Source organism: Taudactylus pleione, unplaced genomic scaffold, assembly GCF_031769625.1.
Source record: "Taudactylus pleione unplaced genomic scaffold, aTauple2 ptg000682l, whole genome shotgun sequence".
Taxonomy (NCBI): domain Eukaryota; kingdom Metazoa; phylum Chordata; class Amphibia; order Anura; family Myobatrachidae; genus Taudactylus; species Taudactylus pleione.
In genome coordinates this window covers 798939-943117 of record NW_028285084.1, presented here as the reverse complement: position 1 = coordinate 943117, position 144179 = coordinate 798939, and the positions used below count along the sequence as shown (strand labels likewise).

General features: G+C 45.7%; 2 protein-coding genes and 1 pseudogene across 4 annotated transcripts; 2 read left to right on the top strand and 1 right to left on the bottom strand.

The window, feature by feature from the left end:
* The first annotated feature begins 7678 nt into the window (after positions 1-7678).
* LOC148477933 (uncharacterized) lies at positions 7679-8764 on the top strand. The gene has a single exon (XM_088455957.1). The coding sequence runs from the start codon at positions 7679-7681 to the stop codon at positions 8762-8764; it is 1086 nt and encodes a 361-aa protein (XP_088312083.1).
* A 17532-nt stretch (positions 8765-26296) lies between these two features.
* BAK1 (BCL2 antagonist/killer 1) lies at positions 26297-141708 on the bottom strand. Of its 3 annotated transcripts, none has more exons than XM_088455964.1 (6): positions 141628-141708; positions 66695-66803; positions 60667-60799; positions 59013-59156; positions 37413-37593; positions 26297-26782 (listed from the first exon to the last, which is right to left on the bottom strand). In XM_088455964.1, exons 2-6 carry the CDS (start codon positions 66750-66752, stop codon positions 26684-26686), a joined length of 615 nt encoding a protein of 204 aa, XP_088312090.1. In that variant the 5' UTR covers positions 66753-66803; positions 141628-141708; the 3' UTR covers positions 26297-26683. The 3 variants fall into 3 exon arrangements, with proteins under 3 accessions (XP_088312090.1, XP_088312091.1, XP_088312089.1); XM_088455965.1 differs by having other exon boundaries at positions 141597-141677; XM_088455963.1 differs by lacking the exon at positions 141628-141708 and adding an exon at positions 100679-100757.
* LOC148477932 (uncharacterized) lies at positions 43428-55863 on the top strand (annotated as a pseudogene).
* Positions 141709-144179: the final 2471 nt, after the last annotated feature.

Below are 144179 nucleotides of genomic sequence, written 5' to 3'. Positions count from 1 at the left end.
ACAAATGCTTGTGCTGTTCAGTGATAAAGATTAGTGGGACTCATTCTCACATGTTCTAAGGGGATTGGTATGAAATTGGTTTGGTACCGGTTCAAATCCCGATGCCGGAAGACCGTCAGCAGTGAAGATCCTGACAGGTAAGTAAACTAACTATACCTAACCCTCATCCCCCCTAACCCTAACCCTCCCTTAGGGGTGCCTGACCCTAACCTCCCCCCTAGTGCCTAATCCCCCCGTAAGTGCCTAAACCTAACACCCCCAGTCCCCACAGCCTAAATCTAACCCTCCTGGGGGGGTGCCTAACCCTAACCTCCTCCTGGGGGGCCCCTAACCTAACCCTCCTCCCTGTGGATGTCCACGCCCGCCACACGGCTTACCTTTGTTCGGTATGCCGGGCATCAGGCTCCCGGTGTAGGGATAATGATAGGTGTCTGGATTTTGACACCTATCATTAGTCCCCTGTCGGGGTTGCACAGTCTGGAAGCCGGTGGTCGGCATTTTGATCGTCGGCTTTCTGACTGCATACCATTCTAAGTACTGCAGCGATTTAAAGGGGGGTAAAACTCACTGAAAATACCACCCATAACTAGTAATTACTGCTGAAGCTGGCTCATCTTGATGATACATATAGCCAGAGACACAGTTATGTCATTGTGCCACACCTCTCACATTAAATACATAAAGTAATATTTAAATAATGAATTCCCTCAAATGATGTGGCCACTGAGAAGTTACTTTTGGTGATCATGAAATCCTGAAAGGAGGGAGGACCTTAGCAGTACCTGCATTTTGAAAAAGGGAAGTATTGTCAAATCATGTGATCCTTTAGTATTTATTGTCTGGTGTTTACATATGATCATCAGAAAATATCACCTTGCACTACAATATCATTAGTAGCGCCAGGAGATGGGAGAATGTGCTAAAAAAAGCCCTACCTGGCTTTCACATGCTCAAGGGTACCAACTTTCAAATGACACATTCCCTTAGTAGTTATTTGTTGGTTATCTAGACAATACAAGAAAAAAACTTTGCTCCCCTCGTGTTAAATTTAGAAATACTGTGGGTTTGCGCGTTCCCGATACCCACGGTATTCAATTTAAAAAATAGTGGTCACTGGGTTTTCAGCTCTGAAAACCCCGCACCGCGTAAATGAAAAAAAAAATTCTTCATCTACCTGGCCGGGGGTCTCCACGGCTCCCGGTGGCTTCCCCTCTCTCTTCTTACTGGAGAGGGGGCTGCTGGGAGTCCTAGGGGCTCCTGGGAGGCTCCAGGGGCTGGTGGGAGAGGCAAGGGCTGCTGGGAGATGTAGTTCTCCCAGTGCCCATTCCGGGGGCCACATGGACACTGGGGGGCACACTGGCAGTTGGAGTCACACACTCATACTCACAAACATCACACACACTGACATACTCACCCTGCTGCAGAAGAGCCGGCTCCCGACGCTGTGTGCAGAAGACAGCGCTGCAGTAAGTAAGTAATTAAGGACTATTTAAGCTAATTGGAAACTTCCAATTGCTTAATTAGTCCTAAAAAAAACGCACCTAATTGAATAGCTAAAAACCTGCACCTGCAGGAAAAACCTTGCAGGTGCAGGTTTTTTGCTATTCTCGCACCCAATTGAATATGCCCCTATGAGTTTCATTGAGAATTAAAACTAGCCAGAACAAAATCCTGTTTTTCCTGTTTTGGAAAGTTGATTGATATTAAAGTAAAAACAACAACGTTTTTCTTGGTGTTGGTTAGGAAAAAGAATGTCATTTACTATACTTTCTTGCAGTTTCAATAAAAAAACACTATTTTAAGCATTTTGGTGAGATTTTATTAGCTGTGCCAGGAATAAGCAGACCAATGGTATAAAAAAAGGTATAATTTGTGCGAGTACTATATAAAAAGGAGACAAATTAGACTCGGGGTGAGAAAAGCTGGCGAAGGAGCTAATAACTAAGCTATGTTAATTATTTCCCCATTTTATTAAAGTCATATTTGAACGGATCTTAACAATATTTGAAGTGGGGAAATCAGTCTGTACCCCAAAAAAAGATGCACTACCGTAGGGAATTAATGTAGAGGTGTACTAAAAGCCCTAATAAAAGTGTTTGGGGTACTTAAGTTGTTTAAATAGCTTCTTATTAGCGTCTTTGCACAAGTGATGAAGAATGGCATAAAGCAGTATTTTGTGGTAAAAACAAGCAGTCCAGTCAAATTTGGGGTACTTGAAAATGGGTGCTAGCATATTTGTATGTCTCTAAATTGAACTTTTAAAAAACGTAACAAAATTGCACCTGTTGCATGCACCTGCAATCCTAAAAACACCTGATCCATCCTTGCAGACCCCCAAGAAGTCTATTTCGCTAGTTTTTATGCTTGTCCCTCCACTTTTTACTTTTTCGCACCAAAAATGAAAGTACTTTTTTGCGGTGTTTTTAGGTTTTGGGTTTTTTTTGCAAGATTTGGCCTTTGGGGGACTGTGCCAAGTTTCTGGGGCGTTTCCCCATGTTTGCACCCCAAAGTAAAGATTTTGCACTTCTTTTCATCTGCTATTCTTAGGAGAAACTTTTTTTGCCTATTACACTGCATTGAGTTTCCGCTTAGGCGAATTCCGGCTGGAATTGAATTTGGAGATAAGTTCCGAACAGGCGAAAAGTGGCAATAGGGGAAATTTTTTTGCCGATTACGGCTCTTCGCCTCTAATTGAATACACCCCTTAGTTTGGTCATAGGCTCTGGGCATAGCTGAGTGTAGAGTACATAAAAAATAAATATATATATATTAGGGGTGTGCACCGGCCACTTTTCGTGTTTTGTGTTTTGGATCTGGATCTTTCTTCGTGTTTTGGATCTGGATTGGTTTTGCCAAAACCACCCTTCCGTGTTTTGGGTTCTGGGTTTTGTGTTTTGGATCTGTATTTTTTTGAAAAAAAGCATAAAAACAAAAAATCACAGAATTTGTAGGTTTTTCTGCTCCTATGCTATTATTAAACTCAATAATCTTAATTTCCACTCATTTCCAGTCTATTCTGAACACCTCACACTTCACAATAGTGTTTTTATGTCCAAAAGGTTGCACCGAGGTAGCTGGATGACTATGCTAAGCGACACGAGTGGGCGGCACAAACACGTGACCCATCTAGGCGTGATACTGCAGTAGCAGACAGGATGGCAGTTTGAAAAACTAGGCCCCAAACTGTACATAATGTAAAGAAAAAAAAGAGGTGCAAGATGGAATTGTCCTTGGGCCCTCCCACCCACCCTTATGTTGTATAAACAGGACATGCACACTTTAACAAACCAATCATTTCAGCACCAGGGTCTGCCACACAACTGTGGCTGAAATGATTGGTTCGTTTGGGCCCCCACAAAACAAACTGGCAATTAATGTGTCCCTGCACAAACTGGCTCTACGGAGGCAAGATGTCATCCTCATCCTCCTCATCCACCGATTCCTCACCCTCTTCAGTGTGTACATCCTCATCCTCACAAAGTATTAACTCGTCCCCACTTGAATCCACCACCACAGGTCCCTCTGTACGTTCTGGAGGCTGGTCTCCCTGGAAGAGCTGATAATTCATTTTAATGAACATCATCTTCTCCACATTCTGTGGAAGCAACCTCCTACGCCTTTCGCTGACAAGGTTCCCGGCTGCACTAAGCACTCTTTCGGAGTACACACTGGAGGGGGGGCAACTCAGGTAAAATAGAGGCAGTTTGAAAAGGGGCCTCCAAATTGCCTCTTTTTCCTGCCAGTACAGGTATGGACTGTCTGACATGCCTACTTGGATGCTGTCACCGATGTAATCCTCCACCATTCTGTGAATGGTGACAGTATCATATGCAGTGACAGTAGACATGTCAGAAATTGTTGCCAGGTCCTTCAGTCCGGACCAGATGTCCAAACTTGGTCCTGCCTGCCCTGCATCACCGCCAGCGGATTGCTTAGGATACCTAAGTTTTTTCCTGGCAGCCCCAGTTGCGGGAGAAAATGAAGAAGGAGCTGTTGACGTGTCACGTTCCGCTTCAGCTGACAGTGTGTTCACCAGCAGGTCTTTGCACCTCTGCAGGCTTGTGTCGGCCGGAAAGAGAGACACCACATAGGCTTTAAACCTAGGATCGAGCACGGTGGCCAAAATGTAGTGGTCTGATTTCAACAGATTGACCACCCTGGAATCCTGGCAAAGCGAATGAAGGGCTTCATCCACAAGTCCCACATGCCGAGCGGAAACGCTCCTTCTTAGCTCCTCCTTCACTTTCTCCAGCTGCTTCTGCAAAAGCCTGATGAAGGGAATGACCTGACTCAAGCTGGCAGTGTCTGAACTGACTTCACGTGTGGCAAGTTCGAAGGGCTGGAGAACCTTGCACAACACGGAAATCATTCTCCACTGCGCTTGAGTCAAGGTTCAAGAGTGTTTGCTGGCGCTCCAGTCTTCGGCACGCAGTCGCTGAATGGCGAAAGTGGCCTGAAATTTTTCGGGCCACCCAAAGCGTCTCCTGCACGCCCCTGACGCTTTTTAGAAAATTCTGCACCACCAAGTTTATTGTGTGAGCAAAACATGGGACATGCTGGAATTTGCCCAGATGTAATGCCCACACAATATTGGTGGCGTTGTCAGATATCACAAATCCCCAGGAGAGTCTAAGTGGGGTAAGCCACTGGGCGATGATTTCCCTCAGTTTCTCTAAGAGGTTGTCGGCGGTGTGCCTCTTACTGAAACCGGTGATACACAGCGTAGCCTGCCTTGGAACGAGCTGGCATTTCTGAGATGCTGCTACTGGTGACGCTGCTGCTGTTGCTGCGTAAGGTGATACATCTAGTGTATATGACTGTGACAGCCCACCTCCAGTGGGCTGTCACAGTCATATAGTCCTTAGTCTGCCCTGTTCCACTTGTCCACATGTCCGTGGTTAAGTGGACATTGGGTACAACGGTATTTTTCAGGACACTGAGGACACTTTTTCTGACGTTTCTGTATAGTCTCGGTATCGCCTGCCTAGTGAAGTGGAATCTAGACGGGATTTGGAACCTGGGACACACTACCTCCAGCAATTGTCTAAATCCCACTGCACTAATGGCGGATACCGGACGCACGTCTAACACCAACATAGCAGTCAAAGCCTCAGTTATACGTTTTGCTTCAGGATGACTGCTGTCGTACTTCATCCTCCTCGCTAAGGACTGTTGGAGGGTCAATTGTTTAGTAAAAGTAGTGGTGTTCCTACTTCCTCTCTGGGATGATGAACGACTCCCAGCAGCAGCGGCAGCAGTAGGCGTAGCAATGCAGGATCCTCCGGAGGAATCCCGGATAGGAGAGTCAGTCATGCCAGTGACATGGCCTGCAGGACTACTTCCGATCCTGACTAAGGAGGAAATTGACGAGGAGGGAGTTGACGGTGTGGTTTGCAGGTGCTTGGATACAACAGGACAACGGGATTTAGGTGACCCTGGACTGCTTACGGTCTTAGCCAAAGTTTCTGAACTTGACAGTAACTTATTATGAACGCGCTGCAGGTGCCGTATAAGGGAGGATGTTCCTAGGTGGTTAACGTCCCTACCCCTACTTATTCCACCTTTACATAAGGTACATATGGCAAGACAGTTGTTGTCCAGATTTGGATAGAAATATTGCCAGACCAAAGAGGTGGAATGTTTGGTCTTCTGCCCAGGCATAACCGTGATGGGCTTTTTCATCCCACGGACAACAACTGTCTCCCCCGGAGCCTGATTTAAACAAACCACATCACCATCAGAATCCTCCTCGCCAACTTCCTCCTCAGTGCCAGCTACACCAGTATCCACATCCTGTTGTACTTCAACAGTGACATCTTCAATTTGCATATCAGCAAGTGGACTGTGGGTGCTTGTGACACCCATGAAACGGACACCCCTAGGACTGTGAGGGGTTAATACCACCTTGGGCAAGGAAGGAGTTAATACATATCTCCCCAGCATGTGTGAAGCAAGGGGACAGCTGGTGCTGATTGGATGAGCCTGTCCTGTCTCTCAAGCGGTGGGTGTGGTCAGGTGCCCGTGAAGAAGAGGGTGAATTATAGAGGGCGTGCCAGGAGCTGAGGAGAAGTGTGGCATGCAGCACGAGGACAGCGGGCAGAGACCGTCAAGCTGCAAAGCTCTAGTGGAGTGTGGAGCAGCCGAGCCGGGAGCGTGGACGCCGGGTACCCGCGGAAGATAGACCGGGTCAGGTGAGCCACAGCAGTGGGAAGTTGGGACCAAGAGCAGCACACCATTAAGGCATCCAGCGCAGCAGCAAGAGCCGCTCGTGGAGGTACACAGCCACAGTGGCAACACGCAGTACAGGGTAATCATCCTCCCTGCGCCATACCACAGCAGCAGCCATCATAGGGTAACTTCAAAGCACCCTCATTTGTTATACTACTTATAAGAGAAGGCGCTGTCCTATTGTGATTTATAACTTTTTCTGCCAACCACAAGATGGCCACAGGCCAACAGCAACACTTGCTTTGAGTTGCCATGCTGCCAACCACAAGATGGCCACCGATTAACTGCAGTGTAGACATACAGCTCCAACAGTGGAGAAGTTACATAGCCTTGCACCAGAGGTAACTACAGGAGTGGTGAGTGGAAGATTGATTGCACCACAGGCAGAGCTGCACTGACACTCAGTAGTACTGGACTTTCTCATACCTTGTTGCAAATAGCAGAACCTCAGTGTTACTTTCACTTTCAGTATATAGGAGTTATCTGCTTCACTGACCAAGCTCACCAATATTTACCCTGCATGTTTTCCGGATCACACCAAGACTGTCCTATTTCACAGCACAGTGATTCTTTGATACTTGAAAGCTGGAATACACTACTGAAAGGAGATAATATAGCCCTTCAACCTGGGATAGAACTGCGGGACACTTTACAGTAACAGTTGTTTAGGAATATTGAATAACCTGATTGCCTGAGAATTGAATGTGCTTATAGAGAGAAAAGTGGAATTAACATTCAGTGACTGAATTGCTGTACTGTGTACAGGACTTCCATATACACATTGGCGATTCTTCCCTCCCAGATTTAATACTAACAAACGTTACACTAAGTGGGACTAGTACCATGGTCAACTTAAACTGATCTATAAGAGCTCCACCAGCTGCAGCAGCGAAGACGGGTAGGAATACAGTGTTTTGTGTTTAAGGTCATCTGGACATTGAAACTGTTAGTTTAGTACTGACATCATTGCTGAATTGTTTTCTTGTAGTGTGCAACCGTTTGAGATAAGAATGTATGCTCAATACTGAATTCAACTGTGAATAGTAACGTAAAAGTTGCCTTACATTGTATGGTCATACTGCCGAAGTATTATTACACCAATCCGTATGGTGCCGTGCAAATGCCATTGTTTTTATGTGTAATCTCATTATTGATGTTTTTCCCACTGATGCAATACAAAGGCTGCCTCATTGAATGCGGAGTGTTATTTATGCAAGTGCCCTGCCGACTCTCTAATAAACCTGTGTTCACAAAATAAAAACCACAAGCTGCCTCGTCACCCCTTCATGTGCTTCCATTACTCTCACCTCTCCGTAAGTCGAGTGAAGATTGAACCACAACACACAAGGTAAACTCTTTACTTACCACATAAAGTCAAGGTTACCACAACTGGCGTCACGAACAGGATTAACGGAGTCCAAAGTGAGAAGGTTGGAAGTATAGAAGAGCCATGTCGACCGATCCACCAGCCCAGGCAGTACCGCCTGCTGGCGCAGGAGCACAGATCAACCCCCCTGTGGCACAGATCAATCCTATCATGCTCCCCTATTACTTCGGAGCCCCGTGGCTCCCCACGTATTCTGGTGAGGACCATGGCACAGAAGGAAGCACTCTCACCGAGTTTAAAAGGAAGATGACCTCTATGTTCCGTTTGTACCCGCTAAGTGATCAGCAGCAGGTCGAGATCCTCATTGGGCAATTGAAGAATTTGGCACTCAGGGAAGTGATGTCCTGGCCCGCCAGAGAAAAACAGAACGTAGAACAAGTCCTTAAACGACTGGCGACCACTTTTGATGCCCGTACCTTATCCACCTTGAAAATGAGGTTATATGCATGTAAACAAAAACCTGGGGAGAGTCTGCGTGACTACGCCCTCACCCTGCAGGAGGCCTTGAGGGCAATCCAGGCTGTCGATCAGGAAGAAGTCAGGAACCCGGATGAGACCTTGGTCACCCAATTGATAGAGGGAGCTAACAGAGAAGGAACACGAGTTCAACTGCGACTACTGCGACTACAACTTCCGACGCATACTTTCTTAGACTTTAAAGAAGCGGCTATCAAAATGTTGGGCACGGTCGAAGAGCATAATACGGAATTCCCAGAATTACCAAGTCAGTCCTACTCGGCAGAAGCTGGCTTACGGAATGCATGTCAGGCACCCAAAGAAACCAACCCCGCCTCCCATGGGCTGCAGCTGCCATCCCCTGACCAAATACAATTGTTGAGGAAACAGATGGAAGAAATGACATTGGGAATGGCAGAGATACATAGGGAGGTGCATAGCCTAGCTCAATCCCAACCGGCAGATTATGAAGAGCCGCGGTGGCGGCCAAGAAGACAAAGGGCTGATGACTGGTGGGAACCACCCCGGGGACAAGGGAGAAGATCAACAGATCGGTTTGATGCTCAAGGCCGTCCCATCTGCAGGCGGTGCCAGAAGGCAGGTCATGTGGAGAGACACTGCAGGCAAGAGGAGACGTTAAACTGCAATACCCCGAGGGTGGGGGTCAAGCCTCGGGGAGAACAGGAGGAGTAGACCCGAATCCTGAAGAGTGGTGGCCCCGGTATGTCGGGACATGTCCGAGAATCCCAATTGTCATAAACGGCGTGGAAGTTTTGGCCATGTTAGACACAGGATCCCAAATCACCACCATACAGCTACCTGCTTTTCAACGCTATTGGAAGGAGTGGCAGTTGCTGATGCCACCTCCCTCATGGCTGCAACTAATTGCTAGTAACGGACTGGGGATCTCCTGCGTGGGGTACTGGGAGGCTAATATGCAGATCGGAGAAACCCTCCTTCCACTACAGGGATGTCTGATCACTGAGAGCAGTGAAGCTAAAGTAGCACTGGTGATTCTAGGAATTAACGTCTTACAGCAATGTCCGGAGGAGCTATTGGCCACACTAAGGAGTGAATTGTCTCAGTTGGTCACCGGGGAGCTAAGAATCATACAGAAGACTATCAGGGTGCTTCAAGGTCATCACCCATAGTGAGGGAGAGATTGGAAAGGTTAGACTGATGGATAGTAAGACCATCAAATTGCAACCCAATTCAGAGACTATCCTCTGGGGCAAGGCACGATGCGGACCAGCTGGCAGAAGCTATGAGGCCTTAATTGAACCCTGTTTAACGTCCGCTCACCAGGAGGCGGTAGTAGCCAGTACCCTAGTCACTGTGGAGAACGGACGAGTCGGAGTGCGGATCTTAAATCCCCATAATTACGCAATCAAGTTGTATCGACGCCAGCCACTGGCCCGATTGTTGTGGACCTCATTTCAAGATGTCGTATATCCATCCTTACAAGCTAATCAGTGTCAAGTAACCACGGAGAGTAGTACACAGCCACAGTGGCAACACGCAGTACAGGGTAATCATCCTCCCTGCGCCATACCACAGCAGCAGCCATCATAGGGTAACTTCAAAGCACCCTCATTTGTTATACTACTTATAAGAGAAGGCGCTGTCCTATTGTGATTTATAACTTTTTCTGCCAACCACAAGATGGCCACAGGCCAACAGCAACACTTGCTTTGAGTTGCCATGCTGCCAACCACAAGATGGCCACCAATTAACTGCAGTGTAGACATACAGCTCCAGCAGTGGAGAAGTTACATAGCCTTGCACCAGAGGTAACTACAGGAGTGGTGAGTGGAAGATTGATTGCACCACAGGCAGAGCTGCACTGACACTCAGTAGTACTGGACTTTCTCATACCTTGTTGCAAATAGCAGAACCTCAGTGTTACTTTCACTTTCAGTATATAGGAGCTATCTGCTTCACTGACCAAGCTCACCAATATTTACCCTGCATGTTTTCCGGATCACACCAAGACTGTCCTATTTCACAGCACAGTGATTCTTTGATACTTGAAAGCTGGAATACACTACTGAAAGGAGATAATATAGCCCTTCAACCTGGGATAGAACTGCGGGACACTTTACAGTAACAGTTGTTTAGGAATATTGAATAACCTGATTGCCTGAGAATTGAATGTGCTTATAGAGAGAAAAGTGGAATTAACATTCAGTGACTGAATTGCTGTACTGTGTACAGGACTTCCATATACACATTGGCGATTCTTCCCTCCCAGATTTAATACTAACAAACGTTACACTAAGTGGGACTAGTACCATGGTCAACTTAAACTGATCTATAAGAGCTCCACCAGCTGCAGCAGCGAAGACGGGTAGGAATACAGTGTTTTGTGTTTAAGGTCATCTGGACATTGAAACTGTTAGTTTAGTACTGACATCATTGCTGAATTGTTTTCTTGTAGTGTGCAACCGTTTGAGATAAGAATGTATGCTCAATACTGAATTCAACTGTGAATAGTAACGTAAAAGTTGCCTTACATTGTATGGTCATACTGCCGAAGTATTATTACACCAATCCGTATGGTGCCGTGCAAATGCCATTGTTTTTATGTGTAATCTCATTATTGATGTTTTTCCCACTGATGCAATACAAAGGCTGCCTCATTGAATGCGGAGTGTTATTTATGCAAGTGCCCTGCCGACTCTCTAATAAACCTGTGTTCACAAAATAAAAACCACAAGCTGCCTCGTCACCCCTTCATGTGCTTCCATTACTCTCACCTCTCCGTAAGTTGAGTGAAGATTGAACCACAACACACAAGGTAAACTCTTTACTTACCACATAAAGTCAAGGTTACCACATGCTCCTTTCAGCACTTGCAGGGGGCGTGCAAATGGTGGAAAGAGCCACCTCTTCCCGTCCAGTGCTGGGAAGGTCAGGCATCGCAACCACCACCACACTTGGACTCTCCTTGGGGATTTGTGATATCTTCTTAGAAAGCACAGTTCTTCGCTGTGCTTTTGCCAGCTTAACTCTTTTGATTTTTTTAGTGGGAGGAGGGCTTCCATCGTGATGTGAAGCTGAACCACTAGTCATGAACATACTAGGGATCGACCTTAGCCGTTCCTTGCCACTCCGTGTCGTAAATGGCATATTGGCAAGTTTATGTTTCTCTTCAGCTGATTTAAATGTTTTTTTCAAGGTCATTTTCCTGAACTTTGTCATTTGGGATTGCATGTGCCCTCTATTATGACATTGGGCATCGGCCTTGGCAAACGACGTTGATGGCATGTTATCGTCTATGTCATGACTAGTGGCAGCAGCTTCAGCACTAGGAGGAAGTGGTTCTTAATCTTTCTCTATTTTATTTTTATCGGAGAAAGTTTGGTCCTCCATTTATGTTATATCGATTTGATATATACGTGCGGCTAAACACAGAAAATATTTTTTTATTTTTTGCTGGAGAGTAGTGCACTTTGTGGGTTACACCAGCCTTTAAGAAATGAGCCAGCCGGCTCTTTACTTATGGGACACAGGCGCACGCTTGGCGCTGCTCCTTTGTTGATGCACGTGCGGCTACTGCGCACACAATTCACAAACACAGAAAATAAAATTTTTTTTGGTTTGGACTGGAGTGTACTTTGGGGGTTACAGCACCCTTTAACGGTCAAGCCAGCCGGCCCTTTACTTATGACACAGGCGCACGCTTGGCAATACTTTGTTGATGCACGTGCGGCTACTGCGCACACAAATCACAAACACAGAAAATATTTTTTTTTTTGGTTTGGACTGGAGTGTACTTTGGGGGTTACAGCACCCTTTAACGGTCAAGCCAGCCGGCCCTTTACTTATGACACAGGCGCACGCTTGGCACTACTTTGTTGATGCACGTGCGGCTACTGCGCACACAATTCACAAACACAGAAAATATATATTTTTTGGTTTGGAGTGTACTTTGGGGGTTACAGCACCCTTTAACGGTCAAGCCAGCCGGCCCTTTACTTATGACACAGGCGCACGCTTGGCACTACTTTGTTGATGCACGTGCGGCTACTGCGCACACAATTCACAAACACAGAAAATAATTTTTTTTTTGGTTTGGACTGGAGTGTACTTTGGGGGTTACAGCACCCTTTAACGGTCAAGCCAGCCGGCCCTTTACTTATGACACAGGCGCACGCTTGGCACTACTTTGTTGATGCACGTGCGGCTACTGCGCACACAATTCACAAACACAGAAAATATATATTTTTTGGTTTGGAGTGTACTTTGGGGGTTACAGCACCCTTTAACAGTCAAGCCAGCCGGCCCTTTACTTATGACACAGGCGCACGCTTGGCACTACTTTGTTGATGCACGTGCGGCTACTGCGCACACAATTCACAAACACAGAAAATATATTATTTTTTTAGCACTTGGGGGGAGCACCCCTGATGGACAGAGCACCCCCTGGACAACACTACAGCACCCCTTTAGGACTGGGACACTGCACAGGACTTTGGAGTGGACACAGCCCCTATGGAGAACTGACTGCACAACACAGTCCAACCAGCCCCTATGGACTTTGAAGTAGTGGACACAGCCCCTATTAACAACAGCAGCACAGCACAACACAGCCAGCCCCTATGGACTTTGAAGTAGTGGACAACAGCAGCACTACACTACACTACACAGCCCAGCCAGCCCTAACTCCCACCCTCCCTCTTCACTGTCCACAGCCGAGTGAGAAAATGGCGCCGATGCGGGTACCTTATATAGGATCCAAAACCCGCGAGTCTCGGAAGGCGGGATGATGACGTTTTGCCTCGATTTCAGATCCGAGTCAGGCGGGAAAAGTCGAGCCTGATTCAGATCGGACTCGGATCGGGGGGGTTCGGATTTCAGAAATCCGAACCCGCTCACCCCTAATATATATATATATATATATATATATATATATATATATATACACACAGTCAGGTACATAAATATTGGGACATTGACAGAATTTTCATATTTTGGCCTCTATTCACCACCACAATGGCTTTGAAATGAAACAAACAAGATGTGCTTTAACTGCAGACTTTCAGATTTAATTTGAGGGGCCAAAAGTAATGGGACTATCAACTCAAAAGCTATTTCATGGACAGGTGTGGGCTATTCCCTCGTTATTTCATTATCAATTAAGCAGGTAAAAGGTCTGGAGTTGATTCTAGGTGTGACATTTGCATTTGGAATCAGTTGCTGTCGATTCTCAATATGAGATCCAAAGAGCTGTCACTTTCAGTGAAGCAAGCCATCATTAGGCTGAAAAATCAAATCAAACCCATCAGAGAGATAGCAAAAACATTAGGTGTGGCCAAATCAACTGTTTGGAACATTCTTAAAAAGAAAGAACGCACTGGAGAGCTCAGCAACAAAAAAAAAAAACCTGGAAGACCACGGAAAACAACTGTGGTGGATGACAGAAGAATTATTTCCCTGGTGAAGAAAAACCCCTTCACAACAGTTGGCCAAATCAAGAACACTCTCCAGGAGGTAGGTGTATATGTGTCAAAGTCAACAATCTAGTGAAGATTTTACAAGAGTGAATATAGAGGGTTCACCACAAGATGTAAACCATTGGTGAGCCACAAAAACAGGAAGACCAGATTAGAGTTTGCCAAACAACATCTAAAAAAGCCATTACAGTTCTGGAACAACATCCTATGGACAGATGAGACAAAGAGCAACTTGTACCAGAGTGATGGGAAGAGAAGAGTATGGAGAAGGAAAGGAACTGCTCATGATCCAAAACATACCACCTCATCAGTAAAGCATGGTGGTGGTAGTGTCATGGCGTGGGCATGTATGGCTGCCAGTGGAACTGGTTCCCTTGTATTTATTGATGATGTGACTGCTGACAAAAGCAGCAGAATGAATTCTGAAGTGTTTCGGACAATATTATATGCTCATATTCATTCAAATGCTTCAGAACTCATTGGACGGCACTTCACAGTGCAGATGGACAATGACCCGAAGCATACTGCAAAAGCAAATAAAGAGTTTTTTAAGGCTAAAAAGTGGAATGTTATGCAATGGCCAAGTCAATCCCCACACCTGAATCCGATTGAGCATGCATTTCACTTGATGAAGACAAAACTTTTGCTACTATATTTAGAGTGTCAAGAATTTTTAGGGTAAAATCAACCTAGTTTTGCCTTTTTAATATTGACGATTTCATTCTCGTGGGTGCCTGCAAACATTTACCCCTGGGTCTTCCAAGTGCTTTAAATTATAATCCAAAAATTCTTATAATGTACTCTAGCATTCAGATATTCACAAAAGCTGTATGAATCATAAATGGAAATATCTATGTGAAGAACTATGTGAAAGTAACCTTCTTAAAATTAACATGGTATCATGGTTGGAGATTACACTACCTGAGTGTTGTACCCTGGGAAACATCTAGTTTAAAATGAGATATTGTGGAAAATGTTTAATGAACATGAAGCCTCTATGGGTCTGACAAATCATGGTAGCTTCTCAAGACTTCGATATCCACCTTGTGAGATCCAGAGATAGCTTATCCTAGGATTATCCAATGTGTTGAAATGGTATACAATTGGGAAGCCGGCTGCCTTAATACCAGCAGCAGGCTTCCAGACTGTCATATCCCAGTGAGGGATGAATGCCAGGCATCCTGATGTAGATGCCTGACATTTTCCCGACGCCTGGAGACAGGCTCCCGGCATCCCAATCGAAAGGATGCCGTGCGCCACCAGTGGACAGCCGCGCACGGGGGGGGGTAGGGTTAGGTTTAGGGCACCAGGGGGGGACTTAGGGTTAGACACCCCCCGGGAGGGTTAGGCTAGGGGGAGGGAGGGTTAGGGTTAGGCACCCTCTGGGGGGGACTTAGGGTTAGGCACCCGACTGGGGGACTTAGGTTTAGGCAGCAAGGAAGGGGGGGTTAGGCACTTAGAGGGGGGATTAGGGTTAGGCACTTGGGGGGAGGTTAGGGTTAGGCACCCCTAAGGAGGGTTAGGGTTAGGGAGTTATGTGATACCCTTAAAGTGTATAATGTCCAATACATAAATTAATATATGTACTGTGTACCCTTTGGACTGAGAAAACTGCCCATTCACATGAGTGCCCTCCCCCTTTACAGAGGGGGATTTGGTCCAAACTGCCCTCTCTGAACTACAATGAATGAGGGGCACGTGGACAAGACATTGCAGCCACTGTATAGGGGAAAACTGTCCCCATAGAACAAGCTCAGAATTTCAGTGGACTACAGCGGCGCGTGCGGTGAGCGGGAAGATGCCCGCACGCTACCACGAGGATAAAAGGAGACTCCCGCGGGGGTGGCTGGGAGATTGAGCCTGAAGTGACAGGAGAGAGAAAGGAAAGCGGGTCCACGCCGGAGCGCTTATCTGGGAGCTGTTTCCGGAGTGACAATTGCCGGCTGATCGAGGAGCCGGTGATCAAGGCTTGACTTCCTGGATGGACACGGAGAGGCCGGCCTGCCGGGCAAGGAGGCGGGCTGAGGGCGGCCCCAAGGTGCAGATGCCGCCGGGGGTGGAGCGGTCTCTGAGGTAAAGAGAGAGAGGGACCTACCGGGCGGCACTGTAAATAGCCGCCGCAGCAGTCCTGCAGTAGTGGTCATGGAAACCGACCAGAACTGCACTGATCGGAGCAAAGTACAGAGGACAGACAGCGCTGTTCAGTGGAGCTGCAGGGTGGTCCCAGCAGTGTTTAGAGGCTGAGAGCGGGGCGGAGCCGTGGCACACCCCCGCTGGTAAGAGGCTGTGATCCAGAAGAGGGCCGTGTCACAGGAGGTGGAGCTCATCGGTGTGGATGCCGGCTGAAAGGTGCACCTGAGCCCAGGGTCAGCACAAATTGGAGCGGAACAGTGAGTACCATCACCACCCCTGTTTCTACATACATACCCCTCTATTACCAAGTTCAGGCACGGACTGCAGTCAGTATTTGGGATACACCACAGCGCCCCTCTAGAGAAGTAGCTGAGACTGTATAATCCTGAACTTAAGAAACACCCCTTTCAACACATTACAGGATGTAGATATTAAAGACGGAGCTTTACGGACACATATGGCTTTAGCTGAAATAGCTGCAGTATAAGGGAGGAGTCAGGTGGAGCAACATTATCACTATACCGCAGTAAATCCCCTCACTAAGTGCCTATGCCCCTGCATCAACCCAGTTGATTCAGAAAATAAGCCAAAGTATAGAACAAGCAGTGCAGGAGAGCCAGGATTAGTGATCAGGAAGAATTGTATTTACATACTTGCCTGTCTAGATACTTATAATCTGCTAGAGATATCATCTGTCAGTTGCCAGCAATACCCTTGCTCTTCATATTAAATAGACTCTAATACAGACTGCAGTACTGCTAGGATTCAAACTACTGTGACTCCAGAAAATATCCCGGGCACCGTTTGCAAACACTTTGATGATCAGACACTCTCTTGCATTCAGAGGTAGTGAGAAACTGTTCTTGCTTTTATGCACAAAATAATACAGTTATAGTTTATCTATTATATTGAAATTGCATATGTATATTTGCCTGTTTGCATATTTATACTGTCCTGTTTGCATGTCTATTGCTTAACCATTTTTTTCGGTAGTTGGACCCGTGGTTCCAGAATTCCAGTCTAATAAATTGACCTAAGGATCCAAGTGTATGTCTTACTCATATTGTATGTGCATAGCATCATATTGAGAATTGTTGAATTGTAGTTGTTCTATTGTGAAAACTATGGAACTTGGTAAGGTTGTTCTTAGTGAAGCATCAAAGAAGATCCTGAAGAATATTGCCTGGTAAGAGAATATAATATTGCACCCTAACATACCACAACACTCCGAGAACAGTAGACCCTTAGTGGGGTGTCACATTTGGCGTCACACAAACAGGACGAACAAAGAAAAAATGTCATCAGACGACGAGCAAGCCACCGGAGATTCTGCCAATACCCATCCAACCATGACTGGCATTAATCCAATCACGATGCCGTACTACTTCGGGGGCCCTTGGCTCCCAACCTATAGCGGAGATGGTCAGGGTGAAGAGGGAAACACATTAACGGAATTTAAGAAGAAGATAAAATCGATGTTCCGCCTGTATCCTCTGAGTGAGCAGCAACAGGTCGAGATACTTATAGGTCAACTTAAGGGAGCTGCCCTTAGAGAAGTCTCATCATGGCCGCGAGAGGAAAGACAAAAGGTAGACCAGATTCTACAACGATTGTCTACGACATTCGAAACCCGCACCATTTCGGAGTTAAAAATGAAATTTCATGGCCGACAACAACGGGCTGGAGAAACACTAAGAGACTATGCCTTAAGCCTGCAAGAGGCACTAAAAGCCATACAATAGTGGACAATCAGGAAATTCGAAGAATTGACAAAACTCTCATCTCCCAGTTCATCGAGGGAGCAAACAAAGAAGGTGTCCGAAGTCAGTTGAGAATGCTGAGATTGCAACTAGAAGGTCACACATTCCTCAACTTCAAGGAGGCAGCCATTAAAGTGATTGGCCATAATGCAAGCCAAGAAGTCATATTCCCAGAAATGCCGGGGTATCGGGAAACATCCCACCCATTAGGAAATGGAAGCAAAAAAGGGAACGAGACAGTGGGACAGAGTGTCCATGTACCAATGAGAGACCCGATTCAAACATTAAAGGAACAATTAGCTGACTTAACAGCAGAGATGATGGAAATGTGCAAAGAAATGCACCAACTAACACGGACCAAGCCTGCCCCTTCATCACAAATGCAGTGGGGTCCGGATCAGAGAAGAGCCACTGATAGCTATGATGCCCAAGGACGACCCATCTGTCAAAGATGCAACCAGAGTGGCCATATCGAATGATATTGCGATCAGAGGGTGTCGTTAAACACGGAAGTCCTGAGGTCGAGGGCCAGCTCTCAGGAGGGACAGATGGAATAGGCCCAATGTTGGAAGATAGGCTACCCGGAGATGTGAATCAAGGCCCAATATCACAGAACCAAATAAAATTTGTGAGCACTCCACCTGCAGGGAGCATATCCGGAAAAGTCATCTGTTCTATGTGAAAAGCGGGTATGGATTCATCAACCGGGATGACACCAAGGAAGACATGTTTGTCCACTAAAATGCAATCAAAAAGAACAATCCCAGGAAGTACCTCCGCAGTTTGGGAGATGGAGAAAAAGTAGAGTTTGATGTGGTCCAAGGAGTGAAAGGTCTGCAAGTAGCAAATGTAACCAGCCCTGGTGGTGTCCCAGTTCAAGGCAGCAGATATGCCGCAGATCGGAAGTGGTATTGGCGCTATACATGTTGCAGAGGTACTCCACGTCATTACCAGCAAAATTTCCAATACCACGAATACAGAGAGGAACCTCAAGAACTGGAAAGTGAGACAGTGCTGCAGAGTCGGCAGAACGTAATTGGGCCAAAACCTTCTTCAGAACCAGAGCCAGAACCTGAAAGCAAAGCTAGAGCGGAATACACCCCTTCTCAAGTAAATTGCTTCAATCAGGAAAATTCTAGGGCCACTGAACAAGAGATACAGGCAATAGAGTGTCCAGAAACAATTGTAACTGCTTGAAAGTATCAAATTAAATTGTTACTTGTAAAGTTATTGTTGGTAACATCTGTGACTAGTGTTGTTGCTCCAAGTGTATCTAAAGGTGATGATTGTAAATACAGTTTGCTTAAACTTGTTAGGAACAGCAGATGCATGGGGACATGCATCATTCTAGTGGGGAGGAATGTGATACCCCTAAAGTGTATAATGTCCAATACATAAATTAATATATGTACTGTGTACCCTTTGGACTGAAAAAACTGCCCATTCACATGAGTGCCCTCCCCCTTTACAGAGGGGGATTTGGTCCAGACTGCCCTCTCTGAACTATAATGAATGAGGGGCACGTGGCCAGAGACAAGACATTGCAGCCACTGTATAGGGGAAAACTGTCCCCATAGAACAAGCTCAGCATTTCAGTGGACTACAGCGGCGCGTGCGGTGAGCGGGAAGATGCCCGCACGCGACCGCGAGGATAAAAGGAGACTCCCGTGGGGGCGGCTGGGAGATTGAGCCTGAAGTGACAGGAGAGAGAAAGGAAAGCGGGTCCACGCCGGAGCGCTTACCTGGGAGCTGTTTCCGGAGTGACAATTGCCGGCTGATCGAGGAGCCGGTGATCAAGGCTTGACTTCCTGGATGGACACGGAGAGGCCGGCCTGCCGGGCAAGGAGGCGGGCTGAGGGCGGCCCCAAGGTGCAGATGCCGCCGGGGGTGGAGCGGTCTCTGAGGTAAAGAGAGAGAGGGACCTACCGGGCGGCACTGTAAATAGCCGCCGCAGCAGTCCTGCAGTAGTGGTCATGGAAACCGACCAGAACTGCACTGATCGGAGCAAAGTACAGAGGACAGACAGCGCTGTTCAGTGGAGCTGCAGGGTGGTCCCAGCAGCGTTTAGAGGCTGAGAGCGGGGCGGAGCCGTGGCACACCCCCGCTGGTAAGAGGCTGTGATCCAGAAGAGGGCCGTGTCACAGGAGGTGGAGCTCATCGGTGTGGATGCCGGCTGAAAGGTGCACCTGAGCCCAGGGTCAGCACTAATTGGAGAGCGGAACAGTGAGTACCATCACCACCCCTGTTTCTACATACATACCCCTCTATTACCAAGTTCAGGCACGGACTGCAGTCAGTATTTGGGATACACCACAGCGCCCCTCTAGAGAAGTAGCTGAGACTGTATAATCCTGAACTTAAGAAACACCCCTTTCAACACATTACAGGATGTAGATATTAAAGACGGAGCTTTACGGACACATATGGCTTTAGCTGAAATAGCTGCAGTATAAGGGAGGAGTCAGGTGGAGCAACATTATCACTATACCGCAGTAAATCCCCTCACTAAGTGCCTATGCCCCTGCATCAACCCAGTTGATTCAGAAAATAAGCCAAAGTATAGAACAAGCAGTGCAGGAGAGCCAGGATTAGTGATCAGGAAGAATTGTATTTACATACTTGCCTGTCTAGATACTTATAATCTGCTAGAGATATCATCTGTCAGTTGCCAGCATAAGGAGACAGGATACAATACCCTTGCTCTTCATATTAAATAGACTCTAATACAGACTGCAGTTCTGCTAGGATTCAAACTACTGTGACTCCAGAAAATATCCCGGGCACCGTTTGCAAACACTTTGATGATCAGACACTCTCTTGCATTCAGAGGTAGTGAGAAACTGTTCTTGCTTTTATGCACAAAATAATACAGTTATAGTTTATCTATTATATTGAAATTGCATATGTATATTTGCCTGTTTGCATATTTATACTGTCCTGTTTGCATGTCTATTGCTTAACCATTTTTTTCGGTAGTCGGACCCGTGGTTCCATAATTCCAGTCTAATAAATTGACCTAAGGATCCAAGTGTATAAGTGGTAAGAGAATATAATATTGCACCCTAACATACCACAACACTCCGAGAACAGTAGACCCTTAGTGGGGTGTCACAGTTAGGTTAGTAGATACTTACCTTAGGACGATCGGGATTTCCAGCACTGTCGGGCTTCCGCTGCCGGTAACTCTGCATCTGTCAGCCAGGCGCTGCCGGGAATCGAACAGCCGGCCGTGCGGCCGGCGGTATTTCTTACCGATTCCGTTGAAATTCCCTACACTCAGATCAAGTAGCCTTTTTCCCATCATTGTCATTGTTTATTTATAAGGTGCCACAAAATCTGCAGCGCCACACAACATAACATATCATACATACAAATACATAGTAAACATAGAACATAACACAGGGGTGGCCAGACTTTTGGACTCAGGACCTCATTCAGAGCCGCTCACAAAAAGCGAGCACTTGCTCTGAATGAGGAAGGCCGCTTTTCTTTTGAAAGGTGGCCTCCTGGCCGCTCGCTAAGCTGTGGGTTACCACCCACAACTTTAGCGAGTGACTAGGTGATGGTCGCTATGGTCAAGACCATCGCGACCATCGGGGCTTGCGAAGAGACCCTTGCGGTAGGTACTCGTCTACCGCAAGCCCCAGGTAGCTTCCTGCTCTAACAGAGCAGGAAGCTCCCTACTGACATCACTGGTGATGTCAGTAGGGCCACCTACAAACACCAGGCGTTCCTTCAGGAATGCCTCCGTTTGTCCAGCCACCCCCCCACCCCGCCTACAAAATGGGGCGAGCTGTCGATCAACATCGACAGCCATCCCTTTTGTAGCGAGCCCCAGAGTGAGTGCATTTGTCACTCGCTCCGCTGCTTGCGCACGTGCAGTGCGAGCGCTGCGTGTGCGCAGGCCCTCACCATCGACCCGCTTGCGAGCGCATAGTGCTTGTGAGCGGGTCTGAATGAGGTCCTCAGTGATCTACTTATAAAGCTAAAAACATTTTGTGATCTACCAAGCCCGAAAAAGGGGACATGGCATGCAAAAAGGAGACGTGACCTTGCAGCAAGGGGTCTGTCCTGCCGAAATCACCCAATCCCGATAGCAGTGCACGCTATACACATAATGCACTACGATCAACTGGTCGCATGTCCGCAGTTGACCGGTAGATCACAATTGATGTACCCCTGATATAACAAGTACATATGAATAGATGATGGAGGTTTGCATAAGGCAGACATTAAAGTGATATATAGGGGAGGGGCCCTAGACTGCACACCCTAACTACAAGTAATGAGAGGTGCTACCATAGTGAGACTTTTAGTACATACACGGTAAAATAGAATGTAGGTGCACTAATCAAACATTACTATACAAAATTATAATACATTTTGCATCAAATAAAAGAGTTTTTTTTGCTTACCCACCATATCCAGATAACCTCATCATCGAGTATGTCCCTAACAATCAAGGGGTTCAGGTGTAGGGCGTGAGACGCCCCCAACCCAGCCCAACCAAACCACCTCAAGGCACCATACTAGTGAAAGAAGGCAAGTGAAGTATTAAAGAGTATTAGATAAGCGAAAGCAACTACTTTGTGTAAGGAGTGTTACAGGGGAGAGAAATAAATGTGTGAAATATATTACATGCAGTGGCAACTCCAGAGGGCGGCTGCAGTGCAGTCCAAAATTCATATAGGGGAGTCACACCAATTGTTCTTCCAAACATCACTGGCTGGGACTCACTGGCAGTTGGTGTGACTCCCCTATTTGAATTTTGGACTGCGCTGCAGCCTCACCTCTGGAGCCGCAACTGGTTACATGTATAAAAAAACAAACAGAAAAAGTGATTAAGGGGTCTATTTACTAAGCTGTGTTAGGAGATAAAGTGAACAGTGATAAGGTACCAGCCAATTAGCTCCTAACTGCCAATTTCCAAACACAGCCTGTGATATGGCAGTTAGGAGCTGATTGGCTGGTACCCTATCACCGTTCATTTTATCTCCTAACACAGCTTAGTAAATAGACCCCATAGAGCACTAAAGTACTTGTTTTCACCCTTTAGACTATTTTTTTTTTCCTATTCTATTTTCACTCACCGAGGTTGGGGTTGCTGGCAGCCCAAACTCTATTCATGGATATCTACTCGATGGATAGCTCACTGCTGGGTCACAAAGCGACACTAGCCCACCTTCAGATATAAAGAGAAATTGAGGTGTTTGTGCAACTTGTGATGGACAAGCTAAACTAAGCTTCTACCATGTTATCTTTCATTGCAGAGCATAATGGTGGGTACACACTATACAGATATATATGCAGATTGAGTGATCTGCAGATGATGGTCTTTCATACACACTGAACGGCCATCATCTGTGTCTGCCCGCAGGTCCCAGCGGCCAGGGGGCGTGTCCCGGTGGGCGGGGGTGAGTGACGCCCCCTCCATGCGGCTGCCACTGTGTGTGTACGGGCTGTCTGCAGACATATCTGTGCAGCACTGCCAATGCGATACGTCGGTGAACGCCGACGTTCACCAATATATCGCGGGTACACACTGGCCGGCGGCCAGCAGATATATTGGCCGATCAATTGATCGGCCAATGTATCTGTCAGTGTGTACCCAGCTTAAGCCACAAAGCTCCTAGGGGTAAATTTACTAATTGTATATTTAACAATAACAGCATTTATTTTATGCATCATTTTTGATTGCCATATGAAATCCGACATTGTTACCCATCAGATATCCCTACCCGCCACCTCCCCCTTCGGGATTGTAGCAGTAGCTTCATTAATATGCACATGTAAGTAGTCTGTAGCAGAGACATTTTCATCTACAATGCAGATAATTTTGAACTTGTTATTGTCTGAAGAGAATGTTAACGCCTCCACATTTCCTCATTAGCTCCTGGTAAGACAGATTCCTGTGTAACAAGTTTAACCTCCCCCCACCGGACTACTGTAATGGGTGTGTAGTGCTAGATGCTACCTCCCATCCTCATCCCGGTTTCCCCTCTTCCCCCGCGGCCGGCACCTCCTCCTCCAGACTACTGTAGAGCGGGTGTGTAGTGCTGGAAACTACCATCCCTGCGGTATGCAGTCGGGAAGCCGGCGGACCTAATCCCGACAGCCGGCTTCCCGACTGCTTAATCCCGGTGAGGGTTACATGACAGACGTCTAAATCTAGACGCCTGTCATTTTACAGATGCCGGGTGACCGGCGCCCGGCATCCCGATCGAAGGGACGCCGGGCACCGAGCGCAGATAGCTGCGTGGCGGGGTTAGGTTTAGGGTTTCCAGGGGGGACTTAGGGTTAGGCACCCCACTGGGAGGTTAGGGTTAGGCTAAGGGGAGGGAGGGTTAGGGTTAGGCACCCCCGGGGGGGGGGATTTTGGGTTAGGCACCCCCCCGGGGGACTCAGGTTCAGTCGGCGGGGAAGGTTTAGGCACTTAGACGGGGAAATAGGGTTATGCACTGGGGGAAGGCTAGGGTTAGGCACCCCTAAGGGAGGGTTAGGGGAGGGAATTAGGTTAGTCAATACTTACCTTAGGGACGATCGGGATTTTCACCCATGTCGGGCAGCTGCTGTCGGGATTCCAACCGCCGGACAGGAGTCCGGCGGTAAATCATACTGATTCCATCCCTGCCATGCGGGTGCCCAAACTACCCCTCCCCTGACTACTGTAGCACTAACACGGGACTTACATTATACTTTTGCACCCATCCTGGATGTGCACCTCAGCTACTAGCTTCTTCTCGGCTCCTCTCTCTCTGTGCGTGTGCCATCACACAACAGCGCACAGTGCAGGGGAGAGGAGAGTGAGCTAGAATGGCAGCTATCCAATTAATGTGCTGATAGTCTGCCATGGCCAGTACTGTATAACACAAGCCTATATTATACAGCTCCGTCAGTGGGCCCCCTGGGACTCGCCAGATCTCGGTCGCTTGTGTTGCTTGGCGCTAAATTCCTTACTGGTCAGCGGTGTCGGTATACTGGGGGATATCAGACCAGTGCTCAATCCGAAGTCCAGGATACTGGGGGGGGGGGTGCACAGACAGCTGTGCAAGGATTCCAGGGGAGATACAGCCTGAAGTCTGTATAAAGCTTGGAGTCCTCCAACACCTCTCCCTGTGTCACACTCCCCTCTCACTGCTGCTGGAGTCAGATAATCTGAGCCCATTACTTCAGTTCTGAAATATCTGTTTTCAATCTGAGCCTGGAAGCTTAGTCTGCCCTTTGGAGCTAGGTCACCCTAGGCAAGTGCCTCGGTCGCAATTGCCCAGGGATGGTGCCTCTTGGTTGGTCTCCTTTTACAACATTACAACACTGTTCTTGTGTTCAGAATGTACAATAAACCACAGCACCATACAAACACTTGGTTTTAGTGTATAATTTGCACTAGAGGTAAAAGCCGATTGTTTACACCTAAAATTATATGTGGGTAAATGGGTTGTAATGAGTGTGATTATAACCAGTAACCAGTTGCCTATATTTATACCATTTTAAGATAATCTAACACCATGGTGTATATTTGCTTTGCTTCCTGGCGTGTATAAGCCTGAAATGTAACAGGGGTATGCTTTTATTAGCAAAATACCCAGTGTAGATACTTTGTTATAATGTATCTCTCTTTGCTGGCTTCATTTAAACACAACAATGTGATACACCAAAAGGTGTGGTATAAATCAGTTTTTATCTTATTTATCAAAAAGAATTATATGAAACATTTATCACACTAAAAGATCCCTGAATGTGAAGGGTTAAAAGGTTGTGCCTTAGTACACTGGCCTTACTTTTTTGGTTAGCAGAATTTGTGGTAACAATGACCATTTTGATGGAGTTCATATAAACCAGCATTTGTGGTAGCACAGAGTAGTGATAATGTTTACAGGACATGACAACATATGGGGGCATATTTATTATCGGGACTTCAATTATTATAAATTCTTATCGCAGCAATAAAAATTCAAGGATTACCGGCGGGATGCAGTCAGGAAGCCGACAGTCGAAATACCGACCGCCGGCTCCCGACTGTCAAATTCTGGCTAGGTACTAATGACAGGCGTCGAAATCCCGACACCTGTCATTAGACCTATGCCAGGAGCCCGATGCTCGGCATACCGAATGAAGGTAAGCTGGGCACGGACAGCCGTGGGGGTGGTAGTGGTTAGGTTTCAGGGTTCCCGGGGGGACTTAGGGTCAGGCACCCCCCGGGAGGGTTAGGTTTAGGCTGGTGGAAGGGGGGGTTAGGGTTAGGCACCCCCAGCGGGGGGTTAGGGTTAGGCACCCCCCAGGAGACTTAGGACTAGGCTGCGGGGAAGGGGGGGGGTTAGGTTTAGGCACATAGAGGAGGGTTAGGGTTAGGCACTAGGGGAGAGGTTAGGGTTAGGAACCCCTAAAGGAGGGTTAGGGTAGGGGGTAGGGTTAGGGGTACTTACCTAAATTAGCGATCAGGATCTTCACCCCTGCCGGGCTTTCCTGCGGCCGGCAGTATTACATCCTGATTCCTTACCCGCATTTATTTTGCACATGCAGGGACAGTGGCTCCAATAGGATCCCATCCATTGGATGTGCAAAAGAAAAGTGATTGCTAATAAATCCAGGGGATCTTTTGTATTTGTGGGTAGCCCCTGAAAATGGCTTACTTCATGGGATATCCTACAAATACCGTTTGATAAATATTCCCCATATTATCGTGGATAGAACAGTGTAGATAATGGGTAGAATATGATATTATAATCCAGCACCATGGGAGTCTCATAGGTTTTGTAAACATAATGATTATATTGTAGTTAGTAATTTGTGTTACTAAAAGGCTCATTGACTCAACAATTAATGAGTAGTTGGCATAATACTTTTCAACAACAATAAATATACAAGTAGAAAAGATATCATTTTGTAAAAAGGGACATTTATTAGTAGTTTTTTTGCTAATTTTTTTTTAACAGTTCCAAGATATCCCATAACAGTTAACTCTTTATTCCCTGAGTCGGTAACGGAAATTTGTATCAATAATGGAGGAGTTACAAATCACGGACGCCTTGATGGTGATAATAAAATGTTTGATATACAAAGTGAAATGTCCCTATAGCTCAGATATAAAACAGAAAGTCTTTAGCAGTACATAAGAGACATATGTGACCTTTGGTGAGAAATATCCACAGGTTGTTAAGGAACTGGAGTCTTCTTTGCTGCAGTCTCAGTATTTCTTCTCATATCACTTTCCAAACATGGAGTAACATACTCCAATTTTAACTTTTCAGAGTGCTATACTCGTGTCATGAAAAACGTTTAATCACAAACTGCAGGATAAGGACAACACCCAACGCCATGAGCACGTATTTCACGCTGTCATTTGTCAGTTTGAGAACAGCAGCCTGGGTGGAATACAAAAAGAATATTTATTAGAGAAGAGTGGTTAGACAATCTATTTATTAACCCTTGGGATTATGTCATATTCCCTTAATCTTTTCCAGTTTAACTACTATTCATACTGTTAATTCATCAGTGCGTACACCAAAGGCCTATTGGTGTGGAGCTTGTATGTTCTCCCAATGCTTGAATGAAATTCCTACAGGTACTCTGGTTTCCTCCCACATTACAAAAACATACAGGTCGACTAAGTGGCTTCTGACAAAAATAAACCCTTGTGTATACAGTATATATGTGCTTTATAACTGTGACTATTAATTAACAGTGGACCAAGGGCAAATATCACATTACAAGTTCCCCTCTCCCTATAACCAAATAAAAGGAGAAACTTTTTGATTAAAAAATGCGTAATTGTCATCCAGGAGATCCTAGTATCAACTTGGCCAATCAGCTCAAAATGTGAAAGTTAAGACTACGGAATTTGAAAAGAAGGTGTAAATTTACTAGAGAATAAGTGGGACCGGTTCTCAGAGAACCGGACCCACCCGAACATTGTAATTCCGAGTCAGATCCGAGTCCAGCTCAGGTTTTCCCGCCTAATTCGGAATCCAAAATGAGGCAAAACTCATCATCCCGCTATCGCGCCTGCTCTGTTCATTTCTGTTGTTCAAGGGTGCAGTGTTGTAGTTGTTCAAGTGAGCAGTGTGGTCAGGCTGGGGCTGTAGTACATAAAGTGGGAGGTACTGCTGTGTCACTGTTGTCCTTTCAATCAAGGGGCTAGGGCTGCAGTTCATAAAGGGGTGCTCTGTCAATCCCGGGGCACTATTCTCCAGTGCAAAAAAATAAGAGTTAAAATTAATAATTGTCATTCCACAAAAAATTATTTTAAAAATATATATATTTTTTCATTTTTTTTTGTGTGTGCTAGCTATGCTATTATTGTTCGGTGACACTGCCGGTCAGACTGCAGTTTATCATCCATGTATTTGTGACTCCGCAGGGGTGCTTTGGTGTTCATCAAGGGGGTGCTGCCTCGTCCAGGAGTGCTCTTCACCAGTGTAAAAAAATGATATTGCTCGGTGACACTGCCGGGCAGACCACGGTTTATCATCCACACAGTGGCGTGACTAGGGGGGGTCGAGCGGGACTCATGCCCTGGGCGCCATCAGACCGGCAGCGTGGGGGGCGCACCCGACTGCGGTCCAGGACACGGGTGGTCAGTAACAAGTACAGCCGCTGGCTAGTACACTTGTACTACCCGGCGGCAGTGTGTTTGTCTTGGCAGCCAGCCAATGAGAGTCAGATAGACTCATTGATTGCTGCGCCGACTGCTGGAACTGGGCTGGAGCTCACTCATGAGCGCCATCTTCTGGCTCCCGCAGTGGGTGATGGGAGAGACATCATGACGTCTTTCCCATAATGCAGAGAGGGTCAGCCCGGGAGGACGGAGGAGTGGACGAAGGCAGCGGGTGCAGGAGCATGAGCGGGGATTCAGGGGGGACCACTACTGGGGACACTATATAAGGGGCTCTACTGATGGCACTGCATAGGGGGGACTACTACTGGGGCACTATATAAGAGGCACTACTGTGGGTGACCACTGCTGGGGGCACTGCATAGGGGGGCTACTGGGGGCACTATATAAGGGGCACTACTGGGGGCACTGCATAGGGGGGACCACTACTGGGGGCACTGCATAGGGGGGACTACTACTGGGGGCACTACTGGGGGCACTGCATAGGAGGGACCACTGCATAGGGGGAACTACTACTGGGGCATTATATAAGGGGCACCACATAGGGGGCGACCACTACTGGAGGCACTACTGGGGGCACTATATAAGAGGCACTACTGTGGGCACTGCATAAAGGGGACTACTACTGGGAGCACTATATAAGGGGCACTACTGGGGGCACTGCATAGGAAGGACTACTACTAGGGGAACTATATAAAGGGCACTGCATAGGAAGGACTACTACTGGGGCACTGTATAGGGGGGACTACTACTGGGGCACTGTACAAGGGGCACTACTGGGAGCACTGCATAGGGGGGACCACTATTGGGGGCACTGTATAAGGGGCACTACTGGGAGCAATGCATAGGGGGGACTACTACTGGGGGCACTGTATATGTGACAATAATGGTGGCACTGCATAAGGGACATTGTATAAGGGTGCATTAGTGGGGGCACTGTATAAGGGTGCACTACTGGGGGCACTGTATAAGGGGCATTACTGGGGGCACTGTATAGGGGCACTACTACAGGGGGGCACTGCATAAGGGGCACTGCTACTGGGGACATTTCATAAGGGGCACTATTACAGTGGTCATTGCAAGAGGGGCACTACTACTTGAGGCATTAAGGTGCATATGGAATGGAAAGGAATGTTCCCAGAGTGACAAGAAACAGTGGTGTGTCATGTTGCCACACCCCCATTTTCCAGTGGATATGCCCACTTTTTCACCACGCACCTTCTTGTGGGAGGAGGGGCACCGTTTTTTAACTTGCCCTGGGCTCCAAATACCCTAGTTACGCCACTGCATCCACATATTTGTGACTCTACAGGTGGTCCGTCCGCATTCTGCAGGGGTGCTTTGTTGTCCATAAAGGAGTGCTGTTTTGTTCATCAAGAAGCTGCTGCCTCATCCAGGGGTGCTATTCCCTAGTGTAAATAAAAATATTGTTCGGTGACACTGTCGGCCAGACCGCAGTTTATCATTCACGTATTTGTGACTCTGCAGGTGGTCCATCCGCACTCTGCAGGGGTGCTTTGTTGTCCATAAAGGGGTGATGTGTTGTTCATCAAGGGGCTGCACCACGTCAAGGGATGCTCTTCCCCAGTGTAAAAAAAATAAAAGTTAAATGAAATTAGCATTCCACAAAAAATTAAAATAATATAGATTTTTTTCAGTTTTTTTTGTTTGTGCTAGCTACGCTATTATTGTTCAGTGACACTATCAGCCAGACCCCAGTTTACCATTCACGTATTGTGACACTATAAGTTGTAGCACAGTGTGTTATTCATAAAAAATATTGTGACACTGTAAGTGGTAGCGAACTGTTGTACTCATATAAAATCTTGTGACACTGTAAGTGGAATCGCAGTGCGTTATTCTTTTCTTATTCATAAAAAATATTGTGACACTGTAGGTCATTGATACAGCAGTGTAATCTTTAAAATTGGTGCAAATTGACGTGTGTGCTGTACCCCACTTCATTCGTGTTTGTTGATATGGAGAACGATCAGTTGAGAGGAGAGCAGGAACTACATACTAGGGCTGGAGCTGCTGCCAGTGCCACCAGTCATGACGATACTAGTCCGTCTACGTCATCTACTAAAGCTGATGCCCAAGGGCATACAGGGCTTAAGTCAGGTCATCTAAAATCATAGAACCAATCTTTTACATTGGTAAAGAAAAAAACATTAAAGGGAAAGTTAGTTGCAAAAAGACATAAAATTGGTAACATGCCTTTCACCACACGAAGTGGCAAGGAAAGGCTAAGGCCTTGTCCTTTATGTATGACTGGTGGTTCTGCCTCTTATGATGATGTAAGCCCTTCTCCCTGTAGATGTTATAAAAAAATGAAAATCGTTAAGGCACAGGAACCAAATTTCACAAATCCCATGTGCCATGTGTGAAACTGACCTTTCTAAAACTGTACTCGAATAGGAGCTCCTTCCACAACTTGTGCATCCTCTGCAAATGTGAGGATGAGCAGCACAAGTCAACATGGCTGACATAGAAATTGAGGATGTTTCTGTGGAAGTGCACCAGGATGAGGAGGATATTTGCGTAGCAGACGCTAATAAGGATGTTGATGATGAGGATGCTGTTGATGAGGATGCTGTTGATGGGGATGTTGTTTGTGTAAATCAGGCCCCAGTGGAAACAGTTGTTGCCCATGATAAGGAAAAGCCCATTGTCATGCCTGGGTATAAAACAAGAAAAATCCACTTCTTATGTGTGAAATCATTTCTTCCCAAATCCGGACAACAAATATCAAGCCATCTGTACCCATTGTCATGCCAGAGTAAGTAGAGGTAGGGACCCTAACCATCTAGGAACCTCCTCCCTGTTACGTCATCTACAGCACATCCATTAAAAGTGTTTTCAAAATTCTGAAACTTTAGCTAAAAAAGTAACAACAAGCAGTCCAGTGTCAGCTAGCTCCATTCTCTCTGCTAGATTCAAACACCTGGCATCTTCACCACCAACACCTTCATCAACAATATTCTCAATCATTATTGGAAGTAGTCCTGCATCCAATTTGATAAGGCTAACTCAGTCCTCCCCTATCCTGGATTCCTCAGAAGAATCCTTGAGCACTATACCTGCTGCTGCTGGGAGTGGATCTTCATCCCAGAAGGGGACCAGGAAGACTACTAGTAGTAGTTCTAAAAAACAATTGACTATTACACAAGGAGGAGCAAGTATGACAGCAGTCACCCAGTTGCACAGCGGATCACTGACGCCATAACATCTATGCTGGAATTAGATGTGCATCTGATATCTGCCATTAGTGCAGTGAATTTTAGACAGTTAATTGAGGTCCTCTGTTCCTGCTACCAAATCCCATCTAGGTTCCACTTCACTAGAAAATCAAATCCCAGCCTGTAAAGGGACGTTAAAAAAAACTTAATTAGTGTCCTCCAAAATGCCGTTGTACCCACTGTTCACTTAACCACAGATATGTGGACAAGTGGAATAGGGCAAATGCAAGATTACATGGCTGTAACAGCCCACTGGGTGGGTGTAGTGCATTCAGCGGCACCAACAGCAGCAGCAGCATCTAAGAAAAAGCAGCTTATTCAGAGGCAGGCTTCACTGTGTATAACCATTTTCACTAAGAGGCATACTGCTGACAACCTCTTAGAAAAACTCAGGGAAGTCATTGCAAAATGGCTTACCCCGCTTGGACTCTCTTTGGGATTTGTGATTTCTGACAATGCCACCAATATTGTGAGATCATTACAGCTGGGTGAATTCCAACATGTCCCATGTTTTGCTCACACTATTAACTTGGTGGTGCAATTTAAAAAAAATAAATGGACAGGGCCGTGCAGGAGATGCTCACTGTGGCCCACAATATTTCTGGGCATATTCGTCATTCAGCAGATGCATGTAGAAGATTGCAGCACCTGCAACAAATGTTGAATTTGCCCTGTCACCAGCTGAAGCAAGAGGTAGTTACGAGGTGGAACTTCACCCTTTATATGCTTTAGGGGATGAAGGAACAGTAAAGAGCCATCCAAAACTATACAACAAAGTATGACAAAGGAAGAGGAGGGGGACTGTACCTTACTCAAGCTCAGTGGAAAATACTTTCCATATTGTGCAGAGTGCTGAAACCCTTCAAAGTAGTCACCTGTGAAGTGAGTTCAGACACTACCAGCTCGAGTCAGGTAATTCCCCTCATTAGACCATTGGAAAAGCAGCTTGAGAAACTGAAGGAGGAGCTGAAATGAAGCGATTCTGCTAAGCATTTCGGACTTGAAGATCAAGTCCTTTATTTGCTTCACCAGGATCCAAGGGTTGTCAGGAGCTTCCAATCGGAGTAATATATTTTGGTGACCATGCTTGAGCCTAGGTTTAAGTCATACATTGTGCCTTTCTTCCCAATGGACACAGATCTGAAGAGATGCAAAGAGCTGTAGGTAAGCAAATTGTCAGCTGAAGTGGCACATGATGCAGCAATGGCTCCTCCTTCAGTTTTTCCAGCAAGTGCAGCTGCCAGTAAAAAACTAAACTTTCCCCAAAAAAGACCCACTGGTGATGCAGATGAGTCAACACAACCATGTTTTGACATATTGTTAGGTCTAAAAGAATTGCCTACAATTAATGAGACCTCTACCGTGACTCCATCTGATATGGTCACCATTCGAAGAATGGTTGAGGACTATTTTAATGATAGCTTCCAAATAGGCATGTCAGACAGTCCGTTTCACTACTGGCAGGAAAAAAAGGCAATTTGGAGGCCCTTGCGCAAAACTGGCTGCTTTACTTGAGCTGCCCACTCCAGTGTGTACTCAGAAAGAGTTTTCAGCACAGCCAGGAACCTTGTCAGCTATCGATGTAGGAGGCTACTTCCTCAAAATGTGGAAAAGATGATGTTCATCAAAATTAACTACAAATTTCACGAGGAAGACCTTTACTGCAAATTACATCCAAAAATTACAGAGGCACCTGAGGCTGTAATGGTGGATTCCAGCGGGGACAAATTAATATTGTGTGAAGATTATGTACAACATCTTGCTTCTGTAAAGACAATTTGTGCCAGTAATGTCAGCTGCCCGTTTGTAGCTTGTTTTGTGGGAGCCCAAACAAACCAATTGCTTCAGTCACAATTGGCAGTGCCTGTCGCTGAAGCGATTGGTTTGTTAAACTGTGCATGTCCTATATACAACATAAGGGTGGGTGGAAGGGCCCAAGGACAGTTCCATCTTGCGCCTCTTTTCTTTGCATTATGTGCTGTTTGGAGCATTGCTGCCTGACATTTTTAATTTTATAGTATATGAAACCTCCATCCTGTCTGCCACTGCTGTGTTGCAAAAGTTTAATAGATGTCCTATATTTTTTTAAACTGCCGTGCTTTTGTGCCGCTGCTCTGACGCTTACTTTTTTTTTATAGTTTCATACTGTATTTATTTCAAACCTAAATCACAAATAGTTATACTTGCAAAATACTCTTAAGGTGTGTGCACACGGTACGATATCTATGAACAATATGAACGATAACGATTCACTGCATATTGTTAATTTCTGTAATTTCTGTTAATTTCTGTAATATGCAGTGAACAACCAACGATGCGCGTTCCCACGTGAACGATAACGATATCTATGATGATGAGCTAGCTTGGTGGAAATTATTGTCCTAAATTGGATGAAAACAATATTGTGAGCTGTGAGGTGGTTAAAATTGACTGGAAACGAGTGGAAATTAATGTTATTGAGGTTAATAATACTGTAGGAAAAAAAACAGGCCCAAACTATGTTATTTTAGCAGTTGTTATGATATTTTAGAAAGAAATAAAGATCCAAAACCAAAACACGCAGGTGGTTTTGCCAAAACCAAATTCAGATCCAAAACACGAAAGAGATACAGATCCAAATCCAAGATCAAAACACGGGGGTCGGCGCACATGCCTAAAATTTACCATGTTATACGTAATTTTAAATCAATGGGTACTGCTGATGCTTTGGGAGTCCAAAATACAGTATGTCCTAAACATTGGATTTGATGCTGTTTTGTAACCACGATTGATGCCCATCAGTTTTTAAACCCAGATCCCGCTGCAATTGTGCCAGCAAAAATGCAGCAAAACCAACTTGATAAGGCTGGTCAGCACAGGGATGGTATCTATGGGGATGGCCAGCCTGATAGCACTAGGACTATTTCCCAAACCCATCAAAGTGGGAGTAGAGTTAATTAATACATATAAAAGAAAGATTTTATATTTCTCTTTGCTGGTGCAATACATGTCCTAGCTAGCCATGTCATACTCAATTTTTAGGGTTGTCAGGGCCCACTGGCACCTGTAGTGCACCTGTAAAACATATTACAATACAGTAAATACAGTACACACTGTGTAGCTACCTCTAGTGTTCCAAAAAGTGTTAACACAATAAATACAAGTTAAACACCCAACAGGTATGAAAACACTAGAAACAAGTTATTTTAGTAAGATAGGGAGCACAGTGGCTAGCATGGCTGTCTTATGTGTGTGAGTTTCATGGGTTTGTTTCTGATCATGACCCTATCAGTGTGCAGTTTGTACCCATGTATGTTTGGGATTTTTCAGGGCGCTCTAACTTCCACACTCCAAGGACACACCAATAAGTAAATTGGCTTGTGATAACATTAACCCCAGTGTGTAGTAGGAAATACTTTATAGAATTTAAGCTCCATTGAGACAGTGACAGATATGAATAATGAAATATGCTCTGTAAAGCACTTTACAATATGAAGGCACTATAAAAATAGCTTAATAAGTAATTAGTGACATACCTGCTTTGAATATGCATGTAAAATGCATGTAATAACTGTCACTGGTAATGTTATTAACTTGGTTGCCTCTGCTAGCTATTCTGGGTAATTTATCAGTGTATTTACTAAAATGAGTTGATAACAAAGATTTATTTAGCAAAGAAAATGAGTTATTGGCATAATTAACTTTGCTTTGACAGGTTACACATGGCCCCCAGTTCCACTTTCAATTTAATTTGTAAAAAAAAATAAAATTAAAATAGGGGAAACATTAGACAACATTATTAGACAATCTGTAACAAAATAAATAAAGCTATTTTTTCTGTTATGTGTCTCTGTTCGCACTATATAATAGCAACAGGGTTAAGAGGATTGACACAGTACATCTTAAATAGACATACAGTCAGGTCCATAAATATTGGGACATTGACAGAATTTTCAGATTTTGGCCTCTATTCACCACCACAATGGTTTTGAAATGAAACAAACAAGATATGCTTTAACTGCAGACTTTCAGATTTAATTTGAGGGTAATTACATCCAAATCGGGTGAACGGTGTAGGAATTAAAACAGTTTCAATATGGGCCTCCCACTTTTTAAGGGGCCAAAAGTAATGGGACTATCAACTCAAAAGCTATTTCATGGACAGGTGTGGGCTATTCCCTCATTATTTCATTATCAATTAAGCAGGTAAAAGGTCTGGAGTTGATTCTAGGTGTAACATTTGCATTTGGAATCAGTTGCTGTCAACTCTCAATATGAGGGATCCAAAGAGCTGTCACTATCAGTGACGCAAGCCATCATTAGGCTGAAAAATCAAAACAAACCCATCAGAGAGATAGCAAAAACATTAGGTGTGGCCAAATCAACTGTTTGGAACATTCTTAAAAAGAAAGAACGCACCGGAGAGCTCAGCAACACCAAAAGACCCGGAAGACCATGGAAAACAACTGTGGTGGATGACAGAAGAATTATTTCCCTGGTGAAGAAAAACCCCTTCACAACAGTTGGCCAAATTAAGAACACTCTCCAGGAGGTAGGTGTATATATGTCAAAGTCAACAATCAAGAGACTTCACAAGAGTGAATATAGAGGGTTCACCACAAGATGCAAACCATTCGTGAGCCACAAAAACAGGAAGACCAGATTAGAGTTTGCCAAACAACATAAAAAAAGCCATTACAGTTCTGGAACAACATCCTATTGACAGATGAGAAAAAGATCAACTTGTACCAGAGTGATGGGAAGAGAAGAGAAGGAAAGGAACTGCTCATGATCCAAAACATACCACCTCATCAGTGAAGCATGGTGGTGGTAGTGTTATGGCGTGGGCATGTATGGCTGCCAATGGAACTGGTTCCCTTGTATTTATTGATGATGTGACTGCTGACAAAAGCAGCAGAATGAATTCTGAAGTGTTTCAGTCAAATGCTTCAGAACTCATTGGACAGCGCTTCACAGTGCAGATGGACAATAACCCAAAGCATACTGCAAAAGCAACCAAAGAGTTTTGTAAGGCTAAAAAGTGGAATGTTATGCAATGGCCAAGTCAATCCCCTGACCTGAATCTGATTGAGCATGCATTTCACTTGATGAAGACAAAACTGAAGGGAAAATGCCCCAAGAACAAGCAGGAACTGAAGACATTTGCAGTAGAGGCCTGGCAGAGCATCACCAGGGATGAAACCCAGTGTCTGGTGATGTCTATGCGTTCCAGGCTTCAAGCTGTAATTGTCTGCAAAGGATTTGCAACAAAGTATTAAAAAGTGAAAGTTAGATTTAGGATTGTTTAGTTTGTCCCATTACTTTTGGCCCCTTAAAAAGTGGGAGGCACATATAGAAACCATTGTAATTCCTACACCGTTCACCTGATTTGGATGTAATTACCCTCAAATTAAATCTGAAAGTCTGCAGTTAAAGCACATCTTGTTTGTTTCATTTCAAAACCATTGTGGTGGTGAATAGAGGCCAAAATCTGAAAATTCTGTCAATGTCCCAATATTTATGGACCTGACTGTATATGAGAAAGCTTCTACAGTAGACATCCAGTGAAATCCACTCTCTAGTACTGTAGATGGGACAAATAGCCCTTTCATAATAAGACACTATGGGCCAAATGTAATAGGGTGAGAGTTTAGAAAAGTGAGAGTTTCTGACACTTTTTAAACTTTGGCAATGTAATAGAGTCCAAAAACTTGCATGTGTTTTTAGACTTAAAAAACTCTCACGATTTAAAATCTCATTCAGATGTTTTCCCATTTTGAAGATAAAACTCAACCTATGTGAGAGTTTACTGCTAAACTCTCAAATTTTCTAAACTCTCACCCTATTACATTTGGCCCTATAGATCAAATTGGCCAGATTGCTCATGGACCTCCAGTGACTGCTAATAATGATCAAGAAGAAATATCTGCTTTTCACCCTATTATATTTGAACCATTGGCAGCTCCAGTGGTGGGGCTGCAGCACAGTCCAAAATTCAAATAGGGGAGCCGCACCAACTGCCAACTCAAACGCTGCCAAGCATCGCTGGCCGGAACTCATTGACACTGACTGGTATGACTCCCCTATTTGAATTTTGGAATGTGCTGCTGCCTCACCTCTGGAGCCACCACTGATTGGAACATCCCTTTTTAAATCACTTACCCAACCACCTTGTCTGACTATCCATTGTGCAATGCTACTTTCCACCAGATATCTAGCAAGCCATTGAGCAATTGTCCTTAAAAATCCACGCTGTCCATTTTTCCAAATGTAGACAGCCATCCGATATCCAAAGCCAAGGAGTGTTAAAACTCGTCCCCAGTTCATTCCACTCTCAAAAACACTGCAAAAGACAGGTTAAAATAATACATTTAAAACTTACAGTTCTGTGCAAAGGAAAGAATAAAAAAAAGACAAAGAAAAACAATTCAATGAATAGGATTATGGGAAGCTAACAAATAATATTTTAATTAAATAAACGAAAAATAATTACAATTTTTAAATACTGTAAAAATGTAATAGGCATTACAGTAGTAGTATGAAGTACATATAATTAAAGATAATATAGGAGAAAAATAAAGTGAAGCCCACTTTGTGAGTTCCTCGCCAGATTCCATAATGTATCTTGTGTGACATTGATATGCGTATGCCCAGAAAGGTTGTATATGTGCCCATGCCGATTTGCATTATTCTGCCACTTGTGCCTGGATAGGTGGAATGGGTGCATTATAATTTAGGCATAGTGCAATAAGGAAGTATTTGCATAGTAACAAACAGATATAGGGCCTGATTCATTTTACGCAAACCCAATGGTTTACATGAAAAAGTTCAGGTTCTGGGTCTGCACAGGCCCCTGTGCATGTGCAATATGGCTTCTGCGTAAATGCTCTCAGTCCCCCCTTAGTCGCAGCATGATTGGCATGTCACCCCTAATTTGTAGGCATGCTGAGCCCAGGGTAGAGGGGTCCAGGAAGTCTACGTCCAGTCTGATAAGAGTTCATGACCCAGGAATCCTTCTGTTCATGCTGGCCATCAGCAAGAGCATGCATGAGCAGCAGGGGATATAGGGATGGATCCTATTGGATCCCTCTTGGTGAATGCTGTGAAAAGAAGCCAACAGGCTTCTATTAGACAACACCATCTTTACAAGCTCCTGAAAGTTTGGTTTTCCGGAGCGTGTTACTGTACATACTGTATGGGAAATGGGGTAAAACCACCAAAAATTTCAGTTTTCTCAGTTTTGACCATATTTTGCCATTAGTACATCTGGTCCATAGTCTCAGACGTGACTGAAGCAAAAGAAGAAACATGGACATGACTGTGTAGTAGTGTGTACATGATGGATGCAACTTTTCTGCCCAATAGTTTATTTAAAACATCACCTTTGAAGATTTTTAGGATAGATAATACATCGGATCGCAAAGATAATTAAGTAGAGTGTACAATGGAAATAGGATTTTCTCAGGCACATTTAATATCTAAGAAAAAAGTAACGTAGATTGTTTCTCAAATCTTTTAGGCGTGTACCTAGCTTATGTGCCGCTGCGATTTGGGTGCAACTGCGGACACCTCTGCCTCAGCACCTTAGTGTTTATTGTATGGGAGCTATCATATCTATTCCCTTAGAATGTAAGCTCCTATGAGCAGGGCCCTCTACCCTCTTGTGCATCTCCTTACTCTACCTTCATCTACTTATTACTCTCTACCAGGGCACCTAACCCTTGATTGCTTTGCATTGTTGCTTATCTGGGTGTTATGGTCGCGAATGTAGCAATGTATATTATCCATGTGTTGTAATGTATTGTATTGTACTGTACTGTAAGTCACTGTAAATCAATCAATTTGTTTATGTACTTTGTAAGGCGCTGCGGAACACTTGTGGCGCCATATAAATAAAAGATAATAATAATAATAATAATAATAACGAATCAAAGCTCACAGAGCAAGAGTAAGCATGAACTAGCCATACTTTCACAATTATACAAACATCCCAGACCCTGAGTATATAAATGAGAAATGTACATATGTATAGTGCTGCTCAATCTCCCAAAACCAAAATTGATAATATACTGTATCACCCAATAACAGAGCCTCCTGAAAATTTGCTACAGAAATTGATTTAATTGGCTGGCCTGCTATATTCTGTATTGTACTGTATATAAGCACCTTTACATAGTATAAAACTGTCACTTCATGCTTATATTTTTATTTTACATGATTAATGTTTTTAAAATTTTTCTGTATTCACTGTTGGTTTTCCAGTGTGGATTTCATTTTTAATTGAAAAGGACTAAAACTCTTTTTCTTTTTGCAGTTTCACCAACACATTAAATTTAGTTTCTCTCAAGTGTGTTTTTGCTTCAAACACTACTTACAGTGCTAGGACCCCTGGGTATCTTGGAATCAACTTCAATCCTGTCACTATTAATCTAACTCTCTCCGCAGCAAGGAAATCAAAGATATTCTGTAATACTCTGTTCCCATTTTAATTCTGATGTGATGCTCACTGATACACCCTGCTGATTACGTGTTCTTTGTAATTGTACCTATCAGACTCTAAGTTGATATTGTACCTAATACCATACTTGCCTACCTTTGAAAAAGCATTTCAGGGAGATTGTGAAAGCACCACCTATGAGCGCGCATTACAGTGGATGAGTACTGCTACATCTGAGAGGTCTATCATAAAATTACCTTACATCCAAATGTAAATGAGCCCCAAAGCAGTTAGTATGATCTTTTTGTTGATGAAAACAAGCTCATACTTTTCAGAAAATGCATTTAGCCATAGGCATCATTGTGCCTTATAACCAATGCAGGGAAATTATACTAATGATACCATCTGAATATATACATATCTGTTTTTTCTTTTATATAGGACAGCTTCATAATGGGGGTAAGGTGCAATCAGGGAGATTGCTAGACTCTTCAGGGAGTCAGGGAGATTGCTACTATTTCAGGGAGTCTCCACGACAATCAGAGAGAGTATACCTAATATCTGAAGCTGTTTAGGAACCCAATACAAGAAACCAGTACAGAGCTAAGTTATTAAACAATGTAAGAAGATATTTTTTTTCTGTTAAGGTATTTCAGATATTAGTACAACATTCTAACAAAAAACATTTTTTATTCATAAAAACAATGGCAGCAAAATGATAAATAGGAAAATGATAAAGAGACAGCAAGGTCAACAAAAAAGAGAAATGGTTATGTATGAAATTACCTGAGGCTGAAGTAGGAAGTCTAGCCCATAAGGAGGGCTGGGAGGCAGGAGAGAGAGAATTAAAAAGGTTATATAAACCCATATAGCCCAGGTTTCACACAATGCACATCACATGAAAGCCTTAGAACGAAGAACACATGATCTGTTTGTCCCAGAAATCTTTGCTCTGCTACTGTCCTGTGCTCTGTGACTGTTCTATTTCTGTGGTCCCTGTGGTTGCACTCACTGCAACCATCATTATTGGTTCAATTTATTTTGTATATTAGCTAGGTTTCTAGGTCTGGGAGCAATGCTGTTTGCATTTTTGCAGCCATTTTCAAATTCTGTTGCTACAGGTTTTCCAGTTCTTGATTAGTCCATAATGCTTCGGCTACACATTGACTCTGGAACTAAGACAAACTCAGCTCCCGAAACCCCTGACCATCTCCATAATGCTGCTTCAACTCAAGCTACATTTTACAACCACCAGAGCTATTAATAAATAAAATGTCTTTGTCAAACTCCATGACAGTCATTCATGAATGGTTTACTAACTTCAACAGTTGGTTTACTAATACCTCGAAAGGCATATAATGGGACTCCTCCTTCCCTTCAGTGACCCTTAGCTGAAAGAATCAAGTGTATTTGAGTGTAGTGTGTTGCAGAGCCGTAACTAGACTTTTTGTTGCCCTGGGCCAAAAAGTGCGTTGGTGTCCCCCCATCTTTCAAATGAGGGCAATAGACGCGCACCTGAAAAAGGGTCATATAGCTCCATGTGTAAGGTGTCTGACTGCCATGTTAGAGGTGATACATACCAGTCCCAGGTATGACATGACAGTATTTTGAAATGTGTGAGTTAAACAAAAGAGGATGTGACTGAGGTGCCTGGGGAGGTGGCCAGATGTAAGGAGAGTCAGCCAGGGAGGAGATAGGGGCAGCCAGGAGATGGCAGGCATAGAAGAAGAGGAAGCTACAAGTAAGAATGATTATAAACAGAAAATTTACAGGCCTGAGCAGTGCCCCCTGCCCTGCTGCACCCTGTGCGGTGGCACATGTCGCACCACCCTAGTTACAGCCCTGGTGTGTGGTAGTGTTTTCTGTTTACATGAAATTACTTTGCTTGTTCCCAGCAAGCCTGGATGGTCCCTACAACACGCATCTAAGAATCCAAGGAGGAACAGGGGATGCTGCCTGAAACACTAGTTGCTACTTCTAAGTAGTTAAAGACGGACTCGAGATTCAGCCCACCTCTTGTTCTTGGAGTGCGCCTATATGATGTCACTTTAGGGTGGTGCCTCTGTGATGACTGCTGGGAATCTGTGTGTATACTTACAGTGTACTCTGCTTTGCTGAGAAGTACGGGACCATAGGAGGTTTACTGCACTATGAAGCCTGAACCAACCCCCATAATGCCAAAGAAAATTACTTTGGGGCATATTCAGTTGGCAGCAAGGTTTTCTGCAGGCATCACAACCAATTTTCAATTACTACGGGTATGCGGGCTCTTGATACCCGTGGTATCCAATAGAAAAAAAATCAGTTGCAACATTTTTCGTGCAAAATCCAGCAGGAAATTAAAAACAAAACTGGGGAACAGAATGTACCCTAAAAAAAATAAAATATTAGGTAACAATAATAATGGTTATTACTGTCCCCCAAAAAATATATTGTTTTCTAAAAATGTATTAAATGGCTTGTTTGTGCATTTTTGTTACATTAAAATAAAGACAATAAAGAAATAATTTTTGGTTTAAATAAATGCTTTAATTAAATTTGGGGTGCAAAAATTAAGTAAAAAAACTTAATTTGGGGTAACTTGCAGCCATTATTGATTTTATAATTAGGCTAATTAAAAACTTCAATTTGTCTAATTAGTCATTAGGGGGCTGTACAAAGGGTTCTAAAGGGGTCCCCAACACTTAAAATAGGGATTTAAATTTTTTATACCTGCTCTGCGGCTGTGAGAAAATAGCCATAGTAATTCCTAGATATTACCGTGCCTGATTTTCTACCCAGCAATTGAACAGGAAACCTGCAGCTGCAGGAAAAACCCTGCGCTGTGGGGGTTTTCAAAATTTCTCCTGCAATTGGATATGCCCCTTTGGGCTTATTTTCTGGGAAAAACAACTCTCGAGGAAGCTGCTGAAGTGAAGACAACTAACAAAACACTCATCATGGTGTTTTAACAGCATGTGTTAAACCATTTCCTGATGATTAAGTATTGGGGCTGTATATGTGTACTTAATCCTAAGCAAAAAGAAACCCAGACTCTGCCTCCTAAACAAATGAAACAAATGATTTCCTGGTTGATGACATCAATCCAACACAGGACAAGTTTGTCACTAAGGAAGACTTAATATACGTAAAGGGGCAGACGAGACCCAGATCAACAAGTGTGGACATAGAGGATGTATAACCAGGTACCTCAGGAGCCAGTGAGTCCCTGCGTGTTCTTATTGAATTTAATTGGAATTTAATTAGTCATCTAGCAAAGAGTCAGGAGAAATTAGGGAACAACCAGAGTCATTTAGTTCTTAAATTATACTCTTTTCAGACTTACTGCCTCGGGCAAAATTCCCGGGTCTCGCGTATGTCTGAAAGGTACATGTTCCCTGATAGCCGACCCTGTAATTGACCAGGGACTTAAGTTCCAGGAAGACAACCCTGCTCCTGCATGAATGGCGATACCCAGGAATTTACTCCCGGGCTTTACCAAGCAGCTTGTGATTGGCCGGCTATGGCTGCCTGCTGTATGATGATGACATCATCAGCGGCAGCCGTAGTGGAGAGGCTCTACATGCTGACAACAGACCCACGATACAAGGGTGAATTGGTGAGGAGAGGGGACAGGAGAGGAGTGCCAGGTGCTTGCAGAGGAGAGGAGTGGAGTGCCAGGTGGTGGTAGAGGAGAAGAGTGGAGTGCCAGGTGGTGGCAGAGGAGAAGAGTGGAGTGGGGTGCCAAGTGGTGGTAAATCATGTCTCATTGGAAGAAGGAGGAGGTTCGGGAGCTCTTACATGAGAGTAGAGGAGGAAATAAAAGCTCAAATTACAGGCACTGTTAAGGATGCTATGATCTATGACAGGGATGGGGAACCTCAGGCAAATTTTCTTCCCTATGTTTCACTCATTCTTTTCATCTTTGTGATGCTTAATGTTTTCTCTCTTTTGTTGTCAGTTTTCACAGTGCCAACACGTAAAAAGAAGAAGAGCAAAATAAAGGTCGCTACCAAAGCCATGAGTAATATCCTATGTGAACAACTACGCAAGCTGGATTCAGAATGGCAGGCTCAAGAGGATGCCAGACTGCAGCGATTCATGGCCAATGACCGAGAATTGAGTAGTAGTTTACAACGCAAATGGTAGCTATACTGGAAAAGGGTCAGTCGCGATAACCGTGATAGCTTTGCTCAAATATTGAGCGCAATCCGCTCCACACCAACATATATGGCACCATCTACCCATTTTTCCCAACAAGCACATTATCCAAACTCATTTGGGGAAACATACCAGTATGTGTAGCAAGCTCAGTCTCCCACCGCATTTGAGCATACATCCCAGTATGGGCAGCAAGCTCATTCTCCAAACTCATTTGGTCCTTCATCCCAGTATGCGCATCAAGCCAAGTCTCCCACCCCCTTTGGCCCACCTACATCCCAGTATGCACATCAAGCCCAATCTCCCACCCCATTTGGCCTGCCTACATCCCAGTATGCATAACAAGCAAAGTCTCTCACCTCATTTGGGGCAACTACGTCCCAGTATGTGTAACAAGCAAAGTCTCTCACCTCGTTTAGGGCAACTACGTCCCAGTATGCGCAACATGCAAAGTCTCACAAAGCATTTGGGCCTACACCCCAACATCAGCATAAACTTGAGTCACCCTCAACATTTTCGGATAGTACAGTAGATAATGTAAACAAAGGTCAGTTATGTCTAGATACTTTGTCTACTAGTACTAGTCACAGGAACTTACTTCTAACAATAATCCTGAGTTTGCAGTATATAGAAATATGTAAGTGTGGTAGGCAAAGATATCTAGTGATGTTAACTAGACATAAAACATATTTCACAAATGTATAATTTTTCTCTTCATGTTAATATGTTTAAAATATTATTGACACTGGTTTTGTTGTGTTATTTGGTCAAGGATAATTAGTTGGTGTAATAAAGTATATTACTAAAAAGGTACAGTGGGCCTGATTTAGAGCCGAACGCTCTGACCAGAGCGCTCGTTCTGAATCAGTGCCCTCCTACCTTAAAATGGAGCGGCCTCATGGCCACTCGCATAGCTGTGGGTGACCACCCACAGCATATGCGAGCGGCCAAAAAGATGGTCGCGATGGTCAAGACCATCAAGACCATCGGGCTTGCGACGAGACCCTTGTGGTAGGGTCTCGTTGCCGCAAGCCCTGGAGTGATTTTGGCTCGATCAGAGCCAAAATCACTCCCACTGACATCACTAGTGATGTCAGTGGGGCCGGACTCAGACGGTAGGCGTACCCATGGGAACGCCTCCGTCTGGCAACCACGCCCCCGGCACGCCCACTAAAGGGGGCGTGCTGTCAGTCACCATCGACAGCACGCCCCCTTTAGTGCGAGACCCATAACGACGGCTTGGCCGTGGTTATTCGGGTCTCGCGCATGCGTATTGGGGGAACATCGACCCGCTTGCGAGCGTCCTGCGTTCGCGAGCGGGTCTGTATGACCCCCAGTATTCTGCACATAAGTGTATGTGCACCTACTAGTTTTATTTTAATGGGGTGTTTAATGTCTCATTGGTTAAATTCCAAAGAATGTTATTTTTTTACCATAGGTTTTGCTCATAATGGGTCTATTTACAAAGCTTTGGATGGAGATAAAGTCAACGGAGATAAGGTACCAACCAACCAGCTCCTGTCATTTTTCAAACTCAGCCAGTGACATGGCAGTTAGGAGCTGATTGACTGGTACTTTATCTTCGTTGATTTTATCTCCATCCAAGGCTTCATAAATAGACCCCAATATGAGCTAAATGTTACCAAAAACATTCTTACATATGGAGTACATTGTACTCAGATGGATATACACACTTAACATTGTTTAGTTTTAAGAGACTGTAATGTTTAATTGTTTTATATTCTAAATCAAAAATTTAGTTCATATGTATATGCTCATAATATGAGCTTTAACAATATCAATCCATACATACATATGGATCACATTCTGCTCAGAAGTAAATGTGCACATAACTTATTTTAAGGTGGTGTTTACTGCTTCATTTGTTAGAATAAACACAAAAAGGTTTTTATTATATCAGCTCATAGGCCCTCATTCAGAGCCGTACGCTCTGAGCAGAGCGCACGCTCTGAATGAGGGCCGGCCTCCATGAAAATGGAGCGTCCTTCTGGACGCTCGTATAGCTGTGGGTAACCACCCACAGGCTATACGAGCGTGCATTTTGATGGCCGCGATGGTCGAGACCATCGCGACCATCGAAATTGCGAGCCGGAGCCTGCGGTTGAGGTTTTCAACCGCAAGCTCCGGAGTGATTTTGGCTCTATCAGAGCCAAAATCACTCCCACTGACATCACTAGTGATGTCAGTGGGCCGTCTTCTGACGGGAGGCGTTCCCGTGGGAACGCCCCCGTCAGGGAGGCACGCCCCCAGCACGCCTACCAAAGGGGGCGTGCTGTCAATCAACATCGACAGCACGCCCCCTTTGATCAGACACAACGAGCGAAGGACTTTCCTTCGCTCGTCGCGTCTGGCGCATGCGCACGACGGAGCTCCCTCCGTCGTGCGCATGCTCAGTGCAGAACATCGACCCACTTGCGAGCGGACAGCCGCTCGCGAGTGGGTCTGAATCAGGCCCATAGTCTGAGTTACGTAATAAAAAAGCACATGCCTAAATATAATGAACATTGTATAAGGATATATGGACCTCATTCAGAGTTGGTCGAAGCGGTCGCATGGTCGTACGCCAACGATGTTCGCTATACTGCGCATGCGTAAAGTTTGCAATGCGCGTGCGCAAACTAGCCACTACGATCAGAAATTTCTCTCTCCTTGAACACAGCCAGGTCGGTAGTTTGAGTGACAGAATGAGGCGTTTGTGGGTGGTAACAGGGGAAGGTGCTTGAAAACGGGGGAGTGGAAATTCGAACGCAGGCGTGCCTAATTATGTGAACGACGTTTTATGGGAGTGCATACGGTTATGGGAGTGCATAATTAACAAAGTAGCGTCATGGCACATGTGACATGGGAGGTTTTTACACTGACATGATTGTAGAGCTTAAGAGAGGGTATGGTCAACCTTAAGCTCTACGACCAGTTCCGATGGTTCCCGATGGTCTCGATTAATCCTTATATGCCCGGAGATGACGTGCAATGCGTACGAGAAGGGGGCATATTTTTTTGAATTCCGGCCGCTTCCTCCCCTTGGTCGGCCAGCTACCGATCCGAACTTAGGGATGCAACTTGCGAGGGAATCATTTGCATATCCGGCCCCTTTTCCCGTACAACCGTGCGGCCGCTTCGACCGACTCTGAATGAGGTCCTATATGTGCATTTTTTATAACTATTGGTTGTGTTGTATGTGACATTATTTCCTATGCAATAAATATGGCTTTCACACATATTTTGTAAGTTAAAAAAAAAGCCTTTATTAAAAAAAAAACTTTGTTTTGCAAACAAATGTTGTGCCCTAATTTTTTATCCCACTTTTGATGACCTCATCAATGTGTGCCAGCAAAGCGTCCACTTTAAATGACAAAACTGTGATATGTAAAACATTGAAAAACCCTGCTTATGTCTGAAAGGCGTCTACCTGGGAATTTCCCGGGTGGATCTGTTATGTGAAAGGGGGGTCTCGACCAAATACCCAGGATTTTGCACAGGAGAAAATCCCGGGTCTGAGCAGGGAGTTTCCCAGATCATATGTCTGAAAGGGGTATTAGAAATGTTTTACTTATACAGCCATGGCCAAAAGTCTGCTACTTCAGTTTTTATGATGGCAATTTGCATATACTCCAGAATGTCATGAAGAGTGATCAGGTGAATTGCAATTAATTGCAAAGTCCCTCTTTGCCATGACAATGAACTTAGGGCCTGATTCAGACCCGCTCGCTACCGCTTCCTAAGCTATTGGTGACCCGCTTCATCATATTGGTGACCACCCACAGCTTTTGCGAGCAGCCTGGAGCCCGTCGCAATTATCACGACCATCGGGCTTGCAAGGAGACCCTGTGGTAGGGTCTCAGCTCTCGCAAGCCCGAGTGGACTCCCTGCTCTAATAGAGCAGGATGTCCACTACTGACATCACTAGTGATGTCAGTAGGGCCGCCCACAAACGCCAGGCATTCCTAAGGGAACACCTGCATTTGTGCTGCCACCACCCTTCCCCGCCTACAAAATGGGGAGAGCTGTCAATCAACATCGACAGCCGCCCCTTCTTGTAGCGAGACCCGTAGCAATGGAGCAGCCATCGCTGGATGGGTCTCGCGCATGCGCACGCCAGAGGCGGCGCATGCGCACTGTGGGGGACCATCAACCCACTTGTGAGCATTGTGCGCTTGCGAGCTGGTCTGAATCAGGCCCTTAATCCCAAAAACAACATTTCCACTGTATTTCAGCCCTGCCACAAAAGGACCAGCTGACATCATGTCAGTGATTCTCTTGTTAACACAAGTGAGAGTGTTGCCGAGGACAAGGCTGGAGATCACTCTGTCATGCTGATTGAGTTAGAATAACAGATTGGAAACTTTAAAAGGAGGGTGGAGCTTGAAATCATTGTTCTTCCTCTGTTAACCATGGTTACCTGCAAGGAAACACGTGCAGTCATCATTGCTTTGCACAAAGAGAGCTTCACATGCAATGATATTGCTGCTAGTAAGATTGCACCTAAAGCAACCATTTATCGGATCATCAAGAACTTCAAGGAGAGAGGTTCAATAGTTGTGAAAAAGGCTTCAGGGAACCCAAGAATGTCCATCAAGTGCTAGGACCGTCTCCTAAAGTTGATTCAGCTGCAGGATCGGGGCACCACCAGTGCAGAGCTTGCTCAGGAATGGTGGCAGGCAGGTGTGAGTGCATCTTCACGCACAGTGAAGCAAAGACTTTTGGAGGATGGCCTGGTGTCAAGAAGGGAAGCAAAGAAGCCACTTCTCTCCAGAAAAAACATCAGGAACAGACTGATATTCTGCAAAAGGTACAGGGATTGGACTGCTGGGGACTGGGGTAAAGTTATTTTCTCTGATGTATCCCCTTTCAAATTGTTTGGGGCATCTGGACAAACACTTGTCCGGAGAAGGAAAGGTGAGCGCTACCATCAGTCCTGTTTCATGCAAATAGTAGAGCATCCTGAGAGCATTCATGTGTGGGGTTGCTTCTCAGCCAAGGGAGGGGCTCACTCATAATTTTGCCTAAGAACACAGCCATGAGTAAATAATGGTACATAAACATCCTCCAAGAGCAACTTCTCGCAACCATCCAAGAACAGTCTGGTGACGAACAATGCCTTTTCCAACATGATGGAGAAAGTTGCCATAACACAAAAGTGATTACTATGTGGCTTGGGGAACAAACCATCGAAATTTTGGGACCATGGCCAGGAAACTCCCCAGACCCTAATCCCAGAACTTGTGGTCAATCCTCAAGAGGAGGGTGGACAAACAAAAACCCACAAATACTAACAAACTCCAAGCATTGATTAGACAAGAATTGGCGGCCATCAGTCAGTATGTGGCCCAGGAGTTGATTCACAGCATGTCAAGGCTAATTGCAACACTGCAAATATTGACTCTTTGCATAAACCTAATGTAATTGTCAATAAAAGCCTTTGACACTTATGAAATGCTTGTAATTTTACTTCAGTATACCATAGTAACATCTGACAAAAAGGTCTAAAAACACTATGGGCCAAATGTAATAGGTAGTCTGTTTTGGTAAATTGCGAGTTTGGTGCTAAACTCGCAATTTTTCACAACTCTCCAATGTAATAGGGTGTCTGTTCACTAAAACTCCCATTTTTCAGAGTTACTAAAACTCTCCATTCTCAAACTCGCATCCAGATGTTTCACATTGAAAACAATCAACTCGCCCAATGTAATAGAGTGTCTGTTTCAGACTCGCAAAAAAAGATTACCAAAAGTCCCCAAATAATAGACCTGCTTCAGGCTAGCGAGTACATCCTGAGCAGGTCAGATTAACACAGAAACATGCACATATCCATGAGATATGTATATGTTTCTGTGTGTGTGTACTTATGTTAAATGTTATAAAATAAAAAAAAATGACGTGCACCCCCTCCCCAAAAGCATAACCAGCCCCGGGCTTTATAAAGCCTGTTCTGGTTCTAAAAATACAGGGGCCAAAATGCGTAGGGGGCCCCTGTATATTAAGAACCAGCACAGGGCTTTGTTGAGCTGGTCCTGGTAAATCAGGGGACAAAACGAGTAGGGGTCCCCTGAAAATTCCAGAACCAGCACCAAACTCTTTCTAGCAGGGGGATAATGCCACAGCCAGGGAAAACCTTTCACCGGTTTCCCCGGCCAAAGCATTATCCCTGACTGCTAGTCAGTCCAGGCCGGGGATCCCTGGGGAGTTGGGTACCCCCCCAATAAAGGGTTACCCCTCTCCAGGGCACCCCAGGCCTAGACTGATAGCCCGGGGCTATCCCCGGCACCCTAGGGCGGTGGGTGCCGGATTGATAGTGTAAAGAGTAAAATTAAATTTACCATATTGCCTTTATTTGTAGAACCACAAGTACCAGCAAGCCTCCCCTGCATGCTGGTATTTGGAGAACCACAAATACCAGCATGCGGTGCATTACGGGCCCGCTGGCACTTGTAGTTCCACAACTAAAGAAATACGTAAATAAACAAACTTACACCGCGACATTGTATCATTGATGTAACCACAAGATTAACATCAATTAATCTTGCGGTTACTATGTAGCGGCTCCCACCATAGACAGCTATGGGGATTTCTCACCATAGACGTCTATGGGAGACAGAGGCTGGCCGCATTCAGCTAATCAGGGAGCTGCTCCGACGGAGAAGCTCCCTGATTGGCTGGCGGCCCGTCCACTGATGGGGCACACGTGTGCCCCGGTCATTTACGCGGAGCAAAGGTATGTGTACACACATACTTTTGCTCGGTCCGTATGGTTCGGTTTTTTGGCGTTTTTTATTTTAACCCCTGGATTGCCTAATTGCAGAAGAGGACGAGATCTACGCATAGGAGAGGTGAGTATGGATTTTTTTTTTCAGGTACACCCCTATGGATTACCTCGGATACTAGGTGAGTATGTGTGAGTGTGAGTGTTTGTTTTATTAAAATTATACTTTCACGGTGTATGTTTTTTTTATTTACGTATTTCTTTAGTTGTGGAACTACAAGTGCCAGCGGGCCTGTAATGCCCCGTATGCTGGTATTTGTGGTTCTCCAAATACCAGCATGCAGGGGAGGCTTGCTGGTACTTGTGGTTCTACAAATAAAGACAATATGGTAAATTTAATTTTACACTTTACACTTTACACTATCAGCCCGGGGCTGGTTATGCTTTTGGGGAGGGGGTGCACATTTTTTTTTTTTAACACACACAGAAGCCATCACGGATCTCACTGATCTGTGATGGCTTCTCTAAAACTCGCACCTTTTAATGCTACTCGCATTAAAAGGTGTCAGTTTACATAGTCCTAAACTCGCCTGCACTCGCAAATGCAGTAGCCTCGAACTGAAAAGTTTGCAGGCTATTGAATTTGCGAGTTTCAGTACAAACTTGCACTTTTTAAAAGTGCGAGAAAGTGCGAGTTTGTACTGTTACTAAAACTGACTTACCTATTACATTTGGCCCTAAAGCTGCAAACTTTGTGAAAACCAATACTTGTGTCATTCTCAAAACTTTTGGCAATGGCTGTATATCTAGTAACATAACCATGGGAATAAATGATGCCCTAGATATAGCTTCATTCTACTGAATGAAGCTATATCTGGGGCATTTCTTTAGGGATCAGGGATAATTTCTTTAGGGATCAGCAGAGAAAAAGCAGAGTGTTACTAGTATACCAATTTGTTACAGCTCTCATTAATAAAGAATTGGAACATATTAACAAACAGCATTGCTGAGTCTGACTCTGCAGTGTTAGTGCATGCACACCGGTGTCGGGCGGAAAGAGCTGAACAAGGGTGTTGGACTTGCCCCCAGTGCACCACCTTAATCTGGCCCGGTTTCTGCATGGTGTCCCCCTCAAATCTGACACTCAGGGCACGTGTCCCCCTAGACTCTCCCCCTAGTTGCGGCCCTGCTTTTGGTCAGTATTCCATCAGTTTTGCCTTTATTACAAAATCGACCTTTAGTAAATACTAGCTGGAGTACCCGGCGTTGCCCGGGATTTTAAGAATGTTTGTTTACACATCATCCTCCAACCAACCCCTCCTTAGGCAGGCCTCACGAGAAGGCCTGTTTTCTGCACAGAAAAACATTGGGAGAAGCATTCCATGTGTAATATTTTGGCAGCTCACAGTACAGCAGGGTCCTTGCAAAGTCATCATTTTGAAACAGTTGGAAGAAATATTAACCACACACACAGACCTTAGCGCTAGCTAGCCAGGGACTCCAATATCAATGCTGCAGTAAATACAGAGGTGATTGCCAACCTCACTAAATGCAATATAGAGAAAAGAGAGTACTGCGCTCTAATATTACTGCAGGGACAAAGGAACAACACAAACCGTGTGATCTATCAATATAGCATTTAATTACCTAAAACAAACACAGTACAATGAAAAGTACCATGCATACACAAATATTATGAAAAGACACAACATAGGACTGCACTAATACATACAAGTAATAAAAACAAAATAAAAATATAAAATGCACAGGGAGAGGAAACAAATGAAGGAGTTGATCAGGCTCCAATAATAAGTCCCCAATACACCTGTGAAAAAGCAATATCATTGAAAACTGAAGAGCCTAATTACAGGGCTCTTCAGTTTTCAATGATATTGCTTTTTCACAGGTGGTATTGGGGACTTATTATTGGAGCCTGATCAACTCCTTCATTTGTTTCCTCTCGCTGTGCATTTTATATTTTTATTTAGTTTTTATTACTTGTATGTATTATGTATTAGTGCAGTCCTATGTTGTGTCTTTTCATAATATTTGTGTATGCATGGTACTTTTCATTGTACTGTGTTTGTTTTAGGTAATTAAATGCTATATTGATAGATCACGCGGTTTGTGTTGTTCCTTTGTCCCTGCAGTAATATTAGAGCGCAGTTCTCTCTTTTCTCTATATTACAGTTGGAAGAAAGAAGTAAATGTTGTTGTGTAATTTGGTATAGTCAGAGAGCTGAGAATGCTGGCAAGGCCTGCTAAAGCGCTCTTCGATAATAAACATTACGATCATGACAAAACATGACAACACAAAATGCTTGCTCCGAGGCCCTACCCATATCCTGAGAGGCTCCACAATGAGCATCTAGCAAAAATTGTGGTTTTAAATTAATTAAAAATTAACAGCAATTAATTTAGATTTAAAATTTTTTTAGTTGCCTCCGCCATGTTTTAATACGCTCGTATGTAAAATGTCAAGATCTTCGCTTGTAAACTGTGGATTTGTATAGAAAGACAGAAGTACAGAAGGACAAATTTTCGCTTATATATAGTAAAGAAGATAGAAAAGAAAAAATAAATCCTTTTCTAATTCCGTACCTGACCTGTAGAGGGCGAATGCTATGCAAAAATTGTGTTTTTTAATTAATTAAAAAGTAACAGTAATTCATTTTGATTTAATAGAGAAGATAGAAATGAAAAAATAGTAGATAAGCTAAATCCTTTTGTAATTCCGTAGCTGACCTGTAGAGGGCGAATGCTATGCAAAATTTCTGGGTTTTCATTAATTAAAAATGAACAGTAATTAAATTCGATTTCAAATTTTTTTTAGTTGCCTCCGCCGTGTTTTAATACGCTCGTATGTAAAATTTCACGATCGAGGCTTCTAAACTGTGGATTTGTATAGAAAGACAGAAGGACAAATTTTCGCTTTTATATAGTAGATACCCCTCAACTTTATGCATCACCCTCAGGATGAAAAAGCTTATATATGGTGCTCAGTGCATAAAATTATGTAGCTGTGGCCAGCCTGTCTACAAAGAACTATTACACTAGAAGATAGACACCCACTAATAGTTCCTCAAGATACATAAAAAAAATTTCAGGAACATTACTTAAGTCCATTGTGGTTATGTTTTAAGAGAATATATAATCAAATCTCCTGACTGACTGACTGACTCATATGACTCATCAATGCCCAGCCCAAACCCCTGAACCTAGAAACATGAAAATCGGGGACTATATGACTTCCATGATGTAAGTGCCCACTAGGAAGGGATTTTTCTAAATTCGACTCCTAAGGGGGTGAAAAGAGCTAAAATGTTTTCTCCCCTGTTCAATGTCCTGACTGACTGACTCATTGTGGCTGTAGCACAGTTCAGAATTCAAACACCAACTATCACCCCAAGTGCTACCAAACATCACCTGGCAGTTGGTGTAGATACCCTATTTGGAGGGAATGTGTTACTACAGAGGTGAGAGAGGGGAAAGTGTTAATACACATAGAAGGGAGGGGGATGTGTTGCTATAGAGGTGGGGGAATGGAACATGTTACTACAGTTATGTGAGGGGAATGTGTTACTACACAGGTGAGGGAGGGGTATGTGCTACTACAGAGGTGAGGGTGGGGAGTGTCAAATGTGTTACTAAGGGGTGAGGGAGGGAAATGTATTACTACAGGGGTTAGAGGGGTAATATGTTACTACAGAGGTGAAGGAGGAGAATAAGTTACAAGACGTGTGAGTGAGGGTAATGTGTTACTACAGTTGTGAGGGAGGGATTGTATTTCTACACAGGTGAGTGAGGGGAATGTCGGATGTGTTACAACACAGGCGAGGGAGGGAAATGTGTTACTACAGAGGTGAGGGAGTGGAATGTGTTTGTGCATAGGTGAGGGAGGGTAATGTCTTACTATAGCAGTGATGCATTACTGTAGAGGTGAAGGATTAATGTGTTACCGAAAGTGGTGAGATGGAAATAATTTTTTTCAGGATGGATTAGTCAACGAGTCTGCACTTCATATTGTTGTTGATACCACAAAGGAATCTGATAAATATATTCTTTTTTCAAGCAATAAAGAAAATGAGGCTCCATATCAAACCTTTTGAAGCACATTTGGAATGTAATCCAATGTTGGAAGCTTGAAGTCTGATCTGTTTGAGGCTTTGCATAATGTTATCCTCAAATGGCTTACACTTAAGGTGCTAATTCTGCTAGCAATCTTATATATCATTTGTGTGGAAGAACTGCATACCCTATGGTGTAAGAATCATTTTTGATCATACAGAATATATGTACAAAGAGGTGTGGACTGATTTCACCTTTCTACCTAGTTTCTACTTATCATATCAATAATGGAAATTATGTTCCCTCCTTTTTTTCGTAACCAATTAATGAAAACATAGCAATATTACATACACTGTATCTTGTCAGAGTAATTTCTGTTTGCCTGTCTGAAATGAAGAAATTCAGGAAAAACTATTTGTCCTTTCTGTATAAACTCTGCAAGAAAATAGTCTTCAAGGTGGAATAAGGATGCAGTTATGCAGCTTACAAGACTATAGGACCTAAGTTGCGTTTTATGGAGTGGTGGACACCTTATGGGCATGCAGGGCTCAGACTTCAGCATCAGATGTAAGCAAAGCAGCAGGTTACTCATCTCTTCATATCATTACTAGACATCATCTGCTGGATGTGCTATACTCTGCAAATACTCAGTTCGAAAGGAATAATACAAATATTTGTATTTATGCTGCTGATTAGAAGTAACCCACCCTCTCTAATGTATTGCTTGGATATGTCCCATTCATTGATGGCTGCCATGAAGCTTAATAATGAAATAATGATATTATAACTGTTTTAATTTCTATTCCCAGAAATACTCCATGGCAGCCTTATAACCCACGTTTTATAGGACAGTTTGGGAAATACACTGAAGTGAAGTCCTACTATATACCTTCCCAGGGATGTTTCTTTTTTGTCTCTACGCAGATAAAGTGCTAACCCAATATTGAGGATGGTTCCCATGGAGTATTTCAAAGAAAATAAATAAAGATAAACATTTATAACTTATTTATTTTTTATGTTTATTGCACATTTTAAATAAATGTGGTAAATGTGCTGGAGCTCTCTAACCAACATTGGATATAAAATATAAATATTAGTATAATTTTATAATTAAATTTCTAGGTTGCAAGCCAATAGAGGAACAAATAAAGCTGAGCTCCAGCTTCACTCCAGCTCTGAAACATTGTGAAAACAAATCTGATAAGCTCCTTCCTGTCTTGGAGTTGGCTCCTGAGCTGGTGTGGTGAGGTCAGAGGGGCTGATTCAGCAGAGGACGGAATTGCAAAGCCGCACACAAGCAGCTTTGGAATCCGTCCTTGCAAATATGCAAATACAGCAGGTCGCAGATCCTGGCCTTGCCACTCCCAGAAAATGGGGGCGACATCCCCGTCCCTGCCCCCGCTCCACATTGTAAATGCCTCTGCCTGTCAATCAGGCAGAGACATAGCAGGGATCAAGTATGATCACGTAGGACCTGGTTTGCACATGCGCAAAACGGGTCCTGCGCATGTGCAGATTCCCGATAGTTTTGGTCTGCGTCAGTGGCGTAACTAGGGTATTTGGAGCCCAGGGCAAATTCGAAAAAGGACCCCCCCCCCCATGTGCGCGCGCTGAAGGCGCGCAGGGCAAAAAAATGGGCGTGGTCACTTAAAAATGGGGCGTGGTAACATGACACACCCCTTTATTTTCAAACTGAACATTCCTATCCATATGCACCTTAACCCCAGTAGTACCCCCAGTATGCAGTTGTGGTCCCTCTCATGCAGGCCCATAGTAGTGCCCCTTATACAGTATCCCCAGTAGTGGTCGCTCTTATACAGCCCCCAATTAGTTCCCCTTACTCAGTACCCCCAGTAGTGGCCCCCCCAAATGCAGTGCCCCACGTAGTGTTCCCCCTTATGCAGTGCCCCCAGTAGCAGTCCCCACAATGCAGTGCGCCCAGTAGCGGTATCCCCTTATGCAGTGCCCTTTTATATAGTGCCCCCAGCTGTAGTCCCCCCCATGCAGTTTTCCCAGTAGTGGTCCCCTTATGCAGGCACCCTGTAGTGATCCCCCTATCTAGTGCCCCCTGTAGTGGTCCCCGCAGTGCCCCTAGCAGTAAGCCCCTTATATAGTGCCCCAGCAGTAGTGTCCCCCCCTCCCATGCAGTGCCCCCAGTAGTGGTCTCCCTGATGCAGGCTCCCAGTAGTGACCCCCCCCCCCTATCCAGTGGTCCCTGTAGTGGCCCTTCCTATTATTGCCCCCATTAGTGGTCCCCCGAGTGCAGTGCCTCTAGTAATACTAGGCCCCTTTTAGAATGCCCCCAGTGGTAGTCCCCAGGTAGTAGTCCCCAGTAGTAGTCCCCAGTAGAGTAGCCCCCCCCCCAAGTAGTAGTCCCCAGTAGAGTAGCCCCCCCCCAGTAGAGGTCCTCCCAATGGCACCCCCAGTAGATGTCCCCCCCAGTAGATGTCCCCCCCAGTAGTAGCCAACCCCTCCCCCGTTGTGCATATAGGTTTAAAAATAAATAAATATATATAAAAATATACTTACCTGATTCCACGCTGCTCCTGTCCGCGATGCCGCTCCCGCCCTCCAGTCCGCCCGGGCTGGCGCGCTCAGCACTATGGGACTGACGTCATGATGTCATGACGTCAGTCCCATTACCCACTGCAGGAGCCGGACGGAAGTCCGGCTCTTGCAGTGGGTGCTGCAGCAGTCAATGAGAGTCTATCTGATTCTCATTGGCTGCTGTTTAACACACGCATCGCCGCCAGCGCTGGCGGCGATGCGTGTGTTATGCACAGCTGAGCCCGCCTCCTGGCGCTATTGGGCAAGCGCTCAGGGGGAGGGAACGGGCTCAGGCGTGCAGCACAGGACCGGCGCTGGAAGCCTAGCGCCGGTCCTGTGCAAATGTGTAGCGCTGACCGCACTCATTGCGGTCGGCGCTACACTGGCTAACTAGGGCGGGCGGGCCGGTACCGTGGCCGGCGGCGCCCCCCCGCGCCGCCGGTCCAACGGCGCCCAGGGCACGAACCCCACTCGTCCTGTCCTAGTTACGCCACTGGTCTGCGTTCAGCATTGCATGCTGAATCACCACCAGAGTCATTAAAAGGACTTACAATGGATTGGCAGCTTTTCTTACAATGAAATTAGGCTGTGATATAATTGAAACATTCAATAAATTAATTGATGTGGGAATTAGGATAATAGATTTGTACTGTAAATCAGATGGAGGTCTGGAAGGAATGTTTTCACCTCTATGGCTGGAATTTATTAAACTATGGTTTTTAAAACAGCCAAACATTGGATCTAATTTGAAACAACAAACTGTAGTGTAAATAAAAATGTTGTCTGCAATACATTCCAGCAGGTTTCCATTCTGACAGGGTGGAATGGTCATGGAGGAAGCCAACTGGGGTCATCTAGCCTATGATTGGTTTTCATTATAGAATGAGAACTCAGTGTGGTTTCTGTATTGAGGGAGGAGGGGAGGGTAAATCTGTACAACTTTTTTAATATTAGTGAAGGGTAACGTGATACACTTTATTGACCACATGGGTGCATCACATTACTCTTTGCCTCAGTATTACATTAAAACATTTTATTTAGTCAATGAAAAAGATACCTAACTGTAACAGCATAACAGCAGGCATTTTATTCCAAGAAGAAAAGTGTTACTCGCTATAACAAACAAATATGACAATAGGGCAATAAGCAGCTGGAGCCTGCAAGTAGAGCCTCAGAGTGCTGCATGTAGCCTATAGTTGCTTGTTGCACATCACGGATTTAATAGAGAATCTACGTAACAGTTTAACCTCAGATATTTGTCTAAGGTCTCACAACCAACATTGTGGTTTGGCATGATATAAAACAATGAGTATTTTCACAATTACCTGTAAAATTTGACAAAGATCATGTGAGCATTTCTGTAAAACATTACTGGTTGTCTTAATTGAATGATTACGCTGAAAATAACAACTGGCTACAGTAAGTTTGCCTCCTCTGGATCATTTCATATAGAAATGATATGCTACATTTTGCACAATTTTGTGTGCCATCTTAGAGGCACTTCATGTCGACATGCCCTTATTGTACATTGGTCATGGAGGCACACACCTCCACTGCCCATCCTGCCCCTCTTGGTGTGCAGGATCACAAGTGCAAGATGCGTCCGAGTTGCAGGATTAATAGAGACACACCATAAAAATAAGAGGGTACCCCCCCAAAAACAGCAAGTTGCAGCCAAGAAAAGCAAATTGAATTTACGTTCAACTCTGAATAAGGCCCAAGGTACACATCTAGTCTCATGACCGGCACTGCTTCATATAAAACTACTGACTGCTATAGAAATTGGGAAACACAATCTAAAGGTTTGGCATACATATGCACCCCCACCCCCACTTTTTTTTAGTAGTACCTGGAAGCTATTTTTTTGAAGTAGTCGTAGGCATTCTCTAAGTTGGGATTCAGGTCTTTAAGGATATTATCAAAGTATTCCTCATAGCGCTTATTCAGGTCATCGCCGATCAATGCTAGTTTTCTTCCCACTTCGTCTATATTGCTGTAGACAAATAAAAAGGTTAAATTATCTTTTCAAATCACAAAAAGATATGCTTATTCATTACATTTTCAGCAATGTACTAATAATGTTCATTTATTTTGTACCTTATAATCTTCATAGTTTACACAACCCAAGCCAATACTGTACAAATAACTGATGTCTTTAATTATTGAGAAGCTGTAGGCCTCATTTCTGAAGCACAAAGCAGTCTATGAGCAGCACACATACAGTATCCTATGTGGCAGAGTCTTGCACTTAGGTTTCCGCCAAAGTGCTTATGTTTATGGAACAAGATGATGGCATTTGAGGAGAAGAGGAAGTTAGCAAGGACAAGTGGAATAAGTTGTGTGCAATGAGTGCATGCCTTACAAAGTACAAAGTAGGAACATTGAGTATCACCCTATAACGATAGGTGCAGAGTGTGTAAATAAGCATCCAAATTTGTTCTGCGTCACCTGGCAGTAACCATCGGGACACATGCGCAGTGCGACTCCGACATATGCGCAGACTAAAAACACCAGCCACTTGCGTCTTATGTCGCCACAGCATCCACCTCTAAATCAGGTCCTACGGGAGCTGAGCAAAGTACCTAAAGAATTCTCTGCTTTGGTCCCTCGTTTTGGTTAATAAGCATATTAATTATTAACATAGATAAATTGGGAAGGGGGTCCCTCCAAAAATCCTTGCACAGGGTGCTAGTAGACCTGGGGCAGGCCCTGGTTGTAGTGATGCTATGTTGGACTTTACAGTTGCTGAAAGCATGCACAATAGACAGAAATAGTGTATGCAAGTGCAACGCAGCTCTGCTGCTACAGACAGGATTCCACTGCCTGAGGTCACCATCCCCTTCTCTATGGGTCAGGTTCCAGACCAGGCACTCAAGTTGTACATTGTTACTCTGCAACTAAACGGTCAGTAACTTGGTGTATCAGGATCATGGATAAACTTGCTTGGTTTGAATCTGTGGAAACTACACCAAGATTTGCAGTCCTGCCAACCAAAGTGGGTGGTCCTGACACACCCCTTTATAAAGGGGCCTTATTCTTTGCATGTCTTATGTAAAAGTCCCTCTGTGGTGGCTGGCCACACCCTTTAAGTTTGGGCCCTTACCACTCACTGCATTCACGGTGGGCCCTTCATGACCCAGTCCGACACTGGCTACAGATCCAGTGTATGCAGAGACCAAGCATACAGAACCAGCCATTGGAACAAGCAGGTGATGGTTGCAACCATTGCCCGCACGGAATCTAATGCAAAAAACATTTTGTTTCTGATTAGAAACATGAATGGTTTCCAGTCATCCGTTTTCGTTGCCAATCCCTAGCAGCATTTGACACAAAATCATAGTTTTAGCGTTTAGGCCTTATCTAACATACAGATGATTGTACTGATCAGACCTTACCTAAATTTATTACCTCACTTCTTCAATGATAAACAGCATATTACACTAAATTTTAGTTATTTGTGTCCTAAATACTCAATTGTCCGCTATGATATAAAGGAATGGTACCCGTCTCCTTGTCTTGCATCCTCTAGTTCACTATCAAGTGCTCCAGAATCCTCATCCTCTTCTCTCCTCAGCTGAGTCATGTGAAAGGTGTAACTCAGAAATACGGCTTCTGTCTGTTGACTCACCTGGTCCTCTGCAAGAAAAGAGAATGTGTCAATGAGAATATATTGTAGTTGGAGTCCAGCATCTAGCACTAAAGTGCTACAACAAAGCTGAATGCAGTTTGATAATTGCCAGCTATTACTGGCTGCATATTGAATTTATTATTATTAACAGTTATTTATATAGCACACACATATTACATAGCACTTTACAGAAAATACTGTATTTAGTTATTCACATCAGTCCCTGCATCAGTCGAGCTTGCAATCTAAACTCCTTATCACGTCAGAAGCCAATTAACCTACCAGTATGTCAGTCGCACACCCATCTCAGACGCACACCCTTCAGCCATAACATAATAACCAGAAAGTTTACCAATAAAAAATTGTCATATCCAAACCAGGAATATAATTTGCCAAAAGGTTTTGCCCTATTACATTGCTATATGTGGGACGATTGTGACCTTAAGGCAATATACCTGAGCAGCATAATATTTTGTATGTTTGTGTTTATATTATTGTTTGTGTACATTGTAAATTGCAATGATATGTAATTAAATAATTTTTTACTTGATACTTTTAAGCGCTCCCTTTTTGTAGTAATAGCAATATTAATAACATAAAAACCACCTGCCTAATATTGTGTAAGGCCCCTTGTACTGCCAAAACAGCTATGACCCATCGAGGCATGGACTCCACAAAATCTCTGGTGTCCTGTGGTATCTGGCACCAAGACATTAGCTCTGTAAGTTCTGAGGTGGGACCTCCATGGCTTGGACTTGATTTTCCAGCACATCCCACAGATGTTCAATCGGATTGAGATCTGGAGAATTTGGAGTCAACACCTTGAACTATTTGTCATGTTCCTCAAACCCTTTCTGAACAATTTTTACGGTGTAGCAGGGGTGCATTATCTAAAATCCTGGAATACCGTTGCCATGAAGGGATGGACTTGGTCTGCTACAATGTTTAGGTATGTGGTACGTGTCAAAGTAACATCCACATGAATGCCAAGACCGATGGTTACTCAGCATAACATTGCTCAGAGTATCACCTGCCTCTGCCGGCTTGTGTATTCCCCATAGTGCATTCTGGTGCCATCTCTTTCTCAGGTAAGTGATGCGCGCGCCCCCGGCCATCCACATGATGTAAAAGAAAACGTGATCCATCAGACCAGGCCACCTTCTTCCAATGCTGCCAAGATGACACTAACAGACCAGGCCACCGTGCTTCCCAAGATGACACTAGCAGCAGGTTGTATAAATGCGGGCCGTGTCGCATGGATGACACAAATGGTAAGGAAAGTACTCAAACAATTTTTTCTTCAGGGTAGGAGCATGTAACGACCTTTCCGGAATCCAGGAACGCTCCTCTGGTCCATACTCCTTCCAGTGCACAAGAAACTGAAGACCACCTCTAGAAAATCTGGAGTCCAAGATCTTTTCAAGGACAAATTCCTGGCACCCCTGGACAAGCACTGGTGGAGGCCTGACTAAAGGCTTAGGAGAAAACCTGGTGGAGAGGAAAACCGGTTTCAGTAGAGAACAATGAAAAGTATTATTGATTTTGAGAGTCCAGGGTAACTTCAGATGGAAAGCCACAGGATTCACTTGAGCAATAATCCTAATCGGACCAATGAACTTGGGTCCCAACTTTTGTGACCTCTGATGTAATTTAATGTTTCTGGCAGCCAGCCAGATCAAATCCCCCACTTTGAGACCACAGGGCCTACAATGTCTGTCTGCCCAGATCTTGGAACGCCCAGATGCTTGAAGAAGGGACTGATGCACTTTTTTCCAGACTAACCATAACCCGGAAACAGACAGAGGAGAAGGAGTGGTGGAAGCCGAAGTCTCAAAAGAATTACTTCTCGGATGAATCCCGAAGTTGCCAGAAAACGGAGACACTGAGGAGGTGGAATGGCAGGAGTTGTTGTATGCAAACTCAGCTAACGGCAACAGAGACACCCAGTTGTTTTAACACTTGGAAATAAAGCAACGGAGGTACTGCCCAGAGTTTGATTGGCCCACTCCGTCTGTCCATTGGACTGTGGGATGATACCCTGATGATAGACTGACATTAATGCCCAGATCAGCACAAAAGCATCTCCAGAACCGAGCAACGAATTGGGTACCACGGTCAGAGACGATGTCATTGGGAAGTCTATGAGGTCTAAAAAACATGTTGGACAAAAAGAACTGCCAGCTCTTTGGCTGAAGGCAACTTGCTGAGAGGAACAAAATTAACCATCTTGGAGAAATGGTCCACAATGGTCCAGATGACCGTGCAGCAGAAAGATGATGGAAGATCCACCATGAAGTCCATCGCAATGTTGTTCCACAGATTTGGAAAAATAAGAATGTCGTCCAAATAAACAACAGCAAAGACCTCCAGGAAAAATTTCAAGATCTAATTTATAAAATCCTGGAAGACGGCTGGGGCATTGGACAGACCAAAAGGAATAACCAGATACTCAAAATGCCCCGAGTGGGTGTTGAAAGCTGTCTTCCACTATCTCCTTTGCGGATTCGGATAAGGTTGTTGGCACCGCGCAGATCACTTTTAGAAAATATAGAAGCCTCCCATAATTGATCAAACAGAACAGAAATTAGGGTCAGAGGATAGGCATTTTTAATAGTGATCTTATTAAGTCTTTGAAAATCGATGCAGGGTCGGAGAAATCTATTTTTTTTCTGGACAAAAAAGGAGCCGGCACTTACTGGAGACTTGGATGGCCGAATAAATCCCTTCTCTAGAGCATCCTGGATGCAATCCTGCATTGCTTTATGTTTGGGGACAGACATGGCGTACAGCCTACCCTTAGGAAGTCTCGCATCAGGACTCAGATCGATGGCACAATCGAATGACCAATGAGGTGGTAGAACATCAGCTTTTTTTTTTTTTAGAGAAGACCTCCACCAGATCCTGATATGGAGCGGGAACCAGGGAAGTTTCTGATGGAAGGGCTGCGGCAAGACTGACAGGACGAGACAAACAGTGAACGAAACAGGAAGGACCCCATTGTAGAACCTCCCCAGTTTGCCACTGGATAACTGGGTCATCCTTCTTAAACCAAGGCAAACCCAGCACTACGGGGACCAATGAACATTGTAGGAGGAGAAATGAAAGTTCTTCCTGATGAAGACCTCCGATGGTCAACTGTATTGGTGGCATCCAGAAGCAAATGGGAAGAGAGGAAATATTCCTTCCATCCAGACCAACGACAGCAACTCAGCTACACAAGGGTTCAGGAAAAAGTCCCAACATCTCAAAGAAAGCAAGGTCCATAAAGTTCTCCATGGCCCCACTATAATTGAAGGCAGACACAGACACTTGACCAAATGAAGACTTGAGTATTGTGGGAAAAAGGACTGAATTTCTTGGAGAGATGGATGCAAGGCCTAGATGCAACTCTCCACTACCATCTAGACCTTGCCTTTTCCTGATTTGACGGGACAAAGTTGAGCCATATGACCTTTAACTCCGCAATACATGCATAGTCCCAGTGTGCGTCTCCTCCGTTTCTCTTCTGCAGGAAGACGGAAGGCCCCCAGTTGCATTGTTTCCTTCTGATCCGCAGAAGGCAGCCAAATAAGTGCTCAAGGAGCTTGAGATGGCAGGTTCTTTTCCAACCTGTGTTCCCAGAGGCGTCGGTCAATGCGAATAGTTAGTCTCATAAGGTCATCCAGCGTGTCTGCGGAGGGATGTTGGACCAGGTTGTCCTTGATCTGATCCAATAGTCCCCATCGGAATTGACTCCGAAGCGCAGGATTGTTCCATCCAGAGTCTACAGCCCACTTCCGGAACGCCATACAGTAATCCTCCGCTGCCCTGTTCTCCTGTTTAAGAGTCCAAAGGCTAGCCTCTGCCATGTCCGGGTCATCATAAAGTAACCCAAGAACTGAGAAACAGGAATCCACAGTCTGAAGGGCAGTTGAAGTGGAGGGAAGGCCGAAATCCCACGTCTGAGAGTCTCAATGCAACAGGGAAATCACAATCCCGACTCGATGCGAACATGAAGACAGAGGCCTGAGCCTGAAGTAAAGTTTACAACTTTCCCTAAAATTCACAAAGTCCTTACGACTCCCCATAAAATGGTCAGGCATATTCAGCTTGGGCTCAAGGGTAGAGGAACGGGAGGGCGCAGTCCGAGTTTCCTCAACCTTGATGGAAAGTTCCTGCACTTTTTGAGTGAGCACCTGAATCTGCGCTGCCAGAATGTGCACAGGATTCTGTCCAGGTGCCATGACTAAAACCTCAATTTATTTGGCCAGTGATAACGTTAGGAACTTGAGGTTTAGTCAAGGGGTATAGTCCCGCAACAGTCTTGAGGGTTGGTATATCTTGGCTAGATGCGGCCGAGTAGCAGCTTAAACAGCTAAATAGCTTTAGGGTGAGCCAGTAGAGTGAGATGCGGCCTTGGGCCGGTAGCAGCCTTGAGGGATGGAAGTGCTTTGGCTGGCTGTGGCCTATGGGCCAGTAAGATGTGATGTGGCCTTCGGGCCAGTAGCAGCCTTGAGGGCTGTGAGAACATTGACTTGATGCAGCCTTTGGGCCGAATAACTGTCTCAGAATTTAGTGGTCTGGAAAACTTGACAAGGTGATGCTGAGATGCACTGTATGCTGCCGGGATGACACCAGTGATTGTACACAAAACTGCATGCCGCCGGGATGACACTAGCGGCAGAACACAGGATTACATACACAGGATGCTGAGGTGCGATTTGTGCCGCCAGGGTGACACTAGCGGCAGTACACTGCACTGTGTACACAGGACGCTGAGGTGCACTTAGTGCCGCCGGGATGACACAAGTGGCAGTACACAGATGTGTGACCTGTGCCGCCGGGTTGACACAAGCCGCAGGACGCTGGATTGCGCACTCTGGACACGGAGTGCGGTCTGTGCCACCTGGATGACACAAACGGCAGAGGGCAGGATATGCTGCCAAGATGACACTAGCAGCTGGTAGTATAAATGCAGACCGTGCCGCCTGGATGACACAAATGGCAAGAGCAATAAAGCTGGCTGGATACATGGGAACTCAACTGGATACAGAAGACAATACCGGAAACCAGAACCAGAAACACGTGGAACGCTATCACTGGCATTGGAGCAGAGTTCACACAGGGAGGAAATAGAGGCAGGAACCAATCAGGATCAATCCCAGCATGATGGACAGGAGGTAGGAGGAGTTTCAATGCACATTCGTCTGGCGATTATCTTGTCCTGAAGACGCAGTTCGGTGGCTTGTGACGGTATCTCCTTATATTACGCGTTGTTCCCACAGTGCCAACACATCTGTGCCTCTCACTGCACACTCCTCACTGTTTTACAGTGCTAATACACATCTGTGCCTCTGACTGCACGCTACAACCTGTTCCCACAGTGCCAAAACATCCGTGACTCACATTGCACGCTACGCGCTATCATCCCAATGCCAGCAACTACACGTATCTCGTTACCAATTAGACTGTACCTTCACTATTTGTGCCTAATATGTTACACACCTCAGGGTATTCCATGGCTACCATCTATAAGAGAATCGCAGCTATACCTATTTCGGTGTGTTCCACCATAGAAGCAATATCCCAAGGCATCACAGAGTTCTATGTAAGTATACAAAAAACACATTTGTCTTCAAGATATAGAAATACTACTTTATTTACAGTTCAACATACAGACTATTGAGATTTGTACAAATGAAAATACGCATGCAAGACCCTAACTCTTTGTGTAGAAGATGGAATAAGCCTGTGCACCTCAGACTAGGTAAAAAAAAAAAAATCTGATTTCTGTTTACATTTTTGTATATCATGTTTTGTTTAACAGGGAGTCCTTTAAGTGTTGCTTTTACCACTTTGTCAATCAGTGCCTTGATCAATCAGTGCTCTAGCTTATATTATTTATTGAATTACAGGTCACTTACCGTCTACCACCGGAACATCTCCATTATCTTTTGACTCTCGTCTGCCCCCAGTCGCCATGTCTGATTGATGGAGCGCCAGGAACGGTAGGTTCAATGTAGTCCTTGGATCCTGAAATGCATAACTTATTTTAGACATCAAGATAAAAACTGGGTTTAGGAGCCTACAGTTAGTACTATTGACATACGAAATAAGAATTGCACATCAGAATTTATAGGACAAAAGATAAATGGGGCTTCTAAAATAAAACATATACTTTAGCATTTAGAGGCCCTTGCAGAGTTGAATGCAAGTCTATTTACAGATGGATCTTGTGTGCATGCATTTCCAGCAACATACTGTATTTTTAAGTGTATAAATGTATAGAATTACTTTCTATTACCTTATAACTGTGACATAAAACTTAATTTGCATGGTTGCCAGGAACACTTTGCTGCTAAGCAGATGTACCATAGTAGTGTACATGACGCTCTGTACTGGCTCGTCTGATGCATTTACATCTGCTCAGCGCAATATCTGCATCTCTCATCCTCAGCTCTGCAGGCAAATTTATCAAATTCCTGAACCACCCACATAACCTACCTATGCTATTCTACCTTATTACAGCCCCTATACACAGTTCACAGAAAATTTACATGCGTTCTTTCTATACTCAAATAAGCACCATTGCTGTGTGAGTGGAGCACTTCTGTCCATTGGCTGGACCAATATCTGGATGGACCAATATATGGCATATAACCTCCATTGTCCTATAGAATGCAAGCTACCTCTTTGTCTGTACCCAGTCTTATTAATGCTCATATTGTGATACCCTGTAAAGACCCCCATATATGTGGACATTTGTATGTTGCCCTGAGCTGGAGAATGTTCTGGAACTGAAGTGAGGAGGTGCACTAGGACCCAGGAAATCTGGAAGAGTGTGCTTCACTAGTGAGCTCAGACTAAAAACTGTAACAAAAAGGGGAGGAGAGAGAAGGACCCTGAAACTGGCTGAGAAAGCACATGTCTGGTGTGTGAGGGAACTGAGAAGTAGGCTGTGAGGAGTGCAGCACCTGGGATTGTTTGCAGGGCTGTGACCAGAAGCCAAGCCAGGAAAGTGAAGAAGCTGCACTGCCAGGTCAGAGGACGCAGTGGGCAGCAAGTAGCCAGCAATATGAAGTAAGAGACTCCCAGTGAGACAAATGAAGAAGGAGCAGGTGCAGTGATCGCAGGCACAGTGATATCCTAAAGTGTACTGTGGCTCCCATTATCTATTATGAAAGACTCAGTAAGGCACAGTGAGTAACAACCCTTACAGCACTATAAACTGAACTTTATCCAAGATTTATTTTCCCTCCCTTTGCTACCAAGGGATATTTACCTTAAGAAGGCAAAGCAACCAGCTACCAGTCTATAGTAACCAGTGGTGTGCATTGTATGTGATTTGGGATTCATGCTGTTTAATGAACTAGTCACAATAACAGCCTGCATAGTACACAGTTAACCTAATTGAAATACTTTACCTCTGTTAACTCAATCCAAGAACAGAACTGTGATATATACATTCTGTTAGCAGACAATCAAGAGAACAGGGTGTTACTCCCTTTGCATACAGTTATGAAGGACAGAACAGTTATACATATATATATTCTACCATCCGGAAGTCATTGAAAGCAACGTGACCATTAGTCTGGATACATTTAAGATATTATCTCAGTGCCACCACCTTGTGGATAATAGTAATACATTGACATTCCCAGTCCAAAGTGTGGAGAGAACTCTTTTGCTTTCTGCCTGTAGCCATTAAGACTTTGGTGCAATAGGTGTTATTTGAGCGAGACTACATTAAGGGAAAACTATCTGTTGCAGAACTTCCTGTTATTTCCTAATGGTAATGCCAGATTGTTAGATTATTTGTGAGATATTAGAGCGTTTATCGTCATTGTATTGTTCTTTGTAATATTGCTATAACTTATTATGAAAGGTTAAACTATACTGTGCGTGAAACTGAGTTTACTGTTAACAAAGTCATATTGCTAAACTGTGTATATTGAATTAACATTACAGTGATCTACCATTCAGGCAAAATAAAACATTTTGTCACTGTCCACACATGTAGTGACTTGTCAGGGGTTTTTGGGGGGTTCCCTTCTCTCTGCCTAACCACTACAGAATCCAAGAGCAGCAGCAGGTCAAAGACTATTTGAAAGGCCGGGATTGACGACTTCTGCAGGGAAACAGGTACGACTCACCTACCAACACCCCACCACTAGTGACTTATTACAACTTGGCGTCACGAACAGGATCGAAGCAGATTTTGCAGGATGTCAGAACCCCAGCCTTCTGTAGCAGCTCCAAATGAAGGAGGAGATCCCAACCAAGGAATTTCGCCCATAGCGAACGCTTCCCCAATCACGATGCCATACTATTTCGGGGCCCCATGGCTACCAACATATTCTTGAGATACACACACACCGGGCACGAGTACCTTTAGAGAATTCAAAGACAAGCTGCAGTCGATGTTTCGACTATACCCACTTAATGACGCGCAGAAGGTAGAAATTCTGATTGGACAGCTAAAAGGTCCGGCATTACGAGAAGTTAAGGCGTGGAAGGATGACCAGCGGAAGACGGTCGAAAACATTTTCAAGAGATTAGTAGACATCTTTGATTCGCGGACTATTTCAGAACTGAAAGGCCGTCTTTATGCCAGGAAACAGCAACCCCATGAGTCACTGAGGGAGTTTGCTCTAGGTTTGCAAGAGGCGCTGCAGGCAATCCAAACCCTAGATCCGCAAGAAGTACAACGAAGATGAAACCCTTATTAACTTGTTTATCGAGGGGGCACGAGGAGAGGCAATACGCACGCAACTAAGGATGTGGAAATATGATCACCCAAGGTGTTCATTCTCTGAGTTCAAAGAAACAATGCTAAAGATTCTTGGACTTAATCAAATCATTGACACGGAGTACAGTACATCTGCGGAGCAGTTAGAAAATAGAAACTTTGGAGGTGTCAATCAGCACATGAGCCTGGAACCTCTGGTACCTAAGGGAACAGTCACACAGCAGACACAGGGACAGTCTGCTCATGATCCAATCGGGGCCATTAATAACAAAATAACAGAATTGGCACAGAACCTATCCAAGATGGGACGGGAGTTAAGGGAACTTCGACAGGAACAGACGGAGACCAAATGCAAGGAATGGCATCAGGATCATAGTAGGAGGAACCGGCCACGCTGGGACATCCCACGGGAGTCAGGTCGACGTCCGACAGACCAGTTCGACTCTCAAGGAAGGCCTATATGTCGGCGCTGCAAACAAGGTGGGCATGTGGAACGAAATTGTTCAAATGGAGGTTTAAACGACGAAATCCCGAGGCGAGGGACCGACCCTCGGGAAGAGCTACGTCAATAGGTCCATTGTCGCAGGAGTGGTGGCCTCGATATGTTGGCGAGTGCCCCCATCTGAGGATCCGGGTCAACGGTGTTGAGTTGTCGGCTCTCTTGGATACCGGCTCATAGGTGACCACAATACAGCTGACCGAGTTTTTAAAACACTGGGATAAACAAGAGATCATGACCCCACCAACGACCTGTTACAACTATTGGCCAGTAATGGGCAGCAGATTACGTATAGCGGCTATTGGGAGGCTGATTTGAAGATTGGCAAAGCAGATCTCACAAGACAAGGGTGCCTGGTTACCACAGTGCAGAATGATCATCTACCTCCGGTGATCCTCGGCATGAATGTCTTAAAGAATTGTCCTGACGAATTGGTAGAGGCTCTTAGGATGGAAATGCGGATAGCAGCCCCTAAGGAACGAAGAACTCTACAGCAAATGGTGCGCTGCTTGAGGGGCAAAAGAAATTTACAAATGCAAGGGGAGAAGTGGGTAAAGCCAGGATTGCTGATCGCCAGCCTATACTCTTGCAACCCAATTCGGAACACGTAGTTTGGTGCAAAGCCAGAATTGGACCCGGTGGGCGGGACTACGAGGCTATAATTGAATCTTGTGACTCTGATGGACGACATCCATTCGCGGTGGCTAGAACCCTGGCGAGAGTGGAGCAGGGGAAGGTACCAGTCCGCGTATTGAATCCACATAACTACCCAATCAGACTTTTCAGACATTGCCCGGTGGCGAAGATTATTCAAATTGACTTCCAAGATGTGTTCGGAGAAAGTGTGCCGGCAGCTCAACAAAGAACAGTAACTGGACAGCTGACGGTTACGAACGGCGAGGCTCTGTGGTGGAATGAGATAGAGATTGGTGACTCAGACACCCCTGAGGAGAAACACCAAGGAGCGCTCCAGGTAGTGTGGAAGAATGCTGAGGCATTCAGTCAACATCCATCCGACTTCGGGAAAGCTGAAGGTGTCCATCACCACATCCCCACTGGGAGTAACCCCCCAATTAAGGAAAGACACAGACCTCTACCACCGGCCATGTACCAACCTGTGAGGAATATGATCAGTGAGATGAAGGAAGCTGGTGTAATTCGTGAGAGCCACAGCCCATGGGCGGCACCGCTGGTGATTGTCAGGAAAAAGGACGACAGCCTCCGGTTTTGCGTTGATTACAGGAAGCTGAATGCAGTGACACATAAAGATGCCTACCCGCTACCTAGGATTGAGGAGTCGTTAACGGCACTGAAGACAGCTACCTACTTTTCCACTCTGGATCTAACAAGCGGGTACTGGCAAATCCCGATGGCCCTGGAGGATCAGGAGAAGACGGCCTTCACTACCCCGATGGGACTCTTTGAATTTGACCGGATGCCGTTTGGACTCTGCAATGCACCAGCCACCTTCCAAAGGGTCATGGAGCACTGCCTTGGCCAACACAACTTTGAAATGGTTCTCCTGTACTTGGACGATGTCATCATTTATTCCAGAAGCTATGAAGAGCACTTGAAACACCTAGATGAGGTATTTGTACAACTGACCAAGTGCGGCTTGAAGTTAAAACCATCAAAATGTCATCTGTTAAAGCCCAGGGTACAGTACCTAGGACACATCGTCAGTGCTGAGGGGGTAAAGCCGGATCCAGAAAAAATTCAGGTAGTGCGAGACTGGCCCGTACCTAGAACAGTAAAAGGGGTCCGAAGCTTCCTAGGTTTCGTTGGCTACTACAGACGATTCATTGAGAACTTTGCAAGAGTGGCTGCACCACTGCATGAGCTCCTGCGAGGCAAGTCAGGTCAAGAGAGACGGAGCACTTCCTTGGTTGCATGGGCTGAGGAACAACAAATCTCCTTCAAGCAACTGAAGTCATCGCTGATAGAGGCTCCCCTTCTGGCTTACCCAGATTATGAGAAGCCTTTCCAAGTCTACACAGATGCCAGTCACCATGGTCTGGGAGCTGTATTGTCACAAGTACAAGATGGACACGAGAGAGTGATAGCTTATGCCAGCCGGGGCCTGCGAAAGACCGAGAGAAATAATGAGAATTACAGCACCTTTAAACTTGAACTCCTTGCTCTCGTCTGGGCCATCACAGAGAAATTTAAGAATTATCTGGCTGTCACACCATTTGTAATTGTCACTGACAACAATCCCCTGGCACATCTCTCTACCGCTCGCCTGGGAGCACTTGAACAGTGGTGGATGTCTCGCCTGGCCAATTTCAATTATACTGTTACCTACAGAAGTGGGAAGTTGAATGGAAATGCCGATGCCTTATCCCGCCTACCCACTGTGGATGTCTCGGAAGAAGATAGAGATTGGGCCGAAGATATTGAGACTCCCTTATTCAAGACGCCGAGGAGCAAACAAAGTGTCGTCACCTCTGACCCTGTGTCTGCCACTGCCAACCCAAAATCTAATAGTCCTCAGCCTGACACATCTGAATCTGATTGGGAACAAGTGCAGAGGGAGAGCCCGGTGCTGCAGGAGTTGATGGATTTCATCCAACATGAACGCCGGCTGACTAAGCTGCAGAGGGTGGATGCCAATCCAGAGTTTGTCAAACTGTTAAGACACAGAGACCGTATTAAACTCAAACAGGGACTCATGGTCCGAATAAGCCTTGATCCAGCAACTCACCAAAATGTAACCCAAATAGTTGTACCGAGACAACAGGCCAGCTTCCTTCTTACTGCTTATCACAACAAATCTGGACACTTCGGAACCCAAAAGACGGAAGCCGTATTACAGAAAAGATTCTTCTGGATAGGGATGAGGACTGACATTGAGGAATGGTGTCGAGACTGTATAGCCTGCAGCCTTAAAAGGAATCCTGAAACCAGCCAAAGAGACCCACTACATCCAATAAAGAGTCATTGTCCATTGGAGATTGTTGCCTTGGATCATGTCAAACTTGAGCCCAGCCCAAGTGGATTCTAATACGCACTGACCATCACTGACCACTACAGCAAATTCCTAGTAGTTGTCCCAGTACGTGATCTGACAGCCAGGACTACAGCGGAGGTCTTTCTAAGGAACTTTGTCCGCCCCTATGGGTACCCTGATCGGATCTTGACAGATCAAGGACCCGCAATCGAGTCACAGCTGTTTCATGAACTTTGCTCTTTGTATGGATGCAAGAAGATGAGGACGACCGCCTATCATCCTCAATGCAATGGCTTGTGTGAGAGAGCAAACCAGACTATGATTGGAATGCTAAGAAGTCTTTCAGCCGAGAAGCGCTCTCAGTGGCCTACCCTCCTGCCTGACCTTGTGTATCTGTATAATAACACAGAACACTGTTCCACAGGATTCACGCCCTTCTACCTCATGTTCGGACGGCATGGCAAGCTGCCCAAGGATCTGGAGTTGGCTCCCGAGCTAATGGATCCTGTTACCACACAGACTAATTGGGTTCGTGAACATCAGCACCGGATAGTGACTGCCCGAGAGATCGTTGAGAAGAGGATGGAGACTGTGCATCAACGTCAGGAGAGGAATTACAATTCAGATGCCAGAGCGCTGCCCTTACAAATGGGAGACAAAGTCTGGAAGAAGAATAACCACAGATCAAGCAAGTTGGATGCCATGTGGGAGGATGTCCCTTATACCATTGTTGGTGTCCCCATTGATGGCCGGTACGCCTACCTAATCCAGAGGAAGAAAGATGGCCAACTCAGCACCGTACCACGTGACCAGTTAAAGTTATGCACTGCTGAAGCTTCCTTGATACAGCAGGAGGACTCCCCTATGGCAGAGAAATGGGGATCTTCTGGGGACGTCCCTCTTAATGACCCCATAGAGTTGCTCACATTCATGTGCGGCCCGGTTCCATTGAATACAGTAGGGGGTACAGCCCCAGAACCTTTAACAGTAAGGTCTATGGAAGGCGAAGCTGACCCCCTTCCTGCCCTTGATCAGTTAGAGAGTCATGTACCTGACCTAGAAGTCAGAAGATCAGAACGAAGCACCAAAGGTATAATGCCTGTAAGATACCGAATGTGAACTATTGTAACCTGTACGTATAATTGCCCTATGACAAAGTTAGATTGTTCAGGACTTTTGAGTAGATACAAAGTTGCGTGAGGACACGCATAGTTCTAGCGGGGGAGTGTGTGATACCCTGTAAAGACCCCCATATATGTGGACATTTGTATGTTGCCCTGAGCTGGAGAATGTTCTGGAACTGAAGTGAGGAGGTGCACTAGGACCCAGGAAATCTGGAAGAGTGTGCTTCACTAGTGAGCTCAGACTAAAAACTGTAACAAAAAGGGGAGGAGAGAGAAGGACCCTGAAACTGGCTGAAAAAGCACATGTCTGGTGTGTGAGGGAACTGAGAAGTAGGTTGTGAGGAGTGCAGCACCTGGGATTGTTTGCAGGGCTGTGACCAGAAGCCAAGCCAGGAAAGTGAAGAAGCTACACTGCCAGGTCAGAGGACGCAGTGGGCAGCAAGTAGCCAGCAATATGAAGTAAGAGACTCCCAGTGAGACAAATGAAGGAGCAGGTGCAGTGATCGCAGGCACAGTGATATCCTAAAGTGTACTGTGGCTCCCATTATCTATTATGAAAGACTCAGTAAGGCACAGTGAGTAACAACCCTTACAGCACTATAAACTGAACTTTATCCAAGATTTATTTTCCCTCCCTTTGCTACCAAGGGATATTTACCTTAAGAAGGCAAAGCAACCAGCTACCAGTCTATAGTAACCAGTGGTGTGCATTGTATGTGACTTGGGATTCATGCTGTTTAATGAACTGGTCACAATAACAGCCTGCATAGTACACAGTTAACCTAATTGAAATACTTTACCTCTGTTAACTCAATCCAAGAACAGAACTGTGATATATACATTCTTTTAGCAGACAATCAAGAGAACAGGGTGTTACTCCCTTTGCATACAGTTATGAAGGACAGAACAGTTATACATATATATATTCTACCATCCGGAAGTCATTGAAAGCAACGTGACCATTAGTCTGGATACATTTAAGATATTATCTCAGTGCCACCACCTTGTGGATAATAGTAATACATTGACATTCCCAGTCCAAAGTGTGGAGAGAACTCTTTTGCTTTCTGCCTGTAGCCATTAAGACTTTGGTGCAATATGTGTTATTAAGGGAGACTACATTAAGGGAAAACTATCTGTTGCAGAACTTCCTGTTATTTCCTAATGGTAATGCCAGATTGTTAGATTATTTGTGAGATATTAGAGCGTTTATCATCATTGTATTGTTCTTTGTAAAATTGCTAACTTATTATGAAAGGTTAAACTATTCTGTGTGTGAAACTGAGTTTACTGTTAACAAAGTCATATTGCTAAACTGTATTTATATTGAATTAACATTACAGTGATCTACCATTCAGGCAAAATAAAACATTTTGTCACTGTCCACACATGTAGTGACTTGTCAGGGGTTTTTGGGGGGTTCCCATCTCTCTGTCTAAACACTACAGAATCCATGAGCAGCAGCAGGTCAAAGACTATTTGAAAGGCCGGGATTGACGACTTCTGCAGGGAAACAGGTACGACTCACCTACCAACACCCCACCACTAGTGATTTATTACACAAGCCTCGAACACATATATATGCTGCATCAGATGCAGATTAGACAAACATCGACTCCTTGATTGAGTCTATGGTCACACAGAATGGCCCCCATAACTGAGATGCCAGAGCCATAATTCCTGCGTACGGGATTGCAAACACAGGATGTGACACATTACATACAATTCTGAATCAAGCCCTAGGTCCCACCACCTTAAGAGAGTGAATAGTATGTTAGTTAGAGCCATACAGGCTAGGATTTATTTTTATGTTATGTTTATTTTGTGCTCTCAAATAAAACTAGCTGTGTATACTTATACCAAAGTTCTGTACTGGTGTGCTGCTTGTTGGCTGCTGCATGCATACCCCAGGAGACAGCATCCCTGACCTGAGCTTGTGACAATCAGTGCCAGATTAGCCTGGAGCTGAAATTACAAAGGGTATTGTGTTGCACCGCATGGTGGTGTGACTAGTGATGTGGACGGACATGACTAGTGCTTTGGGGGTGTGGTCTACATCATGGGATGTGGCTAGCGCCTTCCTTCAATCACCTTAATTGTACCCCCCATTCTGCTTATATCAACAGTGTAATGTGAAAGTCTATAAACAAAAGGAGATATCCCTTATTAAAGTGACAAAAAAAGAAAAATGGCACTTAGTGATCACATGAATTTGAAACCTCCCTACTAAAGGACCCAGTGGAACTGTGACTGTGCAGACCCATCATCTCTCCGCAGCTTCCTATTGGTCTGTGGGGTCACATCTCTGTCTGGCAAATATCTTACGCTTATTGAAATAAAAGTCTCACATATCGCCACAAAAGGGCTGTTTATGATCAATAGGCCCAAATTTGTTAAAGTGAATATGAAACCTAGTAGGTCACTGGTAATGTTTTCTGTAATACATAGCAGGAAGCATCACAAAGATCAGTCAGTGGTATTTCTGACTGGAAACCACTGTCTAAAATTGAGAGAAAAGGCTTGTTTAATTGCTTCCCTATTCTAATAAATAGTATCAGCAATGCAGTCTACTCTCCAAAATGTATTCTTTCTTATAAATTATTCATTTTAATCTCTTAATATGGGCACAAGTACATTCTAGATGGGGAAATAAGCGCTCCTGCTCTATATCTTATACTGTTTACAGTATGGACAGGATGAAACTTTCATATACAGTACATCAACTGCCATAATGTACAGTATGTAACCTTTCAGACTAATTTCAACTGTACCCTGAAGCTGCTTCAGGGTACAGTACTTGTACAGATGCTGAAACCCCTAAATCTCTATTTTCAGACACTCCAAACTACGTAAGTCACATCTTGTGATACTGCAAGTTTGTTTTATTCTCTAAGGAAAACAGAACAAAAAAGCAGAGAGATGCAGAGGAAAGGAGGCAGGCCAGGCAAAACCAGCCAAGAGAGAGGTGAGAATAAACAACGCATTTGTAGCAGGTGTACAGAGGGGCTGGGACAGGTTTGCTGGATTTCTAAAAAAGAAAAGAGATCAGTTCATAAGAGCATGCAGCAGATGTCCCAGATTTTGGCAAGTGAGACACTTGAGAAACTTTGACTTTGCTGAAGATCCAGGTGAGAGTTGCAGTCATTGGGCAGGCAAGACAAACCTTTCAAAAAAAGAGATGACCATAAAGAAATCAGGCAAACCAGCTATACAGAAATGCTGGGACAGGTTTGCTGGATTTGTAAAGAATAAGAAAAATCTATTTATAACAGCAATTAGCAGAGGCCATCCTAGCATCCCACCGGTTCAGCAAACTGCAGAAGAGAGCTGCACTATGCCCACTAGCCTCCAAAGCACAGACACTGTCCCTTTAACAGTGGAACAATTTACTCTTCACTCACTACTTGGAAAGGGAGGTTATGGCAAAGTGATGCTGGCAACAGATGCTATTCGTAGGGAAAGAGTGGCAGTTAAAATCTTAAAGAGAGCATTAATCAAAATCTTAAAGGAGAGAGCAATAATAGAACATGAGAACAGTTTGGTTGAGTGTCAGGTACTTGAAATGTCACATGAGAGCATTTTTATGATCCATGATTATGCAGCCTTCCACATGGAGAGCTATCTATACTGTGTAATGGAACTGGCTGGCGGAGGGGATCGGTTCAATTTTGTGAAAAATACCTCATTGGTGGACCTAACCACAATAACATTTATAGCTGCTGTACTGGTTTATGGATTGCAGTTCTTGCATGCAAGAGGAATTATACACCGAGCCCTAAAATTGGAGAACATTGTGCTAACCACAGAGGGTCATGTTAAGATCACAGACTTTGGTCTGGCCCTATTGAATGCATATGGAGAAACCAATGCCAAAGTACTTGGTGGGACCAATGGCTATAATGCTCCAGAACTTATAACTTGCCAGCCATATATAGAGTGCTGATGGGAATGGTTCACATTTGGAGTTATTTTATATCTACTCACCCTACGAAAGTACTCTTTTAAAAGTTAGTGAGTCAGCTTTAGTGGTAAACACAATGATCCTTACTCAAGAACCAACGTATTCGGGGCTTACTGATCCTGTAACAAAGGACATTATAACAAAGCTTCTGTGTAAGGAACAGTCCCTCTGGCTCGGGGTAAATGGCAATGTGCGAGACTGGGCAGTGACAGAGACTGGAAAAACAGCATCCCCAGTTACACTGCACAAGGACTCCATGGATCTAAATAAAAATCAGCAAATTTCTTTGTCCCATAGTGAAGTGTTCAAGGAACCAATTACTAACACAAACCAAAAGCTTTTTGATAACATGCAATTTGTGTCCCCTAAATGGGCTAAAACATATCACAATGTGCCAATGGAAGCAGATACAATGCCATCAGATGAAGACCTGGACTAACAAAAAGTATAAAAATCTGCAGTCCTAAAAACATCTTGGGCCAAATGTAATAGGGTGAGAGATTAGAAAATGTGAGAGTTTAGCAGTAATCTCTCACATTGGTTGAAAATTATCTTCAAAATGGGAAAACATCTGACTGAGATTTTGAATCTTGAGTTTTTTAAGTCTGAAAAAAACATACAAGTTCACTCTGTTACTTTGTTTTTGGACTCTATTACATTGGCAAAGTTTAAAAAGTGTCAGAAACTCTCACTTTTCTAAACTCTCACCCTATTACATTTGGCCCCTTGTTTCTGATGTGTCTGCTAACTACCCCGACCTCGGCTACTGCCCTGGAGATGCACTGTCTGCCATCTGCCACGACCTCGGCTACGTCCTTGGAGATGCACTGTCTGCCGCCTGCCCCGACCCCAGCTATGTCCCTGGAGATGCACTGTCTGCCACCTGCCCCAACCTTGACTACGTCCCTGGTGATGCATTATCTGCCACCTGCTTTGACCTCGGTTATGTCCCAGAAGATGCACTGTCTACCATATGCTTCAACTTCAGCTACATCCCAGGAGATGCACTGTCTGCTGCCTGCCTTGACCTTGGCTACATCCCTGGAGATGCACTTCTGCTGCCAGCATGTCCCTGGAGATACACTGTCTGCCTCCTACCCTGACCTTGGCTACGTCCCTGGACATGCACTGTCTGCCGCCTGCCACAACTTCGGCTACATCCCTGGTGATGCACTGTCTGCCGCCTGCTTCAACTTTGGCTACATCCCAGGAGATGCACTGTCTGCCACCTGCCACAACCTCAGCTATGTCCCAGGAGATTCACTGTCTGCCGCCTGCACCGCTCTCAGCTACGTCCATGGAGAAGCACTGTCTGCCACCTGCCCAGACATCGGCTGCATCCCAGGAAATGCACTATTGATTCTTTTACTGAAATCTGGGCCTGATTCAGACCCAGTCACAAGCGCTGAGCTCTCGCAACTGGGTCGATGGTGGCCCACAGCGCATGCACACGATGGAGCCAGCTCCGTCATGCGCATGCGCGAGTCCCGGCTAGCGACGGGCAATCCGTCACTCCGGGTCTCACACCAATGGGGGCAAGCTGTCGATGTTGAGTGACAGCTCGCCCCCTTTGGTGAGCGGGCCGGGGGGGTGGCTGCCCAAATGGAGGCGTTCCCATGAGAACGCCTGCCATTTGGGGGCGGCCCCACTGACATCACAAGTGATGTCAGTGGAGAGATTCCGGCTCTGTTAGAGCTGAAATCTCTCTGGGGCTTGCGATGAATGAGACCCTACCACAAGGGTCTCATCGCAAGCCCGATGGGCGCGATGGTCTAGACCATCGCGACCATCATCATGGCCGCTCACTATAGTTGTGGGTGGTCACCCACAGCTATGCGAGCGGCCAATAAGCCGATCCAAAAAAAAAAAGCCCGGCCCTGATTCAGAGCGAGCGGCTCTGAATCAGACCCTCTATACATTGATCAATTAATAAAATAAATTGTAAAAAATAAGTAAAGATGTCTGCTTAAATATACATGGATTTACTATGCATTAACCCCAAAACAGAAACATTGTAGAAGGAAGAAGGGCAAGACATGGTAGGGCTAAAAGAAGCTTTATCCCTAAAAGGTCAACAGAGATGAGTTTAAAATGGTGCACATTACATAATCTGTTGGAAAACATGGAGGACCTGATTGAGAGGGCATGTAATGTTGATACCACACACAAGCAGCCTATGAATAAGTTTGTGCATATAAATAAATTGGGGACCCCTCCCGAGGATTAACACAGCCAGACCTGGTAACTGGGACTCAGACCCTGATGTGTGACAACATCCTTACATGACTTAAAAATTAGCTTTCAGTACTATTTATATAATACATAGATTGGCTCAAAGGAGCTTTACATAACATAAAAGTCTAAATAAATAATTGATGGCATGTTCTTAGTGTAACAGTAAGCTACATGTACAGGCAGGGGCGGATTGGCAGTTATTTTCTGTGGGGAAAATCCCGGTGGGCCGATTGGTTGTGGGGCCGCTTTTCCATTGAGGCCCCGCCCCCTTATCCCCGTCATCCGCGGCCGCTGGGTCCTGACACAGACATACTATTTTTTCACAGGCACCCGGGCCGGCTGCCTGTCAGCTCTACCTCTGCCTTGCCTGAGCCTCTCTCGCGAGACAAGCGGCGGCCTATTTAAGCCCCGCCCAGCATACCGTCAGCGTCACACGCCGCGGAGTGAAGAAGAAATGAAGTGGAGCGGCCTGCAGGTGACAGCGGCGGAGGTAAGTTGCCGCGTCGGTGGGGATGGGAGACCGCCCAGGCAGTCTGTCTCCTCTCAAGTCTGTCTCCTGTCAAGTTTAATTTCACAGCCTGGGGAGATGGCAGAGCGCAGAGGAGACATTCTGGCTAGCTGCAGTGTAGGGCAATGGGGCTAAGTCTGTCTGGAGAGACTTGGGATGTCTGGGGTGGGGGCCCTGTTAAGGGGAGAACATCTGTCTAAGGGGGAGAGTAGATTATATGTCTAAGAAGGAGTGGGGAGAGATGATCTGTCTAAGGGGGAGGGGAGATGATGTGTCTAAGGGGGAGGGGGTGAGGGGATGAGGGGAAATGATCTGTAAGGGGGAGGGGGTGAAGGGAGATGATGTGTCTAAGGGGGAGGGGAGATGATGTGTCTAAGGGGGTGAGGGGAGATTATCTGTCTAAGGGGGAGGGGAGATGATGTGTCTAAGGGGAAGGGGGTGAGGAGAGATGATCTGTCTGAGGGGGTGAGGGGAGATCTGTCTAAGGGGGAGGGGCTGAGGGGAGATGATATGTCTAAGGGGGAGCGGAGATGATCTGTTTAAAGGGGTAGGGAGTGAGGGGAGATGTTCTGTCGGAGGGGGGGAGGGGAGATCTGCTGAACTGGGGGGAGATGGTCTTTCTGTGGGGGAGGAGGGGTCTACTATACTGAGATGATCTGTCTGTGGGGTGGGCTCATTTTGTTCTAAGGGGAGATGATCTGTCTGTGGGGTGGTGTGGGCTCAGTTTGTTCTAAGGGGAGATGATATTTCTGTGGGGAGGGGTCTGCTATACTAGGTGGAGATGATCTGTCTGTGGGGAGGGGGCTCTGCTACACTAGGGGTGCGGGAGATGATGATCTGTGGGGAGGGGGGTATTCTGTGCTACTGTAAGGGGAGATGACCTGAGTGTGAGGATGAAGGGCTATTCTATGCTAGGGCAGGAAGATGCCACTGAGGAGATGCAGGATGATGGCGCTGGGGAGGCGCAGGATGATGGCACCTGGGAGATGCAGGAGGATGGCACTTTGGGGAGACACAGGCGGATGGTGCCAGAGAGAATTGGGGGTGGCAATGGAGAGGCGCAGGGGGATAGCCCTGAAGAAACACATGAGAGGTGATAGGCTGGAGACACACCAAGGCGATGATGCTGGAGACACACATATAGGATGGTAGGAACGCTGGTACTATTAGAAGAAAACACTGGAGCACAGTCATCTTCAGTAAGATAACAATTCTAATGAAACCATATTCTAATGCAAATGGTACCAAATTAGCAAATATATTTTATTAATATTAAATTGTTCAATATAGGAAACTCCCATTTTGTCTTCGCCCAAAACTTCTGTTTCTATGTATTATCTGGTTAAACCTCTGTTGCATGATGATGACATTGGCTTTATTGCTACACAAACAGGCGGCTTCCGGACCCTGTGATCTCCTGCATGAATAGTGATCACCGACTCATGAAACTGCCTGACCAAGAAGGATCAATTTCTTCATAGGTTCCCCGCTGCAGAGAAATCATAAAGGTAAGAAAATATTCCTTCACATGCTCGCTGTGCTTATTCACTAATGAGAGGGATTGGGGGCATGCTATCAGCTCCTGGAGCCGTGGGCATGCCCCTAGCATGAAATAATGGGGGGAGTGGCTTGTGGGCATGGCATTTCTCATAAAACCACACCCCTTTTAATTAGGCCACATCCACTCTTCCCGGGTGGGGGGGGGTGATTATGGCGCGCGCACATAGGGCCTCTTCCACATTTTTTTCCAGGGCCACTTTAAGTTCCCAATCTGCCCCTGTGTACAGGTACCTTTACTTTAACTGGTGTGCACACCAGTCCACAAACCTATAAAATACCATGCAAGGCATCTGGTCAAATAGGCCATGAAAATTGAATGGGTATGTATACATTTACAGTATATGCACTATGCAATAAATTCGTCAATACATTGTACACATGTGGAATATCTGGGGCTGGACATCAGAGCTGAAGAACCTGAACTCATAGTTCAGTGATCCAGAGGCACAGGGGAGACTGGAGTCCTGGCTGCAGACAGAGCTGGACTCTATCCTGTGGTAAATTAAGGTTCACATGGGCCTGAAGCTGAAATTTACAAAGAGCCTTTTGTGTGCCTTGTCAGGGGGTGCGACTAGTGATGAGGTGGGATATGACCAGTTCTGTGGGGGTGTAGTCTGCTAGCGCCTCCCGTTAATCATCTCAATTTCACTCCCACTCCGCTTATATCAACAGTTTAATGTGTAAGTCTATAAACAAAAGGAAATACCCATTATTAATTAACCCCCTCTCTACTAAAGAGCTTGTGGGTCAATTAGTGATGTCATGAATGTGACATCTATCTATATAAAAATTACCTAATCTTATTAATAGCTATTCCAAGAAGATATCAGATCTATACCCTATAGTGAGAATGAAAAAAAGAGTCACTTAAGGTGCGTACACACTACACGATATGCTCCCTGAGCGATATCGTGTAGTGTGTCACCGGCAGGCTGTGCTCAGTGTCGTTCATGACATTGAGCACAGCCGCTGAACAATATCATTAACGACATCGTTCAGCGCCGGGCTCTCTTCCCCCATTCCCGAACATGCAGCAACCTGACGACATCGTCAGATTGCGCTGCATGTTCAGGCGATGAACAATGTCGGAAACAACCAGCGGGAGTGCACATCTCTGGTCATTTCCGACATAAAAGTGCACGATTTGTGCACGATTACTGAGCGATTGCACGATTACGATGTCGTAATCGTGCAGTCGCTCAGTAATATCGCCCAGTGTGTACCCACCATAAGTGAAGCTTATAAATGTATACTATACATATATATGCACACACACATATATTATGTAAGTATGTAAAAGCAGATAGAGGCGCACTCCATGGACTGGCACAATGTAGAAAAAAATATGTGGTGACAAGTACTTTTTCTACATTGTGCCAATCCCTGTATATATTTACTGTTTGGTTTTGGAAAGCGCCAGGGCATCATCTACTGAACTGACCAAATTACTTAAGTGTTGGCCGGCTGCATTATGAGGTGACAGGAAAAAGGTTTTCCTATCAACGCTGTCAGTCGCCTGTGGGACTATTTTCAATGGGGGCATGGAGCTGCAGCTCCACCCGCCCCATTGTAAACCTGGCTCTGGTGACAATGCTATTTAATGTCTCCCTTTTTTGAAGTCATAATCATCATTTGTTTACTGAGAGATATGGTTTTACTGGATTATACAGTACATACTGTATTATATTAAATAATGATGCTCATTGCTATGATTAAAATGTAACTTGTAAAGTACAGATGTATCCTCAATACACCATATGGCGTGAGACACCCAGTGCGACTGATCCACTTTGCGTCTTATTCGCATCGCACATGCAGCAAACACCAGTACTAGAGACATTAATTTGTGACTATAACTGTACAGGATTTAGGGGTTTATTTACTAAGCTTTGTTAGGAGATAAAGTGAAAAGTGATAAGGTACCAGCCAATCAGCTCCCAACTGTCATTTTTCAAACACAGCCTGTGACTTGGTAGATAGGAGCTGATTGGCTGGTACCTTACCTCTTCACTTTATCTCCTAACAAAGCTTAGTAAATAGACCCCTTAGTTTTAAACACGTACAAAGTCACAGATGAAGCACAATGGAACTTGACATGAGAAGAAACTGCTGCTGCTGCTGCTGCTGCATCGTAGCACTTTGTATACAGATTCAGACCATACAGTACTTGCCGACATTGGAGTTTTCCTCCCCGGGAGAAGCCCAAGGTGAAGCAGGTGGGAGGTGTTGTGGGCGGGGCCGGACGGGTTGCATCATTAAGCCTTGCACTTCGCAATCAATTTGCCAGGGAGCACCACCCAATTTTTGGGAGCTTCCCATCCATTCCGAGGGTTATGTACAGGATGCCAGTGCTCGGGATCCCGATGCTGGCATCCCGACAGGATTAGAATTCCAACACTTGTTAGTCAATATCCTAACCCTCCCCGTCTCCCTACAGCTAAACCTCCCTTTTTTCTGTGCCTAAACCTAACCTCCCCATACCTTAAACCAGTGGTAGCCAACCCTAGTCCTGGAGTGCTACCAACAGTGCATGTTTTTCAGGTCTCCTCACAGAATCACAAGTGTAATCATTAGCTCCACCTGTGGATCTTTTCACATGTGTTAGTCAGTAATGAATACACCTGTGCACCAGCTAGGTTGTCTGGAAAACGTGAACTGTTGGTAGCTCTTGAGGACCGAGGTTGGCTACCCCTGCCTTAAACCTAACTATACCCCCTTAGTGCCATAACTATAACCTTCCCCCTAGTGCCCAACCCTAAACCCCCCTAACCAAATTACTTACCGTCAGGATGCCGGCGGTCGTGACGCTGATTCTGACAGGTGTTGTGATCCCGGTGCCAGCATTCTAAGCGCCAACATCTCATCTGTTCGGATTTTGACCTAATCCCATTCCGGGGGTGTGGGCAAGTATGCATAACATTTATCTAGCACCTTCTAGAAGATAATAGCTATAATCTAATTGGTTGCTATGGGCAACATTTCCACTTCTAAAGACCCACACTTTAGTGAATATACCCCTTAGCGTGGCTGAGTGGCTCCGGACCTGGCGCTCGGGGCTGTTTGGCTGTTATGACCTTGAAGCCACTGTATTGTTTCCCTGACTGCTTATATAAGCATAATAATAACCTACTTCTTATACAGTATGTTAGTACCGAACAAAGTATATAAACTATCATTAAAAATGTATCCACTAGATATTCTTGCTTAGCATTCTGAACCACTTTTAAGATAACAAAATTGTTGTCTATTCCTTGTACACATATTTTAATTTTCTCCGCCCACAGCTCCTCAACGTGAAAGCTGACAGAGATTAAATAAAATGTGAGCACAGATTAAGAGCACCCTGTATAAAAAGGTAACAATCACTTATGACAAAGGAGCATATTTATGACAAGAAACGTGCGGGTTATCCCCCCCAACACAAATTTCATACATCACAAGCAGGGGTGTTTTAATAGAGGCAACCCATGCGGGCCCCCTCCTCTCTCACCAGCTCATTCTCCCAGTAGCCTCTGGCATTGTGCCAGAGCAGGGGCGTATTTATAATGGGTGCAGGGTGTGCGTTGCACACGGGTTTCCGGGTTCCCTGGGCCCAAATCGCACACCCTGCATCCATATTCTTTAATACTTACCCCTCCGAAGTCTCGTGTAGGCTCTAGCGCTGCACAAAATACCTGGAAAATGGGGGCAGTGGGCATTTTCCCGGCATTTAGCCCATGCTCAGTAGGAAATCCTGGTGACCTGTGCATACACAGTAGACTGGTTGGTCGCTGGGGAGAGAGGAGGAGGCCCCGGATGGGGAATGTACACAAGCCCCCTCCTCTCTTAATACGCTTCTGTGCCAGAATCTACTGTGCATGTGGCAATCTCCAGGAACATGACTCCGCACCATATTCCCTGTGCTTCTCTTCAGAGCTTGCACAGATTCTCATAAAAATAGCATCAGCTGCTGTTGCGGAATCTGCGGAGAGGTATGCAGGGGCCCCTGCACCCATATAGTCTTATACTTACATGTCCGTAGTCTTTAGACTGGTGCTCTGCAGAACTGGGCCGGCGCTGGAGAGCAGCAAAAATGACTGGGAAAATGGCGGCGCCCATTTTTCCGGTGACTCATACATGCCCAGTACTGCTGTCCCCGATAAACCGACATGGGAGCCATTTTCCCGGAGACCCACGCATGTGCAGTAGATTCTGGCACTAAGCCAGAATCTACAGCACCGCAGCACTGGCAGAGAGAGGAGAGGGCCCACAAAGAGGCCATGATTCAGAGCCGGACGCTCTGACAGAGCTCTGAATCAGGGTCGTCCCTCCTCCTTTTTGGAGCGGCCACCCACAGCTATAGCGAGCGGCCAAAATGATGGTCGCGACGGTCAAGACCATCGCGACCATCGGGCTTGCGATGAGACCCTTGTGGTAGGGTCTTGCTGCCGCAAGCCCTGGAGTGCTTTTGGCTCTAACAGAGCCAAAAGCACTCCCACTAACATCACTAGTGATGTCAGTGGGCCGGCCCCAGACGGTAGGCGTTCCCATGGGAATGCCTCCGTCTGGGCAGCCACGCCCCCGGCACGCCCACCAGAGGGGGCGTGCTGTCATTCACCATCGACAGCACGCCCTCTTTAGTGGCCGTCGTTATTCGGGGCTCGCGCATGCGCACGAAGTGATGATGAATAGGCCCCTTAGGGTAGGGGCCTATTCATCAAACGATAAATGGCCCGGTAACCATACAGAAACGCTAGTTTCCGCATATTTAAGTTACCGGGCCATTCATCATCAGGGTTCCGATAGGACCCCCTTGGGATTCAGGAAACTCTTCAGACGGCGCTTGCTCTCGTAGCCCCGCTCCTTACTATGGGAAGGAGTTCCGGGGATGTGGAGAGGGGTCCCTCCGCCGCCTACTCACTACCTCCCCGGCAGCTGTGCACATGTGTGACCCGAGGTCACGTATGCGTAGCCGAGATGACAAGGAGCAGGTAAGTAACGCAAATACATCTGTAGCTGCGATATTAACCGAGGAGACAACTGCTTTTCGGAGCAGTTGACCCCTCACCGGAATAATGATGAAATGATCTGGTGTCACGTTTCCCCCACTGCGAGTTGGATACTTATCCCTCACAGTGAAATCAATCCTTCATCATCGGAGGCCATATGGCCGTCGATGATGAATAGGCCCCTTAGGCTTACTTGAAACACAGAATTTGGTTTTAGTTTTCAATCCCAAGTGCAAGCTCTCTCCCCCTTGGAGCTCAACCCTAGTGACTAGTCGCCTCATCCTTGGGTGTCTTCAGTCACTTACCTCCTCCCTGTTTCTGTCACTATGCGCTATCCCTCCTTAACGTTCCTATCTGTCCTTTCCTTTCCCCACAGCAGAATCTGTGTTTTCTTTCCTCTACTGAGTGCTCTTAATCTAATAGTGAATATGTTGAGTAAATGCATCTCTATTAATGTCAAGGGTTTGAACACTCACGATAAGTGCTCTCATCTCTTCTTGGCCATTGAACATTTGTGTGTTAATATTTTCTTGCAGGAAACTCATCTTAAAGGTGGACCTCAACCCTTGTTATCCTCCAATCATACTTCTAAGCATAACGGGGTAGCCCTTCTCAGCCATGGTTCCCTTCCTTTTGTGGTCTCAGAGTCCACATGTGACACGGAAGGTCAGTACATCATGTTGAAAGGTAAGGACATGAGGAGGTCACCTTAGCTAATCTTCCACAATTTTTTTCAAAAACTACACCACTTTATACAGGGTAAGACTTTGGTGGGGATGGACTTTAACACCATCCTTTCCATGCTGTTGGACAAATCGGGGTGGTCTTCACACTGTGGTAGGCTCTTTAGCCCTTCATAAACATATGGCCGAAGCTGGTCTATTTGATGTGTGCCAGTCTCTCATTCCTACCGTCTGAGACTACACCATTTTATTCAAACCCCCATATTTATTCTCTTATCGACAGCCTGACAGTGGCATCCCATTGGAAGTGCTTTCTGCTAATCAGTGATGAACAGGCTGCCCAGGGGGATGTGTTTTCTCCCCCTGGGACTGCCAGTCCAGACTATGGACCTGATTCAGCAAGGATCGCTATTCTGCTAATACGCACACAACGCAGTTCCTAATATCAGCGGTCATATGCAAATAATTGCATTCCCATTGCCATCGCAGCCTAACATAAGGACGCCCACTTCCCCTTACTCACATCCGTATACTTTGGCAATATAGCGTAATAATCGGTAACATTGAGTAATATCGGACCCATATGCACAGTTAAGTCAGGTCAGACCTCGCTCAGGAATTGCTAACTTCAGCGCATGCTATGAGGCCTCAGGCTGCATATGGTATTGCAGTGGATAATTTATGCACACCCATGCAACGGCATTGAAACACACTGGCACGCCTGCATTCGACCACCCCCCCGTCACCACCGACAAACTGCACTTCTTGTCAATCACAGTTCCACATCGCAGACTGCTAAATAAACTGGAAAGCATGGGATTGGATACAAAGATAGTTGAATGGATAAGATCATGGCTGCAGGATAGGAAACAGAGAGTTGTAGTAAACGGAGTGCAGTCTCAAGAGGGAAATGTTACCAGTGGAGTCCCTCAGGGATCTGTACTTGGACCAGTGCTTTTTAATATCTTTATTTGTGACATTACAAATGGTATTGAAGGGAAACTATGGCCCTCATTCAGAGCCGTACGCTCTGAGCAGAGTGCACGCTCTGAATGAGGGCCGGGCTCCATTTTCATGGAGCGTCCTCCTGGACGCTCGTATAGCTGTGGGTCACCACCCACAGGCTATACGAGCGTGCTTTTTGATGGCCGCGATGGTCGAGACCATCGCGACCATCGAAATTGCGAGCCGGAGCCTGCGGTTGAGGTTTTCAACCGCAAGCTCCGGAGTGATTTTGGCTCTATCAGAGCCAAAATCACTCCCACTGACATCACTAGTGATGTCAGTGGGCCGGCTTCTGACGGGAGGCGTTCCCGTGGGAACGCCCCCGTCAGGGAGGCACGCCCACCAAAGGGGGTGTGCTGTCAATCAACATTGACAGCACGCCCCCTTTGATCGGACACAACGAGCGAAGGACTTTCCTTCGCTCGTCGCGTCTGGCGCATGCGCACGACGGAGCTCCCTCCGTCGTGCGCATGCTCAGTGCATAACATCGACCCACTTGCGAGCGGACAGCCGCTCGCGAGTGGGTCTGAATCAGGCCCTATGTCTTTTTGCAGATGACACAAAGGTATGCAACAGGGTAGACACATCGGGAGGGGTAAAACAAATGATTGATGATCTAGGTAGACTAGAGGAATGGTCAAGAACGTGGCAACTACAGTTTAATGCCAAAAAATGCAAGATCATGCACTTGGGTCTCAAAAATCCAAAGGCTAAATATAGTATTAATGGCACTATACTGGAAACTACTGAAGAGGAAAGGGGTCTAGGAGTCACTATTTCAGGTGACTTAAAGGCAAGCAAACATTGTAACAAAGCAATGAGGAAGACAAGTCAGATGCTTGGGTGCATAGGGAGAGGAATCAGTAGCAGAAAGAAAGAAGTGATAATACCACTGTATAGGTCATTGCTACGTCCTCATCTCGAATACTGTGTTCAATTCTGGAGGCCATATCTCCAGAAGGATATTAATACATTAGAGACTGTACAAAGAAGGGCAACTCAAATGGTGCAAGGCCTACACCACAAAATGTACCAGGAAAGACTAAAAGATCTTAATATGTATAGTTTGTAGCAGAGAAGGGATAGGGGGGACATGATAGAAACGGTCAAATATATAAAGGGTTTTAACAAGGTAAAGGAAGGAGACATTCTTCAAAGAAAGAGAAGTATTAGAACCAGAGGGGTAGGTTCAGGGGAAATTTGAGGAAAAATTACTTCACAGAAAGGGTAGTGGACAAGTGGAATAGCCTCCCATCAGGGGTGGTATAGGCTAAGACAGTAGAGCAATTTAAACATGCATGGGATAGACATAAGGATGTCCTTCAGAAAAAGTAAGGATCAATAAGGGTTGAGGTAATAATATGTTTAAAAATGGGGCAGACTAGATGGGCCAAGTGGTTCTTATCTGCCGTCAAATTCTATGTTTCTATGTTTCTAACACAGAAACTCCACACAGATCAGAATCAAACATACACTTGTCTTCTAATAGACTGTCCACTATGTCCACTGCTGAGTTTTCTGCATTACTGCTGCTGAAGTTGTATTCAAATTTTATGGTTGTATCTAAAATTGGAAGGATCTGATACACTGGCTATAATTATAGTTGGCTTCAGATATTTTGGCATTGATTCAGCATTACACCACATCTCCAACAGATCCTGTGTATAAACTGAGTACTGGGGAATGCTGCAGCACTCAAAGGGGGACCTGCACCCTGAACCTAAGCACGCATAATCTGTCAAACAATTAACTTTATATTTATAACTTATTCCATCTTGACGGCAACGTAATTATTTGGCCTTTAACTTAATAAAGAACATACAATTTATATATTTGTCTAGGACAGCAAAAAAAAATGTATATAGCAGGGATAAGTTATGCAGCGAGAAGAACCATTTGAGACCTTACATTGCTCCAGCCTGCAATACGAAACAATATATTGCCATACAATACTACAGTATATATTGGCAACCAGAATAGGGTTCTTCATGGCATACTGGACTCCAGATGGTGGATTTGCATTACATCTAGGGGTGTGCACCGGCCACTTTTCGTGTTTTGTGTTTTGGTTTTGGATCTGGATCTTTCTTCGTGTTTTGGATCTGGATTGGTTTTGCCAAAACCACCCTTGCGTGTTTTGGGTTCTGGGTTTTGTGTTTTGGATCTGTATTTTTTTGAAAAAAAGCATAAAAACAGCTAAAATCACAGAATTTGTAGGTTTTTCTGCTCCTATGCTATTATTAACCTCAATAACCTTAATTTCCACTCATTTCCAGTCTATTCTGAATACCTCACACCTCACAATAGTGTTTTTATGTCCAAAAGGTTGCACCGAGGTAGCTGGATGACTATGGGCGGCACAAACACGTGACCAATCTAGGCGTGAAACTGCAGTGGCAGACAGGATGGCATTGAAAAACTAGGCCCCAAACTGTACATAATGCAAAGGAAAAAAAGAGGTGCAAGATGGAATTGTCCTTGGGCCCTCCCACCCACCCTTATGTTGTATAAACAGGACATGCACACTTTAACAAACCAATCATTTCAGCGCCAGGGTCTGCCACACAACTGTGGCTGAAATGATTGGTTCGTTTGGGCCCCCACAAAACAAGCTGGCAATTTATCTGTCCCTGCACAAACTGGCTCTACGGAGGCAAGATGTCATCCTCATCCTCCTCATCCACCGATTCCTCACCCTCTTCAGTGTGTACATCCTCATCCTCACAGAGTATTAATTCGTCCCTGCTGGAACCACAGGTCCCTCTGTACGTTCTGGAGGCTGGTCTCCCTGGAAGAGTTGATAATTAATTTTATGAACATCATCTTCTCCACATTTTGTGGAAGCAACCTCCTACGCCTTTCGCTGACAAGGTTCCCGGCTGCACTAAACACTCTTTCGGAGTACACACTGGAGGGGGGGCAACTCAGGTAAAATAGAGCCAGTTTGTACAGGGACCTCCAAATTGCTTCTTTTTCCTGCCAGTACAGGTACGGACTGTCTGACATGCCTACTTGGATGCTGTCACCGATGTAATCCTTTAACAGACAGACGCACGCTTGTCGCTGCTGCTTTGAGGATTCAAGTGCGGCTACAGCCCACACAATTCACAAAGACAGAAAAAAAAAAAGAATATTTTTATTGTTTGTGGAGCACACTTTGAGGGTTACACCACCCTTTAACAGACAGACGCACGCTTGTCGCTGCTGCTTTGAGGATGCAAGTGCGGCTACAGCCCACACAATTCACAAAGACAGAAAAAAGAAGAAGAATATTTTAATTGTTTGTGTAGAACACTTTGAGGTGTCACCACCCTTTAACAGACAGACGCACGCTTGTCGCTGCTGCTTTAAGGATGCAGGTGCGGCTACAGCCAACACAATTCACATAGACAGAAAAAAGAAGAAGAATATTTTTATTGTTTGTGTAGCACACTTTGAGGGTGTCACCACCCTTTAACAGACAGACGCACGCTTGTCGCTGCTGCTTTAAGGATGCAGGTGCGGCTACAGCCCACACAATTCACATAGACAGAAAAAAGAAGAAGAATATTTTTATTGTTTGTGTAGCACACTTTGAGGGTGTCACCACCCTTTAACAGACAGACGCACGCTTGTCGCTGCTGCTTTGAGGATGCAGGTGCGGCTACAGCCCACACATTTCACAAAGACCAAAAAAAAAAGAACAATATTTTAATTGTTTGTGTAGCACACTTTGAGGGTGTCACCACCCTTTAACAGACAGACGCACGCTTGTCGCTGCTGCTTTGAGGATGCAAGTGTGGCTACATCGCACACAAGTCACAAACAAATTAAAAAAATAGTTTTTTATTTTTTGGAGCACTTTGAGAGTTACACCACCCTTTAACAGACAGACGCACGCTTGTCGCTGCTGCTTTAAGGATGCAGGTGCGGCTACAGCCCACACATTTCACAAAGACCGAAAAAAAAAGAACAATATTTTAATTGTTTGTGTAGAACACTTTGAGGGTGTCACCACCCTTTAACAGACAGACGCACGCTTGTCGCTGCTGCTTTAAGGATGCAGGTGCGGCTACAGCCCACACATTTCACAAAGACCAAAAAAAAAGAACAATATTTTAATTGTTTGTGTAGCACACTTTGAGGGTGTCACCACCCTTTAACAGACAGACGCACGCTTGTCGCTGCTGCTTTAAGGATGCAGGTGCGGCTACAGCCCACACAATTCACAAAGACAGAAAAAAAAGAACAATATTTTAATTGTTTGTGTAGCACACTTTGAGGGTGTCACCACCCTTTAACAGACAGACGCACGCTTGTCGCTGCTGCTTTGAGGATGCAGGTGGAATCTAGACGGGATTTGGAACCGAGGACACACTACCTCCATCAATTGTCTAAATCCCACTGCACTAATGTCGGATACCGGACGCACGTCTAACACCAACATAGCAGTCAAGGCCTCAGTTATACGTTTTGCTTCAGGATGACTGCTGTCGTACTTCATCCTCATCGCTAGGGACTGTTGGATGGTCAATTGTTTAGTAAAAGTAGTGATGTTCCTACTTCCTCTCTGGGATGATGAACAACTCCCAGCAACAGCACTAGGAGGAAGTGGTTCTTGATCTTTCCCTATTTTATTTTTATCGGAGAAAGTTTGGTCCTCCATTTATGTTATATTGATATATATACATGCGGCTAAAGCGCACACAAACACAGAAAATATTTTTTTATTTTTGCTGGAGAGTAGTGCACTTTGTGGGTTACACCACCCTTTAAGAAATGAGCCAGCCAGCTCTTTATTTATGGGACACAGGCGCACGCTTGGCGCTGCTCCTTTGTTGATGCACGTGCAGCCACAGTGCACACAAGTCACAAACACAGAAAATATATATTTTTTTGGTTTGGAGTGTACTTTGGGGGTTACAGCACCCTTTAACGGTCAAGCCAGCCGGCCCTTTACTTATGACACAGGCGCACGCTTGGCACTACTTTGTTGATGCACGTGCGGCTACTGCGCACACAATTCACAAACACAGAAAATAATTTTTTTTTGGTTTGGACTGGAGTGTACTTTCGGGGGTTACAGCACCCTTTAACGGTCAAGCCAGCCGGCCCTTTACTTATGACACAGGCGCACTCTTGGCACTACTTTGTTGATGCACGTGCGGCTACTGCGCACACAATTCACAAACACAGAAAATAATTTTTTTTTAGGTTTGGACTGGAGTGTACTTTCGGGGGTTACAGCACCCTTAACGGTCAAGCCAGCCGGCCCTTTACTTATGACACAGGCGCACGCTTGGCACTACTTTGTTGATGCACGTGCGGCTACTGCGCACACAATTCACAAACACAGAAAATAATTTTTTTTTGGTTTGGACTGGAGTGTACTTTCGGAGGTTACAGCACCCTTTAACGGTCAAGCCAGCCGGCCCTTTACTTATGACACAGGCGCACGCTTGGCACTACTTTGTTGATGCACGTGCGGCTACTGCGCACACAATTCACAAACACAGAAAATAATTTTTTTTTAGGTTTGGACTGGAGTGTACTTTCGGGGGTTACAGCACCCTTAACGGTCAAGCCAGCCGGCCCTTTACTTATGACACAGGCGCACGCTTGGCACTACTTTGTTGATGCACGTGCGGCTACTGCGCACACAATTCACAAACACAGAAAATAATTTTTTTTTTGGTTTGGACTGGAGTGTACTTTCGGGGGTTACAGCACCCTTAACGGTCAAGCCAGCCGGCCCTTTACTTATGACACAGGCGCACGCTTGGCACTACTTTGTTGATGCACGTGCGGCTACTGCGCACACAATTCACAAACACAGAAAATAATTTTTTTTTTGGTTTGGACTGGAGTGTACTTTCGGGGGTTACAGCACCCTTAACGGTCAAGCCAGCCGGCCCTTTACTTATGACACAGGCGCACGTTTGGCACTACTTTGTTGATGCACGTGCGGCTACTGCGCACACAATTCACAAACACAGAAAATAATTTTTTTTTTGGTTTGGACTGGAGTGTACTTTCGGGGGTTACAGCACCCTTAACGGTCAAGCCAGCCGGCCCTTTACTTATGACACAGGCGCACGTTTGGCACTACTTTGTTGATGCACGTGCGGCTACTGCGCACACAATTCACAAACACAGAAAATAATTTTTTTTTTGGTTTGGACTGGAGTGTACTTTCGGGGGTTACAGCACCCTTAACGGTCAAGCCAGCCGGCCCTTTACTTATGACACAGGCGCACGCTTGGCACTACTTTGTTGATGCACGTGCGGCTACTGCGCACACAATTCACAAACACAGAAAATAATTTTTTTTTTGGTTTGGACTGGAGTGTACTTTCGGGGGTTACAGCACCCTTAACGGTCAAGCCAGCCGGCCCTTTACTTATGACACAGGCGCACGCTTGGCACTACTTTGTTGATGCACGTGCGGCTACTGCGCACACAATTCACAAACACAGAAAATAATTTTTTTTTGGTTTGGACTGGAGTGTACTTTCGGGGGTTACAGCACCCTTTAACGGTCAAGCCAGCCGGCCCTTTACTTATGACACAGGCGCACGCTTGGCACTACTTTGTTGATGCACGTGCGGCTACTGCGCACACAATTCACAAACACAGAAAATATATTATTTTTTTAGCACTTGGGGGGAGCACCCCTGATGGACAGAGCACCCCCTGGACAACACTACAGCACCCCTTTAGGACTGGGACACTGCACAGGACTTTGGAGTGGACACAGCCCCTATGGAGAACTGACTGCACAACACAGTCCAGCCAGCCCCTATGGACTTTGAAGTAGTGGACACAGCCCCTATTAACAACAGCAGCACAGCACAACACAGCCAGCCCCTATGGACTTTGAAGTAGTGGACAACAGCAGCACTACACTACACTACACTACACAGCACTAACTCCCACCCTCCCTCTTCACTGTCCACAGCCGAGTGAGAAAATGGCGCCGACGCGGGTACCTTATATAGGATCCAAAACCCGCGAGACTCGGAAGGCGGGATGATGACGTTTTGCCTCGATGTCAGATCCGAGTCAGGCGGGAAAAGTCGAGCCTGACTCGGATCGGACTCGGATCGGGGGGGCTCGGGGGGGTTCGGATTTCAGAAATCCGAACCCGCTCACCCCTAATTACATCATCGAACTGTGTTATATTTGCTATATGGGTTTAATGTAATTGGAACCCATTGGTTTCCATATCTATTGATGTGTCTTTCCTAGTGTATTTTATGGTAGTATAAGCATGTAAATATTGACACCAGTGGTTGAGGGCCTCTGGATTAGCTTTCGTGTTTTGCTTTTGGTTCTGGTTTTGCAAAACCACCCACACGTGTTTTGTTTTTGATTTTGGATATGTATTTTCTTTAAAAATTTTATAAAAACAGTTAAAATCACATTATTTGGGCCCTTTTTTGTTCCTACAGTATTATTAACCTCAATAACATTAATTTCCAGTAATTTAACCACCTCGCAATATTCACAAAAGCAAAAATAGAAGGTTGCACCAAAGTGGAAACAATAGCACATGCCTATGCAATATACCCCATATTAATGCAGATATTCCTCAAAAATATCTGTAATACAGTATATAGGCATTGATTTAGGGTGCTACTCCAGGACATATAGCAATAATCTTCACAAACTTAGAAATAGTAGTCCTTACAATGGAATGCACTTGTATTCGCATAGGCAGTGGAATATATTCATTGTACTGAGATATCTGAATCTACTTTAATATTATAGGGCTGGGGTGGCCAATCAGTCAGAGGCAAAGAGCCGATAGCATGCGCACGCCTTAGGCGCACGGGCAAAAATGGGGCGTGGCATATCTGCCACAAGACCACACCCCATTTTTGTGCAGGAGCATGACTTTGTGTCACACCCCCGTTTTTAGTCACGCTGGGGGTGAGCACAGCACATTGACAATACACATTTTACATAATCTTCCCAATATACATTTTTCACTGTTGAAGTGAAAGAAAAAACCAGAGCAATACAGAAAACATTGAAATAGCCACGTTCACATAAATACACAGAAACAAGCCAGATCCACATAAAATACATATTGAAATCCAGAACCACATAAAATACATTGAGAATACCAGTGCCCATTATGCTGTTACCTGTAGTTGTGCCCCATATGCAGTGCCCTCCTGTAGTTGTGCCAATTAAGCAATGCCCCCAGTAGTTGTGGCCCTTATGCAATGCCCCCTGTAGCTGTGCCCATTATGTAATGCCCTCAGTAGTTGTGTCCCTTATGCAGTGCCCCCTGCAGCTGTGCCCATTATGCAATGCCCTCAGTAGCTGTGCCCCTTCTGCCATGCCCCCTGTAGTTGTGCCCATTAAGCAAAGCCCCCAGTAGTTGTGGCCCTTATGCAATTCCCCATGTAGCTGTGCCCATTAAGCAATGCCCCTAGTAGTTGTGGCTCTTATGCAATGCCCCTGTAACTGTGCCCATTATGCAATGCCCTCTGTGGTTGTGCCCCCTTCTGCAATGCCCCCAGTAGCTGAGCCCACTGAGCAATGCCTCCAGCAGTTATGCCCATTCTGCAATCTCCCCTGTAGCTGTGCCGATTAATCAATGCCCCCTGTAGCTGTGCCCCTCCTGCAATGCTCCCTGTAGTCATGCCCCCTAAAGAAGTGCCCCCAGCTCTAGCTCCCCCTCCCCACCCACACCCCTATGAAGAAACTTACCTTCATGCTGGCACCGTTCCACGCTGTCAGGGCTCCCGAGTCCCGAAGTCGCTGCTGCTGCTTCTGCTTCCGCCGTCTGCTGTATCTAACAGGATCCAGCAGACGCATGGGCTTCTCACATCTGCACTGCGTTACTGGGAACGCTGGCCTCTGAAGCAATCAGAGGCTTTTTTAGTCTCTGATGGCTTTACAGACCAGCATTCTCAGTACTAATGGGGGTCTGCTGAGCCACGATCCGGGAGCCACATTAGAAGCTCAAAAGAGCCTCATGCAGCTCGAGAGCAGCGGGTTGGCCACCCCTGTTAAAGGGGATCATATGTCATCACTCTATGCATCCAATTGTCCTCACAGATATGTCAGTTGTTAGTGTGTACTTTAGCTGTAGTCCTACATAATATCTTTCATTCAGTTTCACAGGAAGATTCTGAAACAATTGTATCCCATCACCCAATAGGAATCAACATCTATTACATATGTACAATTTATTCATAGTGTCTACTATCACATTGTAAATGAAATAAGCACATTCAACTTTTGGCCTGATTCAGACCCGCTCGCAAGCGGGTCGATGGTTGTGCATTGCTCGTGCGCAAGCCCCGTAGCGAGTGAGAAATTCAGTTGTTCCGGGGCTCACAACAAACGGGGCGTCTGTCGATGTTGATCGATAGCTCGCTCCGTTTTGGAGGTGGGCAGGGATGGTGGCTGGACAAACGGAAGCGTTCCTGAAGGAACGGCTGCCATTTGTGGGCGGCCCTACTGACATCACCAGTGATGTCAGTAGTGAGCTTCCGGCTCTATTAGAGCCGGAAGCTCACTGGGGCTTGCGGCAGACGAGACCCTACCACAAGGGTCTCATCGCAAGCCCGATGGTCGGGACCAACATGAACATCACCTGGCCGCTCGCAAAAGCTGTGGGTGGTCACCCACAGCTTAGCGAGCGGCCAGGAGGCTGGCTTTAAAAAGAAAAGTGGCCGCCCTGATTCAGAGCGAGCGCTCGTTTTTTGCGAGCGGCTCTGAATCAGGCACTTTATGTGCTATCTGTGTATTAGTTTATGGTGATTCACAGTTTTAATGCAGATATTCGACCTGTGTTCATAGAATTGTGGAATCCAATGGATTTGTTCCACTATTTACCTAACATGTAATCTCACTTTACATTACATTTGTATAAGTACTTATTTGGGATTAATATGTATCACTTCCCATGTGTAGGTAGTGCTTATATTTTGATATATCAGCTCTTCACACCACTCTCTCACTACATATCCAAATCATTACCTCAATGTTACTGTATATCTTATACATATATCAGTGCCGTCAATAGACTGATTCTGGTGATGCCGCTGCATTCACGCTGATCATCGGCTCCGTGTCACACTGAGGGGCCTATTCATTAAACATTAAAATTCTCTGGAGATAATTAGCTTTAGAACTCTCATGGAGTTCTAGCTAATTATAGGTGGAATTCATCATTCCACCTCTCCATAAGTATCTATTCCGAAAAGCTGTAATTTTTGCAATGACAGCTTTTCGGGAAATAGATACTTTTCCCTGCCTACACTACCTTATCGCATCTGGAAACAGTGCTGCGCATGCGCTGTTACATCTGTAAAACCAGCGCATGCGCAGCACTGCCTACAGATGCGTTAAGTTTCGTACCCTGCCCGATCCCCCCCCCCTCCCCCCTCCGCTTACCCCCCCCCCCCCCGACTTACCTGTCCGCGCAGCAGCCTCCGGCTCCGTCCTGCTGGTCTGTCATGTGGTTTCCCAGCAGACCACATGACAGATTAGAAAAAAAAAAATTTTTTTTCTTTTTCTAAACTTTCTTGTGCTCTGCTGGGGAGCACACATGACAGACCAGCCTCCGGAGCCTGAGGACGGAGCAGAGCGCCGGAGGGACTCGTCGGGGGACCTGCACACGCGGATACAGGTAAGTGGATTCTGCTATTCGCCACCTCACAGTGGCGAATAGTAACTGCATCAAATTCCAAAAATTGATAATTTTCGGAATTTGATGAATACCACAATTTCCACATCCCCATACTAATGTATGGGGAGTGTGGAAATTAACGCAGGGGAACTTAGCAAGGAGATATCTGTGATATCTCCTGTGTTAAGTCTGTTCATGAATACCAAAATAACGTTATTTAAGGAAAATGTCCTTAAAAACGTTATTTTAGTGTTGATGAATAGGCCCCTGAGTCTGCCTGCTAATTGTAACAGTGCTGCAGCAACGGTCCGTCCATAACATGTCACATGCCAACATTGTCCTTCTTCTACGAATTCTGTTGCAGCATATATTATTATCAGGACACTTTCTTAGTCACAGCTAATGCCGACCCCCTATAATAAAAAAGTAGATTCAGATATCGCAATACAATTAATAAATTCATTCCACTGTCTCATCAATATGATGTCAAATATTCAATTCTCATATTATTTCTAATAGCTGTTGCTATTAGAAATAATATGACTATTCACATATGACAATGATAATTGTCATATGTGAATAGAAATTAGAAATTGTATATTGGAATATCTATGAGTGCATTCCATTGTAAGGACTACTATTTCTATGTTTGTGAACATCTGACACCTCACAATATTGTTTACCAACATAGGCCAAAGGCTGGCTGGCTAAACTAAGCAACCAACAGAGCAGCGGCACAAACACACAGCAGTTATTTCTGTTTACAAATGTTTTGCAAATTAGTAATGTATTAGCAATAACCAATCAAACTAACTCACAAGTACGTTTAATAGAAAACAATACAACACAGAAATGTACTAAAAATCGTGAGTGGAATATCCTTGCTCAAAACAAGTAGTCGTAGTTAACAAGCAGCAAACAAAAAAACCCTAAACCATGTGTAAATAGTAACAGCAGACATGAATGCCCCATACACAAGTGCACATGCCTATTCTCAGTGCCCAATCTGTATTTACCTCCAGGGGATGCTGGGCCACTGATGACTGGTACTCTGTGCCATTGTAAAGCCCCATTCAGTTGGCCTTTTTGTTGAGCAGTCCCCAAAATCTCCCCAATCATAAAAACAGTGTTCTGTACCTGCAGGTCAGAAACAGTGCGGCTCATATACAGTGCAGAGTACAGTACAAGTCAGATATAGTGCAAGTCAGATATAGTGCAAGTCAGATATAGTGCAAGTCAGATACAGTGCAAGTCAGATACAGTGCAAGTCAGATACAGTGCAAGTCAGATATAGTGCGGGTTGGATACAGTACAGGTTGGATACAGTGCAGGATATATTGTGGGTTGGATACAGTACAGGTCGGATACAGTGTGGGTTGGATACAGTGCAGGTCGGATACAGTGCGGGATACAGTGCAGGTCGGATACAGTGCGGGTTACAGTGTGGGTTGGATACAGTGTGGGTCAGTTACAGTGCAGTATACAGTGTGGGCTGGACACTGCAGTTTACAGTGAAGGTTGGATACCGTGTGGGTTGGATTCAGTGCAGGCCGGATACAGTGCAGTACACAGTCTGATACAGTACGGGGTACAGTGTGATTCAGTTACAGTGCATGTCTGATACAGTGCAGGTTGGATACATTGTGGGTTGGATACAGTGCAGATCGGATATAGTGTTGGATACAGTGCGGGATGATACAGTGCGGGATACAGTGTGGGTTGGATACAGTGAAGGTTGGATACAGTGTGGGTGGGATACAGTGCAGGTTGGATACATTGTGGGTTGGATACAGTGCAGATCGGATATAGTGTTGGATACAGTGCGGGATGATACAGTGCGGGATACAGTGTGGGTTGGATACAGTGAAGGTTGGATACAGTGTGGGTGGGATACAGTGTGAGTGGGATACAATGTGGGTTGGATACACCAATAATGCACTTACTGTGACAGCGGTGTTGGCAGTGCGGGGATGCCGGCGGTGTCCTCAGTGCGAGAATGGCATCCTCAGTGCAAGTGTGCTGGTGGTGTCGGCAGTGTGGTGGTGTCAGTGGTGTCCTCAGTGTGGGAGTGTCGGCAGTGCAGTGGAGGCTGAGGGTATCCTCAAAACAGGGGTGCCGGCAGTGTCAGCAGTGTGGGGGTGCTGACTGTGTCTTCAGTACGTGAGGCGGCAGGGTGCCAGTGGTGTCGGCAGTACAGGGGTGCCAGCAGTGTCGGCAGAGCGGGAGTGTCAGCAGTGTGAGGGTGCTGATGGTGTCCTCAGTACAGGGGGCAGCTAGTGTCAGCAACGTGGAGGTGCCGGCAGAGTCAGCAGCAGGGGGGCAGCGCTGTCAGTGCGGAGGAATGGGCGGCATCTTCCTTCCTTTTCCTGTGCCCAATGAAGTCTAAGGGCAATCGCTTATTGGCTGAGAGCTGTGTCAGACGACTCTCTTAGCCAATCATCGGTAAGCCGATTGAATTCAATGGGACTTTGAAAATGGCTGCTCGAGGCAAAACCTCGAGATCCAACAGCGGGGATCTGGGGAGGGCGGGGAGATCTGAGCTGTGTCTCGTATCTCCGAAGTTCGGGTGGGCTTGGTTCTGAGAACTGGACCCGCTCATCTCTAATTGACACAATTATACATTTGACACAATAACAATGTTTCCATTAGCAAATATCCAGTGTTTGTAGAAATCTATATTTTCACTATAACAAATTTCTGCTAATAATCCATCATAGTTATTCTGCAGCCACAACGCATAACAATCTGTGATAATTTCACTGTATCAGAAGTGCCCATAGAAACGAGTGTTCTGAACAAACACGTACTGACAAGCATGTTACCACTAATTATTGCTGCTGTTCTAAAACAGATAAACCTGTTCTGTTACATGCTAATCTGACTTATTTCATCTCTAAAAACATACATAGAATATAACATGTTTCACAGGAATTTAAGGGCTTCAAAATATTCACTCATCTAATGTAAAAAAAATGATTCTCTTAATGGTGCCTAATCCTACAAAGCAATTTTTTTTATGGTGATAGAAATAATTTTATCAACAAAAAATATCTGTGACACTGTCCCCGAGAGGAGAGTCTCTTGTTTTGCTGGACATGAATACTGAGACCGAAAGCTCAGATTTGGGCTTCTAATTCCATGAATGTTTAAAATTTCATAATTACTGTAGAAGTGTAGATTACATTTTTTTAAATAAAAAAACACCTTTATTCATTACAAAATGCTCTATTGTAAGATTTTTATTTGTTTTACTAATTATAAAATCTTTTAAAAAGCTTTTATTCCTAGCAACAGGGATTTTCACCCTTTCAATAATTAGCACAATTAGCTATTTCTTATTAGACAGCAAAAGCCTTTCCACAAGGAAAGGGCAATGGGCAAAGCATGCATGTTTTACCTAATGCCTAGCCTGCCATTGGGCCTGATTCAGGTTGGTTCGCACGCACTCCGCTCGCTGCGAAAATATGCTAATGAATGCAATCGCACAGCAAGGCAGCTCTATACCAAGACGCCCATCACTGTATAAAGCCGCCCATTTCCCATGACATGCATCCACAAGTCAGCGAAAACATCAAGTAACATCAGAACCATTCGCACAGTTGTAGCAGACCTGACCCTACCACACAAACTGCTGAACTTCCTGTTGCCATCTAGTCCTCTACCAGCGTATGCTATCGCAGGGGCTTAATTATGCATGCCCCTGTAATGGCGTTTAAATGCCCATGCACGCCTACGTTTCTCTGACCATTCCCCGTCACCAACTTCCTGTCAGTCAGTGTGTGAAGACTCACTGCGATCGCTTCTCGATTGCAGTGGCCGGTTCGTGCATGCGCACTGCGTCTAATACACATGCGCAGAATGCAAACATCGGCTGGCTGGGTATGAACGCAGCCTTGCGATCCAACCAGAATCAGGCCCATTGCCCACATTGTCACAACGTGTAATGCCGCAGCCTTACCCATCCCCATTACACTTTTCACTGGGAACCAACAGTACTTGGTCCAACACTGTGGGCCTGAGTCAGAGGTGGACGCAACGGGGATATCAGACACAAGCGGCCGATGTTTAAGTCTGCGCATGCATTCCAGTCACACTGCGCATGTGTACTGATGGTAACTGCCGGGGGCTTGCAGAACGCATTTGGATGCAGATAGACAATTTCAGTTGGCGTTCCTGAGTGGTAATGGGAGTGGCTGGCCAGACATAAGAGTGTCGTGGTCAGTGACTGCGTGTTTTGCAGCAGTTGCACTGACTTTGGCGTCAATGGTCAGCAGGGCTGCCACTAGAAATGGTGGGGCCCGGTACTGAAAAATTAGGCAGGGCCCGTCCCGGGGTATGAGGCAGAAGTGGGCGGAGCTGTGGATGTGGGTGGAGCTACTTCAGGGGTGAGAGACAGGGAGTGCTGAACCTATTGGGGGCACAGATTAATCGTTTGTAAGTTCTGTTATATTACTTGCTGTGCTGACATTTTTATTTGCATGTTTTTGATTTAATATATCTAAGCACAAGATGTTTTGTGTGTGTGTGTGTGTGTGTGTGTATATATAAAGTGTCAGCACAGCAAGTAATATATATATATATATATATATATATATATATATATGGAAAACCGTCCACTTGTAGATCCGCCAGGGGCTCCACCAGAGACGAGGCCAGCACTCAATAAAAGGCATAGATAAATCCAAGAGAGGGTTTTATAGCAACACCATAGTCAGCGTCAATGCATCAGAGCTCCTTCACCTTCTGGGATCTGACAGTAGGGGAAGGAGCTCTGATGCATTGACGCTCACACCTGCTGTAATGTATGATATGCTGAACAAAGATGTACCTGTCATTTACTATGGTGTTGCTATAAAACCTTCTCTTGGATTTATCTATGCCTTTTATTGAGTGCTGGCCTCGTCTCTGGTGGAGCCCCTGGCGGATCTACAAGTGGACGGTTTTCCATATTATCGTTTATGTGGCCTTGCACCTGTCACTGGATTAATAGGTGTTGTGCGGTTTTTCTCAATATATATATATATATGTTCAAAAAATAGGGTAGTACACGGCGCTGAGTCCTGAAACAGTTAATGTGATTCCAAAGTAATATCAGTCCATCAAAAGTCGCACTCCCCAAACGTATAGGGTGGCTGCTCCTACTCCCATATACTGCTGCCCAAGCAGCGTCAAAATCTGTAAAACAAAAAAGGGTGGAGAAAAGAGCGCCTCCTAGTGCATTAAATATGTAAATGATGTAACCATCACCAAAGATAATCACCCTCTGTGTAGATGGGGGTGTACCTTATATAGTGGAATTCACCACTTATTCAACAGCAAGAACAATCACAATGATTCCTTCTTTGTCCAACTCCTGGAAACCCTCAGGCTTTTCCCTCCATATAGACCAAAGTGAATTAAAAAGCCTGATAGCCTTGTGCATTGCCCATCACTCCAGATACTGCCGTTCACCGCTATTCAGCTCTAAGCCAAGCCTTGGCACCGTTACCTGGCAGGGGTTCTTTTCAGCAGCAGCAGATTTTCATGGCTAGCACAGAAAGAGCTGTTACCAGAATAAATGTTTGTCTGTGTCCAACAGAAGCAAGGCAAACATTTATTCTGGTAACAGCTCTTTCTGTGCTAGCCATGAAAATCTACTAATATTGGATAGTGCCTAGGATGGTGATGTGTACCAGCACTGTTTTAGAGGACTCCGTGAAACTCTGTAGCGATACATCCATTGCGCTGACAAATAAGGAATCATTGTGATTGTTCTTGCTGTTGAATAAGTGGTGAATTCCACTATATAAGGTACACCCCCATCTACACAGAGGGTGATTATCTTTGGTGATGGTTACATCATTTACATATTTAATGCACTAGGAGGCGCTCTTTTCTCCACCCTTTTTTGTTTTACATATATATATATATATACATATAAATACTGTATATAATACATAAATTAGGCACTCCCTCCCTACAACAGAGTCCAAACTTACCCGGACTCTCGGCCATCTCCGTGACTCTGGGAGCTCCCTCAGTGCAGAGTGATGTGCGATACCGCGTGTCACCGGTGGAATGCACTGGCAGCTGCCAGAAAAGAGGGGAAGAAGAGTCTCGGTGGCATTTAATACATGGAGCCGGTCGCAAGCTAATCACAGCTCGCGGAACGGTAGCCAGCCAATCAGCAGCGGCTGCTGCTGATTGGCTGTATGCTGTTCCACGAGCTGTGATTGGCTCGCGGAACAGCAGCCAATCAGCAGTGGCCGCTGCTGATTGGCTGGATGCCGTTCAGCGAGCTGTGATTGGCTTGCGGACGGCTCCATGTATTAAATGCCACCAAGTCTCTTTACTTCTTTGGCTGCCCCCGGTGCATTCCAACAGTGACGTGTGGTACCGCACATCACTGCATTTCACACCTCCGCTACCCGGGCCCCCTCTCTCTCCAGGCCCGGGACTGGAGTCCCCGCAGTCCCCCCCTGATGGCGGCCCTGATGGTCAGACAGACATTCTGCGCCTCCATAGGGCTGGTGCAGTGTCCAATGGTGTGGCCATTGTGTGACTGATGGTGCATCTTTGTGCGCTCAGTGATGGAATGTACGAATCCCATCAACTGCAGCACTAGCTTAAAAAGTTAAGAACAAAATCGGCAAGTTCAAACATTGGGGGTCATTCAGACCCACTCGCAAGCGGCAGTACGTTCGCAAGTGGGTCGATGTTCCCCACTGTGCATGCGCACGTCGGAGGGACCTCCGTCGTGCGCATGCGCGAGACCTGGACTGCGACAGCCAAGCTGTCGCTCCGGGTCTCGCACCAAAGGGGGTGTGCTGTCGATGGTGACTGACAGCACGCCCCCTTTGGTGGGCGTGCCTGCCAGACGGAGGCGTTCCCATGGGAACGCCTACCGTCTGAAGCCGGCCCCACTAACATCACTAGTGATGTCAGTGGGAGTGATTTTGGCTCTGATAGAGCCAAAATCACTCCAGGGCTTGTGGCAGGGAGACCCTACCGCAGGGTCTCCGTCGCAAGTCCGAAGGTCGCGATGGTCAAGACCATCGCGACCATCTTTTTGGATGCTCGTATATGCTGTGGGTGGTGACCCACAGCTATACGAGCGTCCAGGAGGACGCTCCATTTTAATGGAGGAGGGCCCTGATTCAGAGCGAGTGCTCTGGTCAGAGCGTCCGGCTCTGAATCAGGCCCATTGATCTTATCACATTTTAGAAAATACATATATAGCATGGATTTAATAGAGGAACAACCTTCCACTTTTGCTAGTTTAGCCATCATATTATACAGTACATTATATATAATTTGTTTATATTATCTAGTACTAAAATATCTGCCCAAACAAAATCAATTGAAATATTGGAAATAAAGATATGCTAGTATTTTCAGATCCGCAATTTACAAGCCATGGACGGTGCCACTCCATTGGTGGTTCAGAACAATCCACAATCGGTGCACATCGCATGCATCATGTACCAGCTTATGGCAGGCGCAGTGTCTCCTTCTCCAGTCCCATTGCATGACACGTGCATGACACTCCCATAACACGCCCCTGAGACTGACTTTTTTTGCGCACACTTCAGATCACCTCCCAGGAATGCCCATGGTTTTGCTGCGCCAGTCCTAATGCCAGCTATCCAGTATGCAACAGCATACACTCAGTGGAACGCATGTGCCGTAGAGATTTTCAGTATTTTATGTGCATGCGCAGTAGCATATAAATGCTCAACTCCACTAATATCAGCATTGGGTGGGCATACATGCTCACGATTTTTTCGGGTAACCCCCCCCGCACCTTCGAGAAAGTAGACACTTCTCCCGCATTTTACCCACTTCCTAGTGAAGTGGGCAGAATGGGGAACATTTTCTCGCAGATCAGCAGGTCCGCGAGTAAGGGGTGGAGCCTATTGACGCAATTATTTGATAATTGTGTCATTTAGCCCCGCCCCCTATTCAAATAAGTAGGAATTGAGACATTTTACAGTGAGTGGGTGTAGCTTAATGACACAGATTGTCTGAACCAGCCCCCCAAAACAGCCCACCTGCTTCTCCTCCCTGGCTTTCTCCTGGGGAGGAAGTGTCAGAAGTCGGCAAGTATGGGGTGAGGGCCTTTAAAAGTGAGTGTGAGGAGTTTGAAGTGTAGGGCCTGTAGTAGTGGGGAGGTAGACACAACACGTTTAGAAAGCTGGGCAGTTACATTGATGACAGATTAGAGTGGAGAGAGGTAAGAGATAGTGAGGCCACATAAGAGGATGTTACAGTAGTCCAATCTAGAGATTACCAGCGAGTGGATGAGGGTCTAAAGCTAGGTACACACTGACAGATATATTGGCTGATCAATTGATCGGCCAATATATCTGGTTCCCGTCGGCCAGTGTGTACAAGCGATATGTCTTTGAACGACATCGTTCACAGACATATCGTGTCTGCTGTCCTGCAGAGCTGATGACAGATATATCTGGCCATCGGCCAGTGTGTGCGGGCGGTCACACCGTCTGCACACATGCAGCAGAATCCGCGGGGAGGGGGGTGGACCCCCCCTGGCCACCGGGACCCACGGCCAGAAGCAGATGATGGCTGTTCAGTGTGTATGAACGACCATCATCTGCAGATCACTGCAGATATATCTGTATAGTGTGTACTCAGCATTAGTTGCCTCCAGGGTGAGAAAGGTTTAAATCTTGGAGATATTTCTGATGTGGAAATGTAGGACTGGGGAAGGTACTGAGGGTGGGATGCAGCAAAGGTAGAAATGCGGTAAAACCCCTAAAATGCAGGTTTGACAGCATTTCTCAAATGCATCAAGCTCCGGAATGCGATGCACTCCAGGACCTTGTTGCAGTGGGTAACGCCATCTCCTGATGGCATCACCATATAGACAGGGCCGGCCGGCCCGTTACGCTGACTACGCATGTGCATAGGGCGCCAGCCAGCAGAAGTCGCTCAATCCCCAGCGCGGCCAAACTCATACCCTCCTCCCGCCGCCACACTCCTTCCCGCCCGTCCCCCCCCCCCCACACTCCTTCCCAGCGGCGCCACACTCCTTCACGCGGCCGCCGCAGGGAGTCTCCATTTCCCGGGCGCCCGCTGAGATTTTACCAGTGGATGCCCGGCTCCCCACAGCGGCAGCTGGGGCTCACTCCTGAGCTCCGGCAAGGCTTCCCCCACGGGCACTATGTGAGAGACGTCATGACGTCTCTCCCATAGTAACGAGGAGCAGCGGACGGCAACGGACACAGGATCGGGGCTTAAGGTAAGTAAACTGTTTTTTTTGTGTGTGTGTGTGTGTGTGTGTTTTGCGTGGCTCTATTACCGGGGACACTACTACAGGGGCTACTAGGGGCACTACTACAGGGCTACTGGGGGCACTTCTACAGGGGCTACCGGAAGCACTAATACAGGGCTACTGGTGACAGTACTACAGGGGCTACTGGGGGCACTACTACAGAGGCTACTGGGGGCACCACTACAGGGGCTGCTGGGGGCACCACTACAGGGGCTGCTGGGGGCACCACTACAGGGGCTGCTGGGGGCACCACTACAGGGGCTACTGGGGGCATTACTACAGGGGCTTCTGGGGGCACCACTACCGGGGCTACTGGGGGCACTGCTACAGGGGCTACTGGGGGCACTGCTACAGGGGCTACTGGGGGCACTACTACAGGGACTACTGGGGACACTACTACAGGGGCTGCTGGGGGCACTTCTACAGGGGCTACTGGGGGCACTACTACAGGGGGTATTATCACAGGGGCACTACTATTGGGGGCATTATTACAGGGCCACTACTACTGGGGGCATTATTACAGGGGCATTACTACTGGGAGCAATTTTATAGGGGCACTACTATTGGGCATTATTACAGGGCCACTACTACTGGGGGCTAACTTTTTGAGGCATTATTACAGGGGCACTTTTACAGGGGGCATTACTACAGGGGGCAAATTTACAGGGGGCATTACTACTGGGGGCAATTTTACAGGGAGCATTACTACTGGGAGCATTACTACTGGGGGCAATTTTACAGGGGGCTTTACTACTGGGGGCACTAATACAGGGAGCATTACTTTTGGGGGCACCACTACAGGGGGCATTGCAGGAGGGGCACCACTCCTGTGGGCATTATGTATAAGTGCCACTACTGCTGTAGGCATTGTACAAGGGTCTCTACTACTGTGGGTATTGTATTAGGGGCACTACTACTGTGGGCATTGTGTATAAGGGGCACTACTACTGTGGGCATTGTGTATAAGGGGCACTACAACTGTGGGCATTGTGTATAAGGGGCACTACTACTGTGGGCATTGTGTATAAGGGGCACTACTGTGTGTCAGACCATAAATAAGGGACACTACTATGTGGTGTAATGTGAATCAGGGGCACTATGTGCTGTGTAATGTGAATAAGATTGTGCTACTGTGTGGTGTAGTTTGAATTGGGAATACTATTGTGTGACCATGCCCCTTTCTTTTGAGACCTTTCCTTTAGCATGCCTCCCAACCATCCCTATTTTGAACCCCTATAAGTGTTCGAGATGGGGGGTAAATGGTGAATAGATGACATGTGCATGCATGCGGCAACTATTCACTGGAGAAAGAGACTGCATCTATTCACTGGAGAAAGAGCACTGGGCATGTACCCAGCATGATTGGCGCTCGTGATTATGGCTTTTCCTATGAGACCACATCCCTTCCTTTGTCGGGTGCACGCACCTTCAGAGTGTGTAAATTCAGCAGGGTTTGTCAAAATGTATCTTCGCTTACCAAAATATTAGGCTCGCGCCGGCCCTGCCTATAGAAGCCTTTGAGCTTCTATCGAGAGAGTGCTGTGAGGGATCCAATCGGATCCCTTCCAGCACCCCCCACAGCGCAGTAGAACACCAGAGGGGCTTCTGGGTTATAGACCTGGAAATCCCTCCATCGCAAAAGGGCTGCTCTTCCTGAGAGAGAGCGGTCCTTTGCGGTGTTCTTCATGCATACCTGTAATACCCCACTATGTGAGTTATTATGTCTGACTTGGCATTACATAGGCAGACAAGTCCCAGCAGTCTTTGCAGCTGCTGCAGAGGTCAGTAGCAGCAGGTCACATGACGAGTGTCAGGCCAGTGACAGTTGGAGCTGTGGAGAGAGGAGAGCTGAGGTGACGCCATTGCAGAGTGATAAACAGCTGAAGTAACAGAGACAGAGAAAAAAATAGAAGAGTGGCTGGGACTTATAGTGCCACATAGTAAGCCAAGCTGAGAGACCTGTCCAATTGTTCGATGTGGCCACAGCTTTAGCGGGCGGCCAGGTGATGGTCGCGATGGTCGCGACCATCGGGCTTGTGACGAGACCCTCGTGGTAGGGTCTCATTTCCGCAAGCCCCAGTGAGTTTCCTGCACTAATAAAGGAGGAAGCTCACTACTGACATCAAGAGTGATGTCAGTAGGGCCGCCCACAAATGGCAGGCGTTCCTTCAGGACTGCCTCCGTTTGTCCAGCCACCCCCCCTCCCCGCCTGCAAAACGGGGCGAGCTGTCGATCAACAGTTGCCCCGTTTGTAACGAGTCCCAGAGCGAGTGAATTTCTCACTCGCATGCCGCTAGCACGTGCGCAGTGCCACACCATCGACCCGCTTGCGAGTGTCTGAAACAGGCCCACTGCTACTAATATATATTGCTGCTTGACATGCAACTGTAAATACGCTTTGAGGGCCCCAACGTGTGCCCTCAGTTACCCGTAACCTGGGTTATAAAGGACATGTCATCTGTGTTAGGTTATTAGGACATTCTATTAATTTGAAAAGGACATTGCTAATTTAGTATAGGAATAGTCCATTAGAAAAGCAGTAATAGTTTGTTATTGTAATATATGTGATTTATTGTGTTTATTGTACCAAATCTATTATTCTATAACAGTGACCCATTTCAGTAATTGTGGGTTACTAAAAATAACTCAAGATTGGTTTTGCATGAATTTGGTCTCCTATTGTCTGTGTCTGATTGGTGGACCCTTGCCTCTCTGTGGGTGTGGACTGAGGGCCCGATTCAGACCAAGTTGCTAAGCCACGGATGCACGCTGTGGACGATTGTCGCCCGTCTGCACATGCATCAAAATATGCTTGCGCGAACCAGTCACTGCGTCCGGGGTTCGTGCGCTCGTAGTACACAGACTGGACGCTACATTGAGTGACAGACAGTTTGTGGGTGGTAACAGGGGAAGGTGCTTGTGAATGGGGAAGTGGTGCTGCGAACTCAGGCGTGTCTGTGCGTCAAAATGGCATTTAATGGGCATCCATAATTAGCATGGAGGCGTCATTGTACGTCACTTGGTTGTATTTCAGCCTGCAGTGATCGCAGTGCTTGCGGCGGGGTAGGGTCTGCCTCAAGCGCTGCGTACAGCTCTGATAGCTCTCGATGTTACTGATTAAACATACACTTCCTGGAGACGACGTGTGCTAAGAAAGAAAAGTGGGCGTCTGTACTCCGGCGTGCGCTTACTCTGCCGTCGCTCTCTAAGATATAGAGGGCATCCTTAAGCCAGACAGTGCGATCATGTTTTGCATACCCGGCCCCTGGCAGCAGCGAGAGAGCGCAGCTTAACGTCCGGGTCTGAATCGACCCCTGAGTTAGGAATTGCCGCCAGTTGCACCTGCGCCACACCATTTGTATTCATTCTCTCCAGTGGGGTATTACATACTGGCGTTGCTAACGCCAGCATGCATGCAAAGGGTGGCGGGATGCATCCCATCCCAAATGCGAAGCGTCATGCATCCCAAATTGACTGTGCAGTTTGAAGGAGAGGGTGGGGTCAAGGATAACTCCAAGACCGCAGCACTTGCAGGCTAGAAGAGATGGTGGTACTGTACTGTTAATAGATAATAAAATTAAGGAAGGTCAGGCTCTAACTGGAAAAGCTCAGTCTTAGACATGTTAAGTTTAAGAAAGTGCTAGGACATCCAGGAGGAAAAAGCATAAAGACTGCTGGTAATACAACTGAAAAAAAGGGTAGAAGCAGGGCCGGATTAAGGACTGTGGGGGCCCCTGGGCAACAAACTTATGGGGGCCCCTATTGATAAAAGTGTGTATATATATATATATATATATATATATACATATATATATATATATATATATACACAGTATATATATATATATATATATATATATATATATATATATAGACACTCATACACAAACATACATCAGACTGCCTGCCTGATGTGTGTCTATGTGTATATATATATATATATATTTATATATATATATATATATATATATATATATATATAGAGGAGACCTTGAAACGTCGACATACTTGGTTTATCATGTGACTTCTTAATACATATTGCCTTTTTTCATCATTGGAGTGCCGCTTTATTCTTTCTCCAGGGTGCTCACTATGCTGCTTAAAGGAAATACGTGGTCTATACACTTATCAAAGGAAGGCACCCAGCAATAGCACCTTTTTTGGCTAATGCCAAACCAAAAGCTGCATATGTATGTTTACATATATATATATATATATATATATTTACACATATATATGTTAAAATATATACATATATATATATATATATATATATATATATATATACACATACAGGTGTGTATATATATATATATATATATATATAATATATATATGCATGTGTGTATGTTTGTAAAAGTTATATATAATATATAAACACACAGACAGACATATATATTACTGCTGCTTACTTCAGTCAGTGGCAGCAGGTCAGCAGCAGGATAAAGGGGCGGAGCCAAATTCAGGGGGCGGGGCTTAATCGCGGGCTGCGGCTCCGTTAAAAGATTTTAAAAAAAGCAAAACAGTTCATATTGGGGATGGTGCCGGGGACAGAGTGGGGGGCCCTACGTATGGGGGCCCTGGGACGACCACCCCTGTTGCCCTCCCTATGATCCAGCCCTGGGTAGAAGAGGTAAATCAGAGTTTTATCAGCATAGACATTGGAGGCCAAAAGAGCTGATAAGCTTACCTAAAGAGGAAGTATAAAGGGTGAATAGAAGAGGTCCAAGAACAGAACCTTAGGGGACACCTACTTGTGGTGTGAGGGAAAAGTGGAATCATGAGAGGTGACAGACAAAGATCAGTCAGAGAGATAGGAGGATAGTTAGGTGAGGGCAGTATAGCATATACACAGGGAGTGAAGGATTTACAGAAGAGGGTGGTCTATGGTGTCAAAAGTAGCAGAGAAGTCAAGGAGAATGTGCAGATAGTAGTGGCCCTTGAATTTGGCAGCAAGAATTAGTGATGGCAGTTTCTGTGGAGTGAAGATGATGGAAGCCAAACTGAAATGGGTCAAGAAAAGAGTGGGAGGAAAGAAAGGTGGTAAGGGCAGTTTTAGACAATCTGCTTAAGGAGCTTGGAGGCAAAGGGGAGGAGAGAATTAGGGCAGTGATTAGAGAGAGTGTCAGGATCAAGGGTGGGTTTTGTAAGAATGGGGAGAAAAGGGCTTGAATGCAGAGGGGACAGTCCCGAATTAGAGGTAAAGATTGAAAGTATGGGCAAGATGAGAACAGGCAATGGGAGAGAAGGAATGGAGGAAGCGAGAAGACAAGGGTCAAGGGGAGATATGGAAGGGGTGAGGACTGGATTGGGGCCATGACTTCATATCCAGATACTGGGGAGAAGGAAGCCACAGTTGGTAAAATGGATGGAAAGGATGAGGAGAGGCATGCTGGGAAAGAAGAGGATGGGATGTGATGTTCTAATGTATTATTTACATTTTAGATGTGAAGTGGGTGGCGAAGTCAAGAGGAAAGAGTGAGGAGAGGAGGCGAGGATGGGGGCCAGAGAAGGCAGTTGAAAGTGGCAAAGAGACATTGGAGATCTGGGAGGACATAAGGGTTTTGACATACTGTAAGACTGTTTAGAGAGAGAGAAATGGCAGCACTGTACAGATGTGTCCTCTTGCATCCTTGCCGCTTGTGCTGCAAACGTGCGTACGCATCGCGCCATGCGATTTGCAGCAGCTGTATGCATCACGGTATACCATACCGTATGCTACACTTGCATCATGCAATCCTATTGGTCGCGGGTGTGAATGCAGCGTGCGTACCTGTTCGGGGGCGCGTGACTCGCGCCATACATGGCGCGATTTACTGCACAAGTGGCAAAAATGCAAGTGGACATATCTGTAGGTCAAGAGCATCAATTTGAAATGGAGGAAGTCTGCATTGGAGGGCAAATTCTTCCACTCTGTGAAGGTGAGAAGTGACCACTGGAGCAACAGAGTCTAAAGCAGAATTGTATAGGGAAACAGCTTGGTCAGGACAGGAGAAGGAGACAATGGGGCAGAGCAATGTGTTGTGTAGGGAGCCTGATTCAGAAGCATATACGTAATGGCGACACAGATTGAGCGATTGTTTGCCATTGCGCATGCATATAAGCCGTACTGAGCGTGGGCAGTGATTGCATTGCGATTACGGAGGCACAGAGGAATCCATAGCAAAGTGAGTAACAGGCTGTCAGCATTTAGGGTGGCGTGTCTGTCTGTTTGAACGCCGTTTCATGGACGTGCATTAATTAACCACTATGACTGCATACACAGCATGAGAGCTCTCTGCATGTGAGGAGACTTGCAGTGTTTGCAACTGATCAGACTTGTTGTAAATGCTGCGTGACTGCCCGATGTACGTCGGTACCGATGTTTACGCAGAAGAGTGACATTGGACAGATATGAGAAGGCAGCAGTGGGCGTATTTATGTTGGCTGTGCATTGGCAGGCAGCATATTTTAGCAACTGCAATCTGTGATTGCAATTGCATTTGCGTCAGCTGCTGCATCAGGCCCATAATGTCAATAGCTTCAAAGTTACACTTATTGATGGTACCCTTGGGAGGCAGAGGTGGAGAACGGGGTGAGGGATAAGTAAAAGAAAGAAGATGGTGAGAGAGTGAAGGAATACAAATCTAGAACCATACAATAATATTTAATAGGTAAACTGACTATACTTCAAATACTATACTATTAGGCAAGGATATTATGAGTCCAGAAAAACGCTGGAATTCAGGCACAGAAGGAAAAAAGTTAGGTTTTTTATTTTTTTTAATCTGCTGAAGGATTGTCAGTATACCATTAGAAAATATAATGATCATTTCTAATATTGTTAATGGTAAGAAATAGTTGTGAAACCAGTTTTTACATTGTCAATTACTTGATTAGTGACAAAAGAATTTTCTGGAGACGTGGTTACAATTAGTTGTCAATTTAATTACTGAAAGATGACATAACAACTGACAGCCAATTCAATAGCCAGCCAGTTCTAATTTGGTGCAAACATCACTTCCACTGTACTTGTAATTACTATATACAGTAGCTGGCCACTTGCTGGTGTTTAGTCTCTCATAGGGGTCTATTTACTAAGCAGTGTTAGGAGAAGTTAAAAGTGAAGAGTGAAAAGTGATAAGGTACCAACCAATCAGCTCCTAACTGCCATCTCACGGGCTGTGTTTGAAAAATGACAGTTGGGAGCTAATTGGCTGGCACCTTATCACTCTTCACTTTTCACTTCTCCTAACACTGCTTAGTAAATAGACCCCTTAGTCATAATTCACAACAGAAAGATAGGAAAAAAAATTCTAAATAAAACGACTCATATTCAAGAGAATACACTAGGCTTTCAATTAGCCTCTACCTGTGAATCATTGAATAAAGGCCATATAAGATTGTTTGTACTGTGAATCTGAAGGGAAGCTGTGAAAATGAAGACCAAAGAGCATTCTGAGAAAAATAAAGATAACGTTATAGACATGCACAAGATAGGAAAAGGCTACAAAATAATATCCACATGCTTAGATATTCAGATGAGCACTGCTGAATCAATTGTAAGGAAATGGAAACTTCACCATACCACCCGCAGGTACGGCCTAAACAAAGCTGTCCTTCAAAAGTCAGCGTCAGAGCAAGGAGGAGACTTGTGAGGAAAGCCACAGAGAGGCCAACTATCACTTTAAAGATCTACAGAGTTTAGTGTCTGAGATTGCACTGAAGGTGCACTAGTCAACCATAATAAGAACTCTGCATATAACTGGCCTGTATGGGAAGGTAGCAAAAAGAAGCCATTACTCAAGAAGAAATATAACACATCATAGCCATACTCCCGGGAGGGAGCTGAATGCCTGCATTCTGTGGGGGGCGTGGCCGGACTGTGATGCTGTTTTGGGGGCGTGACCGCCCGATCACGTAATCGTGGCCCCGCCCCCTCTTCACAATGCCGGAAAAAAGGCATTGAAAAGCAGGGGGCGGAGCCTCGATGACGCGATTCAGCGCGAATCGCGTCATCGGGCCTCCCTGCAGCGGGGGTTTTTACTAGTAGTCTGGGGGTGTAGGCGGCAGCCGGGAGGCTTGCCTGCCTTTACGGGGGGTCGGGAGCAGCACCCGATATTCGGTAGGCTCCCGAATGACCCAGCTAAACTGTGGGATAATGTTTTGTGTCCGGATGATACACAAATTGAGCTTTTTGGCCCCAATGCAAAATGCTATACAGTATGTGTTGCAAACATATCACCGCCCATTCCTCAGCAATCACCATCCCAAAAGTGACATATGGGGCTGACAGCATCATGTTGTCGGGATGCTTTTCCTTTCTGGGGACTGGGCATTTTGTTAGCATTAAAGGACTTATGGGAGCTACTGCAAGACAACTTGCTTCAGTCTGCTAGAAAAGTCAGCAAGTCAGCAGCAAAGGCCAAAGTAACACTGGCGTGGTTGAAAAACAAAATGGTGAATGTTCTACAGTGGCCAAGTGAAAGTCCAGATCTCAAACCTATTGAGACTGTGGCACTATTTGAAAATTGCAGTCTACAAGCATTATCCAACCAACCTGAACAACCTGGAACAAATATGCAAGAAACAGTAAGCAAAATTCACTCCCAAACAGTGTACAAATCTGGTAGAAACTTACCCCCGCATTCTTAAAGCTGTTATCAATGGGGGATTTCCCATTAGACACCTCACGTGCCTAAGGTTGCCACTTGCTGGCTAGTAGCACTTGAACACTTGTTTAATTACTGTCAGTCTGAAAATTACCAGTCACTGCACAATATTTCCAATAGAGATGTGCAATTTGGTTTTCCTAAAAAATGGGCACAACCAAACTTAGGAGTTCCATGTATCACATCGAGGCCCAGTTCATAATCACTTTGGGGTTCCGAGAAGAACCAAGCCCTGGCTCGGGTCAGCTGTAGATTCGAAACTCAGATTAAAAAGTCGAACTTGGGTTTTAGATTATATAAAGGTCCCCGTGATCTGCACCATTTTCACTCTGGCTGTAGAGAAGTTAGCAAACGTAGTCAGTCACTGTCAGTCACTCAGTGTGTGTGTCCAGTCATGGACTTGGCCTGAGAGCTGCTGCTGTGTTGTCTATAAAGGGAGCTTCCTTCAGTGGGTGCTGCAGCTGCTGTGTCACTTGTCCTGTAAATTAACTGTGGCTGCTGCTGTTTTTTTGTCCTGTCCATCAGGCTAGGGCTGCAGTCCATAAAGGGGTGCTGTGTTGTTCAGGGGGTGCTCTGTCAATTAGGGGTGCTCTTCCCTAGTTTTTTAAAAAATATAAAAGTGCTTTTTTTGTGTGAGCGCTATTATTGTACGATGACACTGCCGCAGTTTATCATCCTCGTATTTGTGACTCTGCAGGTGGTCTGTCCACACTCGGCAGGGGTGCATTGTTGTCCATCAAATAGGGGTGCTGTCTGTGTAGTTCATCAAGGGGCTGATGCCTCATTCAGGGGTGCTCTTCCCCAGTGTGAAACAAATAAAAGTGCAATTAAATGAATAATATCAGTATCAAGCCACAAAAAAAAAAAGTTTTTTTTTGTGTGAATGCGTTAGCAACTTAGCTGCGCTATTATTGTTTGGTGACACTGCCGGTCCGACCGCAGTTTATCGTCCACGTATTTGTAACTGTAGGTGGTCTGTCCGCACTCAGCAGGGGTGCTTTGTTGTCCATAAAGAAGTGGTGCTGTCTGTGTTGTTCATCAAGGGGCTGCTGCCTCATCCAGTGGTGCTCTTCCCCAGTGTAGTTATTCTTGTTGTTATTCTTTTCTTATTCATAAAATAAAACTTTTAAAAAATCTTGTAACACTGTAAGTGGTAGCGCAGTGTGTTATTCTTTTCTTATTCATAAAAAATCTTATGACACTGTAAGTGGAACCGCAGTGTGATATTCAACACGTATTAAATTAATTTGTGACACTGTAAGTGGAAACTTCACTATTTTACAATTTAATAACACAAAGTTAGCAATAAAAAAATGCAACGTTTCACTTCTTTCCTCAATCATGAATAAATGATTAGTCTACACGCCAACTATAAGACCACAACAAAGTGCTAAATAACGTGCATAATATATAAATCATAATGCCATCACAAACTCCTCAGCTGAGATTCATAGAAACATATTTTCAAAAGGTGAAATTAGAGGATATGGTTTAAGAAAATGGAATAAAGCAGCTAAAACTGCATTCTCTGATATAGTGTCCCTACTCCCTACACATGGCCCCTCTACCTGAATTTCAGCGAGTCAGAGGGGCAACTCCATGCAACCTTATTCCAGAGTACAGCTGCTCCTCCTGTAACCCGGATCAGAAGATGTGTAGGGGGTGTGGTGATATGGACTAAAATGGAGTTCACATCCACTAAAGTGGACAATGAATCCCCAATCTAACAGGAGTGCAGCTGTAATTTATACACAGCACAGGATGGGATGATGATATAGGCTTGGGTGCTGGTATAATCTGGGGTGATGTTATAGGCTGGGGTAATGATATAAGATAGGGTTATAGGCTGAGGTGATGCCTGGGCATAAGACCAGAAAAGCCAAGTCTTTGGAGTGGATTTATTTTAACCCAAATCCTGGCAACAGTTGTGAAGGCATCTGTACCATTTGTAAAGCCAAAATTAGTAGAGGTAGGGACCTAAACCATCTAGGAAACTCCACCCTGTTACGTCATCTGCAGTGCATCCATCAAAAATGTTTTTGCATAATTCAGAGACTTTGGCTAAAAAAGTATCAACAAGCAGTCCAGCATCAGCTAGCTCCCTTCTCTCTGCTAGATACAAGCACCTGCCATCTTTACCACCAACACCTTCATCAACAATATCCTCAATCATGAAGCGATTGGCTTGTTTGGGCCCCCACAAAACAAGCTACCAATGGGCAGCTGACAGTGCTGGCAATGATCTCTACGTGCACAAACTGGCTTTACAGAGGCAAGATGTTGTCGCCATCATCATCATAATCCGATTCCTCACACTCATCAGTGTATACATCATTTTCACACAATATTAATTTGTCCCCCGCTGGAATCCACCATCACAGGTGCCTCTGTAATTTTTGAACGTAATTGGCGGTAAAGGTCTTTCTCGTAGAATTTGTAGTTCATTTTGATGAACATCATCTTTTCCACATTTTGGGGAAGTAGTCTCATAGGCCGATCACTGACAAGGTTGTCAGGCTGTGCTGAAAACTCTTTCTGAGTACACACAGGAGAGTGGGCAGCTCAAGTAAAGCAAAGCCAGTTTGTGCAAGGGCCTCCAAATGACCTTTTTCTCCTGCCAGTAGTCAAGCTGACTGTCTGACATGCCTATTTGGATGCTATCATAAACATTTTTGAAATAGTCCTCAACCATTCTTTGAATGGTGACCATATCAGATGGAGTCACAGTAGAGGTCTCATTAATTGTAGGCAATTCTTTTAGACCCAACCAGATGTCAAAACTTGGTTGTGTTAACTCATCTGCATCACCAGTGGGTGTTTTGGGAAAGTTTCGTTTTTTCCTCAGCAGATGCACTTGCTGGAGAAACTGAAGGAGAAGCCATCGCTGCATCACGTGCCACTTGAGCTGATAATTTGCTTACCAACAGCTCTTGCCATCTCTTCAGATCTGTGTCTGTTGGGAAGAAAGACACAACATCTTCATACCTTCTGGGATGAAAATCCACTCCCAGTAACAGCAGCAGGCATAGTGCTCAAGGATCCTCAAGAAAGACACAACGTAAGACTTAAACCTTAAATCTTGCATTTGCTCTGTTCGGCTTGTCCACATATCTGTGGTTAAGTGGACAGTGGGTACAATGGCATTTTGGAGGCCACTAATTATGTGTTTTTTAAAGTCCCTATACAGGTTGGGAAAAGCTTTTCTACTGAAGTGGAATCTTTGCAAAGGATTGTTTAACAGTCAATTGTTTTTGAATGCATTACTAGTAGTCTTCCTGGTCCCCTTCTGGGATGAAAATCCACTCCCAGCAGTAGCAGGCATATCACTCAAGGATTCTTCTGGGGCAAGGACTGATATGAATGAGTAAAATATTTTTTGTAAATGCCTCCCCTACCCTCCTGCCTCATAAATTTGCTTTGGAATCAAAACAATTAATTACATTTACTACAAATCAACCCTTCCTGTCCCTGCCTTTAACTACATACATACCCCAACTCCCTCAGGCATCTTGAATAACAATAAACAAAAACAAAACACGCAAGGGGCAGTTTTGGCAAAACCAAATCAAGATCCAAACCACATGGAGATACAGATGCAAAACCAAACCACGGGGGTCAGCGCACATCCCTAGACTCTGCACATCTCTAATTTCCACTGTACCGCACGTGAAACAATTTCCACATGCTTTCTGCAATTTTAAGAATCCCTGCAATTAAACGAATGCTTACCGTAGCTTACATCAGGTATCTCCTGAATTACAGAGAAAAAAATGCAAGTGCACACTCTAACCATGCTAAACCTAATAATAATACTGCTATATTGCATCAAAGAGGTTCTTAGCACATACTTGCCTACTTTTGGAAACCACTTCCAGGGAGATTGTAGAAAGCGCAGCGCGTAGCGCCGTTTTGAGGGCATGGTCTGCTCTACTCAAAGGGCGTGACTAACTCCACCTATGGGTGTATATATTCCTATAATCTGACACCCTAGCTCCCCAAATGACATTAATATCAGTCACACAAATTCACATTACTAGATCTCACTACACACACATTACTTGATCTCAACACACACACACACACACACATTACTTGATCTCACTACACACACACATTACTACATCTCACTACACACACACACACATTACTAGATCTCACTACACACACATACACACATTACTCAATCTCACTACACACACGCACACACATTACTAGATCTCACTACACACACATTACTAGATCTCACTACACACACATTACTCGATCTCACTACACACACATTACTAGATCTCACCACACACACACTCACACACACACACATTACTAGATCTCATTACACACACACACATTACTAGATCTCACTACACAGTTTCACACACACATTACTATATCTCACTACACAATAAACACACATTACAAGATCTCACTACACAGTGCACACACACATTACTAGATCTCACTACACAGTACACACAGATTACTAGATCACAGTACACACACACATTACTAGATCTCACTACACACACATTACTAGATCTCACTACACAGTACACACACACACACACACACATTACTAGCTCTCACTACACAGTACACACACACACATTACAATATCTCACTACACAGTACACATACACATTACTAGATCTCACTACACAGTACACACACACACATAATTAGATCTCACTATACAGTACATACACACACACACATTTACATGAGTAGATATAGGGAGTAGGGACTGACCTGCCGCTGCTGGGAACTGCTGGGAGAGCAGAAGGACCCGGAGGAAGACCCCATCAGCTGCTGGCTGCCCAGAGTAGTGCCCACGGACAAGAAGACTTCAACTAAGAAACCTGCTGCCAGGACCAGAGGGCAGGAGCCACCATCGCAGAGGACTTCATGCTGCTGCTGATGCCCATAAAGAGAAAGACCCCGCCGAGGAGACCGGAGGGACAGCCTGACAGCTGCAGACAGAAGAAGGTCCAGCTCCTGAAGAGGACCACTGTTAGGAGTATGCTTTGAGGGCCAACTTGCATGGGGGTAGAAAAGGCCACCACTTTCGCGTCTGCTGTGCTGCTGAAGCCTCTGTCGCTCAGAGGTACTGTGTAAATAGATGGCCACCGCTACCCATAACCCGCGGTGGCCGGCCTTCAGGTCACACATTGTGATGTCCCCATTTGTAGGCTCCACCCCTCGCGCATGCACAGTCCTTATTTTAAAGGGGTCCCTGTTCATGGAATAACCGGGAGTAATGGTAATGTTTGCGGGGCAGCGGGAGCCTGAGGTAAAAATCGGGAGGCTCCCGCTAAAAGTGGGAGGGTAGGCATGTATGTCTTAGCATAATAATGGGCATAATTATGGGCCTGCCCACCGCATCCAGGTGACATCTATCAGGCAGGTCCCTAACACAGCAGAACCGCCCCATGGCATCACACTAGTGCGAAATTACAAGTGAAGGTTAAAGAATTATAAAGAAACTCATATGTGTTAAGTCTTACATAAGTAAGAGGTTATAATTAAAAGTGTATGAAGTGCTACATATATAAATAACAAACTAAAGAAGTGAAAAAGTGTACATTATGATGCCAAGAAACAGTCCAGCCACACCAGCCCAGAGAGCCCCGCGCCTCAATACCAGTCAATACTCTTTGCGGTAGTTGGAAAACTACTCCCCCTGGCCGCTCGCATCCTACGTCATGTCCGCTATTTATTAGATTAATCGAGTACATCGACCAGCGTATGAACTGCTTGCTATTCTTGTGGTTGGTTTTTCGTACCGCAACCTTGCGAGCAGTTCTGACTATAAAATAACCCAGTGACGTGGTCAATGACGCTGCTGTATTAATTATGCACACCCTTAAAACGCCCGTTTTGACCTTTAAGCACGCCTGCTTTCTGATCTCCACTCCCCGTTTTCAAGCACCTTCCCCTGTTACCACCCACATACCCCTCATCCTGTCACTCAAAATAGCAGGCATTTGCTATTTAGCGAACAAACGATTTTCGGCCGCACTGACTGGTTCACGCATGCGTATTACGATCCGTAGGCATGCGCAGTTGTGCAAACATCGCTCGGAACGAACGAGCGGCTCTGAATGAGGCCCAGTGTGCGTCGAACAGCAATGAAGCAACGACACAACATTAAGTTCTGCTTCAAATGGGTATATCGGCGACTGAGACGCATGAAATATTGGTGAAAGTGTACGGGCAGGATGCTGTGAATAGAAAATGTGTGTACGATTGCTTTGCGCACCTTTGCAGTGGCAATGAATAGGTGGAAGATGAGCTCTATTGCTGTTCGACACACACTGCTCGGGACACTCTGTTGAAATTAATGCAATGGCAGTGCGGTGGAGGCCTCGGGCAATCCCCAACTGAGGACAGGTCCAGACATGCCCATGCATATCAGTGCACATGAACGACCTTGTTGCATGTATTGCATACAGATATATCAGACCATTCACCAAACTTTTTAGACAGACCTCGTATACTGTGTGTATATATATATATATATATATATATATATACACATTGCACGAAGCGGTGTATGCAGTCACGGTTCCAGTCAGATAGCTGTGCCCAGTGCCTTCAGCAGTCCCCTCTGTTATTGCTGCTTGGCTTGACAAAGGTGCGACGAGCACCAAAACATTGACATGAAATATTTATAAATATTTTTAATACAGAATTCATTGCATCTGAAAGACCAGGAGTAGTGTTTCTCATTTCTCAGACATTATGTGTACTGTGTGTATATATATATATATATATATATATATATATATATATATATATATATATGTGTGTGTAATTTATTATATGTAAAAATCAAATGTCCTGATTGACTAAATCACTGACTCATCAACACCCAGCCCAAACCCCGGGGCCTAAACATATGAAAATCGAGGACGTAGGTACCCATTTTTGAAATTAGACTCCTAAGGTGGTGAAAAGGGCTAAAATGTTTCCCCCCCCCATCCTGCAGTTGTGCACTTTCTAGATTCATTTACTACTAATTGTGAATGGGCTTAAAGCATCAGTGAAAGTTATTATCATAATACTTTGGGGGTGAATTTACTGAGAATCGTGGTCAGTTTGTACTTTTTCTGTGATATCCCTCCATTTTGACAAATCACAGATTTACTAAAGGCAAACATGTCAAACACGACTTTAGATGGCAATATACTTCATTAGACCATCGGGCCAATAAAGTTTACTAAAAATCATGTTTTCAAACATGATCAAAATGGCACCAAAATCGTATGAGAACAAAAGAAAAAAATATTCCTGCCTGTGAGCAGAGGGTTTTTTTCCCCAAAGCACTGCACAGATCAGTATAATCTGTGTAGGCCTTGGTGTGCTAAAGTGTAAATAAAGGATTAATTGTAAATCAAAAATTTGCGTTGAGTCTGCCCCCAAAGGCATAACTATTTAACCACTTACCTGACTAATTCTTTTTCCAAAAACTGCTCCAAAATTGTCAGTTTCAATTATTATTGAATTAGGTCAAGAACATAGTTTTAAACTTATCCATCACTATTTTATTTGAAAAAAATATTTTTTTTAAAACACAGTATACCATAAAATTAGCATTTTTTATGTTATACTGTAGTGATGGCCATTGACAGCTGTACCATCGATGGTTCAACCATCGTTAGAAGCCATCAATTGTTTAGCGATTGGACGAGATCTGTGTAGACCACAACTGCCAATGTTTCCTAAACATCGATTGAGGGTTGCCATTGATGGTGCAACATTGATGGCCACCAGCAATGGCAAACCACTTGTTTAAAGTCAGACCATCGATGGTTTGCAAACCATCCCTAATCAGAGGCTCTATCTATATATATATATATATATATATATATATATATATACATATATATATATATATATCGATAGAGCCTCTATCGATATATATATATATATGTATACATATATATGTATACAGATATATATATATATAACTGCTCCTGTTTACACACACACATATATATATATATATATATATACATACACACATACATATATATATATATATTTCTACTTCAGGGTCCATAGGGTATCCACAGGATACCTTGGGGTATAGGTGTGACGTCAGTCGCAGGGCACCAAAGAGTTAAGCTTTCAGCCTCCCAGGATGCACTAGGTCCCCCTCCTATACCCCGCCCCCGGGCCAAGGCACCTCAGTTTAGTTTGGTGCCCGGCCGGAGTCGGGTGCACCTGTTGGAGTGGGGGCTAGAAGAGCCCCTGAAGCTTTTTCTTCATGCAGCTGTGGCTGCACATCTGGATGAACAGCATGGACAGTCAGTCCTGACGTCCATGCTGTCTTCCCTACACCCCGCCGGTACCAGAACGCCGGTACTGATCCGGGGATGCTGGTGGGCGTCTGGGGTCACAGCTAGCGGTGACCCCAGATGCTCCGGACCATGGCCGGATTCAAGGGGGACAGAGGTAAGCAGCGGGGTCCCGCGGTGGGTCCCCGCTGATCACATGGTCCTAAGTCCCCAGGCAGGGGGCTCCCTGGGGACTGGCTGCAGCGTGGAGCCAGGCGACCAACCTGCGCTTCCACTACCCCCTGGGACAGCGGACCGCAGCAGAGCGGTAGCGCTGCGGCGTCCCAGGGGTTAAATGCATGCCAGGGGAGCGCGCCTTCCCTGTCTCACAGCCGGCGCCTCCCCCGCTGCACACAGCCCTCTCTGCACTGTGCTGACTGGTCCTGTGTCAGCGCTCCTCCCCCAGGCCAGCTTCTCTCTGCTCCTCGGCGGCCATCTTCTCTGCAACGCATGGTGAACGCTGCTGGAAGTCTGGAAGGAAGCATCGTGGTCTGGGTCCCCCCGCATACCTCTCCTCCGCTGTGGCTCAGGTCTGTGTATGCAGCGCTGTGTCCTACCAGGCCCTGTGTCTGTGTAGTTGAGTGATCAGCGCTGTTAGTGCAGGAATTGTTATTTCTCTGCATTGTATGTGACTGTGCTAGCGCTGCCTGTAACTTTTCTTCTCTAAACTGTCAGCTTTATTACTGTCCCTGTTCTTTCTGCTAAAGCCCTTGCGGTGCGGTGCTGCAGGGTGGTCTCTCGTCTATTTAATACTTAATTGGTGAGAGAGGTCACATACGTGGTGCCATCATGTCTGAAAGTGATTTTCCCCTCCGGCTACAGTGTACCACGTGCAAAGTACCGTTAGCGGAGGGGGAGGGTAGCGTGGAGGGCCTTTGCCGGCAGTGTTTGTCCATGGCGCGGCCTATTACGGTTACAGCACTGGTACAGGAGCCGCCCTGGGCTTGTTTCGCTCAGGCGTTAACAGCTTTAGTGGGCCAGTTAGCTCCGCAGCCCGCGTTTACTCCGATGGGTTTGTCCCAGCAGTCTGTGGTGTCGTCACCCATGCAGGGGTTCCCACGACAATTGGTGGTACCCCACAGTCTCCCTATTTCCCCGCTCCCGGGTTCTCAGGAGCCAGCGTGGGTTAACTCCCTGACGAGTTCTGTACAGCACTTGTCGGATGTGTTGCAAGGGGAGTCTGTGATGCGGCCTCATAAAAGGCCGGTGGCGTCTCTGTCCGCTCCTTATGAGGATGACGAAGGGACGTCTGATGATGGGGAGATTCTGGATCCTTACGATCAGGAACCTCTCCATACTAAGGATGCTGATGCTAAGTCCAAAGTATATATTCCTGGACTTATTCGGGCGGTCCGCACAGCCTTGGTGATTGAGGACGAAGTTCCCCCAGCGGCTAAATCTAAGTATGCCTTTTTCAAAGATGTGAAGGGCGATGCCACAGTCTTTCCTCTTTCGGGTCAGTTGGTGGACCATTTAGAGGAGGCGTGGAAACAACCTGGCAAAAGATACCAGCCGCAGAGACGCCTGGCGGTGGCTTATCCGTTCGCGGATAATTATTTTGCTAAGTGTGAATCCCCTCCACAGGTGGATTCTCACGTGACCCGTCTTGTCTGTAGTGCCACATTGCCGATGCCATCCATGTCCTCCCTTAAGGATGCTACGGACCGCAAGGTAGAAATCTGCCTGAAGTCCGCTTATTCCCTTGCAGGGGGGGCAGCACGGCCGGCTATGGCCATTTGCTGGGTTGCCAGAGCGATGGAGCGCTGGGCGGATTCATTAGAGGCTTCTTTTGAATCCGACTGTCCGGCCGAACAGGCGGAGTTGATTGGCAATCTCCGTGATTCGGCCACCTACATCAACGAGGCGGCTCTAGACATTATTACTCTGGTGTCTAGAATTTCTTCAGCAGCGGTAGCTGCTCGTCGCACCTTGTGGCTGCGATCCTGGAAGGCGGACGCAGATCCAAGAAAGGTCTGGAAGCGTTGCCGTTTACCGGAGAAGTTCTCTTCGGTCCGGATCTGGATAAGATTGTGGCCACGCTGGCGGCAGCCAAATCTGCTTGTCTCCCGTCGGCCGCTGCTCCTTCTGGTTCTGGACCATCGTCCTTTCGGTCATCTAGGGCCCAGGGCAGGCCCAAACCACAGTCGTTTCCTCGACAGGCTGGCCCTAAGAAATCGGTCAAGCCCCGGAAACAGGCATGGAGTACCAGACGTCCGGCCCCCAAGCCAGATGACAAGCCAGCGGCCTGACGGTCTGGGTCTCCCCTTGGGGGATCCCAGGGTGGGAGGCCGCCTGCTGCAGTTCTCCCGGTGTTGGTCGTTCACTACGACAGACACTTGGGTTCTGGAGGTGGTCTCTCACGGGTACGCCCTCTCCTTCCGGCACAGACCCCCGGCTCGATTCTTCACCACGGGTCTACCATCAGACAAAGGCTACGGAGCTGCGGAAGGTATTGCACACTATGCTCCAGGCTGGAGTTATAGTGCCTGTTCCATTCTCCCAGAGGGGCCAGGGTTTCTATTCAAATCTATTTTTGGTACAGAAACCCAATGGGTCATATCATCCGATTCTCAACCTCAAAGCACTCAACAAGTCTTTGCGGGTCCCGAAGTTTCGGATGGAGACCCTACGGTCCATCATTCTGGCGCTGGAACCTGGGGACTACATGGTGTCATTGGACATACAGGACACTATGGCGGTCATGGCGGCTTCTCTGCGGCTGCAAGGAGTCCGCATGTTGCCGTATTTGGACGACCTGTTATTGGTGGCAGGATCTCCAGAGCTCCTGTTACACCACTTGGACCTGACCATTGCACTGCTGCAACGGCACGGCTGGCTAATCAACTGGCAGAAGTCCATTCTAATCCCGTCTCGGAGGATTCTGCATCTTGGAGCCTTATTGGACTTGGGACAGCAAAGGATCTTCGTGACGGAGGACAAGATCTCTGCTTTACAGTCAAGGGTGCGCAGTTGTCTGCACAGCCGCCGGGTGTCCTTACACTCGGCGATGAGGTTACTGGGCTCCATGGTGTCGGTGTTCGACATGGTGGAATACGCCCAGTTTCACTCCAGACCTCTGCAGCACCTGATCCTGTCCAAGTGGAACGGGCTGCCTCAGTCTCTGAAGTTCCAGACGATTGTGCTCTCCCTGGAGGTTCGCCTGTCCCTTACGTGGTGGTTAAAGATGACCCACCTCAACAAGGGACGTCCGTTCTGGATTCCAAATTGGGTCCTGTTGACAACGGACGCCAGTCTTCGGGGCTGGGGAGCAGTTTCGGGTCCACACTTGTTCCAGGGCAGGTGGACGCCGACAGAAGCGGAGCTTCCAATAAATATCTTGGAACTCTGTGCGGTCTTCAATGCTCTCCTGCAGGCACAGCGGTTTCTCCAGGGTCACCCGGTGCAGGTCCAGTCGGACAATGCTACCACCGTGGCCTACATAAACAGGCAAGGAGGAACTCGCAGTCGGGCGGTTCTCGTAGAGGTCTCTCGGATCCTGGTTTGGGCGGAGCGCAATCTTCCGGCCATATCAGCGGTCTTCATCCCGGGAGTGCTAAATTGGGAGGCGGACTTTCTAAGTCGCCAGGACGTTCATCCAGGGGAATGGTCCCTGCACCCGGACGTTTTTCAACTACTGGTGGACAGGTGGGGTCTTCCAGAAATCGACCTCATGGCGTCCCGGCACAACAACAAGTTGCCGGTGTACGGGTCTCGCACAAGAGACGAAGGGGCGTCTCTGGTGGATGCTCTGTCCGTCCGGTGGACGTTCAGGTTCGCATACCTGTTCCCTCCGGTCTCCCTTCTTCCACGGGTAATCCGGAAATTCAAACAGGAAGGAGGGACGCTCCTGTTGATAGCTCCCGCGTGGCCCAGACGGCACTGGTTCTCAGACCTTCAGGGTCTGTCCGTGGACAGTCCTCTGCGGTTGCCGCTACGACCGGACCTTCTGTCTCAGGGTCCTTGTCTTCACCCGGACCTGACTCGGCTGTCTTTGGCGGCGTGGCTGTTGAGACGGCCATGCTGAGGTCCTGGGGGTTTTCCAGCTCTGTGGTGCGTACCATGTTATGAGCTCGGAAACCGTCTTCCGCGAGGATATACCATCGCGTGTGGCATACGTTCTTCCAGTGGTGTCGACCGAGAGGTTATGCACCGCGGGAGTTTCGTCTGTCTCGGATTCTCGCCTTCCTGCAAGCGGGACTAGATCATGGGCTTCGCCTTGCTTCTTTGAAGGTACAAGTTTCGGCCCTATCTGTCTGGTTTCACCGTAGGATTGCTACAATCCCGGATGTGCGCACCTTTATGCAAGGTGTTCTCCGTATTCAGCCGCCCTTTGTTCCACCTGTGGCGCCTTGGGATTTGGCTGTGGTCCTGAGGGCTCTCCAAGGACCGCCGTTTGAACCACTGGGCTCAGTGGATATTAAATGGCTAACAGCTAAGACTGTTTTCCTTCTGGCCGTTGCTTCAGCGAGACGTGTTTCTGAGTTAGGGGCTCTTTCTTGTAGACCCCCTTTCTTGGTTTTTCATGGGAACAGGGCAGTGCTCCGCACTCGGCCCGAGTTTCTTCCCAAAGTTGTTTCCCAGTTTCATGTTAACGAGGAAATAGTTGTTCCGGCCTTTAACTCACCGGGTCTTTCCATGGGTGAGGCCTCTTTGGATGTTGTGCGGGCCTTAAGGACTTATGTTGACCGCACTTCTTTGTTTAGGAAGTCGGACGCTTTGTTGTCCTCTATGGCTTCTGTAAAAAGGGTTGGCCTGCTTCAAAGCAAACTTTGGCAGCCTGGGTCCGTATGGCTATTTCTGAAGCTTATCTTCATGAAGGCCTACCGGTCCCTCCTTCTCTGAAGGCTCATTCCACTAGGTCTGTGGGTCCTTCGTGGGCAGCTCGACATGGTGCCTCGGCAGTTCAGATCTGCAAGGCTGCTACGTGGTCCTCTGTCCATACCTTCGTGAGGTATTACAGGTTTGACACCTTCGCCTCTCAGGATGCTTCCTTCGGGCGGCGGATTCTCCTTTCTGCACAGGAGCGTCCCCACCCTTAAAGGATACTGCTTTGGGACATCCCCAAGGTATCCTGTGGATACCCTATGGACCCTGAAGTAGAAAATATGAGATATGGTAAGAACTTACCCTTGTTATCTCTATTTCTACGAAGTCCATAGGGTTCCACAGGACTCCCGCCCTGTCGCACCTGTGCTGCAGATGGGCTTTGCTCTGATCACTGGTTTTCCGTCTCCCTCTGGTGAGAATGTGATTCTTGTATGTGTCCAGATCTTTGTTCTCTCTCTTCCTTCTCCTCCTCCGGCCTATGGCTTGGTAACTAACTGAGGTGCCTTGGCCCGGGGGCGGGGTATAGGAGGGGGACCTAGTGCATCCTGGGAGGCTGAAAGCTTAACTCTTTGGTGCCCTGCGACTGACGTCACACCTATACCCCAAGGTATCCTGTGGAACCCTATGGACTTCGTAGAAATAGAGATAACAAGGGTAAGTTCTTACCATATCGCATATTATACACACACACATATATATATATATACACACACACACATGCATATACATATATACACATATATATATATACATACATACACATATCTATATAATTTCATATATATATATATATATATGTATATATATATATATATATATATTAGGGGTGAGCGGGTTCGGATTTCTGAAATCCGAACCCCCCCGAGCCCCCCCGATCCGAGTCCGATCCGAGTCAGGCTCGACTTTTCCCGCCTGACTCGGATCTGACATCGAGGCAAAACGTCATCATCCCGCCTTCCGAGTCTCGCGGGTTTTGGATCCTATATAAGGTACCCGCGTCGGCGCCATTTTCTCACTCGGCTGTGGACAGTGAAGAGGGAGGGTGGGAGTTAGTGCTGTGTAGTGTAGTGTAGTGTAGTGCTGCTGTTGTCCACTACTTCAAAGTCCATAGGGGCTGGCTGTGTTGTGCTGTGCTGCTGTTGTTAATAGGGGCTGTGTCCACTACTTCAAAGTCCATAGGGGCTGGCTGGACTGTGTTGTGCAGTCAGTTCTCCATAGGGGCTGTGTCCACTCCAAAGTCCTGTGCAGTGTCCCAGTCCTAAAGGGGTGCTGTAGTGTTGTCCAGGGGGTGCTCTGTCCATCAGGGGTGCTCCCCCCAAGTGCTAAAAAAATAATATATTTTCTGTGTTTGTGAATTGTGTGCGCAGTAGCCGCACGTGCATCAACAAAGTAGTGCCAAGCGTGCGCCTGTGTCATAAGTAAAGGGCCGGCTGGCTTGACCGTTAAGGGTGCTGTAACCCCCGAAAGTACACTCCAGTCCAAACCAAAAAAAAAATTATTTTCTGTGTTTGTGAATTGTGTGCGCAGTAGCCGCACGTGCATCAACAAAGTAGTGCCAAGCGTGCGCCTGTGTCATAAGTAAAGGGCTGGCTGGCTTGACCGTTAAGGGTGCTGTAACCCCCGAAAGTACACTCCAGTCCAAACCTAAAAAAAAATTATTTTCTGTGTTTGTGAATTGTGTGCGCAGTAGCCACACGTGCATCAACAAAGTAGTGCCAAGCGTGCGCCTGTGTCATAAGTAAAGGGCCGGCTGGCTTGACCGTTAAAGGGTGCTGTAACCTCCGAAAGTACACTCCAGTCCAAACCAAAAAAAAATTATTTTCTGTGTTTGTGAATTGTGTGCGCAGTAGCCGCACGTGCATCAACAAAGTAGTGCCAAGCGTGCGCCTGTGTCATAAGTAAAGGGCCGGCTGGCTTGACCGTTAAGGGTGCTGTAACCCCCGAAAGTACACTCCAGTCCAAACCTAAAAAAAAATTATTTTCTGTGTTTGTGAATTGTGTGCGCAGTAGCCGCACGTGCATCAACAAAGTAGTGCCAAGAGTGCGCCTGTGTCATAAGTAAAGGGCCGGCTGGCTTGACCGTTAAAGGGTGCTGTAACCCCCGAAAGTACACTCCAGTCCAAACCAAAAAAAAATTATTTTCTGTGTTTGTGAATTGTGTGCGCAGTAGCCGCATGTGCATCAACAAAGTAGTGCCAAGCGTGCGCCTGTGTCATAAGTAAAGGGCCGGCTGGCTTGACCGTTAAAGGGTGCTGTAACCCCTGAAAGTACACTCCAGTCCAAACCAAAAAAAAATTATTTTCTGTGTTTGTGAATTGTGTGCGCAGTAGCCGCACGTGCATCAACAAAGTAGTGCCAAGCGTGCGCCTGTGTCATAAGTAAAGGGCCGGCTGGCTTGACCGTTAAGGGTGCTGTAACCCCCGAAAGTACACTCCAGTCCAAACCAAAAAAAAAATTATTTTCTGTGTTTGTGAATTGTGTGCGCAGTAGCCGCACGTGCATCAACAAAGTAGTGCCAAGCGTGCGCCTGTGTCATAAGTAAAGGGCCGGCTGGCTTGACCATTAAGGGTGCTGTAACCCCCGAAAGTACACTCCAGTCCAAACCTAAAAAAAAATTATTTTCTGTGTTTGTGAATTGTGTGCGCAGTAGCCGCACGTGCATCAACAAAGTAGTGCCAAGCGTGCGCCTGTGTCATAAGTAAAGGGCCGGCTGGCTTGACCGTTAAAGGGTGCTGTAACCCCCGAAAGTACACTCCAGTCCAAACCAAAAAAAAATTATTTTCTGTGTTTGTGAATTGTGTGCGCAGTAGCCGCACGTGCATCAACAAAGTAGTGCCAAGCGTGCGCCTGTGTCATAAGTAAAGGGCCGGCTGGCTTGACCGTTAAAGGGTGCTGTAACCCCCGAAAGTACACTCCAGTCCAAACCAAAAAAAAATTATTTTCTGTGTTTGTGAATTGTGTGCGCAGTAGCCGCACGTGCATCAACAAAGTAGTGCCAAGCGTGCGCCTGTGTCATAAGTAAAGGGCCGGCTGGCTTGACCGTTAAAGGGTGCTGTAACCCCCAAAGTACACTCCAGTCCAAACCAAAAAAAAATTATTTTCTGTGTTTGTGAATTGTGTGCGCAGTAGCCGCACGTGCATCAACAAAGTAGTGCCAAGAGTGCGCCTGTGTCATAAGTAAAGGGCCGGCTGGCTTGACCGTTAAAGGGTGCTGTAACCCACAAAGTACACTCCAGTCCAAACCAAAAAAAAAATTATTTTCTGTGTTTAGCCGCACGTATATATCAAATCGATATAACATAAATGGAGGACCAAACTTTCTCCGATAAAAATAAAATAGAGAAAGATCAAGAACCACTTCCTCCTAGTGCTGAAGCTGCTGCCACTAGTCATGACATAGACGATAACATGCCATCAACGTCGTCTGCCAAGGCCGATGCCCAATGTCATAGTAGAGGGCACATACAATCCCAAATGGCAAAGTTCAGGAAAATGACCTTGAAAAAGACATTTAAATCAGCTGAAGAGAAACGTAAACTTGCCAATATGCCATTTACGACACGGAGTGGCAAGGAACGGCTAAGGTCGATCCCTAGTATGTTCATGACTAGTGGTTCAGCTTCACATGACGATGGAAGCACTCCTCCCACTAAAAAAATCAAAAGAGTTAAGCTGGCAAAAGCACAGCGAAGAACTGTGCTTTCTAAGAAGATATCACAAATCCCCAAGGAGAGTCCAAGTGTGGTGGTGGTTGCGATGCCTGACCTTCCCAGCACTGGACGGGAAGAGGTGGCTCTTTCCACCATTTGCACGCCCCCTGCAAGTGCTGAAAGGAGCACCCACAGTCCACTTGCTGATATGCAAATTGAAGATGTCACTGTTGAAGTACAACAGGATGAGGATACTGGTGTAGCTGGCGCTGAGGAGGAAGTTGGCGAGGAGGATTCTGATGGTGATGTGGTTTGTTTAAATCAGGCTCCGGGGGAGACAGTTGTTGTCCGTGGGATGAAAAAGCCCATCACGGTCATGCCTGGGCAGAAGACCAAACATTCCACCTCTTTGGTCTGGCAATATTTCTATCCAAATCCGGACAACAACTGTCTTGCCATATGTACCATATGTAAAGGTGAAATAAGTAGGGGTAGGGACGTCAACCACCTAGGAACATCCTCCCTTATACGGCACCTGCAGCGCGTTCATAAAAAGTTACTGTCAAGTTCAGAAACTTTGGCTCAGACCGTAAGCAGTCCAGGGACACCTAAATCCCGTTGTCCTGTTGTATCCAAGCGCCTGCAAACCACACCGTCAACTCCCTCCTCGTCAATTTCCTCCTTAGTCAGGATCGGAAGTAGTCCTGCAGGCCATATCACTGGCATGACTGACTCTCCTATCCGGGATTCCTCCGGAGGATCCTGCATTGCTACGCCTACTGCTGCTGCTGCTGCTGGGAGTCGTTCATCATCCCAGAGAGGAAGTAGGAACACCACTACTTTTACTAAACAATTGACCCTCCAACAGTCCTTAGCGAGGAGGATGAAGTACGACAGCAGTCATCCTGAAGCAAAACGTATAACTGAGGCCTTGACTGCTATGTTGGTGTTAGACGTGCGTCCGGTATCCGCCATTAGTGCAGTGGGATTTAGACAATTGATGGAGGTAGTGTGTCCCCGGTTCCAAATCCCGTCTAGATTCCACTTCACTAGGCAGGCGATACCGAGACTGTACAGAAACGTCAGAAAAAGTGTCCTCAGTGTCCTGAAAAATGCCGTTGTACACAATGTCCACTTAACCACGGACATGTGGACAAGTGGAACAGGGCAGACTAAGGACTATATGACTGTGACAGCCCACTGGGTAGATGTATCACCTTACGCAGCAACAGCAGCAGCGTCACCAGTAGCAGCATCTCAGAAACGCCAGCTCGTTACAAGGCAGGCTACGCTGTGTATCACCGGTTTCAGTAAGAGGCACACCGCCGACAACCTCTTAGAGAAACTGAGGGAAATCATCGCCCAGTGGCTTACCCCACTTAGACTCTCCTGGGGATTTGTGATATCTGACAACGCCACCAATATTGTGCGGGCATTACATCTGGGCAAATTCCAGCACGTCCCATGTTTTGCTCACACAATAAACTTGGTGGTGCAGAATTTTCTGAAAAGCGACAGGGGCGTGCAGGAGACGCTTTGGGTGGCCCGAAAAATTTCTGGCCACTTTCGCCATTCAGCGACTGCGTGCCGAAGACTGGAGCACCAGCAAACACTCTTGAACCTGCCCCGCCATCACCTGAAGCAAGAGGTTGTGACGCGGTGGAACTCAACCCTCTATATGCTTCAGAGGATGGAGGAGCAGCAAAAGGCCATACAAGCCTATACATCCACCTATGACATAGGCAAAGGAGGGGGTATGCACCTGACTCAAGCGCAGTGGAGAATGATTTCCGTGTTGTGCAAGGTTCTTCAGCCCTTCGAACTTGCCACACGTGAAGTCAGTTCAGACACTGCCAGCTTGAGTCAGGTCATTCCCCTCATCAGGCTTTTGCAGAAGCAGCTGGAGAAAGTGAAGGAGGAGCTAAGACGGAGCGATTCCGCTCGGCATGTGGGACTTGTGGATGAAGCCCTTCATTCGCTTTGCCAGGATTCCAGGGTGGTCAATCTGTTGAAATCAGACCACTACATTTTGGCCACCGTGCTCGATCCTAGGTTTAAAGCCTATGTGGTGTCTCTCTTTCCGGCCGACACAAGCCTGCAGAGGTGCAAAGACCTGCTGGTGAACACACTGTCAGCTGAAGCGGAACGTGACACGTCAACGGCTCCTTCTTCATTTTCTCCCGCAACTGGGGCTGCCAGGAAAAAACTTAGGTATCCTAAGCAACCCGCTGGCGGTGATGCAGGGCAGGCAGGACCAAGTTTGGACATCTGGTCCAGACTGAAGGACCTGGCAACAATTTCTGACATGTCTACTGTCACTGCATATGATACTGTCACCATTGACAGAATGGTGGAGGATTACATCGGTGACAGCATCCAAGTAGGCATGTCAGACAGTCCATACCTGTACTGGCAGGAAAAAGAGGCAATTTGGAGGCCCCTGTACAAACTGGCTCTATTTTACCTGAGTTGCCCCCCCTCCAGTGTGTACTCCGAAAGAGTGTTTAGTGCAGCCGGGAACCTTGTCAGCGAAAGGCGTAGGAGGTTGCTTCCACAGAATGTGGAGAAGATGATGTTCATCAAAATGAATTATCAGCTCTTCCAGGGAGACCAGCCTCCAGAACGTACAGAGGGACCTGTGGTGGTGGATTCAAGTGGGGACGAGTTAATACTTTGTGAGGATGAGGATGTACACACTGAAGAGGGTGAGGAATCGGTGGATGAGGAGGATGAGGATGACATCTTGCCTCCGTAGAGCCAGTTTGTGCAGGGACACATTAATTGCCAGCTTGTTTTGTGGGGGCCCCAACGAACCAATCATTTCAGCCACAGTTGTGTGGCAGACCCTGGCGCTGAAATGATTGATTTGTTAAAGTGTGCATGTCCTGTTTATACAACATAAGGGTGGGTGGGAGGGCCCAAGGACAATTCCATCTTGCACCTCTTTTTTTCTTTGCATTATGTACAGTTTGGGGCCTAGTTTTTCTAACTGCCATCCTGTCTGCCACTGCAGTGTCACTCCTAGATGGGTCACGTGTTTGTGCCGCCCACTCGTGTCGCTTAGCATAGTCATCCAGCTACCTCGGTGCAACCTTTTGGACATAAAAACACTTTTGTGAGGTGTGAGGTGTTCAGAATAGACTGGAAATGAGTGGAAATTAAGGTTATTGAGGTTAATAATAGCATAGGAGCAGAAAAACCTACAAATTCTGTGATTTTAGCTGTTTTTATGCTTTTTTTCAAAAAAATACAGATCCAAAACACAAAACCCAGAACCCAAAACACGGAAGGGTGGTTTTGGCAAAACCAATCCAGATCCAAAACACGAAGAAAGATCCAGATCCAAAACCAAAACACAAAACACGAAAAGTGGCCGGTGCACACCCCTAATATATATATACACACATATTTATACATGTACATATATACATACTTATATACATATATATATATATATATATACATATAATGGCCCGCTAGCGTCCCGGATACGTAGCAGCAGTGGTGGCTACCAGAGCAGCCCTGCTGCTTTTTACTGAAGGAGGTGGAGCCGGCTGCCCGATCACTGCAGGTCACAGTGATCGGGTCACAGCAGCAGCTGCGGCTACATGAGCCGCAGCTGCTGCTTCTATGGGAGGGGGGTTGCCGACGGTGCCCGATCACTGTGGCCAGCAGTGATCGGGACATGCTGGAGAGGCAGCCATGCTTGCAGAGGGACCAGAAGGTCCCTCTGATGTAGGTGGCTGCGGGAAGATTAGCTTCCCTACAGCTGCCTAGTGGGCATTTGTGACTGGTCGTATTAGATACGACCATGTCAGGGAAAGCCCAGCCTGGCATGGTTGTATCTGATATGACCATGCCAGACAAGGGGAAGCAATTGGGAAGCCGACTGCCTATATACCGGCAGCTGGCTTCCCGACTGTCTTATCCCCAGGCGGCCGGCGGTATTTCATACCCATTCCTAGACAAGTGGTTAAGGACTTCTGAGCCTGGTCTGTTACTGGAAAATTGGGGCAAAATCGTGTTGAGTCTCCCCATATTTTCAGTAACCAATACCGTTTTCAACCAGTTTTACATTATAGTAGTGAGACACATAGCATGGTGCCCCCCTGCCATAATGTAAAACCAGCTCCAAACTGGTCAGCCCAGGCTTGGTAAATCTTCAAAAAGTTGAGTCCCTCCCCCCCCCCCAAAAAAAAAAAATCAGGTCCTCCCGAGTATCAACCAGCCCTGACTGAAAGCCCATGTCTCTTTCCTGCATCCCTGGTGGCATTGGATGCGGGGGTAATTATTTATAATATAGAAAATAATATTGTTTTTTACAGTGGGACTACAGGTCTCAGCAAGCCACCCGGCATGCCAGCACTTATAGAACCCCAAGTGCCTGCAAGCCTGGACATTAAGGGCCTGTTGGCACCTGTAGTTCCACTGTAAAGAAAATATAAAAAACATGACAGGATGTGCACACCGACTGTGTTAACCCTTTATTAAAATATAAAAAAAATCACTCTCACACTTCATACTTACCTACTCCTTGGATGTGCTCAGTCCCCTTCTCCATGTAGTAGGCCACGGATCTTTTTAAAACAAGAAAATACTGTGACCCAAACCCACAAACAGCCACTGATGGTACAGCGCTTCCTGAAATGACAGTTCCCACATGGGTCACTGTCATATAAGTCTAGGGGAAAGCGCTGATTCACTAAGAGCTGAACGCTTTTAGCCAATCAGCAGATGCTGCAATAGATATTGTCCGCTAATTGGCTGAGAGCGTTTGACTCTTAACCAATAAGTGCTTCCCACTTGCTGGGACCTGTAGTCCCACTGTAAAGGACGACATTATTTTCTATAGTTTACACAATTACTCCCACATCTAACAACACTAGGGATGCGAGGAAGAGCCTGAGGCTGGTTGATCCTCGAGAAGGAGGCTCCGTTTTATTTTTGAGGTCACAACTTTTTGAGGATTTCAGCCCTGGGCTAACCGGTTTGTGGCTGGTTTTACATTATGGCAGGGGGACTCCATGCTTTATGCCTCCCTGCTATAGAGTAAGCCGCCCGCCTTCTTAGCCCGGTGTGGGTTACTGGAAAATTAGGGGGGACCACATGCCGGTTTTTCCCACAGTATTTCAGTACCAGAATGGGCTCGGAGGTCTGGGACTGGTTATGCTTTTGGTGGGGGATCCAACGCCATTTTTTTTTAACATTAACCCTCTATTTACTAGTTTACACTCCAAAGCCTGCACATATCATACTGATCTGTGCAGTGCTTTGAATCCGCTGCTGACTGTGGGCCTGATTCCGCAAAGATCGCAGTTGCTCATACGCTCGCAATTGGCTGATTGTTTTGCACTGCGCATTCGTATGCGTCGCAGTGCGTGAATCAGCCGCTGCGTTCGGAACTGCAATCGCAGTGATGATGCAGACCCATCACAGAGTAATTGACAGGAAATGCCGTTTGTGGGTGTTGACAGGGGGGTGGTTGGGTGAATGCAGGCATGCCAGTGCGTTTCAATGGTGTTGCAGGGGCGTGCATAAATTAGCCACTGCGATACCATACGCAGTCTGAGGACTCATAGCGTGTACTGAAGTAAGCAATTCCTAAGTGAGGACTGACCTGCCTTAACTGCGTATGAGTCCGATGTTACTGATTATTTTGCTATGTTGCCAAAGTTTACAGATGTGAGTAAGGGGAAGTGATCGTCCTTATGTTAGGCTGTGATCACATTGCGAATGCAATCATATGCATATATCACCACTGATATTAACAACTGCGTTGTGTGCGCATTAGCAGAATAGCGATCCTTGCTGGATCAGGCCCTGTCAGCGGATTCATGACTGTTGTTTGTCAGACGAATCTATTGTAAAATGGGGCAGTCAGACTATAATTTCACCCAGCATAAAACGATGAGTATTACCATTGGATATAATTAGACAGTCAAATACACTGCAAATATTTGTGATTTTGAGTTCGGCAATGTCCAGCGATTTCCTTTAGAAGTCAAACATGATTCTTAGTAAATTTACCCCCTGGTCTTTAGTTTAATATTTTCAAGTACAGCCAGACAAGATGAACATTATTCTTTATTATTTTGCCTTCATCTATTTTTTTTATATATATTTTTATTGAAGTGCCTTCATCTATTTTAATATTCAGTAGAACACTGTTTATCCAAAAAAACTGTTTATCCAAAAAACAAATATCTGAACATTATCTTCAGGACCTCGAAATATTTTTTTTAAATATATTAGCCTATAAAAACTAAATTGTATTGCAAAATTCCACATAAATAGTTTAATAAATGTCCATTTAAAGTGCTATATATTATGAAAAATATTTACATTTGCAATGAAAAGTTGACCATACAACACAATCTGTCATTTCTAGCAAACGTTAATAATGCAATCTAATTTTATACTGTTATTTCACATGCCTGAAAACTAACTATTGTACTATAAGCACATCTGCAGATTTGCTACAAAGAAATATATAAACATTAGACTGAAAGAAGTTACTGTCTAACAGCCAGACTTAGGTTCTGATTCACTACGGAACGCAACTGCGAATGTAATAGCGTTTACGCACGCAGTTCAACTGCGATAGTATGCTAATCCACTGCGATCGCTATGCCGCCGCTTCTCTACATAAGGACGCCTACTTTATCTTACACACATCTGTAATGTTTAGCAAGACTGCAAAACCATTGGTACAATAGAGTACCATCGCAGCCTCATGCACACTTGCACAAGCTCTGACCTTACTCAGAAATTGCTAACTTCAGCGCACGCTAACAGGCCTCAGGCTGCGTTGGGCATCGCAGTGGATCATTTATGCTTGCCCGTGTAATGGTATTCCAACGCACTGGCAAGTCTGCGTTCTGCTGACCACCCTCCCCGTTACCACCCACAAACGGCACTTCCTGTCAATCACTCTGCAATAGGTCTGCGCAGCACGCACTGTGATGCTTGTGCATGCGCAGTATGCAACAATCGACTGATTGCGTGCATATTAGCAACTGCGATCCAAGCTGAATCAGGCCCTTAGTTTACATCCAGAGACTGAGAGAAATTCATTCAAATGCAGCTTTCGTTCTCTGTGCTAATAAGAGTTGTGCAGAAGAAAGGAACTGACTGTAGAATGCTGGGTATGTCCTTAAAATCTTGCAGTGGTTTCGATCCCAAGAACCAACACTCACCCACACTACAATGTCATGCACATCCACTCACCCTGAGGATCCTTTCTTCACTGACCGATGGTCTGAGTTTAGACAGAAAACAGATTACTGAAACCTTGCTCTGACTTCTTCCTGGAGGATGGCAAAAGGGTTGGGCTGAGAGTTAACTAATTCAGCTTCAGTGAGGCTCGTAGCACATTGTTTAGCTGACACTATAGGAAGAGGAGTGTCTTTAACAAGAAAAGCAGCAGTGGGTATAGAGGAAATACTGTATGAGTAACAGCGCTGCTAAAAAAACATGAGCTGTGAAGAAGTAAAACCCCAAAACAGACAAGCAGAAAAACAACGTGTGAAATGACAGAATTCTTTTTTTGCTTTAGGCCTTATTCTTGTGAATGGGTTCCTCTCTGCACATTAAAGGTCTGATTTAGAGTTGGACTCAAGGGCATTTATGTGTCATGAAAACTGTATTGCACTGCACATATGCACAAGGGGGTGGCAGTATTATGAGCTGCACATACCTAAAACTTGCATCTCCACGCCCCTAATGTTCTGCTGTGGAGAACGTACAGCTGAGCACATATTTCAGCTTCAAGTAACATCTGAAATGTGCCTGTTGGCGCGATCACTAAGCTTGCCATGCCAGTACTAACATGTGTTAGATATCTAGAGTCAGTTGCACTTATGCATGATAGGATGCTAAATATGGACGGATGTGTTAAACTTTCTTGTCTGTGAATGTTGCATGGACACAAACCTTTGTGTATTACTCTAAATTATCCTTCAGGTTTAAACAATATTTGTTTTTGCAGCACAAGTTGAGCTTTTCGGTAGTATCCTCTTGAAGTGAATCGCACATGCTGTCTTACGTGTTTATAAAGTATAAAAAAAATAATAAATTGGTTAAAACTAAAACTAGCATAAATCTAAATGTGAGCATAAAGCTCAGCAATTCTCCCCTGCTCTTTATGAAGTGAGGGCAGCTGGCACTAATAGCAAGTGCCTCCTCAGTCCATAGCATCTTCTCTCTTACTGTAACTGACAGTTTCAGCTAGTGGCAGTTGACACTTCAAGTAAATTAGACAGCTGCTGGTATGCGCTGACCACAGTAGAACATGACAGGCAGTCTAGATGATCAGTTTAGTTTTGCTGAGATGAACACTCCCAAACTTTGCAGTTCTGACTAGAACAAAGTCCTGACTCGAATCTTCTAGCCAAGTTCAGATCTCTGATCTCAAAAACTGATCTTGTGTGTGATTGATTTGCATGTAAGTTCCTCCCTCTTGATTTTAGGTGCCATTTCACACAGGAGAGTGTATGGAGAGGGTGTGGGCTGTAGTTCATGCTGCAATACTACATACTAGTCGCCATTAGGGAGAGTTGTAGGTAGGATGGAGTGGGTGGGAAGTGTGTGAAAGACTGCAGGCATCTTTGTCACCGTGTATGTTTGTTTGTCAGACACTAGCTAGCACCTGCAACCCAGTGCAAACAGGCTCTTGTGTATGTTTGTTACAAGTGAACATGAACTGAGATGCACTTCCAATTGTTTTTCTTTGATGTCTTATATGTTTTGTAAACTGCCATGTGTTTGTGACACTGCTCTGTCGCTTAGTTTAGCCAGCCAGCTCACTGCAGCCTTCGGCCAATATGGGTGAAAACAATATTGTGAGGCGTTAAAAATTTACTGGAAATTACTGGAAATTAATATTATTGATGTTAATAACACTATAGAAACAAAAACAGGTCAAAGTTACAAGATTTTAGCTGTTTTTATAATTTTTAAAGAAATCTAAAAGCAAAACTGAAACCAAAACACTTGAGTGTAGAGATGAGCGGGTTCGGATTTCAGAGATCTTAACCCACCCGAATTTAGCAGAACCGAGTCGGATCCAAGCAGGCTCGGAGTTTCCCGCCTGACTCGGACCTCGAAACCGAGGCAAAACCATAGAGTCGGAAATCTCGCAGTTCGCGAACTTTCGTCTCTATGATCAATGTAGTATATAAGGGACCACGCGATGGACGCCATTTCACTCCGGCTGTGGAGACTGAACAAGGAGGGTGGATACTGTAGGGCTGGGAGAGGTGCTGGTGCTGTCTGCTATGTCCTGGGCTGGTGCTGTCACTGTGCTGTCTGCTGTGTCCATCTGGGCTGTTGCTGATCGATCTGGGCTGTCTGTGCCATCTGCTGTGTCCTGGGCTGGTGCTGCTGATCCATTCTGGGCTGGTGTTTTTCATGTCTGCTGTGTCCATCTGGGCTGGTGCAGAACTGCAGATACATCTGGGCTGGTGCTGTGTCCATCTGGGCCCAAGTTGTGGACTTGAAAAAAAAAAAAATATGTATGTGTATATATATATATATATATTCCAAAAAAAATCAAAGTGTCTTTTATATTTTTCTGTGTCTGTGTGCATGCGTGTTAGGCTTAACCGCAGTACCGCACAAGATCCAGCCAGCAACGCAAGTTGCAACCTAGTGCTGCCCAACTCCAGTCGTGATCAATCTGTGCTCTGGGCCCAAGTTCTGGAGCTGAAAAAAATTAAAACTCAATTGTCTTTTTTTCTAACAATTGTCTGTGTGTCTGTGCGTGTTAGGCTTAGCCGCAC

Coding starts and splice junctions, on each gene's coding strand:
- LOC148477933 (XM_088455957.1), top strand. CDS start 7,679: ATGTCGACCGATCCACCAGCCCAGGCAGTACCGCCTGCTGGCGCAGGA.
- BAK1 (XM_088455963.1), bottom strand. CDS start 100,735: ATGGGGCTTTACAATGGCACAGAGTACCAGTCATCAGTGGCCCAGCAT. Junction 66,804..100,678: donor TGGCCCAGCATCCCCTGGAG/GTAAATACAGAT, acceptor TATGCATTTCAG/GATCCAAGGACTACATTGAA. Junction 60,800..66,694: donor AGATGTTCCGGTGGTAGACG/GTAAGTGACCTG, acceptor CTTTTCTTGCAG/AGGACCAGGTGAGTCAACAG.